At 35.1% G+C, this 144,179-nt stretch overlaps 2 protein-coding genes across 19 annotated transcripts; one reads left to right on the forward strand and one right to left on the reverse strand.

The window, feature by feature from the left end:
• Nucleotides 1–34,907: 34,907 nt before the first annotated feature.
• LOC131144180 (DNA-directed RNA polymerase 2A-like) lies at nucleotides 34,908–69,107 on the reverse strand. Of its 18 annotated transcripts, none has more exons than XM_058092633.1 (6): nucleotides 68,764–69,085; nucleotides 66,702–66,854; nucleotides 65,923–65,988; nucleotides 65,740–65,815; nucleotides 40,175–40,426; nucleotides 34,908–35,148 (listed from the first exon to the last, which is right to left on the reverse strand). In XM_058092633.1, exons 2-5 carry the CDS (start codon nucleotides 66,828–66,830, stop codon nucleotides 40,371–40,373), a joined length of 327 nt encoding a protein of 108 aa, XP_057948616.1. In that variant the 5' UTR covers nucleotides 66,831–66,854; nucleotides 68,764–69,085; the 3' UTR covers nucleotides 34,908–35,148; nucleotides 40,175–40,370. The 18 variants fall into 18 exon arrangements, 10 of the variants coding, with proteins under 10 accessions (XP_057948616.1, XP_057948622.1, XP_057948624.1 ...); XM_058092639.1 differs by lacking the exons at nucleotides 34,908–35,148; nucleotides 40,175–40,426 and adding exons at nucleotides 43,462–43,638; nucleotides 51,776–51,948; XM_058092638.1 differs by lacking the exons at nucleotides 34,908–35,148; nucleotides 40,175–40,426 and adding exons at nucleotides 43,742–44,174; nucleotides 51,776–51,948.
• Nucleotides 69,108–93,774: 24,667 nt separating this feature from the next.
• On the forward strand, nucleotides 93,775–94,991 carry LOC131144181 (dof zinc finger protein DOF1.4-like). The gene has a single exon (XM_058092644.1). It carries the CDS (start codon nucleotides 93,858–93,860, stop codon nucleotides 94,797–94,799), a length of 942 nt encoding a protein of 313 aa, XP_057948627.1. The 5' UTR covers nucleotides 93,775–93,857; the 3' UTR covers nucleotides 94,800–94,991.
• Nucleotides 94,992–144,179: the final 49,188 nt, after the last annotated feature.

Raw genomic sequence — 144,179 nt, forward strand, 5'->3', positions numbered from 1 at the left:
CATATATTTGAACTAGAAAGTTGCTAATTGTAGAAGGATTAGATTCTGAAGATAGTTTCAAAAGCCATAATCAACTATAGATAACCACGGAAGATTTCAGATGAAGATGTATACAAAGTTAAATCCCAACTGAGCTGATGCCTAAGTGGTTAAATTAGTGTCACATTGCCAAGTAGGATTCGCATGGATAGAGCGAAAAAATAAAACTCCAAATCCTAACATACATGGTCTTCCTTCTAGATAGAAGATTGTTAAATATCCAAGTATCATTATGATTTTTCTTCTAAGTAAGTTGATAAAGATGATTCTGTTAGGTGTTATTTGATTCACAAAATCCTTCAAAAGACTTGGCAACGTGATGCCCATGACATCTTGTTCTTATGTTTGGTTTCAGGTTACAATAATAACATCACTTCCCAGGGAATAAAGAATTTCCACAAAATACAGGAGTCAAGTTGTTGCCCACTTAGTATCTTACATTCTTATGGGTATCTTAATTTTAGGATTACACTATCCCCACTATTTTGGATGACTTATGGAAACATGGAAATATGTAATCGATGCACATTCTCATCGACCCATCTTCCTTCCTCACAAACAATACCGGTGCTCCCTAGGTGACACGCTGGTCGAATAAATTCCTTGTCCAACAATTCTTGCAACCGTTCCTTCAACTCTTTTAGTGCTATCGGTGCCATTCTATACGATGCTTTAGAAATTGGTGCTCTCCCCGGAACTAGATCAATAACAAATTCTACCTCACAATCAGAAGGTAGTTCCAGCAAACTTTCGAGAAATACATTAGGAAAACCCCTCACTACCAGGATATCCTCAATCTGCAACTCTCTTTTTGATACCTCCTTCACACAATCCCAATATCCCTATCAACCCTCTAGCAACAACCCCCTCGCTGGAATGGCGGGTAATAATTGTGGTTGGGTGTGCACACATGACCTCACAAATCTATACTCCTGTACTCCTGAAGGTCTAAATACTACCTCTCTTTGATAACAGTCTATACTCGCGTAGTTAGCAGCTAGCCAGTCCATCACCAAGATTACCTCAAACCTATGCATCTCTAAAACCACTAGATTAGCTGACAAAGACCTCCTTTGAATATCCACTAGACAGTCTCTGAGTACCTTTCGGCATATTCCTACAGCCCCAGCCGGTGTAATGACAAACAAGCTAACATCTTACTGCTGAGGTTCAAAATCACACCACTTAACGTATTCTTGGGTGATAAAAGAATAAGTTGCCCCAACATCTAACAAAACGGTAGCTTTAAATGACAGTATTGAAACAATACCTGTCACTATATCTCCTACCGCCTTAGCATCTCCCAACGTTTGTGCATAAACTTGCACGAGAGCAGTATTCCTCTATTGTCCACATCGAGGTGCTTGATAGCCTCCTTTATATGGTCAAGAAGCAACCGCTATCACTGGCGGTGCCTGGCAGTTTCTCACCATATGTCCAGGCTGATGGCACCAATAACAGACAACCTTTCTCACCAAGCACTCTCCTGAGTGTCTCTTATAGCATTTAGAACATAGTGGGGGCATCGGCCTGCCCTGTACCACTCGGTCTCCCATTCCCTAGCTTTGGCCTACACTGCCACCATGTCTACTCCAAGTCCCCTGACTGGTACTTGCTTGAAATTCAAAAGGCATAAATCTCTTCACCTCGTTCAGATTCAGAAACTCCTCCGCCCAAGCATACTGGTAGAAGTGTGAATGTATTGATCATAGAAAATTTCCTTAAAACGGTTCCATGTCAAGGTTGCTGGTTCTAGACTTTGTTCTTCAAGTAGCTTTACCAACATCCACCAACGCTTGGCCTCCCCAATCATTTTCAAAACTGCATACAGAACTTTATGCTCATTTGCACAGCAGAGACTTGCTAATATATCTTCCATCTCTTGGATCCATTTCTTCACAATGATTTGATCATCTCTCCCCATAAAAGTTAGGGAATTCATGTGGATAAATTGCTTGAAAGTGCAGCCCACGTCAGCTGGTGGGCAATCCTTTCCCCCATAACTCCATATAATCCCTGCCATAACATGCTGGCCTACACAACACAACACTTATTCAAGGTCGCTGCCACCTATGCTAGAAGCCCCCTCATTGCCACTACTTTCAGTATTTACATTGTTATTCCCGGGGTCTATCCTAAAAAGGGAACAATCAGTCTCAAAACTCAATTACTATCACACAACCAATACACTTATCAAAATATAACTCATGAAACATTCTTCTATAACCATTCATCATAACATCCTCAATCCTAATTTAAGATTCAATCCTACCACTTAGAAACAAGACTCAACAATAGTTTACTATGGTTTTCCTGAAGTCGTCACCCTAGGAAAATCACAGAAACAATCATAGAATTTCCTACCTCTAGGCTGCAAGATAGAACCCAAAATTTCAATCTCATCATCTAACAACAACTAACTCATATCTCAATCTACCCATCTTCTCCTCAAAATCCATTCCTATACTCTGGTATTGTATTCCTCTATTTACTAAAGTCTATAGGACCTAAAAACTTACGCTCTGATACCAAACCGTGACGCCCTGATTTTCGTACCAATTTTTTTAAAGAAAATAATAATTAAATCAAACACATCAAACAACACATCAGCCATGTCAAAACTCTAATATGACTCACACAACTCGACCTGCAATGGGTACCGGGTAAACAGACATTTCATTTTATATTAACCTAACAATGGAAAACAAAATATACATACCATCCAGAATACAATTACCCAGATTACTAAATCATCCATATCTACATACATGTTTAATACATTCCCCAAAAACAAAACATCTTAGGGAAACACACACATCCCTAGTTCAAAGCACTCACCTTATATATCAGGGTACCATCTCCCCACTATCCTGGAGCTGTATCATTTGCACTGTCACAGCTTTTTGAAATATTTAGATATTTGGGCGAGACACATTTCAGTAAGATGGAATAAATTATTTACAGTGTGTGGCAATATGAGTTCCGTTATAACATATTTTACAATTTAAATCATCAATTCATCTGAGAAAATGCATTGACATATATGCTCATAATCATATACATATAAAACACAAGTTTTCATAAGTTTTTAATTTCATCTTCAAATTCATTCACACACAACTCATGTTTACCAGTGAAGTTCCTGAGAATAGGGCAGCTTACCGCCCATATAAGTAGTCTCCCTCTGCTCTAATATCGTTTGTATTCTTACCCGAATAACTTAGGTTCAGTTACAACTGATATTTATTAGGGCACTCACCTTACTCAGTAAGCCCTCAGATGGTGTGTTTTACTTCGTTTAATTATTTATATTATTAACTCACGCTATTTCATTTATCAATTTCGTCCTCGTTTCCATTTTCGTTTCCTTTCCACTTTCATCTAGCTCATGAGTATGCTTGGTAACCAATATACTCATGTCTGTAACTCATGGCTACCCTGAGGATATTTGCTACGTTATGCTTGACCCCATGGTTAAGGTCTCACTCCATATTTGATGCTATGCTCCCCCCCCATGGTTAGGGTTGTGTGGCCCGAAGGCTGGATCTAACCGCAATTGGCCGACCTGATTAGATCAAAATATCATATCATATATCACGTATCTGTAGTACGATTGGCCGGCCTATAACCTTGATTCGGACTCAGGGGCACAACAACTCTACTAAACAGTTCAGTTGATTATCACGTCACACACTCCACGAGTCCGTGTGGTTGCAGTAACACCACTAGTAACGGTACCGTACTCAATATCGCAACACATCATTAGGGTTTCCATATCCATCTCTCTTTGTAGAAACCCTATTTTTGCTCGAGCCAAATATAACAAAGGGGTTACTGTATAATTATTATTATTATTATTATACTATCATTATTTTTATCATTCCTATTACTTCTACTTTATTATTACTTTACTATAATTATTTTTACTATTTCTATTTATTATTATTGTTATTAGTATTATCATTATTTTCAAATCTTATCATTATTATTATTACATTATTATTATTATTATTATTAACATAAAAGTACAAAAAAGAAAAGAAAAAAGAATGAGAAAAGAAAAGAAGGAACTTAGGGTTTTAGGGGCTTCTAAATAAGAAGTAAAAGCAAGCAAAGGGGCGTAGGCAACCCTAAAAGATAATAATAATAAAAAAAAAAAAACTTGCACAACCTCTCTCCATCTTCTCTCCTTCTCACTCTCACATCCTACAAACAGCCGAGAAACCCATCTCTCCGCTCTTCATCTTGTCATCTCAACGCTGTCCCTCTCCACGCACATAGCCACGCCGACAAATCGCCACCCACGTAGCCACACCGGCAAATCTCTCACGACCACCAACCTCCCACGACTACACCACACAATAGACCCGGAAGCCCTCAACACCACCTCCCTCTTGTCCCTTTAACCGAACCTCTCCGCCTTCGCCGTCCTCCTCCAATACCTCTCCCCATCTGACCTCGCCCAGATTCCGGCCACTGGGAAACTTGTCACCACCCTTTACCAGACCACCGGCCACGCTCCATGCCCTGCAATCGTCATGCTAACAGAGACAGCCCCCTGCTCTGTTCGCAGCTCCGGCACCACCAGAAGCACAGAGCAGCCCTACAACCCTTCGGCCACTCGTTGTCGTCATCGTTCTCCACTCGTCGCCGCCGTCGCTCCCTACTTGCTGTCGTCATCGTTCTCCACACGGTCACAACCCCTTCCCCACCGTCTCCGTCGTCGCCCTCCAGCATGATTTGCAGACCAGCCGAAGCACCTGCTCCCACGCATAGAAATGAGCAGCAATCATCACCCACAGCACTAGCAGCAATGCTCCACGGCCAACGTCTCTTGCTGCCACACTAGCTCCTCATCTTCGGCATCTCCCTCATCTCCTCGCAGACGGCACCTCTCTAGCACACAGTGCACACACACAGCACACAGAAAAACACAAAGTTTTCACACAGCAAAACATACGCCAAAGACCACATTGCACACACTATAAACACACGCATGCTCACTAAGTACACACAGTAGCAAACTTAAAACACACACCTTTACACACACTTTTAACACACATCCTTACACTCGCTAAAACACACAGCAGGTATACACACACACACGTTTTTGTTTTAAAGTTTAAATTTTGTTTGGTATTAACATTGACTTATATTTATTGTTTTGGGATTTTTAACAATTAATGTCCACATTTATAAATATTAATTTGTTGGCTCTCATTATTGTAGGATTTTTCTTCTTATGGTGAAGGTAAGATTTCTATTGTTTAATTTGTATGGGGGTCTTTGAAAAATTTAATTTGTATTCCATTGATTAATTGTTATCTAGATCATTGGAGCATTGATAGGTATCTTATTGGCTATAAATAGCCCCTGGGTATGCTCAGGTTCTGATATATTTCTTTTGATTGTATTTGGATGAGGAATAAGGTTCCAAACAATTTGGAGATGCTCAGAGTACTTTTAAATATGCATTTTCTTATGCTTTTTGATCAATATACATTTACCTTTTGATAAAAAAAAAAAAAAGATTTCTATTGTTTAATATTTAAATGTAATAATTTTTGTTGTCGTATTTTTTTTTTAGTACGCAATATTCAAGTTGTATGTTTAATATTTAGGGTTTTGGCTTATCATTACATAGGTTTCTCATTATTATTATTATTATTATTATTATTATTATTATTATTATTATTATTATTATTACTATTATTATTATTATTTATAGTAGTTTATTATTGGGGTATCATTATTATGTAGAAAGGTAGCTTACTATTATGGTATTTTATTAAGTATTGTGGTAGATTATTATTATGGTATTATATATGACATTATGGCATTTCAGTATTGTTATTATGTTTATATTTAGTACTACATATTATATTGTTTTTAGTATTTTGGTACATTAGGGTATTACTTATAATGGTATCTTTAGTATATCAGCATATATAACTTATTAGGGTATTTTTAGTATTTTAATATATGGTATTATTTATTATGCTAAGTTTAGCATTTTAGTATTATGCTAGTATATTATATATTTAATATTATAGCGTTGCATTATGTATATGGTATTACCTTTTATAGTATCTTTAGTATCCTAATATATATATATATATATATATATATATATATATATATGTATATATATAGTATTATGGTATTAGAGAATTTTGGAAATATTTTAAATTATTTATGAAAATTCTCTAAATTTTGAAAATAAATTGTGAGCTATTTTTGTAAAGTATTTTCTCGATTTTCTTGCCTATTACTGCAATAAAAAGGGTACAAGCTTTTTAAGCTTCACGTACCTTAGTTTTGAGGGAATATATATATATTACGTATAATTTTGTATGATTTATTTATTTATTTATTTATTTATTTTGCATATGTATTTGTAAATTCACAAAAGGAGTAACCTAAAAGGCTTTTTAAATTTACTTTGGGATAATTCCATAATTAATTAGGTACCATTCGAAAGAATGGACGTGTAGGGGCTGCTTGTACCTTCCCTTCACGTAACCGAACTCCCGATCCCAGCATTGGTAACGCAGACTGATTCCACCCTTAATTGGGTAGTAATCAAGTGTTCTAACCAAACTAAAAGGTTAGTGGTGACTTCATTTTTATTTTTTTCCTGAAAAAAATAAAATAATTTTTATTTCGCCACCCCGAGACACACGCGCTTTGGGTCGTCACGACAGCTTAGCGACTCTGTTGGGGACTTTTGAGAGTCGAGCCAATAATTAATTATGAATTATCCCAATTTAAATTTTTAAGTATTTTAATTACTCACTTTATTTTGTAAATAAAATACTCGCATATTTGAATACAGTGGTTTTTGAAATTATAAGACGTTTGACTTAGTAAAGACATATGCTTCCATAGTTGTAAAAATCTGAGTTAATATTTCGTAAATATCCTTGAGTAATATTTCCATATATATAGATATCCTTGATTAATGAGAATATTTAGTTCCTATGTAGGTAGGTATCCTTGATTAATGTGAATTAATGTTCCCATATATGTAGATATCCTTGATTAAATCTAAATATTTGGTTCTCATATAGGTAGATATCCTTGATTAATGTGAATATTTAGTTCTCATATAGGTAGATATCCTTGATTAATCTGAATATTTAGTTCTCATATAAGTAGATATCCTTGATTAATGTGAATATTTAGTTTCCATATAGGTAGATATCCTTGATTATGGTGAATATTTAGTTCCCATGTATGTAGATATCCTTGATTAATGTGAATATTTAGCCCCCATATATGTGAATATCCTTGACTTAATGTGAATGTTTGTTACTATATTTGTAAATATTCTGGATTTGATATTTGAAAATATCCTTGATTTAATGAAAATATTTGTTTCCATGGATGTTTGAATAAGCATGTGATTAATTGTGAATAAGTGAGTGACATGCATGTGGGGTAGTGGGATTATGCTAAATTTGAATTCACACACTTTCACGTGCCTTCTACCCGAACTTTACCTACTAAGATTAGAAAGGAGTGTAATACCGTTTGTCCCCATGTGGAAGGGCTCGTGGGGACCTGCAAACCACTCCGCTCAGTTTGAACTTTATCTAAACCCTTTTTGGGTAAGGATGGGAGTCATATTGGGAACCTATTGTCAATAGGGTTAGAGCCTAACCACACATAACTATCCATAATCTCTTGCCTAGGATAAAGCCCTGAAGAACCCCATATATACAAACCCGCCCTAGGTTGGGACAGAAACCAAATCTTTCTTCACATTTATGTAATCGAGTCTTTTGTATATAAATGTTTTTGTGTTGTATGTGTCACGCATTTTGCATCCATTTGAGACATGCATACTACTTAGCCATTATTCTGGAAAAGTCCAATAATGACATCGTGGCCCATCCCTTTAAAAAATGAAACACTTGGCTAAGTATTTTAAAAGATGGGTCGGTCCAATCCTTCTTAAATAACTCGGACCCAACTCTTTTCTTTTTTTTTAAATCTAGGCCCTACCTTTTTCTAAACAAAAAAAAACACAGCCTAGGCCTGATTTTCAAAAAGGCCCAAACCCATATTTCAAAAAGAGGCTTCAGCCCTATTACTTAAAAAATCTAGGCCAACATTTTTAAAACAATCCAAACCCAACTCTCTTTAAACTTGGGCCTCGACGAAACCCATATTTTGGAACACCCAAGGTCCAAGTACACATCAAAGTCCACAAGCTTGCGTTGAACCAACCCAATGGGTTGACTCGTCTGAGTTAATTCCAAACTCATATCATAACTTGATCCTTTATAGGATCTAAGGTACATGGACCATCATCAAGTAAATGAATGGTTGAGGGAAGAATTGAATTGAATCAGTGGTCCATTAATGGTCAACTTAATCATGAAACATTTCATTAGTTGATATGGATTTTTCCTGAATTCTAGCAAAGTAGTTATTTAGGTTACATTGCATTCATGCACTTCATGTATAACCATGCACGATAGGTTAAATGCATGTTCATATCCCTATTTGCATGTATTTTTACACTAGTTACACCCATGCGTAAACATTCATTGCATGACAAAATCATGCATTCCATGCTCAGTTCCATAACCATGCATGCATAGTCATCTCCAATAAGTCGGTAATCACATCCCAATTTTCTGTAAAACTGGTATGTCGAGGTGGCAAAGTTAAAGATTCGGGGTTCCGTCATTGAGCAGAATAAAAACAATATCTCTATTCTAGGTGAAAGGTTAGAATCATGGGAACCCGTTGCCCGATCACAATTGAAATGTCATAAATGCCATCAGGTTGAAGGATTAATCAGTATTCAACTTTAGAAGTGAGCTCACGTGATACAAACATGATGTACTTCATCACCTAAGGGTGATAACAAGAGGAATGCATCCATGCTTTTCATTTAAATCATTTTGAAATTGAATGAAATAAGAATGTCTTTCAGTCTCATCTCATCCTATCCTTCTTGGATCATCACCTTGTGCCAAATTTTGCCTATTTTTGCTTGCATTTTGTGTAAGTGACATAGAAAATAGTTTTGTCAGTACAAATGACTTGGAACCATTAGTCAGTTTTGGGAATCTATTCAATGGGGGGGAAAATAAAAAAAAAAATCAAAAAAATGAAGAAAAAATTAAGGAAAAGCCTCCAAGTCGGAGTTTTGTAACGAGCCCACTTCAAGATGTTGTCAATGAGTCTTATTGGGTGAGGATTTCAAAATGATGAAGTGTTGTAGGAGACGTGGACAGAAACGACTTATCATGCATTTGCTAGATGAAATCGACGAACAAAGTCTCCTATCTTTTTCGTCTAAATTATGATTAGTGTCTTAAGAGTATAATGATTTTATTCTGATCAAATGAGGGGTGGTTATCTTTGGTCGACCAATTTTCTCATAAAGAACCAAACAATGATTTACCATTTGTTAACTAAGTTGAACCTGAATGTTAAACTAACTTTTTCTTAAAAGTAAGTTCACCAGAAATTTAATCTGTGTTTGGGTTCCCTAACGTTTGGCAAGTCATTTGAGACAATAATCATTAACAAAAGGATGGCAGGCCATTTTTCTGCTACCCAAAAGAAAGTCAAAGAAGAAATCCCTTACAAACCTTTTTTAGCCTGAACAATTCAATTCTTAATTAACCCGTCAAAGGATCACACCCCACACTAGGACATTTTTAAAAAAGATCAATCCCAAATGGAATTCAAATGAAAATAAAGTTAAGATTTATTCAGAAAAGGAAAAGCAAAAGTTGCGGTAAAAGAAGAAGAAGAAGATGAAAAAATGAAAAAAAGAAAGAAAAAAAAAAAAAGAAAGAAGAAGGAAAGGAAGAAGAAATAAAAATAAGGGACATGATTCATATGTGATCTTTGACTAGCGAATACCTGTGATGAGATTGAAAAATTTTGAGCCTTATTTAAATCTTTCTTTCTTTAACCCATACCCCTAGCCTACATTACGGTCCAAATGAAAGTCCTAACCAGATTGGTATACATTCTTGTCTCAAATGATTTGTCAGACTCAATGTTGAGTTTGAACTACGTAATGATCTGATCCTGCAAAGGTACGTAGGCAACTTGATCAAATGACAAGTCCGGTCAATACTTTGCAAATACTGCACCACAAACTAGGGCAAAAATTTTTATTATGGGATGGGATTTTTGAGTCTTAATTTTCTTGTTCTTGGTGAAACCTAAATCTTAAGCCTAGATTTTGTCCTGTGTCTTAAAGTTCATATTGAGATTGGAATATTCATCAGACTACTTAATGGGACACTAGTTATAATTCAAGACATGGAGTTTGAAATAAGCTTGAAATTAGTAAAAAAGAATCTCTAAGTAGTGATAAAGTGGACGAGTTATGGTTATGAGGCTAAAAAAAACAAAGGAAAGGGTTTGCCCATTGATATGATTCTCTAACCTAGCAAACTTACATCAGTGTCAAAGTACTGGTAAAATTTGTCTCCTATTTAAGAAGCTAATAAAGTCAAGCAAAAATAAGCAAGTTTGTGCATTCCATCCATATTCCTATTGAGATTGAGTATCTGATTGCATGCTTATTTATTTAAATTTCAAAGAGATTTTAAAACATTAAGAATGTAATTCAAAGAACGTCCTTGTGGAGAAAATGTAAGATAGACAGGATCAGCTACAAATGCATCTACTAGGGCAGGTGTCATGCCGAGTTTCAGAGAAACACATTTAGGGATATCTATGTCCAATGGGAATTCAAAAATATGGACAAGATCATAATTGGGTTTGTTACGGGCTCGTTCGGAAATTGGCATGCCATCATGTATTATATAAAAAAAAAATCTCCTTGCCCTTTAAAGCTTTAAAGGAGCAAGGATAGTTAAAGGGTTTCAGAATCACCAGTAGTTTCTATAAAGAAGATCCTTGTGGAGAAAAAGAAGTCTAACTAGGGAAAATGTCATGTTAGGTTTCAGGGATCTTCTTATTCAAGAAGAATTAAGTTTCAGTGGGACCCATTTAAGCACCTTCTTATCAGATTGGAATATGAAAACAGGGTCAAGATCGGCTATAGATTCATTCCAGTAGGGCAGGTTTTGTGATTTTCATTTGAGCCAAGTCAATCACCTCTATGACTAGGTGAATCAAGAAAATTAAGCCAAGATCAGTTACAAATCCATTCAAATGCGGCAAGTTTCATGTAGAGATTCGAAAACATGGCTAAGATAAAAGATGAGGTTATTGATCACAAGCGCGCTGTGAGAAAAGATTCATACATTGTCATGCATTTCATGCATTACCATACATTTCATGCATTGCATAGAAAAATGAATGCATACATACAGCAACATATTCTTGCACTTTAGCATCACAAGTAACCAACATATAGCAACATATCACTGCATTCTAGCATCATAAGTTAGCAATATGCATACATATAGCAACATATCACTGCATTTTGGTATCACAAGCAGCAATAGAGCACCCTTCACACTTGTTTTGTTGAATAAGCTTTTGCATGATCTTTTAACATCCTTGACTGAGAAATTTCTGTTGTGCTAATATCTGAAACTGGGGCAGCTGACCCGAGGCACACATTGATTTACCTAGAAACTAGGGCAGCTGACCCTAGAAACACATTGATTTATTTTGAAACTAGGGCACCAGATTCCAAAGACAAGTGGATTCATTCATTGACATCAGAACCCTACACCCAAGTGCATGTCCCCAACAGAGTAACCATTTTCCAAACTTTGATTTTACACCTTATTACTGTTTGATATGGCTCAGATCATCGTATCCTCTATGGTTCAGATTCTTACGTTCGAAGCAAGTCATCATTGTGCCTTGTGGCTCAGATCATCGTATCCGTTACGACTCAAATTCTTACATTCGCAGCAAGCCATCATTATGTTGTGGCTCGGATCATCTTATTTGTTATGGCTCGGATTCTTACATTCGCAGCAAGCCATCATTGTGTCCTATGGCTCGAATCATCGTATCTACTATGGCTCAGATTCTTACATTTGAAACAAGCCATCATTGTATCTTATGGCTCGAATCATCGCATCGGCTACGGCTCAGATTCTTACATTTGAAGCAAACCATCATTGTGTCTTGTGACTTGGATCATCGTATCAACTACGACTCGGATTCTTACATTCGAAGCAAGCCATCATTGTTCTTCTGGCTCAAATCGTAGTATCCTCTACGGCTCAAATTCTTACATTCGAAGCAAGCCATCGTTGTGTCTTGTGACTCAGATCATCGTATCCGCTACAGCTTGGATTTTTACATTGCAGCAAGCCATCATTGTGTCCTATGGCTCGAATCATCATATCCACTACGGCTCAGATTCTTACATTCGCAGTAAGCCATCATTGTGTCCTATGGCTCGGGTCATCGTATCCACTACGACTCGAATTCTTACATTCGAAGTAAGCCATCATTGTGTCTTATGGCTCGGATAATCGTATCCTCTACATCTTAGATTCTTACATTTGAAGCAAACCATCATTGTGTCTTGTGGCTTGGATCATTGTATCCGTTATGGATTAGATTCTTACATTCGCAGCAAGCCATCATTGTGTCCTATGCCTCGGATCATCGTATCCGCTACGGCTCGGATTCTTACATTCAAAGCAGGCCATTATTGTGTCTTATGGCTCAGATCATCGTATCTGCTACGGCTCAAATTGTTATTTTCAAAGCAAGCCATCATATGTCTTGTGGCTCGAATCATCGTATCCGTTACAGCTCGAATTCTTACATTTAAAGCAAGCTATCATTGTGTCTTATGGCTTGGGTCATCATATCCATTATCGCTCGAATTCTTACCTTTGCAGCAAGCCATCATTGTGTCCTATGGCTCAGATCATCGTATCCGCTATGGCTCGAATTCCTAAATTCACAGCAAGCCATCATTGTGTCCTATGGCTCGGGTCATCACATACGCTACGACTCTGATTCTTACATTCGAAACATGCAATCATTGTGTCTTATGGCTCAGATCATCGTATCCACTACGACTCAGATTCTTGCATTCGAAGTAAGCCATCATTGTGTCTTATAGCTCGGAGCATTGTATCCTCTATGACTCGGATTCTTACATTCGAAGCAAGCCATCATTTTATCTTATGGCTCGAATCATCGTATCCACTATGGTTCGGATTCCTATATTCGAAGTAAGCCATCATTGTGTCTTGTGGCTAGGATCATCGTATCCGCTACGACTCGAAATCTTACATTCGTAGCAAGCCATCATTGTGTCCTATGGCTCGGATCATTGTATCCGCTACGACTCAGATTCTTACATTCGAAGCAAGCCATCATTGTGTCTTGTGGCTTGGATCATCATATCCGCTATGGCTCGGATTCTTACATTCGCAGCAAGCTATCATTGTATCATGTGGCCCGGATCATCATATCTGCTATGACTCGGATTCTTACTTTCGAAGCAAGCCACCATTGTGTCTTGTGGTTCGAATCATCGTATCTGCTACATCTTAGATTCTTACATTCGCAGCAAGTCATCATTGTGTCATATAGCTTGGATCATCATATTTACTACGGCTCGGATTCTTACATTCGAAGCAAGTCATCATTGTGCCGTATCATCGTATCCGCTACGGCTCGGATTCTTACATTCGCAGCAAGCCATCCCTGTGTACCTCTATAATAACCCCAAGAAAAGGGCTATGCAAGAGTAGTGGGGTGATTCCCAAAAAAAAAAAATTAAATAATTAATTAATTAATTAATCGAATTTAAAAAAAGAAAAAAATAATTAATTAAAATTTATTTTTATTTTTATTAAAAAAAATTATTATAAATATCATTTAAATATTATTATTATTATTATTATCATTCACCTGAAGCAAGAAGCTTCAGGTGAATTCCATCTGCGCAACAGAGCCCCTCCCCCCCCCCCCCCGTTTTCTAAACTCTCTTTCTTTCTCTCTCTCTCTCTCTCTCTCTCTCTCTCTCTCTCTCTCTCTCTCTCTCCCTCTCTCCTCAGTTACGTGGTGGATTCTCGTCCGATCGAGAATCAGAAGATACCGTTGGACTCCATTCTCCGATGCCGTCATTTCTACCGAAGCGTATCGGTAGTAGGAGCAGCATAAACGTATCTCCTGAAGTAAGCCAATTTCCTATTTTTATTTAATTTCTTACAAATTATAAGTTCAATCGACGAACCAACACCACCATGAGAATCTAGGGATGATTCTCTACAAGTCTAGCGGGACGGAGTTCTAGTGGGGTCGTCGTGGGTAAAACCCCAAATTTGGGGTACAGGGATTATTAAGAGGCATATTTTAAATTAATTAGGATTAATTTAGAAATGCTAAAATATTGAACATCTAGAGTTGAAATAGGATTTCTAGAATTTAAGGTCTAGGTGAGCGACGCGGGTGTAATTTTGGGACCTGCAGGCAAAATTCATAAAATTAAGTAGGAGTGTTAAATATTAGTTTAAATGTTAATTTTGGGTGTATGGAGCCTAGGGGAGATTAGATGGGTAGTATTTTGGAAAATTAGGTTAATTAATTTAGGAAAAATGTAAATTGCAGGAGTAGAGTTTCGGGCGCCAAAGGCGTAAGATCTAGGTGTTAACGAGACTCTCAATAAGTTGGGTAAGGGAAATAAATTATAGCAGTGTTTTTAGAATTACTATTTGAGTTAATATGTGAAATGAGCATATGATATTTTGTCTGAAAATTATTATGATATAAATATCAGATCAATTGTGTGGCATTTGAGTAATTTTAAATTGTGATATTTTGGAGTATGAAATATAACGATGAGTAATTTCTGAGAAAATATTGAAATGAGAATTATTGATATGATTAGTGAAAAATAATGAAATATGGTATTTATATATGAGTAGAAATATTTTTCTTGAAAGATGAGATTTTGTAAATTTCTGATACTGGAAAATAATGAAATGTAGTATTTATTTGTGAGTGAAAATTATTTGCATGAGAAATGAGTTTGTACAAATTATTGATATGAGTATTTTGGGAAAAAGTGAAAAATACGTGAAATATGATATATGTTATTACGAGATGATAAAACGTGCATAGAAAACAATGGAAATATTTATATTGAACTAAATTGTGATATACTGGAATATGGTTGATGAAATGTCAATACCGCATAATGATTGTGGGTATGTGGTAGTGAACCCTATTTGATGGTTATGATATTGAGCACTGTACCATTGCTAGTGGTGTTAGTGCAACCACACGGACTCTTGGAACATGTGGCGTGACAGTCGACTGTGCCATTTTGTAGGGTTTTTAGGCCCCCTGAGTCTGGATCAGGGCTATAGGCCGGCCAGTCATACTACAGACACGATATGTGATATGATATTTAATCTAACTGGGTCGGCCAACAGCGGTTAGATCCAGCCTTCGGGCCGCACAACCTTGACCATGGGGGAAAGCATGGCGTGGATTGAAAGATCCTCAGGGTGGCCATGAGTTACAGACGTGATGTTGGTATTTGATACCAAGGATACTCATGAGCCGAAAAATAAAATGGAAATGGAAAGTGAAAGAATGATAAAATTGGCTAAAATGAGAAATGAAAGAAATAGTGAAAATTGAGAAACGGAGAATGATAAAATTGAGAAATGAAACTGTATGAGTTAATAATATAAATATTTGAGGCTAAGTGAAACTCTCCGCCTAAGGGCTTACTGAGTAAGGTGAGTGCGCTAATAGGTATCAGATGTGGTCGTACCCGATTGCATAACGTGTTAGGGCAGAGGGAAGCTACCTGTATAGGCGGGTAATCTTCCTTATTCTCAAGAACTTCATGGGTAAATATGTGTTGGAAATCATTGAATTTGAGAAATGGTTTTAAAACTTATAAAAGCTTGTGTTGTATATCTATATGACTATGAGAATATATTTTCCAATGTATTTTCTCAGGTGAAATGATGATTTGAAAAGTAAAGTGTATTATAATTGTACACATAAGGCCACACATTGTAAATAATTTATTCCTTCTTACTGATATGTGTCTCACCCAAATTATTTAAATTTTTTAGGGGATAGAGATAGGTCAGACGACAGAGCTCCGTGACCATTGGGAGCTGAGACCCTGATATACAGGGTGAGTTTGGACTAGGGAGGTGTGATTCTCTAGGGTTGTATTGTTTTTGGGTATGAGGTAGTATTGTGTGTATGTGTATATTGATACTCCAGGTATTGTATTCTGACTGATATGTATATACTGTATTCCGTTGTGAGGTTTTATAAATGAATGACTTTTTACCCGGTACCCAATGCGAGTCTGGTCGTACGAATAGTAGTAGGATTATTGACGTGGCCGATTTATGAATGAATATTTACTTATTATTGATTGGAAAAAAAAAATTGTATGAAAATTGGGGCGTCACAACCTCAACCTGGATTCTTACATTCTGTGCAAATCATCCCTAGTTGACAAAAATAAACAACTCTTGATTAACCTCAAAGCCATAGGTAATTGTTTGGTCTAGCTAAAATAAGTTTCTTTTATCTTTGTAGGCTTATTGCTACAAAAAAACGTAGGAAAATTCCTACCATTACATTGAAGCAATAAAGCCTACAAAAAAGGGTAGCTTTAGACATCCTATTTTTGCCCGATCCAAATATATCAAAGAGGTTATTATTATTATTATTATTATTATTATTATTATTATTATTATTATTACTTCTATTTTATTATTACTTTACTATAATTATTTTTACTATTTCTATTTATTATTATTGTTATTAGTATTATCATCATTTTCAAATCTTATTATTATTATTACATTATTATTATTATTATTATTATTATTAGAAACATTAGTAGTATTATTATTATTATTACTATTATTATTACTATATTTATTATTACCATAAAAGTACCAAAAAAAAAATAAGAAAAGAAAAGAATGAGCTTAGGGTTTTAGGGGCTTATAAGTAAGAAGAAAAAGCAAGCAAAGGGGCGGAGGCAACCCTAAAAGAAAAAAGAGAAAAAAAAAAAACTTGCACAACCTCTCTCTATCTTCTCTCCTTCTCACTCTCACATCCTACAAACAGCCGAGACACCCGTCTCTCCACTCGTCATCTCAATGTTATCCCTCTCCACCCACATAGCCACGCCGACGAATCACCACCCACATAGCCACGTCGACAAATCTCTCACGACCACCAACCTACCACGGGTATACCACACAATAGACCCGCAACCCTCAACATCACCTCCCTCATCTCCCTTTACCCAGACCTCTCCGCCTTCCCTGTCCTCCTCCAATACCTAGGGGTGGCCCTGCCTTCAGGCAATTGAGGCGCCCACCTAAGGCCCCCAAATTTTTGGGGCCCCTCAATTTTTTCTTAATATAATAATATAATTTTTGGGTCCCAAAATTTTTTTTAATTAAATAATATTAATATTATTTATTATGCTCTATTCCCATAATTGACTTCCCAACTAACAAATAAATGAAATTATATTTTAAAATATAAAATAAATACAATTTAATTCTTTTTTTTTCAAACCTTATACTTGCCAACTAACAACTTTATTGTATTTCAAATTATTTATTACTCTCATCTCTCTCTCTTAGTCTCTCTAAAAAAAATTTTTCATCTCTCACACTCTCTCCCTCTCATCTCTTAGTCTCTCTATGATTTTTGCTCCGACTATTGTGTTCATCATCTTCGAGCCTCTGATTTTCTGTAATTTTACTCAACTCTAATTTTGATTTCAATGTTTGTATATTATTTTTCTATTATTTTAATCTATTTTTTTTTTCTATTTTTTCTTAGATTTTGGAAGCTTTGAGGTTAGAGCGTTGTATCCGGAAAGAATCTGATATTTCTAAAGTCTCGTTCACCGATTGATTTGCAATAATAATAATAATTAGATTATATTGTTTCAATCTACTATTTCTATAGATTTATTAAATTTATTTTTATTTGTTTACATAATTTGTCAATTTATAGTTAGTGTTAATTTTGAAATTTAATTATGTCAACGAGAAAATATGAATCTACATATGAAATCATTCGCCTAGGGCCCTTGATTAAATCATTCGCCTACGACCCCATATTGTGAAGAGCCGACCCTGGCAATACCTCTCCCCCTTGACCTCGCCCAGATTCTAGCCACTGGGAAACTTGTCACCACCCTACACCAGACCACCGGCCACGCTCCACGTCCTGCAATTGTCACACTAACAGAGACAACCCCCTGCTCCGTTCACAGCTCCGGCACCACCAGAAGCTCAGGGCAGCCCTACAACCCTTCAGTCACTAGCCGTCGTCATCGTTCTCCACTCGTCACCGCCGTCGCTCCCTACTTGGCGTCGTCATCGTTCTCCACACAGTCACAACCCGTTCCCCACTGTCGCCCTCCGGCATGATTTGTAGACCTGCTGAAGCACATGCTCCCACGCATAGAAACAGAGCCACAGTCATCACCCTCAGCACTAGCAGCAATGCTCCACCGCCAACTTCTCTTGCTGCCACACTAGCTCCTCATCTTTGGCATTTCCCTCGTCTCCTTGCAGACGACACCTCTCCAACAGTGCACACACACCGCACACAGAAAAACACACTTTACTCACAGAAAAAGACAAAGTTTTCACACAGCAAAACACACGCCAAAGCGCACATTGCACACAATATAAACACACGCTGCACACGGATTAAACACACGCATGCACACTAAATACACACAGTAACAAACTTAAAACACACACTTTTACACACTTTTAGCACACATCCTTACACACACTAAAACACACAGCAGGTATATACACACACGCACACACACACACGTTTATGTTTTAAAGTTTAAATTTTGTTTAGTATTAACATTGACTTATAATTATTGTTTTGGGATATTTAACAATTAATGTCCATATTTATAAATATTAATTTTTTGGCTCTCATTTTTGTAGGATTTTTCTTCTTATGGTGGATGTAAGATTTCTATTGTTTAATATTTAAATGTAATAATTTTTGTTGTCGTATTTTTTTGTTAGTACACAATATTCAAGTTGTATGTGTAATATTCAGGGTTTTGGCCTATCATTACATAGGTTTCTCATCATTAATATGGTAGGTTATTATTATTATTATTATTATTATTATTTATAGTAGTTTATTATTGGGGTATCATTATTATGTAGAAAGGTAGCTTACTATTATGGTATTTAATTAAGTATTGTGGTAGATTATTATTATGGTAGTATATATGATATTATGACATTTTAATATTGTTATTTTTAGTATTTTAATATATACGGTATTATTTATTATGGTAAGTTTAGCATTTTAGTATTATGCTAGTATATTATATGTTTAGTATTATAGCGTTACATTATGTATATAGTATTACTTTTTATAGTATCTTTAGTATCCTAATATATATAGTATTATGGTATTTTTATCATTTATTTTGGTATTTGTTTTAGTATTATTATTATTATTATTATTATTATTATTATTATTATTATTATTATTATTATTATTATTATATGTATTGTGTTAGTTTAGTATCTTGGTTTATTATCCTATTATTACGTAAAAAAACCTCCTAGAGAATTTTGGAAATATTTTAAATTATTTATGAAAATTCTCTAAATTTTGAAAATAAATTTGGGAGCTATTTTTGTAAAGTATTTTCTCGATTTTCTTCCCTGTGATTGCAATAAAAATGGTACAAACTTTTTAAGCTTCACGTACCTCAGTTCTAAGGGAATATATATATATATATATATATATATATATATATATATATATATATACACACACACATATTAAGTATATTTTTGTATGATTTATTTATTTATTTATTTATTTTGCATATGTATTTGTAAATTCACAAAAGGAGTAACCTAAAAGGCTTTTTAAATTTACTTTGGGATAATTCCATAATTAATTAGATACCGTTCGAAAGAACGGATGTGTAGGAGGTGCTCCTACCTTCCCCTCACGTAACCGAACTCTCAATCTTAGTTTTGGTAACGCAGAGCGATTCTACCCTTAATTGGGTAGAAATCAAGTATTCTAACCACACTAAAGGGTTAATGGAGACTCCATTCCTATTTTTTTCCTCAAAATATAAAATAATTTTTATTTTGCCACCCCAGGGCACACGTGCTCCGGGACCTCGCAACAGTTGTCATTACCGCATAACCGCAATTATTATACGATATTGGCATTTTATCAATCATATTTCAATGATTCCATTGCAGCTTTCGCATTTTGCAATGTTCACATTTCCCAGTATTTAATGATTTCATTGTAGCTTTTGTACTTTTTAATGTTCACATTTCAATTTCCACATTTCAATATTTATATGGCAGAATTTACATTGCAATATTCTCTTTTTTAATATTCACCCTTCAAAATTCATTTCATATATCTCATTTCACATTATTCAACATTTCCAGTGAAACATTTCTATACTACATATTTCATCATTTTTGGGATAATACTCTTCAATATACTTATATATCCTCGTTTCAATGTTTCTCAATAAAACAATTCTCATATCAATATATTTTAATTCAACTCAATAAAAATATTTTCATCATTTTCTTTGCACATTCTATCCTCTCATAATTGTATATACCATGTTTCACGTATTTCAACATATCTTAAAGAATACTCATTAGTATTTATCACTTTTCATCACCTCTTATATTTCAAATACCACAATTCAATATAAGTCATACGCCACACAATTTTATCTAATATTCATATCATAATAATTTCAAACAAAATAACATATTCTTATTTTCATGTATTAACTAAATAAGTAATTCTCAAAAATAACTATGATAATTTATTCTCTTTACTTGGCTTACTGAGATCTCGCTAAAACCCAATTCCTACGCCCATCGGTATTCATAGTCCAAAAACCTGAAATTCACATTTATCCCAAATTATTGAACTCAACTCCCAAAATAACTTTCGTTTATCACTTCCTAAATTTCGTATACTCCAAATTAACATTAAAATTATAAAATACTCCACTTACCCTTATTTTCCTGAACTACGCCTATAGGGATCCCGAAATTATACCTGCAGTGCTCACTCGAATCCTAAATTCAATAACTCAAGTTCAACCTCAGAATGCCCAATATTCTAACATTTAAAATCTACATTAATTAAATAATAACTAATCCCTTAATAACCCAATTATCCTAATTTTGAGGTTATGCTTACAATGACATCACAAGAAATCCGCTTGGCTAAAATTGTGGTGTCTAATCGTTAATTCGGCTTAAGATTTAAGAAAAATTAAGGTAAGAGTGAGAATTTACCTTACCCCAAGAGATATGCATACACCGCTTCTACGATAAATTCGCTTCGATAGAAATGTCGATAGTAGAGAATGGAGTCCAACAATATTTTCTGATTTTCGATCGGGCAAATATCAACCGAGCAATTGAAGAGAGTGGGAGAGAGAACGAAGGAGAGAGAAATGACGCTAAAGTGGCATCTCTGCTTCTCTATGAATTTCATTCCTAAAGGTTAGAACCTTTAGGATGAAATGTGTACATTTTACTTCTATTATAATATAATATAATATATTATATTATTTAATTAATAATTATTATTTAATAAATTATTTTTTAAAATTTTTTTAAAATTTTTAATTTTAATTATTTATTTATCTTTTGAAATCACTACATCCTCTTGTAATAATTATTTTTGGGGGGCATTACATGAACACTCGTGCACTATTTGATTATGTTAAAAGTCATATCTTCCATTATGAAAAATAAAATCTTTGATCACTCATCATTTCCGTTTGTGTTCATTCTTTCGCCCTTCTCTTGATAAGAACACCTCATCGTGCACTGCTGCACCACAAATATTTATAGTTATAACCAATGGTAATGTTGAAACTTAAGAGGAGATATTGCACATATGAGATTAGAAGTGCAAATTTAAAGAAAGTACTGTAGATATCTCTCCTCACCTTAGAATCAACATGAAACCTACCAATAAAGGATGTCAAGCCCAAAAGTAATAATCACCATGAAGATTAGGCAAGGACTTGATTTACATACTAAAATTGAGCGCACACAATTATTTTAAAAATATTTACTAGGAAGAAGCACTACCTTCTCAAAGCAAATAGTTGTCAATCACCCAAAATTAATGACAAACTTTTAAGAATATCTAAGTGGTTTATTTAAAAAAAACAATTGATTAGCTGGAACGCAATGTCCATTAAAGTTCCTTTATCATAAAAAAAATATTAAAGAGAACGGGAAGTTGCATGTGACGAGGTTGTGACATTTATTGAAGTCAAGCCAAATAGCTATAAGTCACATAAAATGCAATGACAAATCCACTGCACATGGTCAAAAAGACAAATTTTTTAGGTGAAACTGCTTCTTGATTCTTTTATATATATATATATATATATATATATATATATATATATATTCAAAAATATAATAAAGGTGAGAATTTTGCATGTAACAAATTAAAAACACTTTTTAAGGTTGAGGTAAGTAGTTGTTAACCGTGTAGGAAATAGCGACAAATCTTCAAAAAAATGACCAAAGCATTTATATTAGAAGAATAAATTCATTAGGTTGAATTAATTATTCATTTATGCCTATTCTTCAAATTTATAAATATTAATTGTTCTTCTATCTTTGCATGTGCTATATTCAATGTCCAAACTCTTGTCACACTCCACTAGTCCCAAGCTCAAGTGAAGGAGAGCTACATTAAGTAGTTGACAACTTGTGTAAAACTTGTACTTATTGTTGACTCTATGAGTCTAATCCTGTTTTGATTATGACAAAATCAATGTTTCTCACCTGTGCACTAAGCATCTTGAACAGGTTCATCCTCAACATGCACTGATGATAGAAACTCAAGAAAGCCGTACGGACCACAAAGATCATATTTCATATATAGCTCTAAAGAAGCAAAAGGATGAAGACCTCTTTATTATTGTATTTGCATTCAACTCTATTGGGTCTGTAATATAATATAATTTCTAATAATGCATCTACATGCATGATAAAACAAAATGCTCAAGAGGCCATAGTTCGACTATTAGGCCCCTAAAACATCACTTGCAAAATCCTCTTAAACTCACCAGTCATATTTATGCAAGTAGGAGTGAAATTTAAGTAAAAACTGGACCTACCTTTAATTTTGAAAGGGCTTCAGCCGATCGAATTCAGCGCATTAAAAAGACCTCGGTCGACCAAATAGGTAAGAGTCAACAAAGTTGACTGAGGCCTAGGCGACCAAACTTAATTTGAACTAACTGTCTCTGGTTAACCGAATGTTTAAAAGGTACTTTTCCACTATCCCCGGGCGACCGAACATTTAGTTCAAAATAGGCTCAGGCGACCGAATTGTGAAGTTCGGCAGACTAAACTCCTCACTGGTCCACCGAACCTCGATCTTTTGGAAAATCACCTTGGCTTCAGTCAACCGAACTTTCCATCGGACACCTAAACACGAAAAACTAACTTTTCTCTTTGTGTTTGTTTGGGCGACCAACCCTAAGGATTGAGCGATCGAAACTCTTGGTTTGTCACATTTTTACTGCGATAATTGGGATTAAAACTTGATTAAATATTTTGAAAATACCCAATAAGTCTCCAACGACTATAATTTATGGAGTACCTATAAATATTCATTCATTTGATTTGATTAGTAACAAATTAGGAAGTAGATTAACAAAAAGTTCTCTCAAGGTGAAGTTTCCCTTAACAATAGAGTAGGGAAGAGGGAGCACAAACACAAAGTTTTTAACGAGGTTCGGCAACTCCCGCCTATGTCCTCGCCTTGGGAAAACCACCCCAGGATTCCATTATCCGTTCCTTAAAACTGGGACGGAGCATCCCATTACAATCCGCTTCTTACTAGGGTGAAGCTTTCCTTTACAATCCGCTACTTACACGAGGCGTAGCTACCTTTTTACAATCCGTTGCTTATACGGGGCGTAGCTACCTCTTCCCAATTCACAACCCAAACCGTAAATACAAATTATATGGAATTTTGTGTACAAGTAAAATGCTTCTCAAATAAGGTGATTTGTACAAATAAAATTCTTATTTCACTCTCAAATGATTTTCAAATAAAGTTCAGTAGAGTATGATAAAACCTCTCAAAAATATTTTACAATTAATTGAGTGAGAGAATGGATGATTTTCTTTTCAAAGGACCTTTGATAAATCAAGAAACCTCTCAAGCAATTAATATATGAGTTAAAATATGCTCAAGGCTTTTTCTAATACTCAACAAGAATTTTCTCCAAAAATGATATTTCAAATAAAGAGTAGGAGAATGAATTTCTTCAAGAATGACCTTTGAAAAGAATCAAATGGCAAGAAGGCTTTCAAGCAATATATATTGGTATAAATATATGCTCAAGCTCAAACCTTGCTTGTAAACCCCAAAAATAATCCCCCTAAAAAGATTTTCAAGAAGAAGAGTATGAGAAATAAGCTTTGATATTCAAAAATGAAGTAAAAAATATGTTTGGGAAAGAGAGAATAAGCAAGAATGCTCCAAAATGGTTTTTCTAACATTTTTCAAGTGGTTTAGACTTGTATTTATAGGGAAAACCCATTACTAGCCGTTTTATGGTCGTTGGGGTATTAAAATATAATTTAATTTGAAAACTAGCTATTTTTCAACCGTTGGGGCACTTTATGCACGGACACCCTTCAGTTTTCAGACATAACTTTTTCTATACAACTCCAAATTGGATGTTCTTAGTATCAAAAGAAACCTACGAAAACATTCCACAACTGTCATGTTGAATACTTTTTAAGATAAGGAGTTTTCGATAGAGGAAATTTCTCATCAATGATACAAAAGAAACATGAAAGGAATTTTTCTGTTGCGGACACCCTTCAGTATTTTGGACATAACTTTTTCTATACAACTCCAAATTGAACGTGCTTGATATCAACAGAAAGCTAAGATAAAATACCACCACTTGCATATCTAAGACTTTTTAAGAGGAGTTATTAATAGAGAAGAGTGCTCATCAATACGACGAAAGAAACATAAAGGGGTTTTAAAAAAAAAAAATTATTTTGGAAAATTGTTTTCATGAGAAGTTTATACCCCTAAGGTCAATCTAAGGTCTTTGTCATTTTATGAAAGCTTCAATTCAAATTATATGATTATGCATGCACAAATTAAAACCTAATTACTATTACAACTTAAGAATAAATAAAATATTCATCCTTCTACTCCTTAATACTCCATGGAATACACCAAACTTTGTGCTCGATTAGGTACACATTGACTTCCATTTTGCATCCTTTATTTGCGCTTTCTACATCATAAATATGTTCAAAGACTAAACACACAAATGAGATGATGTGGTTTGTCATAATCAAAATAGGAATTGGACTCAAAAAGTCAACATGAACTTCTTCTATAAATCCATTTTTGCATATACTATGAGTGCTTTCTATCAATCCTAGACTCATGTACATTATTCGGTTATCATCTTCTTTTTTTTCAAGTCCTTAGGAAGCCATCACACCCCGTTTTGTTAACTATATTCAAATACAGATTGTTGATGGGATGCTTAAATACATTGCTTGATTCAATGCTTAGTATATGTAACTTATGTCTTGTTTGGTTGGATTATTATCAACTGCTTGATTATACACAACTAGGTTTGAAGCATGTCTTTATGGAAAATATCCTAGTTATAGACGAAATGCTACCAAAATTTTTCTAAAAAGAATATACATTCTCTAGTTTTAGAAAATACAAACCCTACTGATATACATACATATCATTGCTTCTATTTTTGAATACTAAGGTTGCCTTGTGCACCTAGAACATCATATTCTACTTTATTGCATATTATTCATATGGATTGTTCTTGGCGCATAGGAACACCTTGCAGGATCTAACTATGAATTCTCTTGTGCATGTATATTCCATGGAAAAAAAATTTTAATGCCATTATTAACATCTAGTAAAACTGTTTTAACCAAGCCTATAGTTCATATTGATAGGGGGAACTTACAAGTCAAAGTCATATTTTCTATGCTCACCCACACGTTTGACATGGTTTCAAATTTAGAAATTCTGTGTGGCTTGAATACTTTTAACATAATGGCCTTATTGAAAATCTCAAAGTGGAAATGACCTACGCTATTCTTTAAGATCTTTTCAGTCAAACACTTAAGGGCCCTGATAGTTGTCAATGATCCTCTTACTTAAAGGGAAATTTCTTCTTCTTCTTTTTTTGGCAAAAAAGGGAGAAATATTCTTGCAAAATTGGGGTTATAGGTGTATATTTGGTATTTGAGCATTCCTCTTAACACTTGAGCTTAAATGACAAACTAGAATGCATTCTGTATTTGAATTGTCTTCTTTTCTAAATATGCTTGATCTGCATTGAAATTTTGAAATTACGCATATCCTTAGGGGGAACATTCTTAGGCTATACCCACTTTTGCATTTGTATTTATCATCATCAAAAAGGAAGAGATTGTTGGCTTTTTGAGTCCTATCTTGTTTTGATTATGACAAATACAAAGTATCTTACTTGTGCATTGAGCATTTGAACACGATCATCATTTAGCACTCACGAATGGTAAGGTACAAATGGAAGTCATGAGGAGCTGAAGAATCACATCATCTGATGTATGGCATGGCAAAACGAAAGGCAATAGTTGAAGACATTTGTATTTATATTGTAAATTGCATTTGAGTTTGGTTTGTAATAACTGCATATCATGCATGATAGGATTTAATGCACAAAGACCTTAGACTACCTATAGGATCCAAAACCCTTCAAATTAAAATATCATAACTTATTCACACAGGGTTAAAAAAGTTTAAGGACAAAACATGGCAAAAATATTTAATTTTAAAGAGCCCTCGTCGATTGACCCATGCAGGTTCAAAATGCCTCGGCCGACCGACTTTAAATATTTGGTATTTTTTTTAAAAGGGTCTTAGCCAACTGACCAAACATAAACATATTGTTAGGACCCTGTGAGAACCTAGAAAAATTGGGACACCAAAAATTTACGTGGTTCAGTCAAGATCGACCTACATCCACAGAGCACGCCACAATTCACTTAAATCGCCGAGAAAGAAAATACAATTCTCTCAGGCCTCTTTTCTCTCTTCCTCAACTCTTTTCTTCCTCTCTTTTCTCTGTGTTTTCATCTCTCCACAACTCCTCTATTTATAGGTAGCTTGGAATCAATTACAATAAATTATAATGAATTAGATTTAAGAAATTTCATTCATCAAAATTAAATGGCTCGGATAACATTTCCAACTTGCATCTCACGCGTCTCCAGCTCAGCTCATGCGTCTCCTGACTCTAGCATAACAATCTCCCACTTGGAGGCGAAGATGCCTCCTCAACTAGTATCAGTATATGAATAAATGATGTGCTCAAAATATGTCTTCAGGCATGAAGACCAACTGAAGTTGAACACAACTTCAGCTTCTCTGTAGTCACCACCTTAGTTAACATATCTGCCGGATTTCTGCTACCTTAGATTTTTTCAAGTGTCAACACGCCATCCTCTATCAGAGATCTAACGAAGTGATAACGCAATCCAATATGTTTAGTTCTGGAATGAAATGCGGAGTTCTTTACCAGATGAATCGCACTTTGACTATCACTATAAATAACATTCATCTCCTACTTTAATCCAAGCTCTGTTAACAAACCCTGAAGTCAAATCATCTCTTTACTAGCTTCTATCACTGCTACATATTCAGCTTCTATAGTGGATATAACAATAATCTTCTGTATCTGTGACATCCAACTAACAACTGTTGTGCCATCAATAGTGAATATATACCCGGTGGTGCTTCTGCGATGATCAATTTCACCTGTAAAATTAGCATCTACAAACCCTTGGATTTTCAAATCTCTTTTGCCAAAACATAGGCACTTATCAATAGTGCCACGTAGATATCTCAAAATCCACTTCACTGTTTCCTAGTGTCTTCCCTAGATTTGACATATATCTGTTGACAGCTCCCACTGTTTGGCCAATATATGGTATGGTACCAACCATAGCATACATTAGACTTCCAACGGTTGAAGCATATGGTACCTTAACCATGAAGTCTTTTCTTTATCTGTCTAAGGAGACTGATCCTTAGAGAGACGAAAGTGACCTGCCAATGGTGTATTTACAAATTTAGCGCTGCTCATGTTGAACCTCTGTAAAACAAAGTTGATGTACTCTAACTGAGATAACCGCAACGTTTCTTGCTGCTTATCTCTAGAGATCCGCATCCCAAGAATCTACTTGGCAAGACCCAAGTATTTCATATCAAATTCCTTTGACAATTGCTGCTTCAATTTTCTGATTTCTTCCATATCTGATTCTGCAACTAGCATATCTTCAACACATAACAATAAGATAATATAGCTAGTATGATACCCTTTGAAGTAGCAACAGTGGTCAGTATTGCATTTCTGAAAATTGTTCCTTTGCATACAGCTGTCAAATTTCTTGTACCACTATCTAGGAACTTGTTTGAGACCATACAAACTCTTCTTCAATTTGTATACAAGATTCTCTTTACCTTTTACTGAGAAATCTTCTAGTTGTTGCATATAAATTTTCTCATCAAGATCACCGTGAAGAAATGTCGTCTTCACATCCAACTGCTCAAAATGTAAACCCTCTAAGGCAACAATATACTCAAAACAGATCTGATGGTTGTCAGCTTCACAACCGATGCAAAAATATCAGTGTAGTTAATTCTTTCCTTCTGTTTGAAACCTTTGACTACTAATTGGGCTTTATACCTCTTGGATCCATCATACTCTTCTTTGATCCTGTACACCCATTTGTTGTGAAGAGCCTTCTTACCATTTGGCAACTTAGCTAGTTCTCACGTTTTCTTGGAGTTAAGAGACTTTATTTCATCTTTCATTGCAAGCTCCCACTTGTTCGAATCTCCTGCCTGACATGCTTCAACATAGTATTCAGGTTCTCCTCCATCTATAAGAAGTAAATGATTCACATACCTCTTGTTTGGTACATGCTGCCGAAAAGATCTCCTAAACTTTGGTGCTGGAGTAGAAGGTGGTGGTGCAACAATCTGCTCCACAGGTTCTTCTACCTGAGGATTCTCGGCATTCAGCTGAGGATTTTCAGTGTTCCACTAACGTGTCCTTACACCTTCTAAAACATCATCCACATCTACAAAGGTTGTTTTAGACTTTGTAGATTCTATTGTGTGTCTATCTTTGTACATCACCTTTTCATCAAAAATCACATCTATGCTTTTGATCACCGTTTTGTTTTCATCATCCCAAATGCGATACTCATACTCATCTCCACCATAATCGATGAAAGTGCATTTTCGGGATTTCAGATCCAGCTTATTGCTGACATGATCATTGATATGTACATATGCAACACAACCAAAAACTTTCAAATGTGAAAGTCTTACCTCTTTATTACTTCATACTTCTTCTAGTAGATTATAGTCCAATGGTATTGATGGAATCCTATTAATCAAATAAACTGCTGTATTGACTGCTTCTGCCCAAAACATTTTTGGCAAGCCTAACTGCATACGCATGCTTTTGGCATTTTCTGTCAACTTTCTGTTCATCCGCTCGGTTACGCCATTGTGTTGAGGTATACCTGGCATAGTTCTTTCCATTCTAATACCATGCTCATAACAAAATTTCTTGAATTCGATGTCAACATACTCACCACCGTTATCTGTTCTTAGCTTGTTGATTTTCAAACCAATTTCATTTTCTACCATTGCTCTCCAGATTTTAAAAACATCAAAAACATCAAATTTATATTTCAAGAAGTAAACTCATACCTTCTGTGAATGATCATCAATAAATGTTACGAAGTAATGCTTCCTACCTATGGATGAAATGGTCATTATTCCTCATACATCTGAATGGACTAGCTCAAGTCTCTATTTCTTTGGGGTACTGATGTTTGTCTGGAAACTGACCCTCTTATGTTTCCCAAATATACAATCCTCACATGTGTCAATCTTCACCGACTGTAGATCACTCAACTTACCTTTTGAGTGCATCACCCTGAGTCACTTCTCACTTAGGTGTCTGAGTCGTTGATGTCATATGTTGCTATCATCATTTCCTGTAGCAACTATAATAGACATGCATACATTAGGAGTTACATAAAGAGTACCACTTTTCTTACCTCGTGCAATCGTCAGTTTACCCTTTGAAATCTTCCATTCATCACCAATGAAAGTTGTATTATATCCTTCATCTACCAGTTGACCGACTGAGATCAAATTTTTCCTCAGGTCTAGAATATATATGACATCTCTCAATTTCCATACTGACCCATTCATTTTGATCTTCGCTGCCCCCTTGCCAACAATGTCGCAAGATTGATCTTTGTCAAGATATACTTTACCAAAATTACCTAATGTATACTCCTCTAGGAAACCTCTGCTGCAAGTAGCATGGAATAAAGCTCCAGAGTCTAACACTCAAGACTCCTTTTTGCTCTCCAAAAAGCAAATCAATATATCATCATTTTCTAAAGCAACATTTGCTTCTATCTTTGCCCTCGTCTTATATTCTTTCTTCATACTTTGACACCGGTTCTTGTAATGACTAGTTTTTCCACAGTTCCAGCACTCAATATTTTTTGTGCCCTGGGAACCAGTGTCCTAAGAACCTTTTGGATTTCTGGATTTAGACCGCCTAGGCCTAGATCTGCCGCAGTTGTTTGTTCGTCCATGCCTCTTTTCTCTACCTCGACTTTCCATGTTCAAGGATGAACTCGAAGTGGAGCCACGGTTTAACTGCATTCTGATTTCTTTCATTAAAATCATGCTAACGACCTCATCGTATACAAGTTTTGATTTCCCTGCAGGAACTACTGATTGCAGTAACAACATCATTCCAACTTTCAAACAACTGACTGAGAATCAGTAGGGCATGAATCTCACAATCAAATGTAATCCCGACTGAGGCGAGTTAATCTGACAACTCGTTGAAATTATTCTAATTCCTGCTAAAACTTTCACTTGTAGACATGGTCATAATAAATAATATTTTCATAAGATGTACCTTATTAGTAGCTGATGACTACTCGTACATATTAGAAAGCGCATTTATCAAAGACTTGGTGGATGATATATGTTTGATATTGAATGTCATAGACTTTGACAACGTCATTCTGATGGCTCCGAGAGCTTTTCTATCAAGCAAATCCCACTCATTCTTGTTCATAGGTGTTGGCTTACCCTTCAATGGTAAGTGCAACTCCTTTCCAAACTAACAATCTTCAATCAGCATCTTCTAGAAACCGAAATTGTTGTCGTTGAACATTTCGATCTTTGAGCTCTTTTCGTTCGACATCTCGATTCGCTGATCTAGAGATGGAATTAGCTTAAATGGATAGCATAGTTGGATCTGAAATAGTCGAAAACCTTAGAAATGATTTAATTCGTTCGAAAATTGAACCCAAATGACTCCAAAAAGCTCGGTCAAACCTAGTCAACGGTGCTGACATGGCACTGTGGGGCGCACCTACTAACATGGCACTGTGGGCCCACCTGCTGATGTGGCACTGGCATGGCGCTGTAGGGCCCACCTGCTGATGTGGCACTGGCATGGCGCTGTAGGGCCCACCTGCTGACATGGTGCTAATGTGGCAGATGCCATGGCGGCTGACATATCAATGACTCAGCACGTCGCTGGCTCACTAACGTGGACGAGCCGGGCATGGATCCGAGTCGGGGTCAGGTCGAGGGTTGCCGGGTAGGGTCAAGGCAGTCCGAGCGAGGAAGATGTGTGGCGCGCGTGCAGGGCGCGTGACCGGCAGCTCACCAGCACGTGATGAGGCATACTACTCCGGCAAAGCGCGTGTTGGCGCGTGTGCCTCCGTATGAACTCCTTTCGAGCTCTGGCTTGCACTGTTGGCTTCGTCTCGACGAGGTGATTGTGATGATGGCCTCAAAAGTTAATTTTGAGCCACTGGACAAAGCTTTGATTTTGGTGAAAATCTCCAATCTGGCTTTTCTGCTCCAAAGCGGACTCTAATATCACTTGTTAGGACCCTATGAGCAACTAGAAAAATTGAAACACCAAAAATTTACGTGGTTCGGTCAAGATCGAACTACGTCCACAGAGTACACCACAATTCACTTAAACCGTCAAGAAAGAAAGTACAATTCTCTCCGGCCTCTTTTCTCTCTTCCTCACACTCTCTTCTTCCTTTCTTTTCACTGTGTTTTCATCTCTCCACAGTTCATCTATTTATGGGTAGCTTGGAATCAATTACAATAAATTACAATGAATTAGATTTGAGAAATTTCATTCATCAAAATTAAATAGCTCGGATAACATTTCCAGCTTGCATCTCATGCATCTTTAGCTCAGCTCACGTGTCTCCAGCTCAGCTCACGCGTCTCCTGGCTCCAGCATAACACATATCTTCCTCGGTTGCCCGACCTTTGCACACGACCCCTTTGGCATACTCGGCTTACCGGTCTTAATGACCTAAAGGAACATCGACCGACCGAACCTATGTAAGTTGGGATTTCGCCGCTAGCTTAGCCAACTGGCTCTTTATGCAGCCGACTGAGCCTTAAATAAATTTGAAGGTTACTAAGAGGCTAGCCGATCGGCCTAGTGCTCTATCAATTGACCCTCGCGGGTTTGCATTAAATTTCAAATGGTTCAGCTGACCGACCAATCTGTGGGTTGACCAAACCTCTCGAGCTCACGAATTTTTGCTGCGCTAATCAAGGTTAAATTTTGATTAAACAATTTTTAAAATTCCCTCAGTGTCCCCAACAGTCAAAAATCTTGAGAAATCTATGGATATCCCATTTGTAAGCATAATTGGGGACTTGATTAGCAAAAACTGTCTAAAAAAAATTCTTTGTGTTATCATACTCTTTATTTGCAAACTCATTGCAACTTGAAAAGAGTTTGATTGTCATTCTTGTGGGATGTTCATTATATTATTCTGAAGTTAATACTCTCTCATTCATTTGATTTTAAGTATCTTTTTGAGAGTTAGCTTTGAGTTATTCCCATTATATTTTGTTGATAAATATTTGATTGGGAAAACTCTTCATAACTTGTGAGTCTTTGTGCATTTTTATTGCAAGACTCAAAGGCTCTTTTTGTGCTTATTGGTAAAAGTTATTTTTTTTAGCTATATCCAACATCTCCTATACTTCATTTTGAAAATATTTTTGGAGACATTATTTATTTAAGCGTTAGATATTTGAAAAACTCTTTAACATAAATTTATTTTTAAATCAAAGATAATTATCTCTCACATTACTTGATAAATACTCGCTTGAGAGATATTTCACATAAACTCTATTGAGCATTAATTCTTATCATGCAAGAGTGCAGTTCAACTTAAAGTTGTACATCATTTTCTTAGTCTAGAAGCACGTTAATCGTACAAAAAATCTTTACTGTTGTTGTATTCTTGGCGTGTGGTAGGAAGAGGATTGCATTGGCCTGTAACGTGCACCAGATTTGCTCAAACCCGATTAGGTGAACTAGGAGCACCATCCTGTAAGGTGTAATTATAGGTTGGTCTCAGCCCTGTAATGTGAGTTGGGGTATTCCTGACTCAGTAAGGAGAGGAGGTGTAATTGGTGACACTCCACCCATTAAGTGAGCATTAGTGAAATCCTCAAGTTGGTTAGCTTTAGGCGAGAACGTAGACACAGTTGCCAAATCTTGATAACATATCCTGTGTCATTCTTACTATACTCTCTTTACATTGCAATACTTGTTTGATTACATTTATCTATTGGAATTATTGCACTTACATGTAAGTATCTATTTATGATTGCTTGGAAATACTGGAACTGTGATACTCGTGTTGATTATTTAAGTATTCATATATCTCCTAGATTAATTTTTGTTTAGATTGACCCTAAGTTGTGATATATTGTTGTCGAACATTTGACTAAGAACTTTAAAATATCCAATTCACCCCCCACCTTGGGATTACACCAATTGCATCAGTTTTATTCCGTCACTAAAATCCCAAGACCGTCACTATAAATTCTACATTTTCTCGATTCAAATTGTCACTAAAGCTCAAATATTAGTGACATTTTTAAAACTGTCACTAACAGTCAATGATTAGTGATGGTTTTAAACCCATCACTAATACTCACTGGAGCAGTTATTAGTGACAGTTTTTGAACCATCACTAATAATAGACTATTAGTGACAGTTCTAAAATCATCGCTAATAATAGAGTATTAGTGATGTTTCAAAACTAACACTAATACTTACGCTTTAATGACGATTTTGAGTGAGAAAATATAGAATTTATAGTGACGGTAAAAACTAAGGTGTAGTCCCAAGAGGGGGGGTGAATTGGGTTTAAAATTTTTCTTTTAAATCTTTTTAGGAATTCTTAACTTGTTGATTTTTCAAACTTTCAGAGAAAACTTATTTCTTAATTTAATCCATAACTACACAATCATTCAATCATCCAAGTAATCAATCAACCAAAATTTGAAAGCAAACAACCAAACCAAGATTAAAATATACCGCACTTCGATAATATAAGAACTTAAGATGGTTTGAATCAATCCCAGTAGTGAATGTGAAATTGTTCCTTCAATGCAAACCTCAACTTAATTTCAAAACAACTCAAAATTTAAATAAACTCTTTAGTTAATTTGTCTTTGGGTGATAACCAAACAACGTACTTCCTTTTGAGGTTTCCGTAAAGTTTTGATCAACCAACGTACTCCCTTTCGGTTTCCACAATCACAAATCAAAATTAAAATTTAAGTTTATTTAACTTCCAAATAACATAGTTTGTATAATTAATAAAATTAAATCATCCAAGCAATTTATATGTGCTGAAAATAAAGAGCAAGGGAAAGAGAGAATGAGACTGGGATTTTTACAAGGTTCGGCTTATACCCAACCTACGTCCTTGCCTTTAGCAAAACAACCAAAAGATTACTAAAACCAGTTCCTTTGCTGGGTGGAACAATACCGTTTACACTCCTTCAGTAGGCTAGAGCCCGCTTCTCCAAACGATGTACCCTCGTTCGGTCACTCCTTTAATTAGGCTAAAGCTCGCCTCTAAACGATATCCCCACGCTTGACCAACGATCCAAATAACCTTGAACCATCAATATCTACAAGATACAAATCAAATAGATGTACAAAGAATTGCGTTGTATGATTCTTTCAATGGATGAAAGAAATAGTATTTGTAGCACAATATCAGTAAGTTGAATCACCAAGAACTCCGTCAACTTCATGCAAGTCGAGAGCAAAAGAGAGCCTTGAGAATTTGAGAGCAATTAAAAGAGATTTTGAATGTTGAATTGAATTCTTGGTTATTAAAATAATTTAACTTGAGTGTATTTATAGATGTAGAAAAGTATCTAGCTTGTTCCCCAAGTTTACTTAGAGTAGATTTCAAGATTTAAATAATTTTGAGCCTCAAGTAATTTAATTTTTCAAAATATATCCGCTATGTATTTTAAATATTGTCGCGTGATAGTTGACTGTGAGGTCTCTAGCAGTCACTTGTCAGTGTATTTCATATATAAAATACACAAGCAATAGGGTGGCAGTCGCTTGTCAATAGGGAGTCAAGCGCCTATCACTAAATAACTGAGTTTTTAAGGATGAGAAGAAGGGTGACAGTTGACTGTCCAAACACAGTCAATCATCTAAATTTCATTGACAGACGTCTGTCAAGTTCTATCATGTTTCTGTTTGTACATTTAAAACTCTTAACATGGTAGTAAACTGACCATGTGCAGTCAGTCGCCTATCAAACAATTTTTCTTTCTTTTAAAATATTTTTATTCTCTCTCTTCTTTGCTTATTCAATCTTGGAATATCAATTTATTTTTCTTTGAAAAATATGTTCCAAGACTTAAAAGCAAGGTTTTTAGGTCAATTTTGCCAAATGAGTTTCAAAATGAAAATTCATACTTGAAGTACTTACAAAACTTGTCCTAAAGACTCATTTGACTCTTATTTGCTTTGAGTTCTCTTTATTGTCAAGTTTCATTGATCCTGAATTTGATGTGAGCTTTGAAGATTTATCTCTCTTGATCTTTCAATAATGCTTTAGATTTTCAACTTCATTGATCTTTGAGCTTTCCATGTTGATTGCTTGAGTTTTTATTCTTAAAGCTTTTTCTTTAATATCAATGTTCTCATGATCTTCAAAAATTCATGTCTTAAGCTTGATATAATCATCTTTCTTTGAAGTACAAGCTTTCATAAATTCTTTAACCTTACATTCATCATTGAGTCTTGAAAAGACATCACTAAACAAAGTATGTTAAGTTCGACTTGTTAGTTAGCATCAAAACAAGATGTTAATTCTTGTAAGGCCAATAATCTCCCCATTTTTTATGATGACAAACAAGAAGCAAAAAATTGGAGTGAGCCTTAAAAAACTTTCCCTTTCAATAAGCATCATCTTAACAATATTCGCAAGATCAATATTAATTTCAAAAACTCTTTTACAATCATGCTCATTACTTCATTTTACAAGCATGCTCATCGCATCATTCAAGTTCAAGTTTATCAATCAATATCAAGTACTTCTCCTCCTTTTGATATATATTATGTTCATGCTCAATTTTTGCAATATCATGCTTAATTTTTACTTAAAACTTCTTCCCCTTTTGACATCAATCAAAAGAGAAAAAAATGATTAAGTTCAAATAAAATCATATTTTGAGCATATCATCAAACATGCATATCAAACATATGTACACACTCAATTTATTATTTTCCAATATAGCATGTGTAGTGTGTTTTAATAGTCATGTATATGAGTTGTAACATCTTTATTAACAGTTTTTTCCCTTTTTGACATTATTTAAGATACCAATTGTTGATTTATATGGTACCAATTTAAAATTTAATTCATGGTATCAATTTAAAATTTTATTAATTCATGATACTAATTGATTAATAGGGAAACGGTCATAATATAAGCAATAAGTCATAACACTCCCCCTAAATTCAATACATTCAGTTTTGTTACCAATTATATTTTTTTTATCTTATGTTTCAAAACATTGACCATGCACCAAATATCAAAATCATGTCAATATCATCAATGTCATACCATGTTCATATAATCATACTTGTCATGCTCAAAAATATATTGAACTTTTAGATTGTGATACCAAGTGATCTTTTAAATTTTGATATCAATTAAAATATTTATGGATACCAAAGTATTTTATAGATACCAAATTCATTATCACATCATACATAACTCATGGATACCAATATAACTATTATATCTTTCATAACTCATAGATATCAATATAAAGAGCAGTAAGTTTATCCATGTGATTCATTAATGGCATGCATGGTCAAAAATTAATCTCATATCAAAATTTATGCTTATGCTCAATAATCTCATACTCAAATTTTCAACATAGTGAATCATAAATTTTCAATATAAGTCAAGTCAAGTCAAGTCATACACATGTAGCATATAGCATATTGAAAACTAAGGTACTTATGTAATAAGCTTAATTTGATATTTTCTTAATATTTTCTTAAGTTCAGCCTTGTAAAAATCATCCTATGATTTTAGCCAACAATGTCATTTTGAATTTGTTATAATAAGCTCTTAAACTTATCTTTAAGTTTTTCTATTTCAACTAGTTCATTTGTTGATCATGTATTAAGTTACTTTCTCAATTTTTAAAGGGGAATAACTTAATATATGGAGTTTTTCGTTTATGAACTAGTTTTTCATCTTGGTACTTATACTTTCTCTTAAATGGACATTCAAACTTTATAAGTCTCTTTTTCTTACATTGATAGCATATGATCTTAGTGTAAGCATTAGAAGATATACTAGCATAATCTTTGGATGCTTTTGAAAAATAACCCATGTAAAGATTCTTTTTCTTTTTATTTTCAACCCCATTAAATCCAAAGTCTTTTTTGTTTAAGGTCATCCTTTGTGAGCCTATCATTTTGACAAAGTTTTCCTTTCGTTTTGTGAAGTTGTAAATGATCTTTTCTTTATCTTCAATTTGATTTTTGAGATTATTTATCTCAATATCATTCTTTTCATCAACCTTCTTTTGTGATTTCTCTAATTCTTGAGATAATTTTCTAATTTTATCCTCTAATTCAAAAATATATACGTCTTTCTCATATTCCAAGGATAGGTATTGAAAGTCTTCTATTTCATTCATCATCTTTTCATTCTTACTTTCTAATTTCTTGATTTTTGAATCCTTTTCTCTTTTAACAATTTTAAGGGATCATATCTCTTTCATTATACCTTCATTCTTATTCTTCAATGAAGTATTTTGTTTAGTTACTTTTCTTATGTACTTTGAATAAATCATTTTGAAGTTCTTCATAAGATGGCATGCTCTCATCATTTGATTCATCACTACTATACCCATTAACCGATTTGGATGAGGAGCTTCCCTCATTGTCCCATGTCATAAAGCAAGTGTAAGCAACCTCTTGGTCACTTGATTCACATTCCGAACTACTTGTACTATCCCAAGTAGTGGCTTTTATGGTCTTTTTCTTTTTCTTTTTTCTTTTTAGAATCTTTCTTAAGTAGTGGGCACTCCGATTTTATATGTCCAGCTTTGTTGTAATTATAACATTTAGGAGTTTTATTTTTTGATTTCTTTTTGCTAATTTTTTTTTTTCTTCTTCTTCTTCTTCTTCATCTGATTCGGATTTGGATTTTCTTTTGAATTTAAAATTTCTTCTAAGAAATCTTGCTAGCTTTTTGGATATGTAGGCTAATTCATCTTAATCTATTTCTTCTTCACTACTAGAGTTTGAAGCTCTGAAGGCTCTAGATTCTTGGACTTTAGTTTTTTCACTTCTTTCATTCATTGTCATTTCGTATGTGAGGAGAGAACCTATTAGCTCATCTAAGGAGGTTTTTTTCAAATTTCTTCCTTTTGTTATGGCAGTGACTTTTGGTTCCCATATAGGTGGCAGCCCTCTAAGAATTTTCTTAATCATTTCATAAGTAGTATAGGTTTTTCCTACGGCATTTACGGAATTTATTATGTGAGTGAACTTAGTGAACATATTAGTTATGGATTCATTCGGGTTCATCCTAAAAACTTTATATTCGCTTGTACGCATGTCAATCCTATTATCTTTAACATCTATAGTGCCTTCGTAAGTTACTTCTTACTTGTCTTATATTTCCTTGGCCAATTTACAGGTCATTACTCTATTAAATTCATTAGCATCTAAAGCACAATACAAAGCATTCATAGCATTATAATTAACTTGCAACATCTTATGATCAAAGTCTGTCATATCATTTTTCTCCTTAGGAACTTGTTTTCCATCTACTAGTTTAAAGGGAATTAGGTCACCATCTGTGACAACCTCCCAAGCTTTCCAATTCATAGTTTGAAAATAGATTTTTATTCGTTTTTTCCCAAAATGTGTAGTTAGGTCCACAAAAGATAAAAGGCCTACTTGAAGATTGTCCCTCTCCAAAGGAAGCTACACCTATATGAGTCATTAATATCTTTTTATAGCTATTAATTAAGATTTGCTATAACCCCACTTTGATACCAATTGAAAACTAAGTTATAGTCCCAAAAGGGGAGTGAATTGGGTTTAAAAATTTTCTTTTAAATCTTTTTAGGAATTCTTAACTTCTTGTTGATTTTTCAAACTTTCAGCAAAAGCTTATTTCTTAATTCAATCCACAACCATACAATCATTCAATCATCCAATTAATCAATCAACCAAAATTTGAAAGCAAACAACCAAACCAAGATTAAAATATACAGCACTTTGGTAATGCAAGAACTTAAGATGGTTTGTTTATATAAGCCTTGTGGATATGAATTTGAACCAATCCCTGAAGTGAATGTGAAATCGTTCCTTCAATGCAAACCTCAACTTAATTTCCAAACAACTTAGAATTTAAATAAACTCTTTAGTTAATTTGTTTTTAGGTGTTAACCAAACAACGTACTTTCTTTTGAGTTTTCAGCAAAATTTTGATCAATCAACATACTCCCTTTCGGCTTCCACAATCCCAAATCAAAATTAAACTTTAAGTTTATTTTACTTCCAAATTACATAGTTTGTATAATTAAGAAAATTAAATCAACCACGCAATTTATATGTGCTAAAATAAAGAGCAAGGGAAAGAGAGAGTTAGACCGGAATTTTTACGAGGTTCGACTTATACCCAGCCTACATCCTCGCCTTTGCAAAACCACCAAAGGATTACTAAAATCAGTTCCTTTGTCGAGCGAAACAATATCGTTTACACACTCCTTCAGTAGGCTAGAGCTCACCTCTCCAAACGATGTACCCTTGTTCGGTCACTCCTTCAATTAGGCTAGAGTCTGCCTCTCTAAGCGATATCCCCACACTTAGCCAACGATCCAAATAATCTTGAACCGTCAATATCTACAAGATACAAATCAAATAGATGTACAAAGAATTGTTCCGTATGATTCTTTCAATTGATGAAAGAATTAGTATTTGTAGCACAATATTAGTGAGTAGAATCAGCAAGAACTCAATAAACTTCGTGCAAGTTGAGAGCAAGAGAAAGCCTTGAGAATTTTAGAGCAATTAAGAGAGATTTTGAATGCTGAATTGAATTCATGGTTATTAAAACAATTTAACTTGGGTATATTTATAAATGTAGAAAAGTATCTAGCTTGTTCCCCAAGTTTACTTTGAGTAGATTCCAAGATTTAAATAAGTTTGAGCCTCAAGTAATTTAATTTTTCAAAATATATCTATTATGTATTTTAAATATTGCCGCGTGACAGTTGACTATGAGGTCTCTGGAAGTCACCTGTCAGTGTATTTCACTCATAAAATACACAAACAGTAGGGTGGCAGTCGCCTATCAACAGGGAGTCAGGCGCCTGTCACTGAATAACTGAATTTTTAAGGATGAGCATAAAGGTGACAGTTGACTGTCCAAACACAGTCAGTTGTCTCAAATTTCACTGACAGTTGCCTGTCAAATTCTAGACAGTTGACTGTCATGTTTCTATCTGTACATTTAAAACTCTTAACGTGGCAGTAGACTGACCATGTGTAGTCAGCCGCCTATCAAACAATTTTTCCTTATTTTTAAATATTTTTGTTCTCTCTCTTCTTATTTTATTCAATATTGGAATATCAATTTGTTTTTCTTTGAAAAATATGTTCTAAGACTTAAAAACAAGGTTTCTAGGTCTCTTTACCAAATGAGTTTCAAAATGAAAATTCTTACTTGAATCACATTTGATGTACTTACAAAGTTTATCCTAAAGACTCATTTGACTCTTCTTTGCTTTGAGTTCTCTTTAGTGATGAGCTTCATTGATCCTGAATTTGATGTGAGTTTTCAAGATTTATCTCTCTTGATCTTTCAATATTGCTTTAGATTTTGAACTTCATTAATCTTTGAGCTTTTTTTTATTCTTGAAGTTTTTTCTTTAATATTAATGCTCTCATGACCTTCAAGTTTTAATTCATGCCTTAAACTTGATATAATCATCCTTTTTTGAAGTACAAGCTTTCATGTATTCTTTAACCTTGCATTCATCAAGTCTTGAAAAGACATCACTAAACAAAGCATGTTAAGTTTCACTTGTTTGTTAGCATCAAAACATGATGTTAAGTCTTATAAGACCAACAGACAGTCTTAGGATTTTAGTGACGGAATAAAACCGTCACTAATACTTTAAAATATTAACTATTATTTACGGTTTCAGAACCGTCACTAATAATTTAAAATTAATATTTTTTTATTTCATTCATTAATTCCTGTGAAAACCTATAATTACATTTTAGCATACAACCAGAATTACTAAAAAATTCATAAAATTTCAAAATTCAAATTCAAATACAAATACAAATATATTATACAAATTCAAATTAAAATATTAAAATTCATTCTATTCAGATAACAAAAAATATAGAAAAGGTCAAAAGCTGCATTCGACTGTAGTGACTGGCATCGTCTTGATATTGTGACAACAGCAAACCCAAAAAGTGAATAATTATAAATAAATAAAATTAGCATATGATTTTTGAACATGTATGTATATATACTATAAGTATAAATGATTTGATAACAAAATAATCGGACATTCGGACATAGTTAAAAAATAATAATACAACTTTAAATAGATAAGTTTTGTGAGTTAGAATTCACCACACTCAGTTTCAACCTCATATGCCTGACTTGAACACGTTTGTTTGTATTCTTACTTTACTTCTAAGTACGCAAAAAGCTCTTGGGGAGGAGTTTTCAGGCACCGTCAGCTCCTGCACTTCCAAGCTAATGTCATGGATGTGTTGGGACTGACCGCACTCGGTTTGGACCTCGTATGCGTGACATAGATACTTGAGTGCTTAAAATGAATTAAGCTTACCAAATTCGCCTCTAAGCACATAATTTTCAATTGGGGAGGAATTTTCAAGCACCGTTAGCTCCGGCACATCCAGCTCAATGTCATAGATGTTTTGGGATTGACCCCACTTAGTTTGGACCTCGTATGCCTGACTCTGACACATGAGTATTAAAATCGACTAAGTTTACTAAGTTTGTTTATATTTTTACTTTACTTCTAAGTGCGCAAAAAGCTCCCGAGGAGAAGTTTTCGGGTACCGTCAGTTTCGGCACATCAAGCTCAATGTCACTGACGTGTCAAGATTGACCACACTTAGTTTGGACCTCGTATGCCCAACTTGGACACCTAAGTGCTTAAAATGAACTAAATTTACTAAGTTTATTTGTATGCTAAGTTTGTTTCTAAGTGGAGAAAAAGCTCCCTACGAGGAGTTTTTGGGCATCATTAGCTCTGGCATGTCCAAGTCAATGTGACGGATGCATTGGGACAGAGTTTACTCACTTTGGACCTCGTATACCCGAATTGGATACATAAGTACCTAAAATGAACTAAGTTAAGCTTGGTTTAAAAGTGGAACAATGATCCCATGAGGAGGGTGAATTGGGTTATTAAAAATTTTAGGTTCCTTTTATAAATTTTTGAGTTTGTTTTACTAAACACACAGTTTTATCAATTCACAAACCAAAACTGAGACAAGCCACAAATTTATTAAAAACGTAACCCAACAATCTACCAGACAATAATTCAAAATAATCAATCACAAATACCCAATCAACCAAAATGTTGCAATAGTTTGTGCAATTTCAGCTTTTGTCAACAACCTTGTAAATAGTATGCAAGCCCTGTTTTTGGAATGAATTTTATTGTATTCTCTTAATTAAAATTTCCTCAAATTTACTAACATACTCCCTTGAGGGTTTCTGCAAACAGTTAATTCAAACGTACTTTCTTTGTTATTAAGAGTCTTCTATTAACTTAGTGTTGATCCCTGAAGCCTACACTTATCATACACACATACAATATATAAAGTACTGAAATTTAAAAATTAGGGTAAGAAGAACACCATGATTTTACAAGATTCAGCTTATCCCCAGCCTACGTCCTCGCCTTTTGGCAAATACCACCAAAGGATTCCATTATGAATGCTCTTTTCCGGGGCAGAGCAAACCTTTTTACAAATCCATCCTTAAGGGCAGAGCACCCTCTCCAAGCGATACCCCTCACTCGATCGAACGATCCAAATACCTTGGAATCGTCAACAATCTACAAGAAAATAATCAAGAGATTTTCGTACACAAGATACTCTCCAATAAAGCTTATTAGTACAATTTCAAAACTATATACTTCAAAGTAATACAATATGGAATTGAAATTAAAGCTCAAGGAATTTTATCATCGGCTAATTCTTTCAAAAATGTTGTTTTTAAGATTTGTTTACAAAAACTCTATTTGCTTCTTAAATCTTGAATTTTTGATTTGTTTACTTAAAAAATATTTTCCAAGATTTAAAATTAGGTCTCTAAGTCTCTTATCTAATGAGCTTCAAACAATCTCATATTAGTGTATACTTGAAGTACTTATATAACATGTCCTATAGACTTTCAACTTTTCAATTCTTGAATTCCTTGAAGTCTTCACATATGAATTTGTTTGCTTTGAGTTCTTTAGGTCCTGAATTTCATCTTTCTTTGAGCTTTCATTCTAGATCAGTTGTATTGATGTAAGCTTTCAAAATATTCCATGTGATCATTTGTTGTATGCTTAGATTTCCTGAATTTGAGCTTCCGAGATCTGTTTTCCTGAAACATCATAACTTTGAAGCATATTAAATTTCTTTACTTTGTTATCATCAAAATAAGAGACATAAGTCTTGTTAGGCCAACAATCGCCCCCTTTTTGATGATGACAAATAAGGAGCAAAAAGAGAGTGAACCTTAAATTGCTCCCCCTCACAATAAGCATAATAATGAAAATATCTTCAAAGTTTTATTATGTCATTAAGTCCATAAGATAACATTCATCAAGTAAATCCATAAGATATCTTGCATCAAGTATTATAGCATCAAAGTTCACAAGTTCATAAGATAACATTCATCAAGTAATATAGCATTAAGTAGGTGATCTTCTTTTGCTATATCATGCATTAAGTAGGTGATCATCTTCTTTTGCTCATAATAATACTCCCCCTTTTGACATTATTCAAAAAGAGCAATGCAAAAAGTTCATCTATAGTAATAAGCATATAATAAAAAAATTTTACAGTACATCCATAGCAAGACAAAAAGTGAGCAGAAAAAATGATAGTCTTAAAGTCAATAACATCACAAAAGATAGATGTCTAGATCAAGCATCATTATCAGTTTCAGTAGCATCAACTTCTTCATCTGCAGCTTCTTCCGAGGCATCTTTGGAGGCGTTATCTCCTTCCTTAGTTTCTTCAGATTCCTCAGCAGATTTGTCCTTGGAAACTTCATCACTCTCCTCATTTTCCTCAAACTCTTCATCAAATGTAGCATCACTTGGTGGTGCAGAGCTGATGTCCATAGGGGCTACACCCCGTGAGGAGCTAGTAAGATGCTGTTCTATTTTATCAAGACACTGATCAAGTAAGGAATACTGAGATTGCACATTAATGACTTTCTCCTGAAGAGAATTAAGTCCATCTTTCATTTCATTACTAAAGTTGGTGTAATGATTATAAAACGGGAGGAACCACGAAGGCATGTTTGCTTCCTGTGGAGTAGGGATGGGATCCTCAGGAGCCAGCTGAGGTGGCTTGTTTCCTCTGTAAAGCCATCCTTGTGTACACTTCTTATAATCCATCAATTTTAGAGTAGTAGAGGAAAATAAGTCATAATGGGTCTATTTTAAAATTTTGGTGGATGATGTTATGATCTGATAATGTGCAAATAGCAAGGATAGAATCCCACCGTAAGGAAGAACAATACGTGGAGCTTCTACCTTCATTATCATCCACTTAATCAAGAAGACTTGCCAAATCCAACTTTTTTTCTTTGAGCAAACACCACATGACAAAACAATGTAAGAATGAAACATGTTCATATGATCCGGCTCTAGGTAAAATATTGTAAGTAATCAATTTGTGTAGGATCATGGCTTGAAGATTAAGTCGTTTGTAAAGTGGGGAATTGCCAATGTATATGGGTTGATCTTCCATGATAAGTGGTAAAAATTCTTGTGGGGTAAAGTCATGTTCCATAATCCATTGTTTTTCGATAGGATTGCATTCAAACTTTCCTTGTTTTAGACGAAGCAATTTGCATGAGGATTGTGGTGTGAGAGTGATTGAATGGCCCATGAGGTCAGTCGAAAAACCAACTTCCTTCATCATATTGGCATAGACATTTTAATCAAGTCAGGATAATATCCCTTGGCTTGATTCTTAATAAACTTGTCCTAGTCAATATCTTTGAATAATAATAAAACTTTGGGAAATCAGAATCAAAGAAAGGAACATCAAGAACTTTACCAAAAATGGGATCGGTGTTCTGAATATGATTTCGATACAACAACTTTGCATGAGCGGAGGTTAGCCATTTTTCGATTTCATCGTCGTTGGCTTGTCGAGAGGAGGAAGCCTTGTCTTTGTGTCCCGTGGTCTTTGATCGAGGCATGGTGATGAACTCCTCAGATGCCTAAAACCCTAGAATCGGATGGTTAGGGTTTAATGAATGAAGTAGGAACAGAGGGATGGAAGGATTTTTGAAAGAAGAAAAGGTGATAAGGGAAGGAGAAAGAGTTTTGGAGTTGAATGGAATAGAGGCAGGCGGCTGATGTGTTTGAAATGAAACGTTTTTTGTGTTTTAAGTAAGTATTCCACCACGAGTCAGGCGCCTACCACTCGAAGAGCCAGGCTCCTGATGACTCATATTCATCAAGCAGTAGCCTGGCAGGCGCCTGCCTTTCAGGTGGCAGTCACCTATCATGCAGGTTGTTTTGAATGTCTTTCCTAAACGACTTCTCGAGCATGTAACATCCCTAATTCACGTCTAATAAATACAAACTAATCCTCTAAAAGTGGTTTTATGAAAATATCCACCAATTGATCATTTTTATTAACAAACTCAAGGATTATTTCTTCTTTTTGTACATGATCTCTCAAGAAGTGATGTTTAATATCAATGTGTTTTGTTCTTGAGTGAGATACTGGATTTTTTTGAAATATTTATAGTGCTTGTATTATCAAACTTAATTGGAATTGTTTAATATTCTAGATTAAAATCTTTTAATTGTTGTTTCATATATAGGCTTTGTGCACAACAACTCCTGGATGCAACATACTCAGCTTCAGCAGTTGATAAAACTACTGAGTTTTGTTTCTTTGAAAATCACGATACTGAGGAAAGTCCTAGGAAGTGACATGTGCCACTTGTGTTTTTTTCTATCAATCTTGCATCTGACATAGTCGGCATCCAAATAACTAATCATTTCAAAACTAGTGTTCTTGGGATACCATAATCCTATATCAAGAGTCCCTATTAAGTATCTTAGTATCCTTTTAACAACAGTTTGATGTGATTCTTTGGGAGTGGATTAAAATTGAGCACACATGCACATGCTAAACATTATATCTGGTCTACTTACTGTCAAATATAACAAGCTACCTATCATTCCTCTATAGTATTTTGTATCAACAAATTTTCCTTTTTCATCATTATCAATGCTTATTGAGGTGTTCATGGGATTCCCTATAGGCTTGCTTCCTTCCATGTCAAATTTCTTCAGCGTGGCTTTTACGTATTTTGTTTGATTTATAAAGGTTCCATTTTTGGTTTGCTTAATTTATAATCTAATAAAGTAATTTAATTCTCCCATCATACTCATTTCAAACTCATCTTGCATGCATTTGCAAATTTTTTGCATAAGTTTTCATTTGTTGCACCAAATATTATATCATCAACATAGATTTGAATTATAAGCATATCTTTGTTTTTGGATTTTATAAATAAGGTACCATCTACGTTTCCTCTTAAGAAACCATTATCTAGTAAGAATTTACTTAAGCTTTCATACCAAGCTCTAGGAGCTTGTTTTAATCCATACAAAGCTTTGGTTAATCTAAATACATGATTAAGTTGTTTTATATCTTCAAATCCTGGAGGTTGTTTTACGTATACTTCTTCATTTATATATCCATTTAAGAATGCACTTTTAACATCCATTTGGTTTAATTTGAAACTTTTGTGCGTAAGTTAATAGCATTCTTATTGCTTCCATTCTAGCTATGGGGGAAAAAGTTTCGTCGCAGTTTATACCTTCTTCTTGGTTATATCCTTTAGCCACAAGTTTAGCTTTGTTTCTAACAACTATCCTATTTCCATCTTTTTTATTTCTAAATACTCATTTAGTTCTAATAATTGAATGATTTTTAGGTTTTGGTACTAATTTTCATACTTTACTTCTTTCAAATTGATTTAACTATTTTTGCACAGCAATTATCCAAGACTCATCTTTAAGGGCTTCTTCAACATTTTTAGGTTCCTCTTGAGATAGAAATGCATAGTGGTTACATAGGTTTTTCATAGATGATCTTGTAGTTACTCCTTCAGAAGGTTCTCTTATTATTTGGTATTTGGGATGATTTCTTATGTATTTCCATTCCTTTGGTAATTCATAATTTTCTATAGGATTATCATTTGGAGTCTTCAATAATTTCTTCTTTTATTTCTTCAATATCTAAATTTTCTAGTTTTTGTAAGGCATCATCTTTCTCTTCAATTTGAGTTGTATTAGTATATGGATTAGCTTCATCGAAAGTTATATGGATTGATTCAATAATAGTGAGTGTTTTCTTATTATAGATTCTATATGCTTTGCTATTTGCTGCATATCCTAAGAAGATACCCTCATCTGACTTAGCATCAAATTTCCCTAAGTTATCTTTGTCATTAAGCACAAAGCACTTACATCCAAATACATGAAAGTAAACTATATTAGGTCTTCTTCCTTTCCATAATTCGTATGGAGTTTTATTTAAGCTAGATCTTATGGAACTCTATTTATTACATAACATGCGGTGTAAACCGCTTCAACCCAAAAGTACTTGGGTAATTTATTTTCATTCAACATAATCTTAGCCATCTCTTGAAGTGTCCTATTCTTTCTTTCTACAACTTCATTTTGTTGTGGAATTCTTGGTGCTGAAAATTTGTGTTTAATTCCATGTTCATTGTAGAATTTTTCTATATCTTTATTATTGAATTCTCTTCCTTTATCACTTCTAATGTTTGTAATGTCATAACCCTTTTCATTTTGAAGTCTTTTACATATGTTTATTAACATATTGCATGCTTCATCCTTTGAGGTTAAGAAGAGTACCCATGTAAACCTAGAATAGTCATCAACAATAACAAAAGCATATTGCTTTCCTCCTAGACTTTGTGTCCTAGTTGGTCCAAACAAATCTAGGTGAATAAGTTATAATGGCCTACTAGTAGAGATATGTTTCTTTTTTTTTTTAAGTTGAACTTAATTTGTTTTCCTAATTGACAAGCATCACATATTTTATCTTTAACAAACTTTGTACTAGGAAGTTCTCTTACTAAGTTCCTTTTAGCTAATCTTGACAATAAGTTCATACTAGTGTCCTAATCTTCTATGCCATAACCAACTAGCCTCATTCATAGACACTAAGCAAGTAATATTTTGAGATTTCATCTTTTCAAAGTTTATGCAATACACATTGTCAATTCTTTGAGCAGTGAAGAAAACATTGTGTTTTTCTCTATTTTCAACAACACATTTATCTTGTTTAAAGGTTACATCAAATCCTTTGTCACTTAATTAGCTTATGCTTAAAATATTATGTTTTAACCCTTCAACTAATAATACATCATCAATAGTAAGGGAAGGTTCTTTACTTATCTTACCAATCTCAATGATTTTGCCCTTAGCATTGTCTCCAAAAGGGACGTATCCACCATCTTTTAGCATTAGAGTGGTGAATTTGGATCTATCTCTGGTCATGTGCCTAGAACACCCGCTCTCCAAGTACCATTTGTCTTTTGATGTGGTTGTCCTAAGGCAAACCTACAAGAAGGATTCAATGTGTTAGTCTTAGGAATCCAAACTTTCTAGACTTCTTAGATTCATTTTTGTTTTCTTTAATTTTCCATACTTTCTTTACTCTTACACTTTTTCTTTTAAATTGACAATCAAATTTAATGTGTCCCTTTTTCTTACATAGGAAACATGTAGTGTGTTAATAGATATTGTTTGAGGAAGTGCTTGCATAGTATTTTGATTCTTTGACAAAATATCTCTTGTAGAGACCCCTTTTCCTTTTGTTCTCAACTCCTTTATATCCAATTCCTTCCTTATCTAATGACATCTTTTGTTTACCAAGTAACTTTTCAAAGTTCTCTTTTTCCTTTGGTAAAGTTGTATATGATTTTCTCTTTGTCTTCAATCTTATCTCTTAGTTCTTTTATTTCTAAGTCTTTCTTACTTTGACCATTTACTTGTATTTTAACTATCTCTTGAGATAAGTCATTTATTTTTTTCATAAGTTCATCAATATGTAAATCTTTTTTCTTTTTCAACTGATTTTAGTGTATCAAGTTGATTTTTGATTGATTCATTTTGTTCTTTTAAAGCAATGTTCCTTTTTGTGACTCTTACAAATCTATTGTGCAAAGCAAAGAGTTCAACTTGCATTTCTTTGTATGATGGCATACTATCACTAGAGTCACTGCATGAACTATCACTAGATTCAATGGATGAATATGCGCCATAAAGCATATGTTGCCCACTTCTTGATCACTTGATTCAATTTCTGATTCACTTGAACTAGTGTCATCCCACGTAGCTTTCATTGCCTTCTTTTTCTTCTTTTTGGCATCCTTTTTGAGCTGTGGATAATCGGGTTTAATATGTCCTACCTTTTTACAATTGTAACAAGTGGGTGGTTCTTTCTTGTTTTCCTTTTTACTACCTTCTCCTTTTTCCGTTTTTGATCCTTTAAACTTTCTAGCAAACCTTTTATTTTTCTTAAAGAATTTTCCAAATTTCTTAGTAATGAATGCTAGTTCTTCATCATCTAGGCTACTTGACTCTTCTTCTTCTTCACTAGATTTTTCTTTAGCTACCTTAAGGGCTATTGATTTTTTATTCTTGTTAGTATTTCGTTCATACATACTCATCTCATAGGTAAGTAGAGATCATTTAAGTTCATCTAGATAAGTATTCTTAAGGTTTCTTCCTTCCATAATGGCTATGGCTTTGGGTTCCCAAATGGGTGGCTGCCCTCTAAGAATTTTTCAGATCATTTCATAGGTCAAATAATTTTTTCCTAAAGCATTTAGGGAGTTTATTATATGTGTGAACCTAGTGTATATATTAGTTATTATTTCATTCGGATTCATCCTGAAGGCTTCATATTCACTAGTCAACATATCAATCCTATTGTCTCTAACATCTATGGTGCCTTCGTAGGTTACTTCTAATTTGTCTCAAATTTCCTTTGTAGATTTATGTCATGATTCTATTGAATTTGTTAACATCAAGAGCGCAATACAATGCATTCATAGCACTTGAGTTTACTTGTAGCATCTTATGGTCAATGTAGGTCATATCTTTTTCTTCTTTAGGTACTTCTTTTCCATCTACAAGTTTAGTAGGAATTAGGTCACCACGTGTGACAACTTTTCATGCTTTCCAATCCATTGTTTGAAAATAGATTATCATGCATTGTTTCCAAAATGTGTAGTTAAGTCCACAAAATATGGGTGGTCTAGTTGAGGATTGACCCTCACCAAAGGGAGCTACTCCAATTTATGTCATCTAGATCTTTCTATAGCTTCTAATTAAAATTTACTATAACAAGGTTATGATACCAATTGAAAGTGGAACAATGATCCCAAGAGGGGGGTGAATTGTTTGTTTTACTATAACAAGGTTATTAAAAATTTTAGGTTCCTTTTATGAATTCTTGAGTTTGTTTTACTAAACACGCAGTTATATCAATTCATAAACCAAAACTAAGACACGCCACAAATTTATTGAAAACGTAACCAAACAATCTACCAAACAATAATTCAAAATAATCAAACACAAATACCAAATCAACCAAAATGTTGCAATAGTTTGTGCAATTTCAACTTTTGTCAGCAACCTTGTAAATAGTATGCAAGCCCTATCTTTGGAATGAATTTTATTGCATTCTCTTAATTAAAATTTCCGCAAATTAACCAACGTACTCCCTTGAGGGTTTCCGCAAACAGTTAATTGAAACGTATTTTCTTTGTTATTAAGAGTCTTCTATTAACTTAGTGTTGATCCCTTAGCCTGCACTTATCATACACACATACAATATATAAAGTACTGAAATTTAAAATAGTAGGGTAAGAAGAACACCACGATTTTACGAGGTTCAGCTTACCCCCAATCAACGTCCTCGCCTTTGGCCAATACCACTAGAGGATTCCACTATGAACGCTCCTTTCTAGGCGGAGCAAACATTTTACAAATTCCTCCTTAAAGGCACAGCACCCTCTCCAAGCGATACCCCTCGCTCGGTCCAACGATCAAAACACCTTGGAATCCATCAACAATCTACAAGAAAATAATCAAGAGATTTTCGTACACAAGATACTCTCCAATAAAGCCAATTAGTACAATTTCAAAACTATACACTTCAAAGTAATACAATATGGAATTGAAATTGAAGCTCAAGGAAATTTATCACCAGCTAATTCTTTCAATGAGTGAAAGATTCAAACTTTGAGCGCACAATCAGTGATTAAGAATCAGCAAATCTCGGTGGATTTCGTGAGCAATATGTGAGCAAGAGAGCCTTTGAAAGATGAGAGCAATTTAGAGAGTTTGAGAGCTGAAATTGATGCTTAGTGAATAAAATCAATGGCCTTGGAGGCTATTTATAGACTTGGAAAAGTAATTTACTTGATCCCCAAGTTTACTTGGAGTAGTGCCCAAGTTTTAGATAAGTTTGAGCCCCAAGTAATCAATTTTAAAAACTTTCCCGTTATAAAAAATTTGAATTTTACCGCGTGGCAGCAGTTTAAATTCACAGGCAAAAAGGTGGCAGTTGCTTGGCAAAACCCAATCAGACTTCTTTTTTTACCACGTCAAGCGCCTGACAAGGTCTGGTCAGTAGCCTGACGACCTTCTATCTGTCCATCTTAAAAACATTAAATATGTCAACCTATTGAGGGTTTTCAGTCAGGCTTCTGTCTAGTTCAAAAATGTTGTTTTTAAGATTTGTTTACAAAAACTCTATTTGCTTCTCAAATCTTGAATTTTTTATTTGTTTACTTAAAAAATATTTTCCAAGATTAAAAATTAGGTCTCTAAGACTCTTATCTAATGAGCTTCAAACAATCTCATATTGGTGTATACTTGCAGTACTTACATAACATGTCCTATAGACTCTTTCAACTTTTCAATTCTAGAATTCCTTGAAGTCTTCGCATATAAATTTGTTTGCTTTGAGTCCTTTAGGTCCTAGACTTCATCTTTCTTTGAGCTTTCATTTTAGATCACTTATATTGATGTAAGCTTTCAAAATATTCCTTGTGATCATTTATTGTATGCTTAGATTTCTTGAATTTGAGCTTCCAGATTTGTTTTCCTGAAACATCATAACTTTGAAGCATATTAAATTTCTTTGCTTTATTATCATCAAAATAAGAGTCATAAGCCGTATTAGGCCAACATATTTGTATTCTAATTTTACTTCTAAGTGAAGAAAAAATTCCCAGGGATGAGTTTTTGAGCACCATCAGATTCGGCACATCCAGTTCGATGTGATGGATGTTTCGGGAATGACCCAACTTAGTTTGGACCTCATATGCCTGAATTGGACACTTGGGTGGTTAAATTCAACTAAGTTTACTAAGTTGGCCTCTAAGCACATAATTTTCAACGGCCATGGATTTTTGGGCACCATCAGCTCCGAAAAAATATGGAAAAAGCAACTAAGATGGAAAAATATGATGATCTCAATCATCACTTATGTCTCCAACAATCAGATCATCCTGGACTAATTTTAGTTTCTCCACCACTTACAAAAGGACAATTATTCCACATAGAGTCGTGCAATGATTCTCACTGATGGAACGCTATCGCCACCATCTTCTGAATCCTCAAAATACTCACAATGGATACAATGCAACGTTATGGTAATTTCGTGGCTTCTCAACTCTATTTCAAAGGAAATTTCTAATAGTGCGATCTATTATGAAACTGCCCATACCATGTAGGACGATCTGAAAGATCGATACTCCCAAGTCAATGGTCCCCGCTTATACATGCTTAAACAAGATATTGCTAATCTTGTTCAAGGATCCTTATCAGTTGGTGCATATTTTTCCAAATTGAAGAGATTGTGGGATGAGTTATGTGCAATTCAAGGAACATCTACCGGCACATGTAGCACACAACAAGAACTAGATCATGTCTTGAAGTTTTTAATGGGCCTCAATGATTTCTACACTGTAATCTATGGGCAGATACTTCTGATTTATCCACTTCCTACTCTCAACCGCACCTATGCCCTTATGCTTCAAGAAGAACGCCATCGCAACATTTGTCTCCATTATCCATTGATGGCATTGCGTTGGATACCACCAACTATCAGCCACGAAAGGAAGGGTGCCTCGGTCCACCCAGGAAGTCTTTCAAATGTATTCACTGTGGCAAAGAGGGTCATACTGTAGATCGATGCTACCGTATCCATGGCTTCCCTCCAAGGCCTCGCAATTCGAAACCTAGTTAGGGTACCAGGCATAGTACTCATCAAGCTTCATATCCATCTACCAGTAGCCTTCCTTTCACCCCTAAACAGTGCTAGCAGCTTCTAGCCATTCTCAACAACTCTACTCCCTCTCAACCCATGGCACACTAAGTGGGTAGTGTTGAGTCACCATTGTCAGGTAAATCTCAAAATGATTTATTATTGATTCTTGATAGTGGTGCAACTAATCTTATGGTTTACTCACTGGTCTCACATAATCTATTCTAATACATGGCCATAATGTTCAATTACCAGATGGATCTCATGCTACCGTCACTCATATTGGATCAGTGTCCCTGCTTTTCATTTCAACTTAATTTCTGTCCATAAATTATGCAAAATCCATCATTGTCTCATTATTTTTTTTCTTCTAATTTTTGTTTCATTTAAGATCTACGCTTCATAAAGATGATTGGGATAGGAACTGAGCAGGATAGCTTATACCAATTCACCAACTCCAGGAATGCTCGTTGTCAAGTGGCTACATCTACATCCACATCCACTTCCTAACTTTGGCACCGTGGTTTGGGTCATCTATCAAATAAAATTTGTCTTTTCTTTCCAATAAATTTCTAGAAATTTATAGTTCCAATTTGGATCTATGTTTAATTTTTCCATTGGTAAAATAAACTCGTGCACCTTTTCCAACTAGTTCCATTTCTTCTCTTAAACCTTTTGACTTGTTGCATGTTGACATTTGGAGGAGCCATTGCATCCCTTCCACTAGTGGTACACACTAATTTCTCACCATTGTTGATGACTATACCCATTGTACCTAGGTTTACTTAATGCGCCACAAATCTAACACATGCCCAATTTTGCAATCCTTCACCCACCTTATCAAAAATCAATTTTCAACCACCATAAAAATCATTCGAAGTGATAATGGGTCTGAGTTTGACATGCTTTCATTCTATGCTCCCAAAGGCATTATACATCAAACCAATTGCGTCAACACTCCCAAACAAAATGGAATAGTTGAACACAAACATCATCACTTTTTTAATGTTGCCCCTGTATTAATTTTTCAAGCATATATGCCTATACACTTTTGGGCGAATGTCATTCTTACCGCAATTTATCTCATTAAACAAACTTCTTCCCCTATTTTAGGCGGTTTGTCTTCTTATGAAAGAGTGTATAATATCAAACCTGCATATAGCCATCTGCGAGTCTTTGGATATTTTTGCCTTGCTTCCACTCACTTGCAAAATTCATCTAAGTTTGATCCTCGAGCATTTGGATGTGCTTTTCTTGGTTATTCATATGGCCAAAAAGGCTACCGACTTTATAACCTTGCAACACATAATGTCTTTGTGTTTCAACATGTTCTCTTTCATGAAGATTTATTCCCTTTTTCATCTACTCCTGAACTCATGGAACCCATCCTACCTTGTCCTATTTCTTCTCTTGACAACATCACTGAAGTTCCATCTTCATCACCATCTTCACCACCAACCTCTCCTCCATCCCCATCTAATATTTTACCCTCTTCTCCACCTCCCCAACGATCCAGTTGTCCTACTCAGCCACTGACATACCTACAAACTTTTCATATGGAACAGGTTTTTCCATCTCGACCTACTCAATCATCTGACTCTGCAATGGTCCTTTCGTTAGGTAACCCTTATTATCTGATTGATTTTTTTATCTTATTCCCACTTATCTCCTTCTCACCATGTTTTCACCACAACTCTCTATCTCTCTCTCTCTCTCTCTCTCTCTCTCTCTCTCTCTCTCTCTCTCTCTCTCTCTCTCTCTCTCTCTTGCCAAAGAACCACAATCATTTTTACAGGCCATGACATATCCCAACTGGAGTACTACCATGCGTACTGAAATTGATGCTCTCGAGTTCAACAACACCTGTCACCTTACTCCTCTTCCTCATGGTAAGAAACTCATTGGCTACAAATGAGTATATAAGATAAAATACAACCCTGATGGATCCATCGAACGATACAAATCTGGCCTAGTTGCCAAGGGCTACAATCAACAGGAAGGCATCGACTACACCGACACATTTGCTCCAGTTGCTAAAATGACCACCATCCGTACCATTTTGGCTCTTGCTTCCGATCGCAATTAGCACATCCATCAACTCGATGTCAATAATGTATTTCACTATAGCGACCTTTGCAACGCCCTGAACCCGTCGAGTGGGGCCCGAGGTATTATGTGTTCTATTCACCTATCTCTGATACCATAAATATCATTCACGCAGCAGAAAATTATTAAACTGCCTCAAATAAAATACTATAGTACTATACTATACAACCAAAAAGAGTTTCCATCTGTCCATATGACATAACCAGCATTTAAATCAAAAACTTATATGTTCCAGTATCTTACATTCACTCACAGTCACAAAAACTAAACCCTGCCCACGCTTTGCCCGATCTCCAGAAGGACTTGAAAAGTTAATAAATCGCTAGGGTGAGACATTTCTTAGCAAGGATGGAATAAATCATATCAGTGTGTGGCAAATGAGTTTTAGCATATACAAAATATAGTCGTTTGTTAATCAACATCAACTGAAAAGCCACATGCAGATAGTACTCACTCATACGTAATTATTTATAAGCGAGAGTTCTAAAGGATTGGAGAGATTACATGTCCATACATGTAATGCCCATTTGCTTTGATATCGCCTGTAACCTTGCCCTTTTTAATTTGGGTGAGACTACAACTGATACTTATTAGGGCACTCACCTTACTCAATAAACCCTCAGGCGAAAAGTTTTACTTCGTCATAATCATTCACATCCACACAGGATACTGCACGAGTACTTCACTTTTCATGGTTCTCAGGGCATCTCTCCCCATCATTCCCAGCACGTATTTCACCATCGACATCCACAGTTACACTTTTACAATGACCTCTTCATAGTAATTCAATAAAACGAACTCCTCAGGACTACCAACGTTTTACCCGCATTTATATAAATGACAATATAACGAACTCCTCAGGCCTGTCAACGTTATATTGTGATTTATATTCAGGACAATATAACGAACTCCTCAAGTCTGCCAACGTTATATTGTGAAATACTCGACTAACCATATAAAACAAATCACCCAAACATATCAATTCATTTACCACAGTAATCACGACTAGTTTATTATGAAGAATTAATTTCATGTCACACGGTTTGAATATCATATCATACCCCAATAATTTGACCAGAGAAATTATATCACATAATACTCAGTTTCAATCGGTTGGATTTTGAAAATACAACTAGCATAACGTTTCTAAAATCATAAATTCCAGTTTAATCGGTTCAAATTTAATAAAACGCTAGCATAATTTATTCCCCTTACTTGATCCTAAGAAAATGCCTAAAACGATCAGGAGATGAAGATCCTACCTTTACGAAACTGCCACAGAAACTGATCCAACAACCCGAGAGAGGTTAGAAAGACGTTCCGAGAGCGAGAGCGGCTTCGGGTGAGCGTAGAAGTGTGTGTGAGAGAGAGAGAGAGAATTGATTTTTTTTTAAAAAAAAAAAAAGACCTAATGTCTATTTATAGGCAAGCTATCCCTGCACAAAATCGCCGACGATTTGGCCATTTTCCAAACCAAAAACGCCCTTATATGCTCTCGGTAGTTTGCCCTGTAGGAAAACCGTCAACGGTTTTTATAAGTCTCACCAAACCGTCGACGGTTTGGTCCTGACCAAACCTTTTTCCTTTTATTTATTTTTCTTTTATTTTTTGGGTTCAGATCTCTACAATCTCCCCCTCTTATAGAAATTTCGTCCTCGAAATTCGTTAATCAATTATTTTACATAACGATGTTATTACCTAACTAACCTTATACCAAAATTTCATCATGCTCCATATATACGAATAACTACGTTATCTTAGTATTAAATAAAATTATTGCTTAACTCAATTCATAAACACATTACCTGCTGCTGCGCCACGAGCAATATCTGCTTCGGTCAGGGCAAATGTGTAAACACGCATCGGGCGGCCGCAAGGCACCGAATTGTTCCTCCAGTTCTGATCAAGAGCGGGTGCGTTGTTCGGCGATCCATGACAATATCGAGCTGTATGGTCGTACCTGCAGCACCGATAGCACACAGTACCCCCACCCCGACATTCCCCCCTATGCCTCCGATTACATCTAGCACAGTGGGGGCATGATGAATTTTCTTGGTAGTCTCGATTAGTCCTATCTAACCTCTGACCCATAGTATCTCCGTCTCCCCTCCATGAACCCTGTATGGCATCTGCATAGGAGCTGGGAGGCATAGGTCTCTTCCTCTGCTCTGACATCTCTGCACCTCTCTGCAGGCTCAACTCTGCTACGGTGGCTTTGTCCACTAGCTCCAAGAAGTTCTATACCTGCAAGGTTGACACCTACTCGTGGATCCTCTATTTCAGGCCTCTTTCAAGCCTTCTCGCCTTTTGGTATTCATCTGGGACCATGAAGGGGGTGAAGTGAGAAAGCTCCACAAACCTAGCAGCGTACTGCTGAACGGTGAGGTGCCCCTGAGTCAAGTTAAGAAATTCCTCCGCCTTCGCATCCCTGGTGGTGTCGAGGAAGTACTGGTCGTAGAAGACCTCCTTGAAGTGACTCCATGCCATAACTATGGGTACCGCCCGCTGCACTTCCAACAGTTTTAACGCTAGCCGCCATCGCTCGACCTCTCCTATCTTGAAGGTGACAAAGAAAACCTTCTACTCCCCAGTGCAACTCAACACTGTCAATATCTTCTCTATCTCCTGAATCCAATTCTCAACCATGATTGGGTCAGCGCCACCCGCAAAAGTAAAGGATTTAAGGCGAGTAAATTGCTCGATCGAATAGCCCTGGTTCACAAGTGGGCAGTTCTGTCCCTCGGGGTCCCGCCTAATCTCATCCCTAACCTGTCGAGCTAACCTTCGCAGCAATCTGGAGGTTTCAATCTCATCCCCGCTAGAAGCCCCTAAATCATTATCCCCTCCAGTGTCTACGTCTTTACCTCTAGGATCTATCTTGAAGATAAGGCAGAGGCGAGTTTAAAATTTCCATATCTTAACATAACTAGTACAGTTATAAACAAAGAAACCAGTTTAACATTCAAATCCTCAATTTAAACATCAAACACCCAATTGACCTCAATCATCAAATCACAACACCTAAATTACCAAAATTTTCTTTCAAATGCTTATTCCCATAAATCAATCTTCCTAACCTTCGAGTTCCAATTTCAAGTTCCACTCTATTTGCTTGGAAACATCACCGTCGATGGATACCGTGATTTTTTGAAACCATAGATTGATTAAAAAAATTACAAAAGTCCATCAAGAGATTTCTGCCTCCAGGCTATGAAACACAACTCAAAATTCCTAACAGTATATTAATCTATCCATTCCTATCCTCATCCTAACTTGAACCAAAACTATGGTATTAATCCACCCTAAAGTCTGCAGAACCTAACAACCTAAAACTCTGATACCACTTTGTAATGCCCCAAACCTGCCAAGTAAGGCCTGGGGTGTTTATGTGTTTGCTTCACCTATCTCTGATACCATAAATATCATTCATGTAACAGAAATTTATTAAACTGCCTCAAATAAAATACCAAAGTACTATATTGTACAACCAAAAAGAGTTTCCATCTATCCATATTACATAACCAGCATTTAAAACAAAAACTTATATGTTCCAGTATCTTAAATTCACTCACAGTCACAAAAACTAAACCCTGCCCACGCTTTCAAGCCCGATCTCCAAAAGGACCTGAAAAGTTCATAAATCGCTGGGGCGAGACACTTCTCAGTAAGGATGGAATAAATTATATCAGTGTGTAACAAATGAGTTTTAGTGCATACAAAATATAGTCGTTTATTAATCAACATCAACTGAGAAGATACATGCAGATTGTACTCACTCATACATAATCATTTATAAGTGAAAGTTCCTGATGATTAGGGAGATTACACGCCCATACATGTAATGCATTTTTGCTCTGATATTGCATGTAACCTTGCCCTTTTTAATTTGGGTGAGGCTATAATTGATACTTATCAGAACACTCTCCTTACTTAGTAAGCCTTCGGGCGGAGAATTTTACTTCGCCATAATCATTCATGCATTTAAATTCACATACATGTACTCACGCATTCAACATCAATCATACCACAGAATCTGCATGCACATACAACACAGCACATTCACATTTACAATACATTTCATTCACATCCACACAGGAGACTACACAAGTACTTCACTTTTCATGGTTCTCAGGGCATCCCTCCCCATCGTTCCCAGCACGTATTTCACAACCGACATCCACTATTATACTATCACAATGACCTATTCATAGTAATTTAGTAAAATGAACTCCTCATACTTGCTCAAGTTTTACCCCCATTTATATAAATGACAATATAATGAACTCCTCAGGCCTACCAACGTTATATTGTGATTTATATCCAAGGCAATATAACGAACTCCTCAGGCCTGCCAACGTTATATTGTGAAATACCCTAATAACCACACAAAACAAATCACCCAAACATATCAATTCATTTACCACAATAATCACAACCAATTTTATGAAGAATTAATCTCATGCCACACGGTTTGAATGTCATATCATACCCTAATAATTTGACCAGAGAAATTATATCACATAATACTCAGTGTTAATCGGTTGGATTTTGAAAATGCAACTAGCATAACGTTTCTAAAATCATAAATTCCAGTTTAATCAGTTCAAATTTAATAAAACATTGGCATAATTTATTCTCCTTGCTTGATCCTGAGAAAAAGCCTAAAATGATCGGGAGATGAACATCCTAACTTCATGAAACTGTCGCAGATGCTGATCCGCCAACCCGAGAGAGATGAGAAAGACATTTGGGGAAAGAAAGTGGCTTCAGGTGAGTGTAGAAGTGTGTGTGTGTGTGTGTGTGTGTGTGTGTGTGTGAGAGAGAGAGAGAGAGAGAGAGAGTCACGTGAGGGATGAGAGAGAGATTCAAAGCCGAGAGAGAGAGAAGTGATTTTTCTATAAAAAAAAAAAAAAGATCTAATGTCTATTTATAAGCAAGCTGTCCCCGCACAACATCGTCGACGGTTTGACCATTTGCCAAACCAAAAATGCCTTTATTTGCTCTCGGTAGTTTGCTCTGCAAGAAAACCGTCGATGATTTTTCTGAGTCCCACCAAATTGTCGACTGTTTGTCCTGGCCAAATCCTTTTCTTTTATTCATTTTTCTTTTATTTTCTGGGTTCGGGTCTTTACAACCTTGATGAAGAAGTCTATATGCAGCTTCCTCTGGGACTCAAATGAAAGGGGGAGACTAGAGTTTGCAAGTTTGTTAAGTCTTTGTATGGTCTCAAACATGCTTCAAGGCAATGGTATGTCAAACTTTCATCTACCCTCATTGATGCAAGATACAAAAAATCTAAGGCAAATTATTCACTATTCGTCTGATCCCATAAGGGCAATTTCACTGCCATTTTAGTCTATGTGGATGACATTATTGTTGCAGGAAATAGCTTAGAACAGGTCAATGAGATCATGAAATACCTAAGTGATCATTTCAAACTCAAAGATCTTGGAATTCTCAAATACTTTATGGGAATCAAAGTGACCCGTTCAGCCAAAGGAATATTTTTATCTCAAAGGAAGTATGCACTCGAGATATTAGAAGATACAGGCTTCCTTGGAGCTAAACATGGAAACTTTCCCATGGATCAAAATCTTGCACTCAAAGAACAAAAATAATGGCAACCTTGTCTCAGATCCTTCGTCATATAGGTGACATGTTGGAAGATTAATTTATCTAACCATCACAAGACCCAACTTAGCCTATTCAGTGCATGTGCTAAGTCAGTTTATGGACAAACCACAAACACCATACTTGGATGCAGCACACAGAGTCTTACGAAACCCTAAGAAAACCCTAGGTCAAGGAATTCTCTTATCTACTTCTAGCAAAATTCAGCTCTATGCATAATGTGATACAAATTGGGCACAATGCAGGGATACCATACGATCGATCACCGGGTATTGCATCCTACTCGAAAAATCACCCATATCCTGGAAGATCAAGAAACAAACAACAGTGTCACGCTCCTCAGCCGAAGTAGAATATAGGTCTATGGCCTCCACATATTATGAGGTCACTTGGCTAAAGTCTGTACTATCAAACCTTGAAGTAATGCATTCTCAACCAGTCAGTTTGTACTGTTACAACAAGTCCGCTATACACATAACTTCAAATCCAGTGTTTTATGAACGAACCAAGCATATCGATATAGACTGTCATGTGGTTTAGGAGAAATACGAAAATGACATCATCCAAATAGTCTATATGCATACAAGTCAACAACCTACTGATATTTTTACTAAAGCTCTTGGATTCGCATAGTTTAGTTATTTACTTGGCAGGTTGGGTATCATAAATATCCATGCCAACTTGAAGGAGAGTTGAGGAATGTCGCACTTCACGGCATAAATCGAGTGTTGAGAAATGCCACAATCCATGGCATGAATCAAGGAGTGAAATCACGACTAAAATCACATAAGGAGAAAAGTCAGTAAATCATTTTACTTTGGAGCTTACAAATTGATTAAATGTTCCCCAATTCTTTGTATAAATAAGAGTTTTACAAATTGATATAAAAACATATAGAAATTCATTCTTTACTTCTTATTTTCCCTCTCACTTCTGCTCTAAATTTATCAAGGAGTATAAAGAGTTATCACTGCAAGAGTAGACTCCCTTGTCAAAGGATGCCTTGATTATCAAAAGAGCTCTTAGCAAAAAGGGAATCAAATGCTTGACAGATAACAAAGATTTAAAATTGTGGAAACAATTTGGAACATCTCAAGGAGCCAGACGCATGTTCATGGATGCACCAAATAAAATAGTAGAGCGAGCATTGCATAGGCAATGAGCTTGTCAAGGGAAGATATCAATTAGTTAGGTAAATTCAAATTTTTGAATTTGAATCCAAGCATGCAACTCTATGGCTAGAAAGAATACAAGACCTAAACAAAATAACCTAGTCTAGAGGCCCAACCAATTGCTAAATCAATAGGCTTTGTCATAGCCAAGAAAAATAAAGCCCTTGGCAACCCAACTTTTTCACTTCTAAGTACTACAAGAAAAATTATTTTTGGCAATGACAAAAATTGTTCCTAAAGAAATCACAAATTCATGGCTAAAGATTTTCGGTGACGAATATTAGTTGTGCCTAAAAAGGCGTCACTAAATGTTTTTGGGGACAAATAATGAAATTCGTTGTAAAAAAGTAGTCTTTAAGGACAAATAATTTTGTCCCTAGATATTCTAACGATTATTTCATTTGTTTTTCATGACAAAAAAAGTTGACCTCAAAAATAGTAAAAGTTTCAATGACAAATAAAGTCGTCCTTAAATAACGTAAGGGAGAGGAAAAAGTTGTTGACAATTATCACTGGATATCAATAAATGACAAAATATGTTCATCCCTAAAGGTATTCAAGGACAAAAAACATCCTCTCTAAAAGTTATTGGGGCACCTAGAACCCCATTTTGTTGACTTGTTTTGTAGGTTCTATGATTCAAACTTGGGACTTGTTGACTTATTTGATGCAGGTTTAGTTCCCATAGATCATTTTACTTGGGAGCATAGTGGTGGTAGATGGTTTATGACAAAACATTCATATTTCGCATTTTAAGCACCTTTAACCCCATTTTTTGATTTATTTTGTAGGTCCTACGATTTAAACTTGGGAATCGCTGGATCGTTTGATGCAGGATTAGTTCCCACGAGTCATTTTACTTAGGAGCACGGTGGCAGAAGATGGTTTATGACAAAAATATGCATATTGAAGGTCTTACAATTTTTGGCATCTTAAACCCCATTTTTGACATGTTTTGTAGGTCTTACGGTTCAAACTTGGGAACCATTGGCTCGTTCGACGCAAGACCAGTTCCCACGCATCATTTTACTTAAAAACATGGTGGCAATAGATGGTTTATGGCAAAAACATGCATATTTCACATTTTGAGCACCTTGAACTCTATTTTTGACTTCTTCTTTTTTTTCTTTTTTTTTTTTGTAGATCTTACTATTCAAACTTGGGAATCATTGGCTCGTTTGACACGAAACTAGTTCCCACGGGTCATTTACTTAAAAGTACGGTGGTGGTAGATTATTTATAACAAAAACATGCATATTCCACATTTTGGGCACATTGAACCCCCTTTTTAACTTGTTTTGTAGGTTTTACTATTCAAACTTGGGAACCATTAGCTCGTTTGACATAGAACTAGCCCCCATGGGTCATTTTACTTAGGAGCACAATGATGGTAGTTGGTTTATGACAAAAATAAGAATATTTCACGTTTTAGGTACCTTAAACCCCATTTTTGACTTATTTTGTAGGTCCTACATTTCAAAATTTGGGAGTCATTGCTTCATTTGATGCAGGACTAGTTCCCATTAGTCATTTTACTTATGAGTATGGTGGAAGTAGATGGTTTATGACAAAAACATGCATATTCCACGTTTTAGGCACTTAGAATCCCATTTTTTACTTGTTTTGTAGGTGAACTGCTAGCTCATTTGACGTAAGCTTAGTACCCATGGGCCATTTTACTTAGGAGCATGGTGGTGGTAGATGATTTATGACAAAAACATACATATTCCACATTTTGGGCACCTTGAACCCCATTTTTGTCTTATTTTGTAGGTCCTACAATTCAAATTTGGGAACCACTAACTCGTTTGACGCAGGACTAGTTCCCATGGGTCATTTGAATGGAAAAAAAGAGGTCTTTTTTTTTTTTTTGAACACTACTATAATGGATCAATCTAGAACAAACTCTTGGGAAGATGAGCAAACCATCCTTACAACATAAATCCTATCCAAACAACTAGATTTAAAACATTAACCTTATGTTTTGGAGAGGTAACGAATTTGGATTTTCGTAGATTTGGACAAAATTTATATTAAATTTTTTTCAAATCCACCCAAATCCAAATCCAAAGGCCAAAGTCCATGTTCCCAAACACAATGTAAAGGAAAAAAGAAAAAAAAAAACAACTAAGTGAGTGAATGTTGCACTAGCCAAAGCCCCTCAAACTACACTATAATAAAATCATCAAAATGGTCCATGTCGGATGCAAGTCTAGAGCTCCTCCTCATTCAAGAAAGTTGATTACGGTAAAAATACATTGTTTTATACATTTCATGCATAGGATATAATTAAGGTACCATAATTCTTTAATGTTAGTAAATTAGAGGGCCATCATGCCATGTGTTTCATTCCACATTTTGGTTGGAGTTAACTCATCATGTTACATGCCTAAAGAAATAAGGGATCTATTTTCAGACATTTCAATTTGTCTTCTCAATATAGGGGCCTTCAGTCTCAATGGATTTCACCTAGAAGATCGCTTCTAGATAACCTAACCACCTAAGCATGGATTCTTTGATTTCAATTTTTTGTTGCCAAAAGGTTGCAACAACAACATATTAGTACTCTTAGGATAGAGAGAATCAACACCTCATGCCACTGAACCTATAAATTTCACTAAATATTAAGCCATGTTATCGTTGAAGACAATAAATAACAAGTACTTACAAGATGTCACTCACTTTTACAGCAGGGTAGCACAGCAAGGAGACCTAGAGGAGTCGTCCATCGAACAAGTTGATTATCTAATGCAATAACCTGCAAAAAAATCCATTATACAACAATTCAGAACTCAAAAAATTCTTCGCTTAGCCATACTGATGCCAAACCAACTCAAGTGTCCTATATGTGACAGGAAAACAAACCCTTGCACAACCACCAAGCCAACACATTCTGTTGTGAGCAGCTTGAAACAACTCTCCAATGACCGTCTATGCCACCTATGGGAAGTAATTTACTCAAAAAAGAAATATTTAAATGCAGAATGGGGTAATTCAAGATAAATATGAAAATCTTGTTATTCGCTAGCCGTGCAACATGATGTGAATATGATATCCACACTTATTTTCTTTTTAAAATGCATCCAGTCTATGAGGCTCCTGCTAATACAGAAAGGGGGTAATTAGTTGTATGCAGCCTTACCCCCACTTAAAACGGTTGTTTTGGGGACTCAAACCCATAACACAACCAATTGCATAGCAGATTGTGTTCTTAAACTAGCCTATGCGAGTCCCAAGTTTCAAATTTGGGTGCTCAACTTCCCTACTGCAATGGTACAAGTTGCTCAAGATTTTCGCATTGGGGTGGTTCCTTTTAATAGTCTAAGTTGTTTTGTGTGGTCCTCGGAAAAGTTCTTATGACACTTAAGGTTCTAATAGAGCCAAACATGCAAAATTAAAGTAGCAATAACTATAAACTCATGCAAAAGTAAACATGCTAGAATTTAATATTATAACATTGACTTCCTTGTAAATTGTACAAAGATGTCTAAAACATCTTCCAATTTAATTTCTAGCCACAGGAAATACTGATGTATATTAAAAATATGCAACTATAATATTTTTCCAATCTAGATAACCAAACTCTTATTATTTGGTTCCTTTTTTTTATTATCAGTAGTCCTGTTTGGTAGCTACTTGCTCACTTTGGCAGCATGGCAAGCTGCATTGAATAACAGCCCATCATCAGTGATATGACCCTTTTCCTCCAATCTTCTAGCTATTTGCTCATGTGCCCCTACATAAGTAACACCATATATTGTAGTCGTCACCATCTGTTTCACTAATTTTCGATCCACCTGAAAACATATAAAATATAAATCATCAGTTGAAAATAGTCCAAAACAAATTCCACTAATCTTTACTTAAATTACTCATTTTGTAGATCAACCCCCCCCCCCCCCAAAAAAAATAAAATAAAATAAAATAAAATGAAACAAAAACGAAAATATAAAATTTAAAAAAAAAAAAACTGGAAAAGAGGAACAAGAGTGAAAAAGAAGCAAGGCACAACCTGGCCAATTAAGATTTTATCTAATAATGCATTGGGATCAACTGCAGCGTCCTTGCTGTTGTCCCTTTTGAAGATATTTTGATCCTTGCCAATCAGTTATCATTAGAAAACACTTATGATAGGCAAGGAGGCTTGACCTGGGAGTTAAATTGGAGTTTTGAAATGAAGTACTGCCCACAGGACAGTAGCGCAACCATTGCTGCATATTTTGGTCTTTCTTTTCAGCTAATTTGGAAGTTTAATATTATCCAGTCAATTTTATATGGTTAAAGATTAGTTAAGTTTTGATGGTTGAGATTGATTTTTGTGACGTTAAGTTACCAATAGGCATATATAAGCTTAGTACCAATCTTAAGTTTTAACTAGAACATTTTTAGTAGAAGATAAGGGAGAGTATATTAGCACAAAAGGATACAAGAAAGAAGAGCTTACAACAAGAAAAACAAGAAACAAAGCAGCAAAACAGAATTCAAAACTAGCAGAATTTGGTAAAATTCTTAAAACTAGAGGCAAAAATGCAAGCTCTAAAATCTTCTAATACTTTGTTTGTTAGCCGGTCTAGGTCCATGGAAGCATTTTCAAAGGTAATTTAGATCCCTGAAGAGTGTAAATGCAAGCAACCCAGGTAACTTTACTAAGAGTAGCAGCAGTGCCACTTCCTAGCTCAGAAATTTTATTGAGCTCCTCTTCCCATCTGCATGTTAAGATGGGAATGTTCAAAGAAGTTGTAATATGATAGAACAAAGTGGAAAAACCAAATTCAAAGAAAATCTAGATTCTTAATTCTAAGCACTGGTGACCAAAAAGACCATCCAAACACTGATTATTGCTCCATTTTGAGACGGCTAGTCTAATTAAGAATGGGAAAGCAATTCTACAAATGTTTAAAGTCTAATTAAGAATGGAAAGTGGCATTGTCGAAGAACTTCTAGTTCATTTTCAGAGCATAAAAATTTGGTATTAAAAAACTAATATCAACCAGTGAATAAACTAAACAAATATTTTGCAAAGCATAAAAATATGGATTGTAGTTTTACTAAAACCAGCCAGTAAACAAGTGAAAATTCATCATCTATCATAACGTCTTTCCCTGCTAAAAGACTCCAGTACAATATATATTATTGAAATGCTAGACTAATATTTGGGATCACGTATTGGACATGCTCACATACTGCCTACATTAGTGATTTTTCTAGCTAAATAAAAAAAAAAATGTCTTATTTAGTCTTGAAAGTATAACAACCAAGAACCCATAAAAAGCTTAAACTAAAGAAAATAAATATATAAATACACTCCATAGAAAATATATCGTCCACACATGATAAAATAGATAAAGAAACTTCTCATAAGAAGCAAAAACACAATCACAATCACAAAAGAACATATCTGGAAAAAAATTTTAAAAAAAATAATAAACCAACTAATTATTATTTCTGAACACAGACCTGAACAAAATAAACATTTTTATTTTAATCACAAAAAACCACAATAAAATCCTATATAAATCACACAAACTCCAAACCATTCAAATCTGAGCTTGTCATCATAAACATCAATAGAATCATCAATCCAAAGCATTAAAAAAAAGCCCTAAAATCAGAGAGAAGGAGAGAAAGAGTTCACCTTCAAAGAGCAAGGAAAAATGAAAACGATTCGAGAGAGAGAGTGAAAGATGGGGAGTGAAAGGGACTCACAGGCCGTGGCGTCACAGGTGGTGGGAGTCACAAGTGGTGGCGTCGCAGGAGGGTGGTCTCGCAAGCGGCTACGACTCTAGCTGGCGGCGAAATTTGGTGGTTGTAGACCAAAGACAGCGAAGTAGAGAGAGATTGGGGAGATCGAGAGGGAAGATGTAGAGAGGAGACAAGGAATGCACAGTGCTATTGTTCGAATGGGATTTAGGGGGAATAGGGTTCGAAAATGAAAAAAACGACACTGTTCTAAACTTGTCAGATCAAAACCTTTATCGACGAATAAAACTTGTCGCAAAAAGTCTCTACGCTCGTTGGTGATACTGTGACTCAGCCCGCAAAAATGAAATACATTTCCCGCGTAGCAATGACATTACAAATAGTCGTCGCTAAAGGCTTCCTGCACTTGTTTTTCATGATGACTTTAATTTTTGTCGCCAAAAGTCCTGTTTAGCGACGAAAATAAGTTTGTCACTAAAACAATTGTCGCTAAAGGTCATTTTCCTGTAGCGTAGGCAAGCGCGGAAACACTTTGGGAAAAGACGATACCCACCAAAGCCTAACTGTCATTACTAACGTGGATTGAGTTAGAAGAAACAAATGCAGGAATAGTACAAATAGTAAAACAAGCAAGTCTTACAAACATAAAACTCAAAAAAATAAGGGAATTGGGAAAACCCCTTTGTAGCTTTGGATTAACAATAGATCTCAATAAATATCCACTCCAGAATGAAGAGTTGAATAAGCTACAATGAAACTGAGAATGTTATATGAAGGAACTGGAAGATATGCTTGTTCAAATTATTTTGGAGAGAACTAACCACAAGAACACATAGGAAATCCAATGAACCCAATAATTTTATATTGGGATACTAAAGACCTAAATAACCAAGAAAAGAAAGTACAATTAAACAAAGCCTTGGATTCTTAAAAACTTAATATTGTTTGCCTTCAAGAAACCAAGTTGTGCAATATTGACAAAGGTACAATAATCCCTTCTAAAAGGTAAATGGAATGGACATGCATTTATTCAAGGGGCTTAGAAGGGAGTATAATTATGCTATATGCTAAAGGGAATGAGCATGGGTTCGCATTCAATTACCATGCATATGCAGTTAAAGAGTTTATGTCAGGATTAGTTATTATCAGTGGTTGATGGTCCTCAAGAGGATCAAGAGAAAGAAATGCTATGGCAAGAACTATCTGAAGCTAAAGGTGTAGCTATCCTCTTTTCCATGGTGTATGAAAGGGATTCTTATGAAATAAGATACCCTTATGAGGGAGCAAAACTTTCAATGTCTCCAAAAATATGGAGAAATTCACAAATTGCTTCATGTACGAATGAGATTTAATTGAAATTCCTCTTAATGGTGCTAAATTCATTTGGTCTAATAATTAGGACCCTCCTACTCTCACAAAATTCGACAGCTTCCTCTTCAGTGCTGCTTAAAAAGGAAATTTCTTTTCCTTCGTCAAAAAGCTCTCACGAGGTACATCTTAAATCATAATTCAATTATGCTTAATGGTGGCAGTTTGGAATTGGGAAAAGCATCATTCAAGTTTAACAATAGCTAGTACTTACGGTTAACTGAATCACCATATCTAGTTTATCATTGAGTATTGGAACAACTTCAAATGCTCTAGCTACCATTCCTTCATTTTAGCACAAAAACTTAAAACTATGAAAGTCCATATAAAGGATTGGAAGACTAAAACCATGAAGGAAGCCTCTTTACAAGAGGAGAAGTTGTTGAGATAGATTGATGATTGGAACAAGAAAGAAGAGGTCAAGCCTTTACTCACTAATAAAAAACCTTTGCAGTGGGGAGACAAAAGGTGAAGGCAATTTTTGTTTCAAAAACTTTCACGTAAAGAAAGAGAATAGTTAGAGGATCCATTTAAAGAGGAGGAATGAATGCTATAAAAATTTTGAATGGGGAAAAACCAACAAGGTTGAATGGATTTACTTTGGCTCTTTTCCAAAGGTGGGGCACTTTCAAACCTGATATAATTGCGACTTTCAAAGAATTTCACTCTTCTAACATATTTGAAAAGAGTATTAACACTACTTTCATTGTCCTAAATCCAAAAGGTGGAGATGGGGGGGGGGGGGGAATTAATGCTTACAAAAATCACTCTAACAAATACCTTGACATATTACATTCCATGTTACCCGTTCCTTCGAGTATGGCTACAAGACACATTTTATTTTAATTGGAAAGGAAATTCAAATAGCTCCAAGTACCCACTGATTCAATGAGAAAACCTTTTCCCATCTATTCATCATGGAGGATTAGGGATCAAAAGAATTTAGAATTTCCTGGGAAATGGTTTTGAGAGATTATGTCAAGAGAAGGGTAGTCTATTGACTTTATGAGTCCAATCCTGTTTTGATAATGACAAATCACTAGGTATTTGACATATGCAATTGAGTTTGTGAACAGAATTATGATTTAGAATGCACGAATGATAAGCTTGATATGGAAGCCACGAGAAACCTAAAGTATATATCACTTGACTCAATCCATGAAACTAAAAGAACAAAAGGATGAAGAAGCAAGCTTCAAGTTCAAGATCTTCAATGGGATGGGTATTTAAAATTGAATGTTTTTACATATATCATATGATTTAATTTGAAACTCAAATATACCCTAAACAAACCTTAGGACTCGTGCATTTTATGAAAGATTCATTTACATTAGTTCTAGGTTGAATAAATTTTTCAAGGCAAATTTTAGAAGTCTCGTCAACGAACCCTATGGCCTCATCAATGAACGTATGAAGGTCACTCGGCAATGAACAGTGTTGTCTCGTCGATGAAAAAATAACGAGTCTAAAAAGTTTAGATAGTGCTCTTATCGACAAACTCATAGCCTCATCGACGAACGAGTCTTGTACACTCGTCGACGAATGTACCCATTTTTCGATGAAGGTTGCGGTGCAAAACGACATTCCAGCGCGGACACGGATGTAAATATGATATTTTAAATGATCTAATGGCCATAAATTGTTTAGATGGCAAAATTGCTTATAAACCTAAACTCAAAACCCTAGAGCACCACTTTTTGCACATCTCTTGAGAGTATTGAACACACTGCTAAGCTTTTACCTATGATTTCAAAGCATTCACATCAAATCTGAACTTGAGTTACGTTAATTTTCAAAAGGTGTTCCAGCAAATATTGGGCAAACAACTTGGGTATTGAGGTTTGGTGTTCAAACAAATTGTTTACTTATTCTCAAAGATTTTTTTGGTACTAATTTATTCTTGAATATTCTTTGAGAGATTGATCTTGAGTTATTAATTATATATATACATTTTGTGAAAGATCATTACTTGAGAAAAGCTTTTGTTTAAAATTAAAATCTTGAAGATAGTTTTAAATATATTTTCATTCAAAGATTTTTTATTTGATTAGTGCAAAAATTATTTTATTGCAAATACTAAGAGCTTCTAAATACATATTCTTGAAGAATTTTGTTTTAAAAAATTATTATTTAAATCTTTGCAAATATTCAAAGTCATATATTTATACAAAGATTCAACTTTACAAATTATTTGATAGCAAGAACATAGATTTGCGCATTATTCAAGATTTTTTTTTAAAGGATCTTATTTTCTATTCTTGCATAAAGTATTCTGAAATCAAATCTTAAGATCTCCAAAGCATTTATTTATAAATCATTATTAGGAGATATTGATTAAAGCGTAGATTTTTGAATCATCTCATCTTTATATAAAGATCATATTGATACATACACATTGAGCTTCAAGTTTTATCATATTGAGTATGTACTAAAATTTCTATTGTACTCACTAGCTTTGTGTAGAAGCATTTGAGTTTTTACAAAAATTGTAATTTTCTATTGTATTCACGGTTCGGGTTGTAAACCGGGGTTGAGGAGGAAGCTATGCCTCTTGTAAGCAGCAGAATGTAAGGGAAGTTTCGTCCCAGTTAAAGGAGCAGATTTTAGTGGAATCCTTGAATGAGTTGCTCAAGGCAAGGACGTACGCTTAGGTAGGTCGAACCTCGTAAAAATCGTGTTTGTCTTCTCTCTTCCCTTAACTCTTTTAATTTCCACCTTCGTTTAAATTATATGTTTATTATATATGAATTAAGCATTTGATAAGTTTTTTTTTTTGTAATTGGGTAAATTGTATGCTTAATAAGGACACACATTAAATTGATTAATTTTGAAACATTAAGTTAGGTATTAAGAAGATTGCAAGTTCTTAATTAATAGTTTTCAAAATTAGAACTTAAAAAACTTAATTTTTGAAAATACCCAATTCAGCCCCCCTCTTGGGATGACACCATAATTCACATTTGGTATCAGAGGGGGTTTACATAGACTTAACCATTATTTTTGTAAAAGATCACAATGGCACACATCGGTGTAACCCCATTATGTAAGGGACACTCGTCCACTAGACCATCAGTTTTTTGCAGTGTAAATTACACCTACTGGAAACGAAGGATGAGTATATATCTTTTAAATGTTGATTGGAAAGTGTAGAGAAGTGTTTCTAAAGGAAACCATGTGCCTATGAAAATAGTTAATAAAGTAAATGTACCTAAGACTAAAGATGAATATATTAATGATGATTGGAAATCTGTTAAAATAAATGCTACTGCTATAAACCTCCTATATTGTGCACTAGAAGTTAATGAAGTTTAATAGGGTAATGGCCTGTAAAACTGCTAAAGACACATGGGAAAAATTAGAAGTAACATATGAAGGCACTAAGAAAATAAAATATAGTAGGATAGATATGTTTACTAGTGAATATGAGGCATTTAAAATGTCTGCTAACGAGTCTATTCAATCCATGTACACTAGATTCACACACATCATGAATTCATTAAATGCTTTTGGTAAATCTTACCCTACTTATGAATTAATTAGGAAAATCCTTAGGGGACTACCGCCAATATGGGAAGCTAAAGCTACTGCTATAGCCGAATGAATGAATCTGAAAGAGATGTCAGTTGATGAACTGATTGGATCACTCATCACTTATGAGCTAGCAATAAATGAGAGGAAAATTGAGTAGAATAAAGCAAAAAGAATTACAACTCTTAAGGCTTCGTCTAGCAGCTCTAGTGAAGGAAGTGACTTAGAATTAGAAGATAACATGGCTTTGCTAACTAGGAAGTTCGGAAAGTTCCTTAAGAAGAATAAGAAGTTTAACAAAAAATTTTGGAACTTGAAATTAGAAAGAGGAGAGTCTAGCAAAAGGAGGCAAAAGGATGATCTTCATACATGCTATAAATGTAAAGAAGTTGGGCATATCAAGCCAAATTGTCCCCAGTTGAAGAAAGTGTCCAAAAAGAAGAAGAAGGCACAAAAGGTTGGTTGGGATATTCTCGGTACCAGTAGTTCAGAATCTGAATCTAATGATGACCAGATTACAAATTTGTGTCTGATGGCTCACGAAGATCACGACGTACAATCTTTTTGCTCTACTTCATCTTATTATTCCAATGATTCAGAAAATGAAAATAGCATGTTTTCTTATAATGAATTGCAACAAGAATATTTGTACACACTTAAAATGCTTTAGAAGAATACTAAGAAAATTTCTGAGTTGAAATGTGAAGTTAAAGAAATCTCAAAGTTATTGAAAAACAAAATGAGTCTTATGCATCTGTGATAAAAGAAAAGGATTTAGAAATTGAGGAATTGGAAAGAAATTTGAAAGATAATTCTAAAATTATTCATAAATTCACAGAGGGACAGAGTAACTTTGAAAGACTTCATGGGGCACAAAGAAATTCCCTAGATAAAGAAGGACTTGGTTTTAATGGAAAGGAAAATTTGAAACAAAAACATCTTTACATAGGTTATTTTGTAAGAGAATTAAAAGCTTATGCTCCATCAAAAGACTTTTATAAATATACTACATGCTTTAAATGTAAAAGGATGGGTCATATAAAATTCGATTGTCCTTTTAAAAACAAAGATGTTAAAATGAAAAAGGTATGAAGAGTTAAAGGAGAGTCAAGCACTAACCCCTGTGGACCCAAGAAAAAATGGGAACCAAAAACAATTACTCAAATGTCTATTGTAGGTGTGCTCGAGATCATCCTCCTCAAAAGACAGATGGTATATGGATAGCGGATGTTTGTGTCATAGTGGATGTTTGCGACATATGACTGGGGATAAAGTTAAATTTGGATCCATCACACCAAAGGACGGAGGATTTGTCACTTTTGGGGATAATACAAAAGGAATGATCATAGGTGTTGGTAATGTTGGTAACGATTCATTACTCTTTATAGAAGATGTTTTACTGGTTGATGGTTTAAAACATAACTTATTAAGTATAAGTCAAAAGTGTGATAAAGGTTATAAAGTATCTTTTGAACATGACAAGTGCATTGTTGGACATAAAATTGATAACGAAATTCTATTCACTACTGAGCGTCATGAAAATGTATATACCACCAACTTTGATAACTTAATTTCTCAACGTGTGACATGTTTCTTTGTTATGAATGAAATTACTTAGATTTGGCATAGGAGACTAGGACATGCAAACATGGACTTAATAGCTAAACTAGCTAAGGGAGACTTAATTATGGGATTGCCTAAGACAAAATTCATGAAAGACAAAATCTGTGATGCATGTCAACTAGGAAAACAAGCAAGATCTAGTTTTAAGAAGAAGAAAGTAATTTCTGCTACTAGGCCACTCCAAATGCTACACTTAGATTTATTTGATCCTAATTCAGAGTTTAGGAGGAAAATCATATGCATTTGTTATCGTTGATGATTATTCTAGATTTACATGGGTACTATTTTTAAGTCACAAAGATGAAGCATGTAAACAATTTATAAAACTGTGCAAGAAAATTCAAAATGAAAGGGATGCACTATCATCACTAAAATCAGAAGTGATCGGGGGAGAGAATTTAAAAATCAAGGTATGGAAGAATACTGTGATTCATTAGGAATATCTCATAATTTTTCAGCTCCTAGAACACCACAACAGAATGGTGTAGTTGAGAGAAAGAATAGGTTTATACAAGAAATGGCCAAAACTATGCTCAACGAACATAAACTACCTAAGTACTTCTGAGCTGAGGCAGTAAATACTGCTTATTATATTCTGAATAGAGTCCTAATTAAACCATCTCTAAATAAGACTCCATTTGAATTATGGAATGGTCATAGACCAAACATCTTATATTGCCATGTCTTTGGCTGTAAGTGCTTTGTACTCAGAAACAATGAACATTTAAGAAAGTTTGATGTGAAATCTGATGAAGGTATTTTTCTAAGACATGCCTTAGATAGTAAAGCCTATAGGATATATAATAAACAAACATTATCCGTTGTAGAATCCTTTCATGTTGCATTCGATGAATCCAATCCATTTGCTTAAAAGACTGATGAGGATGAAATTGAGATTAATAAGGAATTTGAAGAACTGTCTATTGAAAATAATTCAAATAAGAACAGTGAAGTTAAAGAAACATCTTCTGAAAATAATCAAGTGGAAAAAGAGATTAATGAACCATCTAAAGAATGGAAGTAGATAAAGAATCATCCTATAGATCAAATTAGAGGAGAACCATTGTAAAGACCCAAAAAATTAAAATTATTAAAATAATTAGGGAAATAATAATAATAATAATTATTATTATTAATTTAATTAATTAGTTTTTAAATTAAACATTATTAAATTGGATTTATTAAATAAAAAATATAATGGATATGAAGATATATATATATATATATATATATATATAATATTAATATATTAGTATATTGAAAGCTTAGTAAGCTTTCCTGAAGGAAATTTCAATTTCCTTCCTGAGAACAGAACCATTAAATAGCGTCACCCCCCCCTAAAACGTCAACCACTTCTCCGTCTCCATTTCTCTCTCTTCTCAATTTTTCGGTGGATATTCGGCTAATCGGGAAACGGAAGGTACCGTTGGATTCCTAACTCCGTCATTGACATTTCTACTGGAGCGGATTTGTTGTGAGAGTGGCGTAGGCACCATTCCTGGGGTAAGGAAAAATTTCCCTATTTCTTCAATTTCTCCTTAAATCTACCATTAAATCATCGGACACCACCATGGGGTCCTAGTCGCGATCGTCGTCATTTTGGCTGGAGTAAATTTCCAATTTGGGTTTTCTAGGCCCCACTCTAAAGCGAGAGTGATATTTGGGAAAATAAATAAATTAGTTATATTTGAGGGTATAATTATTTGAAAAGGAGTTTATATATATGAGTATGCGAGAACTTAGATTCACTACCAGTATGCAATATACAAATCTGTATTAGCCATGTAGATGACATATTCACATCCAGTATGGCAACTCAATTCATTATTTCACAAGCGATGCAATATAATTTCAATAAGAGCAGAAACTCTTAACACAACACTTATATGGTAAACAATACACTAATAAGACAGGAATATACATTAAAATGGTGAAATAAACTCAAATTACAAACAATCAAATATATCAAGCCAACAATATTCATATTTTTCTTGAAATACGACAAAAAGTATATGTTAAAACAAAAAATTCTGAAGATATAAGGAAGAAACAAACAATTGAGAATATGCTATTTTAAGGCATACTTAATGGGCATATGGAGTTATTAAGTATGTTAAATTGCGTGATCAGAACCTAAAAATATACAAGTTTGTAAGTATATGATGACTATTGGTTTTGGATACATCCAACTAAAATTTTTGTTTATAACTAGTTAACTCTTACCCAAGTGTGCTCAGTTTTTCCAACCACCAACCAACAACTCTAGAAATTATTAAAAACATACAAACTTGCACATGGACCTCTAAATGCATTCCAGCACACGCACACACACACATAGAAAATCATAATAACCCCTTAATAGAAAATCATGTTCATTTTCATATGTTATGCTTTAATTGTGTTACAGTTTTAATAGCAATAATTGTAGGCAAAATCATTGACTAAAAAGAAAAGCATATATGAAGAGAAAAAAAGATTGTACGAACTTCTACAAAAAAAATTAAGAAGGAAAAATCCTAACTTGTTGGCATCACCACAAAAAAACCCAATTCATATTGTGCAAATCCCTCCATTTAGTAATCCATAGAATCAATGCAAATCTAGGGATATGATTTTAAATTGAACAACTTTGTGCCATCATACAGTAGGAGCCTTCTCTCTAATAACCTCTCATGCTACAGATAAAGGAATTTATGGGAATTTTTTACTAGAAAAAGTGTTAAAGTCTGCCTGTGCCATAATTGGATGAAAAGAGATAGATTTTATGATTTCCTTTATAACCTGATTAGTTCTCCTAGACCAGCACCAAGCATTATTTTTTATTATTTTAGATACAGTAGTATTATGAGGGAGAAAAAATTCTTTTTGAATGGATAGTCCATATTTCAGGAAGAGGGAACCATATAGATGCCAATTATCAAATAACGATGAGGTGCTTCTACCATCTCCAACATTGTAGCTAAATAAATAGGTCACTTTACATCTGACTTTAAGAACCATACACCAAGTTGGAGTATGAGAAGAAGGTGGTCTTAGAGCCCAAATACTTGTGTTCTTTAGTTTATAAGAAATCAACTAGGTACTTGAAGGAAATGGTAGAGGGTAACTGTGACGACCCGCTTAATTTCTATAGATTTTTCTTTTTCATAATATAATACAATATCCCAAAACTCAGCAAATTATAATCCACCTGGACCTGTGGGTGCTAGGGATACATCAGTAACACATAACAGAAGCCTAAGCAGCAGGAAACATAAAATTAATATATCATAAATACAGATCATTCATCACAATACCAGAGTTACTACATCCACCGTATTTAAGTATATACATCCCAAAAAGAAAGATTTAGGGACATTTTTCACAAAAATCCCATCTGTTCCCACCAAAACTTACCCTTCAGAGAGGGCAGATCAACAGAACTATATCAGCGGAGCTTTACCTGCTCTCCTATCAGGGGCTCCTGAAATGTTTATGAAATTTAGGGTGAGACACCTCTTAGTAAGGGAAATAAACTAACACTAGTGTGTGGCAACATGAACACTTCTGTGGTATACATATAGTCATAAACATAACCAATAAAACTGTATATATACATTTATATCATTTCTAGGAAAAATATGTATAATCAAAACATGGCAGAACATAATGGTTTCCATAGCATAATTCATCTCATATAAATATTAATACAAAACAAACATCTCTGGTAGGTTAGCTGGCTATTGTCATGTATTACTCCCACATGACTGGGTTGTGTGGCCCGAAGGCGGGACCTGACAATGGTTAGTCGACCACTGCCAAGTCAAAAGTACAATCTGTAAGTCCGATAAGTCTTCCAGACCTGGTTCGTATACCAAGAGCACTCACACACTTCTTAAAAACTACATCGACCATCCAATCTCACACCACTCCGTATAGTGGCATTAACACAAATATCATGATAAATCATGAACACATAGCATCGGTACCGTGCAAATGCTAGCCTAGACCAAGCCAACTAAGTTCTAATAACATATAGCATATACTGAAACTGTGATACATGAATATTTCATACCATTAATTATCAAATCAATCATATAATTTTGCATATATACATATATCATGAAAATCATCGGCCCGTATGCCGATATTTCACATTTTACTATAGCTCGACTCGTACGCTGGCAAATCATATCCATAGCTCAGCCAGTACGCTAGCAAATCACATCCATAACTCGGCTTGTATGCCGGCAAATCAAATACATAGCTCAGCCCGTACACTGGCAAATCATATCCATAGCTTGGCCCGTACACCGACAAATCACATATATAACTCGGCCTGTACGCCGGTAAATTATATTCATAGCATGACCCATACGCCGGTAAACATATAAAAATCTCGGCCCGTAAGCTGGTTTTCCATTATAAAAATCCATATCTTCATTATATTCCCAGAAAACAGTATTTCATATTAATTTCAACTCATGCCACACGAAATAGGTTTTTTGTATATTTAACATACCATCATTTTCAGAAGTATTTCTCAGATATAAAACATATATAAATATATTTATTTCCTTAAAGTCAAATGCTGTAATAATATACATATTTTTCATAAAATACTAGCTTAATTTATCCCCTTACCTGAGTCCTACAAAGCCTATAAAACAAACAGCCCCGCACCCGCAGGATTCCCCGTTCAACACCCTGAAAACAACATTTTTCCTAGAACAAAAGTTCATTATTACTATGCGTACTACGCTTTCTACAACTATCAAATAACCAAATACTGAGTAGAAAGCTTTACCCTGAATTTGGGATGGTTTCCAACCCAGCTCCACCGATGATTAGCTTCGGCGGACTTGTAGAGAACTTTTCTAGGAGCGTCGTGGTGACTTCAGATCATCAAACCGGTAGAAAATCAGCCCGAGATCTTAGCGAGAAGGGAGGAGGGACATAAAGGAGAGAGAAGGAGGAGTTTTTGTGCAGGTTTTCGGCTAAAAATGAATTTTACCCCTACTTATACACGGGCCTTTGTTGATGAGCCACGTCACCTCATTGACGAGTCCTGTAGAAAGTTCGTCAACGAACCTGAACCCTCGTCAATGAATTTCAGACTTCCAAAAATCCTCTCTTAGTATCTTCTTGTCAACAAGATGGAACTTCGTCAATGAGATCCTGAAGAACCCTCGTCGACGAAACCCCTGTGTTTGTCGACGAGGCCTGAAAAATTTCTTGGGATTATCTCATCCAAAATGCAACGTCGTCGATGAAGTTGGTTGCCTCCTTCTGTTCCTGTTTCCATTTTCCTTTCTTTTTATTATTTAAATACAATTATTCTTCAGGTTGTTACAGTACCAATGAGCCATAAAAGCTCTTTTACAGGAAAAGCATCCCTTAGCTCATTTAATCTTATGAGACCAAGGCCTCCATCATTCTACAACATGCTTACATACTTTATTCCGGCTTATTTTGCTAGAGGAACAAGAGAAATCCTTGCCTGTCCAAAGAAAGGCCTTAAATCTTTTCTCCAAACAATTCAAAACCAAATTTGGAAGAAAAATACATGAACCCCAATACTGGTGGATACTCGTCTAAACTGACTTGATTAGCTAAATTCTACTAGCATATGAAAGGATTTTTTTTATCCTAGTTACTAATATTCCCAATGATTTTTTCAACTAATACTTAGCAATCTTCTCTGTTGATTTCTTTTGTTGCTAGAGGAAGTCCCTGATATCTATTTGGTAAGGCTCCCATAGTTATGTTCAAGTTTTTATGGGTATTCTAAAGAGTTACCTCATCAACTCCAGAGTGAAATATCATAGATTTAGAAGCAACAAATTGTAAACCCATGAAACATTTCCAGAAAATAAACCAACCAGAGGAATAAATTTCTTTTAGGGAAAAAAAAACTCTTGAACCAACACAAACAAATAATAAACATCAAGAACTAAAAAAAAAACACAAAAACAATTTCTTCAAATCCCAGTTCAAAGATAACTTGAAGGCTTCCGGCGTTTGATCTCCTCGGCGAAGGCGACGGGGACGGATCCAGAGCATTAGCGGTGGTGAGGAAGAGAGATGGAGAGACTGGAGAGAATGAGAGAGAGAGAGAGAGAGAGAGAGAGAGAGAGAGAGAGAGAGAGAGAGAGAGAGAGAGAGAGAGCAGAGAGATTGAGAGATGGAGAGATTGAGAGAGATGGAGGGAAATAAGGAGGATTAGAGGGAAAGGGGTGAGATTGATGCAACCCGTGTGCGAAAAACATAAAAACAATTTCTTCAAATCCTAGTTCAAAGATACCTCGAAGGCTTCTAGCGTTTGATCTCCTCGGCGAAGGCGACGGAGATGAATCCAAAGCGTTAGAAGCGGTGAGGAAGGGAGATAGAGAGACTGAGAGAGAGAGAGAGAGACCAGAGAGAGAGAGAGAGAGAGAGAGACCAGAGAGATTAAGAGATGGAGGGAAATAAGGAGGATTGGAGGTAAAGGGGTGAGATTGATGGAACCCACGTGCATTTTTCAATGTGAGACTATTGGTGACGAATTTTTAAAACCATCATTAATAGTGTTTAATAATTTTTTTTTTCATTTTTTAAATAAAAGAAATATTAGTAACGGTTCCCAAATCCGTCACTAATAAGGGACTAATAATGACGAATCTTCAAATTCGCCACTAATATTGTGAAATAATTTTTTTTTTATTTTTTTAAAAATAAAAAAAGTATTAGTGAGGGTTCCCAAATCTGTCACTAATAAGGGGCTAATAGTGACGAATTTCCAATTCATCAATAATATTGTGAAATAATTTTTTTTCATTTTTTAAAATAAATGAAGTATTAGTGACAGTTCTCAAATCCATCACTAATAAGGGGCTAATAGTGACGAATCTTCAAATTCATCACTAATATTGTGAAATAAATTTTTTTTTTAATAAAAGAAGTATTAGTGACGGTTTCCAAATCTGTCACTAATAAGGAGCTAATAGTGACGAATTTTCAAATTCTCCACTAATGGTGTTTAATAATTTTTTTTAAAATAAAAGATATATTAGTGACAGTTTCCAAATCCATCACTAATATTGTGAAATAATTTTTTTCATTTTTTTAAATAAAAGAAATATCAGTGACAGTTCCCAAATCCATTATTAATAAGGGGCTAATAGTGACGAATCTTCAAATTCGTCACTAATATTGTGAAATAATTTGTTTAATTTTTTTTAAATATAAGTATTAGTAACGGTTCCCAAATCTATCACTATGAAGAATCTTCAAATTCGTCACTAATATTGTGAAATAATTTTTTTTATTTAATAAAAGAAGTATTAGTGGCGATTTCCAAATTTGTCACTACTAAGAGGCTAACAATGACAAATCTTCAAATTTGTCACTAGTATTATGAAATAAATTATTCTTATTTTTTTAAAACAATATTAGTGACGGTTATTTAATCGTCACTAGTAAGAGTCTTTTAGTGACTGATTTAATTTGTCACTAATACCGCGTAAATCATCGTTAGTATTTTTCTAAGATGATTTATGGGCGAAAAATATTTTTCCGCGATATTTTTTGGTTTTTAGTGACGGAACTATTAGTGATGAAATTGAATCCGTTACTAATAGTTCCGTCACTAAAAACCAATTTTTTTGTAGTGGGTTTGAAGAGTTAGTATTTTATGTTTTTCTAATTAGTTGCAATTATCCAACTACATTTCAAGAGGCAGTGCACAGCCAAGAGAAAGGTAAATGGATGGGAGCAATGATTGGGGAGATGGAGTCACTACGTAAAAATCAAACCTGGGAGTTGGTGGAGCTTCCAAATGGGAAGAGACCGATTTGGTGCAAATGGGTGTATAGGAAGAAGGAGGCAATATCAGAAAAGGAAGGTGAGAAGTTCAAAGCATGATTAGTGGCAAAAGGATACTCACAGAAGAAGGGGATAGATTATGATGAGATGTTTTCTCCAGTGGTCTGACATATTTTTATCATATTTGTGTTGGGGTTGGTAGCTTATTATGATATTTACTTAGAACAAATGGATGTGAAGACGATGTTTCTTCACGGTGACTTGAAGGAACAAATCTACATGGTATAGTCAGAGGGATTCATTAAAATGGGAAAAGGAAATTTAGTTTGCAGGTTGAAGAAATCTCTTTATGGGCTGAAACAATCTCCAAGGCAATGGTATAAACGGTTTGATTCCTACATGATTAAAATTGGTTACAAAAGGTGTGAGTATGACTGTTGCGCATATGTGAACAAACTTGATGATGGCTTGCTTATTTTCTTGTTATTGTATGTCGATGATATGTTGATAGCTACAAAAGATTTAACTGAGGTGAATCAGTTAAAGGACCTGTTGAACAAGGAATTTGACATAAAAGATCTTGGTTCAGCTAAGAAAATACTTGGGATGGAGATTCACTAAGATAGGACTGCAAAGAGATTATGACTATCTCAAGGCAGTTATGTGCATAAGGTGTTGGAAAGGTTTAGCATGGTTGATGCAAGGCCAGTAACTACACCTCTAGCAAATCATTTTAAGTTATCTACTACAGATTGCTCAAGTACGGGTGTAGAAATCTAAGACATGTCAAAGGTCCCCTATGCTAGTGTTGTGGGGAGTTTGATGTGTGTCATAGTATGTACGAGACTAGATTGGCACATGCTGTAAGTGTGGCAAGCAAGTTTCTTTCTAAACTAAGAAGACAACATTGGGAAGTTTTACAATGTATACTTAGATACTTGTAGGGTACATTGGATTATTGCATCATGTTTGGCAAGCAACATAGTTGTTCTTCAGTTATGGGGTTTGTAAATGCAAATTATGCTAGAGATATGGATGATAGACGGTCTACAACGTGATATGTGTTTACTCTTGTAGGAGGACTGATATGTTGGAGATTCATGGTTCAGTCTTTGGTAGCATTGTCCACAACTGAAGCGGAGTATATGGCAGTCTCCGAAGCTGCAAAGGAAGACTTATGACTTACTAGTTTAATCAGAGAGCTAGGATTACAACAAGATGGAGTGGTGCTGTATTGTGATAGTCAGAGTGCCTTTTACTTGGCGAAGAATCAGGTATACCATGCTAGAACCAAGCACATTGATGTGAGGCTCCACAAAGTTCAAAAATTGATTGTTTCAGGTGAACTTGTGTTAGAGTAGGTTCACACTTCTAAAAATACAACGGATATTTTGACGAAATCGGTTACTTCTAAAAAGTTCAAGCATTGCTTGGACTTATTCCATGTCTCCAAGTGATAGGAGGGAGATGAACCCAACCTAGCTTTTTTAAAGTTTGAGGTGGAGCAGCTAAACTTGTTTTTCGGGATTCTCCTAAGGGGCGTATAATCGCCAAGGTGGATATTGTTGTTTATGGTGTGACTCTTATACTTAGAGTTTCTTAAACAAAGAAAGAAAAACATAAGAAGGGCTGCACAGAAGGGACTCGTCGACAAGTGTCCTGTCCTCGTCAATGAGGAGATCCCAAGAGGCTAAAAAGTTCAAAGATCCTCAGATATTGAGAGCAGGAAAATGGGCTCGTCAACAAATGCCCTGTTATCATCGACGAGTGTCCTTTTTGTTCTCATCGACGAACCCATCTTCTCGTTGACGAGAACGCCTGGGCTGCGAGAAGAAATTTGAATTTCGAATTTGAAAAACTTGTGTATTGTGGTGTTTCATATTATAGTGAATATTGAATGTCATTTGCTTTCATTATTATGTTATTGTTTGTTGTTCTCTCATTCATATTGGTTAAGTGTTATTGAGACTTGGAGTTTCTTTTGTTTCTACATCTTCTCCTGCATGTGTGTCCTATACCCAAATTTTACAACAATTTTTTTGTGAATTCAAAGAAAATCTAAAATAAATTTATATTTTCATACAAATTATTAAATCCATGCATTTTCAACTTAATGCTTTTTTAAACTGATTATATTTACTGATAATTCCTTCACAACTAGGCTGTCGTGCACACAAAGCTCCCACGTATGCGGGGCCAAGGAAGGAGCAGATCACAATAGGTTTATATTATGCATTCTTCCCTCACATTTTTGCAAGAAACTGTTTTCATGCCTCAAACCCCCAACCTTCAAGCCACATAATGAAATAATGATTAAGTATTTCTTATATTTATAAAATATATCTTAATGTCTATTCTTTTGCATTTTTATCATTCTAATCAATTCAAAATTTAAATTTCTTTATAGTATTTGATCTATCGACATTAAGTAGTCGCGCAATTTAACTGCCTTCTTTTGGTTGGTTAGAAGGCCTAAAATATTAGGCCTAAGCTATAACACTATAGAAGGTGGCACATTTCCATCCCATACCATTTCTCATCTTTTCTCGAAAATCAAACTTGAAAATTTAACAAAGATTTCTGAAATTTTAACTATTGGGATGTTTTAGGTATTGAACTTTTTAATACTTAATGATAAGAAACTTTAGGGTGAAAGAATGATGACATGATAAATAATTGTTACTTGATCCCATGATAAAATAAGTACATGTCTAATAATTTTCTTTTGAACTTGTTTCAATTAATTTTAAGAGTATAATCAAACAAGTTAAGTAATTTTTAGTTTCTTATTTATATTTTTGGGTTTTCATTTTTTTTTTAAATTCATGTTCATAATTTTCGACAATATAATACCATCCAAACCCAAATAATTTTTTAACTTGCAACATCAAACTATTATATCAAAAAATGTTTGAATGATCCATGCAATCAATTCTAATTCTTTATAAAAAACCCTAGAGCCTCCGTCGCCGGACGTCGCCTCTTCGTAGGCAAATCTCCAGATGGCTTGGTCTCCTGGTGTCCAACGAGCAAAGTCCTTGAAGCCCTAGCTCTCGCGATTTAGATCTGCAACGGCGGCGAAGACCCAATCCCCACAGCCCACGCACCGTCGCGCAACCACCACTGGCCACGCTGCACTTTTGCACGAGACACTGTGCGCACGACCACCACTGGCCACATGGTTGCCGATAGCCACTCAAGCTACGCCGATATCACCTGTCCAGCTGTGGTCGCCGTTCCTTCGGAACTAGCTCTCTGTGGCCCTGCACACTGAAGCAGAGGTTGCAGAGGGTGGTTTTTCTGAGATTTGCAAAGGAGGTTTACGAAGACGGTGGTGGGACTACGGCGAGTTCAAAAAATATCGTGACGACAACGAAGGGACTCTCAGCCCTTGAGACGACAGTGACTAGGTGCTGTTTCGAGGTTTCGTAGAAGAGAGTCAGATGGTGCTGTTTCTGGGATTTGTAGAGGAGAATTCCCGAGCCTCCTCCTACTATGAGAATTTATCTAGAGAGAAGAGTCATCAGCTGCAACTACGGTTGCCCACTTCGCCACCTGCTGGTTTTCCAGGACTTTGAATTTCAGCAAGCTTTCTTCTGTCGGTACTCTAAATCATTTTAAATCAGGTATGTCTCTCTTCCATTGTCGTTGAAGTAAGACGCTTACTGTGTAGGAGTCAATGGTGGCACCTATTGGTCCTCTGGGGGATCCTCCACTAGTGGGGCCTCTTTTGAAAGGTAGTTCAGGACCTTTATCGTTACCCATGTAGTATCATGTTCTAATGCTAATGCTGTTAACCCGTCGTCTTCTTCTTTCAAACTAGCCATGAGATATCCAGTTGATGTTGATGGAGATATTGGTTTTATTTCTCGGAGGCTGAGATGAACAAAGTGGCGGAAGATTTTAGGTTTGCGTTGGTTATGAAATTTTTGCGATCTAGACCATCCATTGATGTTATCCATTTGAATATTATAAAAACGTGGGGCCGTCCGAAGATCCCTTCTGTTAGTTTCATGGATGATTTTCACGTACTGCTTCAGATGAAGAATGAATGAGATTTTCTTCATGGACGATCTCGTGAAGGAAGGATTTTGGCTAGATTTTCGTTTCGCCTTTTTCGATGGACAAAGGATTTCAACCTAAAGTAGGAACCATCCTTGGCCCCTCAATGGTTATTTCTCCCTGGTCTTCCGATGCACATGTACAAACCTGACTGCTTACAAATTCTAGCCACGAGGTTTGGTCAATACTTAGGAACTGACAATGCTACGCTTAATCGAAGTAGGGCTACGGGTGCGAGAATGTGCGTGGAGGTGGATTTATTGGCAAATTAGGTGGATGCTTTCCCGATTGTTGTTTCTGTAAATCAGAATATTTGACAGGAAGTGAGGTACGAAAAGCAAGGATTTTATTGTGAGAAATGTCATAGATAGGGGCATTCAAAGGTGGTATGTCAAGGGGGTGAAAGGAAACAAAAAATTGGATATAGAAATAAGGATACGGAATATGGTAGACAAGAAAATCGACAAGAAGTTTGGCGTGTGAAGAAATTGGATAAAGGGAAGGAAATTCAAAGAGAATTGATAGATCCATGCATTGTCAAAGAACTTGTAAAGGGGGCTCAGGCTCAAGAGGGTGCAACGACATCACAAATTTTTCCAGTGGTTGAGACAGTTTTGCAACGTGAGATGGAAGAGGGGGAGTTTGTTCCTGAAGATCTCATTCTTGAAGTGGAGACTTTGTAGTGAAATATAAATCAGTATGAGATTGTGCAAAGGGAGGAGAGTGTTGAACCAATCTTGGGTGCTCTTGACGCTGATATTTTGATAGTGGAAGATGGCATAATAGTGCGTGATAAGTTGATGACGTCTAGTAATATGGTTACAGAAATTTTGGAACAATAGTGTACCTTCATGGCTAGGTGTGTCCCACATAATTGTGAATTGGATAGGGAGGTGGAGACAAATAATTTAGAGAAACTCCCTTTGGAAAAAGGCTTTGGTTCGGATGATGATTTACATGTTCTAATTGTTAAGTTGAAGGATATTAATGGGCAAAGTGAGAAGAAGTCTCAACGGGTTATTACCCGTCTAAAGAAACTTGATATATGATTAATACAATTCTAGTGTGGAACGTGCGGGGTTTAGGCACGTCGAAAAATCGTTTACATAAGTTAATGAGGAATTTTCACCTTCTATTTTGTTTTTTTCAGAGCAATTTTCTGATGAAAGTCTGATGTTGCAATGGGTTAACTTTCTAAATTTTCTGAATTTTTGTGCGAATGCTTCAGTGGGGGGTAAAATTTGGATATTTTGGGAAGAGGAAGTGCACTTTGAGTTACAACATATGTCTGATCAAGTTATTTCGGGTATTTTTAGTTCTGTGGACCAAATTTTCTTGGTTTTTGTTTATGCTAAATGTCGTCAAACAGATCACCGGGAACTTTGGAATGATTTAGAGTTCGTAAAGAGGGATGATTTCCCTTGGTTAGTGGTGGGAGATTTTAATATTATCCGTTCAGATTCGGAATGTATTGGTGGTCATATAAGGCCATTATCGACTATGGAGGAATTTAACAATTGCTTGGACAATTGTGGTCTTATGGATTTGGTTGGTACTAGCAACAACATGTCTTAGTGTAATGGTCACAATGGTAATTCTTGGAGTTGGGCAAAACTGGATAGGGTGCTCTATAATTTGAATCTTCTCCAAGTTTTCCCCAATATTTATTTTGAGTATGGAAAGAGGAGGACTTCAGATCATAACCCATTGATTATTCGATTTCATAGAAATCTACATCAGTATGGTCCTTCTCCCTTTAGGTATTAGAATATGTGGAGCACACACCAATCTTTTAAGTCGTGCGTGGAGGAAGCCTGGAGGGAGGAGTCTCATGGTTCGAGTTTAGTTAGACTTGCTGGTAAATTGAAACATATGAAAGTTGCAATTTGAAACTGGAACAAATAGGTTTTTGGACATGTACAACAGAACATTAAAAAATTGGAGGAAAGTATGGAGGCTCTAGAGGCTCAACTTCAGGAAGGGTATTCGCTAGAAATGGAGGAAGATTTTTTCCTTACTAAACTCGAGCTGGAAGCATGGGAAAAGAGGGAGGAGATTCGTATTTCTCAGCTAGCCAAAAAGAAATGGTTGGAGGCGGGAGATAACAATACAAAGTTCTTTCAAGCATTTGTGAACCAAAGGAGGAAGAAGACTATGATTCATTCATTGAAACTTCCAAATGGAGAAGTGTTGGATTCTATGGAAGCTGTTCATGAGGGTGCAGTAAGGTATTTTTGAACTTTACTAACAGGTGTAGGACCCAATCGAATAGCTAACCTTGTTGATATAATATCTCTAATGGTTTCTGAAGAGGAGAATATTGATCTTTGTCGTGAACCGTCTGAGGTGTAGATAAGGGATGCTATTCTTTCTATCACGAGAAATAGTAGCCCAGGTTCGGATGGTTTTGGCTCGACTTTTTTCCAGGATTGTTGGGATATTGTAAAAGAAGACATGATCGATGCAGCTAAAGATTTTTTTGCTGGGTCCCCTCTTCTTAGATTTTATTCTGTATCTTACATTGTTCTAATCCCAAAAGTTCATAATCCTCAGAGTTTTGACAAGTTTAGGCCTATTAGTCTTTGTAGTGTTATCTAAAAAATTTTTTCAAAAATTATTGTTGCAAGGATGACAGGTTTATTGTCTACTTTGATTTCTCCAGAACAGGGAGCTTTCATTCCTGGTAGAAGTATATTTGAAAATATTTCTTTGGCACAAGAAATAGTTCATTCTCTGCATAAGAAGTCTAATGGTGGAAATGTAATGATCAAAGTGGACATGGCTAAGGCATATGATAGGGTCGATTGGGATTTTTTAAACTTGGTTCTGGAAAGCTTTGGTTTCTCACGAAGATTCTGTGGTTTAGTGGTAGAATGTGTATCCTCTCCTTGGTTCTCCATTATGATGAATGGAACTTATAAAGGTTTCTTTAAACCTTCTCGTGGGCTTCTCCAAGGAGATCCTTTATCTCCTTATTTATTTATTATTTTACAGGAAGTTCTCTCTCAGCTTCTAAAGAAAAATTTTATGGAGAATAAGATAGAGGCTTACTATCATCCTCGTGGGGCGCCTTTGGTATCTCACCTTCTCTATGTGGATGTCGTTTTTATTTTTTCCAATGGCAAGAGAAGTTCCATTCGAATGCTTATTAAGACTTTGAAGAAGTATGAGGATTGGTCTAGTCAATTGATAAATAAAGAAAAGTCAAGTATTTTTTTGTTAAAGAGAATTGCTTTTGTTCGAAAGAGATCTTTGTTAAGGACGACTGGCTTTGTGGAAGGAGGTTTTCCTACTACATATTTGGGTGTTCCTTTGGTATTAGGTCGTCTTACGGCCCATATTTTAGAGCCCCTAGTTGATAAATTGAGGAAAAAGATAGCGGGTTGGAAATTTAAGCTTTTATCTCTAGGGGGTTGCCTAATTTTAATTAAACATGTATTATCATCAATGCCAGTTCATCATTTGGTGGTATTGGACAATCCTACTACTGTCTTCAAAAAGATAAATTCTATGTTATCGAAATTTTTTTGGAGTGGAGTAAATGACAAAAAGAAAAGGAATTGGTGTTCCTGGTCTAATATATGTAAGCCTATTTATGAGGGTGGCTTGGGTGTTAGGGATTTAGAGGAGGTAAAAAAATCATTGCATATGAAGTTTGTGTGGAGATTGTTAACTATGGATAATCTGTGGACTCAATTTTTTAAAGTCAAGTATTTGTATAAGAAACACCACTTGAGAGAAATGAAACTAGAGAAAGGAACCAGATTTTGGAGATTGATTGTTCGTGTGATTCTTGAAGTTTTAGAGCATGTCCGTGTTCAAATTAAAGAAGAGTTAGCTTCTTTCTGGTTTGATCGTTGGTTAGCCTCCGACCCCCTTTGTGCTAAGGTTCAGGAAATCAGTAACCATAAGCTTCGAACTCAAGATTGTTGGGATAGAGATGGGTGGAATGTTGATTTATTAGTGGATCTATTGGGTGAAGATTAGGTTGGGGAAGTAATGAACTCTGCTATTTCTTGCAAGGAGGGTCCAGATACAGTTTTTTTGAGAACCTTCAACAGATGGGAAATTCACCACGGCAAGTGCTTAGGAAATTATAAAGGAGCATAAAGAGGAATTCTCAGTTGCAAAATGGATCTGGCATCCTATGTTGCCAAAAAGGGTGTCAATTTGTATGTGGAAGTCTTGGTTCGCTTGTCTTCTAGTTGATACTCGTATTAAAGAAGTAGGTGTCCAGATGGCCTCTCGATGTGATTGTTATTCAAATGCCAAGATTGAATCTCTAGACCATGTGTTTTGCACCGGATCTTTTGCTCAGGAGGTATGGAAAAAAGCAGCAGTGGTGTTGGGTGTTGGTTGTATGGCAACGAGTACTTGGAAAGGCAGAGTTAATGTCTGGTTTAGTTGTGCAAAACGGGCCTCACAATTAGGCATTTTGGTAGGTCTTACACCTAGTCTCATCATCTGGAGACTCTGGACTCATCGATGTAGAACTAGGATGGAATCAATTCACGATTTTGTGAGAACTGTATGGCTTGATATTAAATATTGGTCAAGATCCATTTCAGACAAGTTAAATAAATGTGCACCTGCTTCTTGCTTGGATATTGTAGTCCTTCGTGCTTTGGATATTTAAGTAAAAAATGTGGGGGTTTGTCTTCCTCGTGTAGTCAGATGGTGTAAACCTGGAATAGGTTGGATTAAGTTAAATGTGGATGGGAGCTGTAGAGGTAACCCAGGGAATTGTGGTGGTGGAGGCGTGATAAGAGATGAAAAAGGTTTATTTAAAGCAGCTTTTTCCCCATTATTGGGTTATGGAACAAATAACATGGCTGAATTGAAGGCGATTATTTTAGGGATTAATCTGTATCAAGATCTCGGATTTGATCAAGTGGAGATTGCATGTGACTCTGTTTTGTTGGTTCAATGAATAAATTATGGGAAGTGCTAGGTTTGGAACTTATAGGAATTGTGGGAAGATCTTATTCAAGCATTAAGAGGCATACAGTTCAAAGTGAAACATGTTTACAGGGAGGCGAATAAAAGTGCAGATTTCTTTGCCAAACATGGTGAATCTGGTATTTCTCGATCATATAGTTTCCAAGATGATCTTCCTCAGCAAGTCAGCGGAATGATTCGATTGGACTTGTTGGGTTTTCTTTCTTTGCGCTCATGATGTTTTGTGTTATTAGACTTTTAGTGGTTTAGTTTCTAAGTTTTTTGGTTGCTGGTGTTTGAATTTTTGGTTTGGTTTATGTAGGTTAAGTTAGTTTTAGGGTCTTGGAATTTGCTTTTGTTGTCCCAAAGTCTCAAAATTGTAACCACGGTTTTCCTCCACCATAAGTGAGGGGTTTTCTAATAAAGTTAGGAGGTGCCGCCCTCTTTTACCAAAAAAAAAAAAAAAAGAAAGAAAATTCTAATTCTTTATAGAGTGGACTTCGGCAAGACGACCTAAACCTAGTTAAATTCGAAATTGAATCGAACCAATTGGTACATCTTGCTTCCCCATGTGATTTTGACTAATTATTCGATGCATGATCCATGCAATCAACACTCATAATGGTCTTTTTCTAATGGGGGGGGGGGGGAGGGGGGGCGCCGAGGGTCCATTGACAGTGATGGACCATAAGTACATCGTAAAGTAGTTGCATAGCCTGGACAAGGTAGGAGTTGGAAACAATTGTAACCCCTAAATGAACACTGGCCGGCCTCCCTCACCACTCACTTTAACATCTCACAACCATTGGCGCCACCATAACCACCATCACTACTCTCCCTACCATAACCACCATCACTACTCTCCCTTACTCTCCCCTCATATTCTTTAATGCTCTCTCTCTCTCTCTCTCTCTCTCTCTCTCTCTCTCTCTCTCTCTCTCTCTTTCTCTCTCTCTCTCTTTTTCTCACATACACACTCACAAAACTATTTTCTTGTTGGTTTTTCCAAGTTGATGCTTGTGTTACCTTGCTTTTATTGAAGTGAGATTTAAGCTAGGAGATTTTATAAATCATATATATATATATATATATATATATATATATATATATAATATGATATTTCAGTTCATTTTAAATTTTTATATATACAAATGGGATGGAATATAATAAACTTCATATCTCTAGAACAACTATACTTCCATTGAATGCTCTCCTTTTAAATCTCTCACCTTGATTAAGACGTCTCCTTCCTAATTACATTGTCTTTGTTGGACACCTGTACTCCTCTCCCTCTCTCTTCTAGATGCTCTTATTGAAGAGAGGGAAAAAATCAAGATTAACTAGGGGATTTGGGAAATGGGATTATTGATGAAAGAAAAAAAATCTGGAGAGATTTTTTTGGGTTATAAAGATATTAATTAAAAGTTCTCGTGGTTTAATATTTTTCTAATTTTCTTTATGAATAATAATTAAGATTTGTTTTGTGGTGGGTAGGTGGGGAAGGGTCCCATATGCATGCACAAATAAGCCAACCTCATGCCAGAGTAGCATATCACCCCCGTATATCGCCCTTTGTTTTTTCAATCTGCGTAGATTCTCCGTCCCCATTCCTAGCCACGTTGTCCTCTCTCCCCTACCTAAACCCCAAAACCAAACTGATTTCAGTTCTACCTCTACCCCACCACACTCCATTTTCCATATATATACACACACAGACACCCCTAAAAGCAAAAAGAAAAAAAAAAAGAAAAGAAAAAGAGATAAATATCATCAAGATCAGAGAAAAGAGATTGAACTAAATGGAAGATCAAAGAGGAAAGGCACCGTCGGTGGAAGCAACGACGACAGTGACAATGCAACTCCATCATCAAAATAATCAACAACAAATGGGGCAACACCAACACCAGAAGTGCCCTCGCTGTGAGTCTTCCAATACAAAGTTTTGTTATTATAATAATTATAGCCTCTCCCAGCCTCGCTACTTTTGCAAGGCTTGCAGAAGGTATTGGACTCAAGGTGGGACCCTTCGCAACATCCCCATCGGTGGTGGCTGCCGAAAAGGAAAGCGCGTGAAAACCCCTTCTTTGTCATCATCATTGTCATCTTCTAGCGAAGCTTCTCAAATTGGTCGATCAAAGCAAAATCTACAGATGACAACATCAATGAGGGCAACAGGTGTAGTCTCAACCGTTAATCCTGAGGTTATACCATTACCCCCAATTAGTCCTGCTTTGGGGGCAAAAGAGTTTCACAAAAACTTGGAAGCACCAATGGCTCCGGAACAAGCGCTTCCTCCAATCACGAGCTCGTATTATACCAGCGATGGGTTCTTTTCTTCTTTAGCAGCAATTGATCAATCTTTAGGCCAATCGCTTGTTTTCGATCAAACGATGAACGTGGGAGGTGAATATGGAGGAGGATCTGCTTCCAGTTTAGGTATATTACAAGAGTACTTTAAGGGAGGTAACAGAGACGAAGACAAAATTGAAGTACCAATATACCCTTATGATCATCATCAAGGAAGCTTAATGATTCAACCAAGCATGCCTATTCTCCAAGATTGGCATTTTCAAGGCTTTAATCATCCTAACATTAATAATACAAACTCGTCGACCACTGTTGCCTCCGATGGCTCTTTTTTGAACCATTTTTGGAGCGATGAAAACACTATTGGCAACAATGGCAACCCTGGGACAACCGATTCTTCTCTGAACCCAAATCATTGGCCTCATCAACCATGATCGTGGCACGCCAATTTGATCTTCCTTGGCCATCTCTTATTTCGCCATTTATCTCAAACTCTAGCTAGTTATATTTCAGTAATTTTTTTTTAATGTTTGTTTAAATATGAATCCTTGCTTCCTTATTTAAAATGTTTGTTAAGGATGTTTATTTGATGTAATTAAAGAATGCATTAATGCACTATTTTGGGAGGGGTGGAGGTTGTTTGGAAAGTAAAAAATTTAAGTTTCCTATACTTATTTTTTTCTTTCTTTAAAAAGTCAAAAAAGTGAAAAATATATTAAAGACAGCTTTTCCTTCCTATTTGAAATGGTTAATAATAATATTTTTGAATGCAACTAAAGAATGCATTAAATGCATTTTTTAGGAGACTCGGAATCATGTTCAAACGTGAAAATTTTCTTTCTGAAGTTTTGTAGAAAGAGAAGTTGAGAACTTCAGATGCAGAGTGGAGAGTCTGCACCGGTAGTGGAGGGGAGTTGAGAATTCGCGCCACTAGTGCAGTAGCGTCTTTGCCGAAGAGGACTTTCCCAGGTGAGTGTCTTCTTTCTCTTTTCCCCCTAAAGCACCGTAGGATCAATCAGAACTGACTTCGGCTCATATTGGGTCGTTCAGTTTTCTACTGCGCCACTTTTTTTTTCAAGTTCCGGCCGTCACCCGGACAGGATAGCCACTCTGTCATGGTCGAACCCAGTTAGACTGGTCCAATTAGGGTTTTTTTTTTTTTTTTTTTAAAACCCTGCTTTATATTCACAATTTTCAATAGTTATTGAAGATTTTTTTCATATTTTTTGTTTTATTATCATGCTTTAAACATATAATACAACGAGAGTTTCTTTTAGTTTATTTACAGAAAATTATAACCAGAAAAAAAATCTTGTCTAAGGTTTTACAAATTTCATTGGCTTCCCTTAAGGTTTTACAAAAGTAACATATATATTTTGAGATTTACCAAAAAGACACAAATACATTTCGAAAGACTTATTTATTTGTAAAATATAAAAGAAGATATATATCTTTTTGACAAATCTTAGTAAAGGTTCAAAGAATTCTTAAAGTTTAAAAAGAGAATTCTAAAAATCTTAAAAACTCAAGAGAGATCATTATCTTTTTACTAAAATTTAGGGAAGGTCAGTATCTTTTGCGTATGCTTGTTTAGGTATAATCGAATGTTAATTAAATGTTAAAAACATAATATTAATTATTTCGTGCATACTATTTATAAATATAATGTTTATATGTATTAAATACAATGTTCTGTGGTGAAATATATTGTATTTTTTAAACTTTATTAAGTTTCTATTTCACTGTTTGTGTAATATATTGAAAGGTGTCCCATGTCTTTATCCTTGCTTGACAGCTTGAATAGAAAGTGCAACTTAATTAAGAAGCAACTGAAAAAAATATATATATACAATATTCAAATGGTAAGGGCAACTTGTGACTTTGATGACCCCAAGGTCACGAAATCAATTCCCTCTTAAGAGTTTATCTTTTAAAAGACTTATATATTTGTAAAATATAGAGGGAGATTTGTACCTTTTTGAAAAATCTTAGTAAAGGTCCATAAAATTCTTAAAATTTAAAAAGAGAATTATGAAAATTTTAAAATCTCAGAAGAGTTTAGTATCTTTTTACTAAAATGAGGGAAGGTCAGTATCTTTTGCGCTTGTTTAGGTTTAACCGGATGTTAATTAAATGTTAAAAACATAATCTTAATTATTAAATATAATGTTTTATATGTATTAAATATAATGTTCTGTGGTGAAATATATTGTATTTTTTTAAAATTTATTAAGTTTCTATTTCTCTGTTTGTGTATTATATTGCGAGGTGTCCCATGTCTTTATCCTTGCTTGACAGTTTGGACAGAACGTGCAACTTAATTAAGAAGCAACTGCAAAAAAAATTATAATATTCAAGTGGTTAGGGCAACTTGTGACTTTAATGATCCCAAGGTCACATATTCAATTCCCTCTTAAGAGTTTATCTTTTAAAAGACTTATATATTTGTAAAATATAAAGGGAGATTTGTATCTTTTTGACAAATCTTAATAAAGGTTCATAGAATTCTTAAAATTTAAAAAGAGAATTCTGAAAATTTTAAAATCTCAGGAGAGGTTAATATCTTTTTACTAAAATTGAGGGAAGGTCAGTATCTTTTGCGCATGCTTGTTTAGGTTTAACCGGATGTTAATTAAATGTTAAAAACATAATCTTAATTATTAAATATAATGTTTTATATGTATTAAATACAATGTTCTATGGTGAAATATATTGTATTTTTTAAAATTTATTAAGTTTCTATTTCTCTGTTTGTGTATTATATTGCAAGGTGTCCCATGTCTTTATCCTTGTTTGACAGCTCGGACAGAACGTGCAACTTAATTAAGAAGCAACTGCAAAAAAAAAATAATATTCAAGTGATAAGAGCAACTTGTGACTTTGATGACCCCAAGGTCACAGGTTCGATTATCTCTTAAGAGTTTATCTTTTAAAAGACTTATATATATTTGTAAAATATAATGGGAGATTTGCATCTTTTTGACAAATCTTAGTAAAGGTCCATAGAATTCTTAAAATTTAAAAAAAGAATTTTAAAAATTTTAAAATCTCAGGAAAGGTCAGTATATTTTTACTAAAATTTAGGGAAGGTCAGTATCATTTGCGCATGCTTGTTTAGGTTTAACCGGATGTTAATTAAATATTAAAAATATAATCTTAATTATTAAATATAATGTTTTATATGTATTAAATACAATGTTCTATGGTGAAATATATTGTATTTTTTAAAATTTATTAAGTTTCTATTTCTCTGTTTGTGTATTATATTGCTAGGTGTCTCATGTCTTTATCCTTGCTTGACAGCTTGGACAGAACGTGCGACTTAATTAAGAAGCAACTACAAAAAAATTATAATATTCAAGTGGTAAGGGCAACTAGTGACTTTGATGACTCCAAAGTCACAGATTTGATTCTCTTTTAAGAGTTTATCCCTGTAAATTACAAAAGGTGCATCAATGGGTGGGTGACTTTCATTCCTCCGGGTTTAGTGCCTTACCATAGTATCCAAAGTGGCGCGATGGTGGTTGGAGTCCTTTGGTTATCAATAAAAAAAAAAAAAAAAATCCAAGAATAATATGCAATTGCATAAAATCTTCTATGGGTCTTTATCATATGTCAATGAGTTCTTAAATTTAAATTTGTGTAAATTCTGATAAAATATAATATAAAATTATATTAAATCTTATTTAAATTAACTCAAATATAAATTTCATTTTCAAAATTTATGCTCTCAAAATACAGTGTAGAGAACTTCTGGGAGCATGAATTTTCATGTCTTGAATTTAAATATGTGTGATTTTGAATAAAAGTAAATATAATTGTTGGCCAGCGTGTGCGTCTAGAGAGGGGTGAATAGACGTCTTTTACAGATATACAATTTTTCTACAATCACAAAAATAACTTGACAAGATGCAAGAGTATTATATCGCAATTTATATTTAAGATAAATAATAATAAGCAAACAAAATGAAAGAGGAAGGAGAAGGAAAGCTCAACACGGTGATATTAACGTGATTCGGCACCAAGCCTACGTCCACGCCTTGAGACCAACTAAAGGATTCCAAAAATCCACTAAGCAACCCTCCTCTGGTGGAGAAGCCATTAAAATCCAGCTGCCCGCCAAAAGCTACAACAAGGTGCTCACCAAGAGTCACCTTACAATGGCTCACAAAGAACCCTTCAACACAATGAATTTAAAACAACGGGATACAAATTCAATTGCTCCTTTTGAGATGATAATACAAATCAAAACCTCACACTACTCTCTTTGTGAATGATATTTGAAACAAGAGTAAAGAACAAGAGAACAAGAGAGTATGAGCAAGAATGAAAACCCTAGAAATGAATGCTTATTAAATGTGCTTAACCACCAAGTACTCAACTAGTTTGAGGTTTTAGGGTTAAGGGTTTAAGGTTTAGGGTTTAGGTTTTAAGGTTCAAGGTTTAGGATTTAGAGTTTAGGGTTTAGGGTTTAGGGTTTAGGGTTTAAGGTTTAGGATTTAGGGTTTAGGGTTTAGGGTTTAGGGTTTTTCTGGTTTAGGGTTTAGGATTTGGTGTTTAGGGTTTAGGGTTTAGGTTTTAAGGTTTAGGGTTTAGGGGGTTTATGGGTTTAGTGTTTAGGGTTTTTTGGGTTTAGGGTTTCGGGTTTAGTGTTTTGGGTTTAGGGTTTAGGGTAAGGGTTTAAGAGCTGCTGGGCATTAATGGACATAGGACAATTTGAAAACTAACCATTAATACACGTTAAATGCTGTCAGCAGCCCGACATTTGTCGACGAGTTCACGCCTTCGTCGACGAGACCCTATGTTCATCGATGAACCTTCTATTTTGAATTTAGGTGGATCTCGGTTTCTTTTCGCCGACGAGTCCATTGTGCATGTCAACGAACCACCACTACATCTTCATTGCCAAATCCCATGTATTCATTGACGAACCTATTCTGAAATTTTAGGTGGTCTCGGTATCTTTTCATCGACGATTCCCCTGTGTACATCGACGAAATCCCTTCTTGCGTTTGTCGATGAATCCCCTGTATTTATCGACGAACCCTTTACTTATATAAATTTGAATATGCTTAAAAATTGATTTTCGTTCAAGTAAAAGTTCCATCTTGTCCAGAATTAATTTTTACCAATTTTAAGATGTCTTGGTTTGATAAAATACATTTGAAAGCCATTTTGACATCTTATGTGGTTTAAGTGACTCGATATGCATGTGTGAACTTAGAATCATGTTCTAACCTATTATGAACTATATACATGTATGATTTGCTCGTCTCTTGCAAGATACTCTTGAAACATACCATATGCACAAGAGTTACAATATTAATCTCATACGCACAACCCAATACATATATGTAGAAATCATAAATGCTTTGCTTGAGTGGTTGAGTTCTGGACGTGCCATATGTTAGACTTTGCTGATGGTCATTTTCCTATTCGATACATGTTTGACCCTTATGCTTGTCTTGGAGTTTTCTTGTATATCTGAACTAAACTTGAGGAAAAATGTTAGTATACTTTAAGAACTACTAATGGGTTGTTGTCATAAAAAAAAGCTGGAATGAGAACTCATAGCCACTAGGGCGAACATTCTCCCCCATTTTTATGATGGCAAACCATTGGTATTCTTTTTTTAAAAAAAAAATGTTTCGTAAAAATGCTCCCCCTCAAAATATGCATACATGTTTTAAGAATTTAACATTATCTCCCCTTGATGTATGTACTTTTAGGACCCTTTTCATGTTTGGAAAACCAATGGAAAATTTGGCAGCATGCCGTCTGTGAATGAAACATTTTTTCATATTTTTTAAACCTGAATCAATTTAATATTCAACGCAAGCAGTTCAACATTATCATTCAACACAAACAGTTCAGTATTTCCATTCAACACAGGTAGTTCAGTATTTCACAATTCAATCACAAGAATTTCAGTAGAAGTATCAGTAATGCATTCAGTTATAATCATGTTCAGCATCTGTCCATTTGTGAGTACAAAAGTAAAGTAAATAACAAGTGTAAGGCAATTTACATCAAGACATCAAAAGTGATGCAAATTCAATAATATGTCCTAACAAAAGAGAACCATCATTCTACATTAGAGCATCTAAAACAAACAGAACCAACAAAAAAAACCATCATCCTACATCATCATCTTCCCCTTTGCCATTATCAAAAATAAGGGAGTTTCGATCCGAAAGCTACTCCGAGGGGTGATCTAGTTTGGTTAGGAGGGCGGCTAAGGCATCGTCAATGGAGTCAAATTAGGCACAATTTTGATGGGCTTGCAATGCTAGGGCAGCATCAATGGAGTCAAAGCAGGCACGATTTCGTTGTTCCGATTGTGCCATGGCGAGCTGTAGGCCATCTAGATGTTCCAGGCTGGGATCAACAGAAGGTTCCTCGGCCTCCTCATCTTCCTTTATGGCAACCTACACCTCATCTACTAGTGCCCTGCCCTATTCATGGGCCTTTACCCAAGTGTTAGTATCCTCATCTTTCTCAAAATGCATCTGGCGAAGAGTAGCCTCAGTGTATGTATGGTCTAGAGCAGGTCTAATACAAGGCATTCTGGCACAGATAAGGTCAAAGTGATCGAAGAAGGTAGTGAGTAGGTGGCCATACAACAGACATCCTCGTTGCCATTTCAGACTTTACTCCATATGTTGAATAACAACTATCGGCAAATAAATTCCTTTGCCATGCCACAGATAGTACATGCAGAAAATATCACCCAAAGTCACCCAGTCACGCCCACCTGTCTGTGGTGAGAAGTTGTACGTGATCATATGATGCAGGACGCGAAATTCAACTATAAGGACCTTTGATTTGGGTCGGGCAACGAGAGGAATGTGGGGGTCACCAGCAATCAATTTCAGGGTGTCGTGGGAATCAAACCAGTTATATCAGGTAGGCCATGATGCCTTGGGAGGGCCTTGTATCAAATAAAATGTGCAATCTAATACTTGAGAAAAAGTATTGTTGGATAATCAAATTATGGTCCCCCGAACCATAGAGTATGCCACACAACCTCGAGCAGATGGAACAAAATTAGCATAAAATTCACGGACGAGCTCCTCATACACGAGCTCTCCCAAATCGAACAAAACCTCCCATCTGATGGCTGTGATTTTAGCTAACAATGTGGGGAAGTGAGCCTAAAGGAAGGACGAAGGAACAATCTTACCATGTACTATGTGGTGCTTGGAGATGTCGGATTGGTAATGGTAGGCAGTCTCATAGGATACGAAGCGTTGGTTAGCCTCGGTGGTGGCTTGCCATGTCGGTGCGGTGGGAGGGTGCTGAGAAGAGCCTTTGCCAAGCTCGAGGTGAGAAGCTCTCTTCTTCAGGCATGGGGCCATTTGAATGAGAGGAAAAGAGGGTGAGAGAGCTCATGAGAGGGATTCGGATGGCTAGGAGAGGGAGAGACAGAAAGCGTGGGTTAGGGCACGAAGGAGGGAAAATGGAGAGGGGCTGCGAGGGTTAGAAGGCATAGAGAATGAGGAAAATGGAGAATATGAGTAGCTAGGAAGACGGAGGGAGACGAATGGAGATTATAAGGACAAAGGAGGGAAAAGGGACATGAGAGCTAGGGTTTAGGGCTTGAAGAAAACCTTCTAGTTGCTAGTGGTTTTAAGTAGCCCCGACTGCATTCGTCGACGAATCCCCTGAGTTTGTCGACGAAGCGCTCATAACTGTCTGTCGACGATTCCCCTGTGTTCATCGACGATGTCAATGAAAACTGTGGTTTAAGGAGACCGTTTGCAACTTGGTAATCTAATGGCATTCGTCATGGAAAAAACTAAGATAGGTCCTTGGAAGTGCACATGCCCAAGGCATGCTTGATTTTGCTGAACCTTTCCTTGTTTAAGGGTTTTGTTAAAATATCAGTCAGTTGATTTTCCGTATTTATGTATACTAACTCAACATCCCCCTTTTGAACATGATCTCGGATAAAGTGGTATCGTATCTCAATATGTTTGGTCCTAGAGTGCAGGCACGAATTTTTCGAGATATTGATGGTACTAGTGCTGTCACAACAAATTGGTGTACCCTTAATCATAACTCTAAAATCCTCAAGTTGTTGCTTCATATATAAAGCTTGAGTGCAGAAACTACTAGCTGAAATGTATTCAGCCTCAGTGGTTGATAGAGCAACTGAAGTTTGCTTCTTACAAAATCATGAGACGAGTGAATGTCCTAAAAAGTGACATGTTCTACTAGTGTTTTTTCTATCGGGTTTTCATCCTCTATAGTCGGCATCAAAGTAGCAGGTGAGATCAAATAGGGCATTCTTAGGGTAAAAAAGCCCTAAGTCATGTGTTCCTATTAGGTATCTAAAAATTCACTTGACGACATTAAGATGTGACTCTTTGGGACATGATTGAAATCTAGCACATAAACAAACACTGAACATAATATCAGGTCTATTGGAAGTGAGGTACAACAAACTACCAATCACCTCTCGGTATAGTTTTTGGTCAACATTCTTCCTTTTTTCATCGTTGTCAAGTTTCATTGTTATGCTCATGGGGGTTGCTTTAGATTTTCCCATTTCAAGGCCAAATTTCTAAAGTATTTCCTTGACATATTTGGCTTGATTAATAAAAATTCCATTCTTCATTTGTTTTATTTGCAACCCAAGGAAGAAGGTTAATTCACCCATCATACTCATCTCAAATGTCTTTTGCATAGTTTGGGCAAATTTTTTACGCATATTCTCATTTTTGGTACTAAAAATGATATCATTGACAAAAATATGTATGACTAGTATATCACTTTCCTTATCTTTGAAGAACAAGGTAGTTTTAAATTTTCCTCTTGAGAAGCCATCTTCCAAGAGAAACTTGCTTAATCTTTCATACCAAACTCTTGGGGCTTGCTTAAGTCCATAAAGAGCTTTTAAGAGTTTAAATACATATTCAGGGTGTGTATGACTCTCAAAACTAGGGGGTTGTTTGACATAGAATTCTTCATTGATGTATCCATTTAGAAAAGCACTCTTTATATCCATTTGGAATAACTTGAAGTTTTTATAGCAGGCAAAGGCAAGTAGCATCCTAATGACTTCATGTCTTGCTACAGGGGCATAAGTCTCATAATAGTCAATACCCTCTTATTGATTATACCCTTACGTGACCAATCTAACTTTGTTTCTTACAATGTTACCTTCTTCATTTTCTTATTCCTAAACACCCATTTTGTGCCTATTATTGTAGTGCTTTTGGGTTTAGGAACTAAATCCCATACTTTGTTCCTTTCGAATTGATCAAGTTCCTCTTGCATAGCTAATATCCAATTTTCATCATTTTCAGCTTCCTCAAAGTTCTTAGGCTCTAATTGGGACATGAAAGCTATATGATTACATCCACTCCTCAAGTGAGATCTAGTACTAACTCCATGGGATGGACTACCAATGATGAGATCGGGTGGGTGATTCTTACAAATTTCCAAGCTCTAGGGAGTTCTAGATTTTCTTCTTCTGGTTTCATAGAATCTTCTTGAGTTGATGATTCTTGATGATCATTTTTGATTTCTTGAGATTTTTCATTTTGTTCATTACTTATCTTAAGTTGCTCAAGTTCCCTTTCAACTCTCTTAGTAGTCTCTTGATCATCTAGGTTAACTGCTGTTTTGGGTGTATATGGGTTAGTTTCATAAAAAACAACAAGTGTTGGTTCTTAAACAGTTTGAGTTCTTTTATTAAACACTCTATAAGCTTTCCTATTCATTGCATACCCTAGAAAGATTCCTTCATCGGTTTTTGAGTCAAATTGGGCTAAATGGTCTCTATCATTTAATATAAAACATTTGCATCCAAAGACCTTAAAGTGTGAGATGTTTAATTTTCTACCCTTCCATATCTCATATGGGGTTTTGCCTATTTTGGATCTAATGATGACACAATAACTAACATAGTAGGCTATACTAACGGCTTCGGCCCAAAAATATTTTGGAAGATTATGTTCATTAAACATTGTCCTAGCCATTTCTTGGAGTGTTTGGTTCTTTCTTTCAACTACTTTGTTTTGTTGTGGAGTTTTTTGTCTGGAGAAGTTGCATGAATAACCATTTTCATTACAAAAGTCTTCTAATTCTTTGTTCTTGAATTCTCTTCCACTATCACTCTTAATGTGAACAATTGACATTCCTTTTTCACTTTGAGTTTGTTTATAAAAGTGAATAAAGGCATTGCAAGTGTCACTTTTGTTTGCAAGAAAGATTACCCACAAAAATCTAGAGAAGTCATCAACTATCAGAAATGCAAATAATTTTCCACTATAACTTGCAATATCATTTGGTCCAAACAAATCAAGATGAATTAATTCTAATGATCTTGTTGTGGATATCATTTTCTTGGTTTTGAAAGATGATTTAATTTATTTTTCATATTGACATGCATCCCAAACTTTGTCTTTGACATAATTGTCTTTTGACAAATCATTCACTAGCTCCTTAGAGATAACCTATGCAATAAATCCATGCTAGCATCACCTAGCCTCCTATGCCATAGCCAACTGTTTTCATTTGTTGTAGCCAAACATCTAACATCACAAGTTTTAATATCATTAAACTCAATTGTGTAGATGTTAGATTCACGCTTGCCCACTAGTATAGTGTTTCCATTTAAATTATTTATCAAGCATTGGGTAGATAGAAATATAATATGTAATCTGTTATCACATAGCTGACTAACGCTTAATAGATTTTGCTTAAGCATATCTATAAAAGCAACATTTTCGATAGACAAAGAAGAATTACCTATTTTACCTTTGCCGATAATTCTACCCTTGGCATTGTCTCCAAATGTCACTAACCCTTCTTTCTTGTAGAAGAGAGAGAAAAATTGTCGGCGTCTCTCGTCATGTGTCTTGAGCAACCGCTGTCAAGAAACCATTTGTTCCTTGTGGAATTTGTCTTCAAGCAAACTTGCACACAATACTAAGTAATTTGTTTTGGTACCCATATTGTCTTGGGTCCTAGGGGGTTAGTATCCTTAATCACCCATTCATATTTCATTCATTTTCCTCTGTTTCCTCTAAAGGGGCAAATGAATAGCACATGTCATTTTCTTTCACAATATAAGCAAAATTTGTTAGCATACAAAGGGGTTTGGGAGCTGGGGTTTTGCTTGACAAAGAGCTTATCTTAGTACAAAGGTTTACAAAGTCGATTGATTTAGATGACGACAAACCATACCCTAATTCTTCTTTGAAAATTCTAAATCTTTGGATTCTAAGTAACTTGTCAAAATTTTATTTTCCATTTGTAAATTTGTAAATGATGTCATTTTGATCTTCAATCTTCTTTTTCAAATTTGAATTTTCTTGAAGCATTTCAACAATTTGATTCTTCAAATTTCCAACTTCTTTTTGAAAGGTCTCCTTGTCATTTTTGGAGTTCTTGACAAGGTTTTCTCTTTCAGCTTCGAGAGAAGTATTTTCATCTTTTAAAGAATCACATGAACAAATTTGCTTTTGTTTACATTTTGAATGAGTTTCTTCTAAAAGCTTATTTTTCTTTTTAATAGCAATCAACTCAATATAAAGTTTCCTACAATTTTCTTCTATTTCTTTATATGAGGGAAGGTATTCATCATTAGAATTTATCTCATTTTGCTCATCTGCCATAAAACATAAGTTTGCAATTCTTCGTTTTCTTCGTTGGTTGAAGTTCCGTCAAGTTCGTCCCATCCAGTTGCATTCATAGCTTTGTATTTCTTCTTGTCTCCTTGCTGGTTATTGCCTTTGTTTTTGAAGTTTGGGCAATTGGCCATTCGGTGTCCAATCTTCTTGCAATTATAACATCTTATGCTTGATTTTCCTTTCTCTTTTTTCTTACCATCTCGTTTGTTTAGCAAGAAATTTCTGAATCTTCTTGAGAGGAGAGCTACTTCATCATCATTGTTGCACTTTTCTTCTTTTTCCATAATTTCCTTCTTGCTTACTGTTTTTAAAGCCATGTCTGTTGTCTTTTTTGGCTTTTCAACTTCAGCTGCAGCATTCTTATTCTTGATCTCATAAGTCATGAAAGATCCAACGAGCTCATCAAGAGTGACCTTCGATAGGTCCTTTGCTTCTTCAATCACCGTAGACTTTGCTTGCCATGATTCCGGTAATGAATGAAGTACTTTCTGCACATTATCTTCCATCGAGTATTCCCTATCAAGTGCTTTCAATCCATTTGTCATATGTGTAAAATGTGTGAACATGGAAGTAATTGACTCACCTTATTCCATTTTAAACATTTCATATTCTTTAACTAACATATAGATTTTTTATTTTTTTACCTGAGATGTACCTTCGTATGTTACCTGGAGCTTCTCCCACATTTGCTTGGGTTGTGTTGCATCCGCAAATCCGATTGTATCCTTCATCATTCACAGCACAATAAAGAAAGTTTTTCATTTTAAAGTTTAGTTGTGCCAGCTTTGCATCAACTTCTGGGAGCTTTCGAATCGGTATGATCTCACCATCGCCATCCTTGAATATGTAATCTCATTCGGTGATTACATTCCACATTCTGTAGTCATATGCTTTGATGAAGATAGACATTTGGTCCTTCCATGCCAGATAGTGGATACCACAAAACTTGGGTTAACGGTCAAAAGATTGTCCTTGGGCAAACATGTCCGCCATTGGATCTTTGCACTCTAGATGTTACTCCGAAGGTCTAGCGACTCGTTCTGATACCACTTGTTGGCTCGGGTGTATGTCTAGAGGGGGGGTGAATAGACGTCTTTCACAGATATATAATTTTTCTACAATCACAAAAAGAACTTGACAAGATGCAAGAGTATTATTTCGCAATTTATATTTAATAAAAATAACAAGAAGCAAGCAAAATGAAAGAGGAACGAGAAGGAAAGCTCAACATGGTGATATTAACCTGGTTCGGCACCAAGCCTACATCCATGCCTTGAGACCAACTCAAGGATTCCCCAAATCCACTAAGCAATCCTTCTTCACTGGTGGAGAAGCCTTTACAATCCAGCTACTCACCAAGAGCTACAACAAGGTGCTCACCAAGAGTCACCTTACAAATGCTCACAAAAAACCCTTCAACACAATGAATTTAAAACAACGAGATACAAATTCAATTGCTCCTTTTTTAGCTAATATTACAAATCAAAACTTCACACTACTCTCTTTGTTAATGGTATTTGAAACAAGAGTAAAGAGCAAGAGAATAAGAGAGTATGAGCAAGAATGAAAACCCTAGAAATGAATGCTCATTCAATGTGCTTAATCACCAAGTACTCAACTAGTTTGAAATGAATGCACAAGACTCATTTTAAAGGGAGAAGGGACGAGCAATGCGCTAGAGAGTCGTTGAGCATTAATGGACATAAGAGAATTTGAAAACTAGCCATTAATATGCATTAAATGCTGTCAGCAGCCCGACATTCGTCGATAAGTTCATACCTTCGTCGACGAGTCTTATGCATGCCTTCGTTGATGAGACCCTTTATTCGTCGACGAACCTTTAGTTTTGAATTCAGGTGGGTCTTGGTTTCTTTTCATCGACGAGTCCCCTGTGTACATCGACGAACCACAACTATGTCTTCATCGCCAAATCCCCTATATTCGTCGACGAACCTGCTGTGAAATTTTAGGTGGTCTCGGTATCTTTTTGTCAACGATTCCCCTGTGTACGTCGACAAAATCCTTTCTTGCATTCGTCAACGAATCCCTTGTATTCGTCGACGAACCCCTTACTTATATAAATTTGAATACGTTCAAAAATTTATTTTCATTCAAGTAAAGGTTCCATCTTGTCTAGAATTAATTTTTACCAATTTTAAGATTTCTAAGTTTGATAAAATACATTTAAAAGCCATTTTGACATCTTATGCAGTTTAAGTGACTCAACTTGCATGTGTGAACTTAGAATCATGTTCTAACCTATTATGAACTATATGCATATATGATTTGCTTGTCTCTTGCAAGATACTCTTGAAACATACCAAATGCACAAGAGTTACAATGTTAATCTCCTATGCACAACCCAACACATATATGTAGAAATCATAAATGCTTTGCTTGAGTGGTTGAGTTTCGATTGCTGATGGTCATTTGCATGTTCGATACATGTTTGACCCTTACACTTGTCTTGCATTTTTCCTGTATATCTGAACTGAACTCGAGAAAAAATGTTAGTATACTTTAAGAACTACTAATGGGTTGCTGTCATCAAAACAAGCTGGATGAGAACTCGTAGCCACTATGGCTAACAATAATTTTATATCATACTTTATTTAAATCCACAAATTTAAATCAAACATTTGAAATCCAAAATCACAAAAAAAGAGGTTATAATTAATAGTTTATTCTCAAGCTTTTATAGTTAAGGACAAAAGACATTGGCCTTCCCTGAAGTTTCGTAAAAAGACACCGAGATTTCAAAATTTTCATGGACCTTTCCTAAAATTTTAAAACTCTTATACATTTCCCTTAATATTAGATTTTTGGGACACTTACACCCGTCAAAATTCTTGTCTTTTTTGTAAAATATATACAAGGGAAGGTTAGTCTCACTTTATCAAACTTTAGGAGAGTTCTATGAAATTCTTAAAACCTCAGAGGAAATCCATGTGATGTTTGAAATTACTCAGAAGTTAATGTATTTTTAACAAATCTCAGGGTGATCAATGTCTTTTGTCCATAATTATTTTTTGATGATTAGAAAGTTGAGGTGGTTGATGTTCCTTAGACTCTTACCTTTTTATCAAAACAATAGTAATTTGACCATACCCACTAGAATTAGTGTTGTAACCTGAAATTTAAACTTAACTAATACCTCATATCCCTCATTTATGACCTTGTGTGCTATGGACTTAAAGCATATAACATAAAGTAAATCATCTATCTCATATCCCATTTCACTAGTTTCAAAATATAAGTACAGGACTTCCAACTTAGGAATTAATCTTAATCAATTTTAGTAATTGAATATGACGTAGAGGATGAAAGTTTGAAATAATTAAACATGTGACATAAAGGGTAGATATAAAAAGATGAAGCATAGGATTGCTCAAAATATAAGCTAAACAATACTCCATTTTAGCAAATTTTTTAATTTAATAATGCTAAAAAAAGAAGTTTATTTTCGAATGATGCATATAGTGGGTCTAGTATTACTAAACAAAAATATTAATGTTGTTTTAGGTAAACAATAAAAATTATATCTAAAATTAAGGTTTAATTTTATGTAGAAAAATCAATTTAAATGGAAATGATACACTTATCTTTAAAATATCACTTTATTATTTATTCACTATTTTATGCTTAGTGTACTATGTATACCGTACAATTATATAAAATAATAAATAAATAAAATTATAATATTTGAAGGATAAGTTTAGCAATACTCTTTAAAAAAAAAATCTATACATACAACTTCATTCTCCAATTATGGAGATTAATTACTAAGAACAGCTAAAACCACATGCACTTTCTTGGATAATAATCAATTGTGTTGCACATCCTTTTCCTTTAATCTTCTTCTTAATGGGTGGAGGAGACACTCAGTCACTGATTGTGGCTGAAACTTAGTGAGTATTCGCACAATAAGCACTATCAATTTATTTCACAAAAACTGAATTACAGAGGAATCAAAATCACTCTCGCTCACTAGCTATTCACCCTCTCTACACCACATACTACATTGCGCACACACACACACACACACACACACAAACACACACATCTATTTATAACAGATTCTAAATCAAAATAATCAAAGATTGTGGCTGGTAGGTGAGGTTGGTGACCGCCGATCAACAGAAGCGGTTGATCGGCAGCCGTCATCAAATATTGCTGTCACCGTCAAGTTTACTCTTCAACATCCCCCCTTAAACTTGACTCTCCTAGATTTGTCATTTTGAGCATTGTCTTCAGTCTCGCAAAAATATCACGCCTGAGTGGCTTCGTAAAAATGTCAGCAATCTGATCATGTGTTCTGCAAGATATCAACTCCACTTCTTTCTTCCTGTAGCCCTTGGCGACATGTCTTGCTTTGTATCTTTGGACTTTTCCTTGAGCGTTCTTCTTGGTCTTGTAGACCCATTTTAAACTAATAGTTTTGCGACACTTCGGGGGATTCGTCAGCTCCCAAGTCTTGCTTTTCTCGATGGATTGAATATTCTCATCCATCGTTTTTCTCCATTTGTTTTCTTCATTAGTCTTCTAAAAGCTAATCGGGTCGCTAATCAGCAACAAACAGTTTAGAGCAACATACTCTTCCATTGGTTCTGTATTTTCATACAGATCAGCTAGGTTACGGGCACCTCTAAGCCTAATGTTTGAGATTTCACGCTCAATTGGTAATGAAGCTCCATTCCTCTATGGTGAATGGTAACTGTGTGGAGGTGTATGCACTTCGGGAACTTGTGACTCAATAGCCACTTCTCTTGTTTGTTTGGGTTCTTCTTCTTCAAGTGTTAATTCTGCATCTTTGGAAGTTTCAGCCTGCTCCCACCTCCAGGATTCATTTTCTTCAAAAATGACATCCCTGTTGTGAATGATTTTCTTGTTAATGGGATTGTAGAGTCGATATCCTAGGGTGCTGTCACCATATCCAATAAGGATACACTTCTCTCCTTTATCATCCAGCTTTGTCCTTTTTGCTTCTGGGATCTTGGTGTAGGCTATGGAGCCAAACACCCTAAGATGGCTCACACTGGGCTTGTGAGTACTCCAAGATTCATGTGGTGTCTTTATATCAAGACTCTTCGTAGGACACCGGTTGAGTAGATAGCCTGCACATGACACTGCTTCTGCCCAAAAACTCTTGGGTACATTCTTATCCTTTAACATGCTCCTGGCCATGTTAAGGATTGTACGGTTCTTCCTTTCAACTACATCGTTCAACTGGGGAGTGTAGGTCGGTGTGAACTATGTTTGAATCCCTTGTTGCCTAAGGAATTCCAGGAAAGCTTCATCTTTGTACTATCCTTCTTGGTCTGACCGGGGTGACTTAATGTGATAGCCTCTCTGTTTCTCCACAAGAGCTTTGAACTCTTTTAACTTGTCAAACAATTCTGACTTCCTTTTCAAGAAGTAGACACAAGTCTTCCTGCTGTAATCGTCGATGAAGGTGAGGAAGTTTCGATTCTGTCCATTTGAAAATGGTCTCAATGGAGCACACACGTCTGTGTGTACTAGCTGGAGCGGCATGGTAAATCTCCAGTCGGCTTGTTTTCCAAAGCTATTTCTGTGTTGCTTGCTCAGAACACAACTTTCACCTATCATATTTGGGTGGTGGATGTTGGGTAAGCCTTTCACCATCTTCTTTTTTCCCAACTGTTTCAAACTTTCAAAATTTAGATGTCTATACCTTAGATGCCATAGCCCGTCTTTGTCTTTAATGATAGCGCTCAAACACCTTGGCGTATCATTTTGAATGGCGAGTGAAAACATTCGATTCTTTGCCATTTGTACTCGAGTAACCAGCTTTCCTTGAGCATCTATTATCACCATCTGCTTATCACTAAGGCTAATTCAGTAGCCTTTCTCGACAAGCTGTCCGAGACTAAAGATGTTAGTCTTCATATCTAGCACGTAATAGACGTTAGAGATGTAAGCATGATCTCTGGGCTTCTGTTTGATCAAAACATCTCCTCTCCCTCAGACTGGGATTTTAGAATTATCGCCAAAAGAGATCTTCCCCTGAACTTTCTCATCAAGTTCAAAGAATAGGTTCTTTCAGCCAGTCATATGGTTGCTGGCTCCAAAATCAAGGTACCAAACATTTTGGTCCTAGGAAGTTGAATTGTGTGTCATCAGCATCAACGACTCTCCATCTGCATGTTCATTTTCGGCAACGTTAGCCTCCTCGCTAACCTTTTTTTGTTGTCGCCCCCATCACTTATTGCTATAGTCTTCGTACTTATGACAGTTGTAGCACTGAACGTTTCTTTTGTCTATGTTTGGGCGGTTATTGTATCCTCCTCTTCTTCCTTGTCCTCTGCCTTGTGGGATATAGTTCTGTTGATTGAGTCCTCCTCTGGTGAGACCTTTTCTGCCTCTACCACCTTCTCTAGATTCAAAGTTTCTAGAATTTCTTCCATGAGATCCTTGGTCTCGTCCTCTTCTTTACTGTTACGTCCCCCCTTTGTCGTATCTATCTGTAGTGAGGGACAACTTTGTTTGTAGGATTTGCTTCGGTGCTTTATCATCACTCCTTCTATTGACTTTCTGCTTATGGGCTTGGAGCGAGCCCACAAGTTCTTCTACAGACATGGTTTCCAAATTTTTTGTTTCTTCCATTGTCACAGCTATATAACCATATTCTGGATCTAGAGATCGCAAAATTTTCTCACAAATTCTCTCGTCATTGAGAGTCTCTCCATTTCTTCTCAATTGATTTGATACTACCATAACTTGTGTATGGTAGTCAATAATAAATTCAGTAGATTTCATTTTTAGAGATTCAAAATCACTTCGCAATGTTTGAAGACGAATTTTCTTTACTTTGTCTGCACCTTTGTGTCTTCACTGGAGAGAGTCCAAAACTTCTTTGGATGTCTTGGCGGAGGCGATGATTTCAAACGTGGCCTCATCGAGGCCTTGGTAGATTATTGACTTCGCTTTGCAATCTTTCTTTTGATCGGCTTGCATGGACGTTCTTTGAGCATCGTACATAGCCGCTTCAGCTTCTTTTGATGGGCTTTCTCTATACTCATCTTCAACGATGTCCATGACATCTTGAGCACCTAGAAGGGCTCTCATTTGAATAAACCAATTGTCATAATTCTCCCGAATCAACTTTGGAATAACCGCTTGGTTAGCACCGTTCGCCATTAAATTTAATATATAAAAATAGAGAGATGGGGGTTGATTTTGGCAAATCTGATGCCCCCAATGTGTTTAGAAGGTCGAAAAACCTTAGGAACCGGTTTTGGATTGTAAAGAATCGGTCCAAAAGTCACAAAACCGACTATAGGAAGTTTTGGTGGTTTAAATTGAGTCGGTTTAACTTAACGGTTGTTTAATGGCATTAACACTTACCGGTAGGGCCACGTGGCGGCTTCTGCGTATGCCGCGTGTCGGTGGCTGGAAGGGGGTCAAAAGACGGGTCGTGTTCGCGAGAACGGAGCCAGGTTGCTGGGCGCGGGTTGCTGAGCTGGGTCAGATCTCACCAACTGAGCAAGGAAGACGTGTGCGGGGCTTGTGGACGGTGTGTCGCCGGTGGTCAAAGTCTTTGTCGGAGCGTGTGGCGCATAGGAAAGGCGCCGAATACGCTGGGGGCGAGTGTGAGCGCGTGTAGGGTCTCCTGGAGTTCGTTTGAGACGTGGTTTTCACCATTAGAATCGTCTCGACGCGAATTTCACAATGGTAGGCTTAATTTTGGATTTTGAGCAACTTCAAATCTGGGAGAAAAATTGAATTTTTCCTCTGTTCGTCTCTGTTTGACGAATTTCGACATTCCTGGACGCTTTGATACCACTAATGGGTGAAGGGGACACTCAGTCACTGGTTGTGACTCAAACTTACTGAGTATTTGCACAATAAATACTATCAATTTATTTCACAAAAACTGAATTACAGAGGAATCAAAATCACTCTCACTCATTGGCTATTCACCCTCTCTATACTACATACTACATTGCACACACACACACATCTATTTATAACAGATTCCAAACCAAAATAATCAAAATTGCGGCTGGTAGGTGAGGTTGGTGACCTCCGATCAACATAAACAGCTAGTCGGTAGTCGTCGTCAAATATTGCTGCCACCGTCAAGTTTAATCTTCAACACTTCTACCTCTTAAACTTGGGTCACAAATTTTTTGTGAGCAGGACAAATCAAATTGGTAGATAAATTGTCCTATATATGTCCATCATATGGTATGTAACACCTAAGGACTCAAGTGAATCATTAGTTTTGGCAATAATAAACCTTCAATAAATCACCTGAAATTGGCCAAGACTAGCCAACTATTCCTTTAGTCAATTCTTTCTTCCATTACAGAAGTAATACTGGCTCATTTTGTTGAACTGAACACCACCCAAGAAGTCTAAGTTAGCCCTAAGGATGTGAATTCATTACAATCAAAAGCAAGAATAATAATCTGAAGTTAATTGTATAGACTACTTCAAAAACAAACCATGATGATGCCTTTACAAATAACTCTCTACTACCGGCAAGTTTTTCAAAGAAAAATATTCAGGGTTCTACACTTTTTTTGGCTCAGGTGGTATACGTGAATCCTTTTTGTCTCAATGACTATTAGGACTAAACCACTTTTTCTTTAAGATCTAATAGACAACTCTATGAAACTCATGTAAACTAACCAACTGGGTACTTCAAGCCTAATAAAGTTTAATAAAATCAATGCCTTGTAATAATAACCAATTGATTTTATAAAAATATACAAATTATATTGAAAACATTAAAATAGAGATACTGCATTATTTATGTTAAACACCCTTTTCAACTTATAAAAGGATATTCCCCACATCCTCCACTCCATTTCTCTCTCCCTTAGATGTAAAAAACTTGTTTCCCTTTTCAACTTGTAATCGGCTTTTTAATTAGCCATTTTTGACAATTTAGGGTTGTTCATAATTGATTGGAACCATTAGAGAAAATTGAGAAAATTTTCTCCTTTTCCTATTGTTTTTAGATTTGCTCTGATACCATATTGAAATTGTAAATGAATTTCGAATTCTGTATCTTCTTCAAAAAGTATTACAAAAAATGTTTATATACACATGATAATAACAGAATGTATAACTGAAAGAATAAAATATTAACATAATAACAAATCTACAACTGAATATATATTTAACGGATTGAATGCAGGAACACTCTGTTTTGCTAACTGAAAAAATGCTCTTGCACGTAGCTAGTAATAAAGTTGTTGTTGCAGGTGACTAGTAATTGGTTTGCTGGTTGTTTAAACTGATAACTGAAATGCTGCTGCAGCATTGTGTGATGAAGAGGTGGAAGCTACTGCTCTACTGGATATAGTATCTGTTAATAGTTGAGGATTTTTCTAGAAATTTTAACAATTTTTCTTGGGTTCCACTTATGATTTACTTTGATTTGGTAAATTGATTTTTTTTAAATATTAATTAATTGGCAGCGTCATTTTGGGTCAGAAAATTTTAAATTAAAAAGCAAACACGCCCATGCAAGAGCCCACCCTTGGTGCCAAAATGAAATCATTCCACTTAATTTTTTTATTAAAAAATTCAGAAGGGCCAAAACTTCATATTTTAGCCTTGGTCTTCTTCCCATATGCATGCTGATGGGTGGAGGTGACTCAGTCAATCACGGGTTGTGATTAGAACTCAATGAGGATTGCACACAAATACACTCAATTGATTTTAGGTTACTCCACATACAAAATAAATGAATCATACAAAAATATACGTATATATATATTCTCTCAGAACTAAAGGTACGTGAAACCCGAAAGTTTATACCCTTTTTTGAAATCATAGGGTATAAAAATCAAGAAAATATTTTATGAAAATAACTCTCAAAGCTATTTCAAAATTTTATAAGATTTTCTAAATACTTTATGATACTTTTAAAATTTCTGGGAAGTTTTGATAGTGATAATAAGATAATAAACTAGAATACTAAATGTAAATATATGGAATAAACAAAAATACTACAATACCACAATATACATAATAATAATGAGAATATTACCAATACCCAAAATAATACCATAATATTATATATATATATATATATGTTAAATAATAAAATACCATAATACTATATATATTAAGATACTAAAGATACTATAATAAATATCATCATATGTAAACATAATAAAAATGCCATAATACTATCACTAAATATATTAAAATACCTTAAACACCATATATGCTAAGATCCCAAAAATGCTAAAAATACAATAATAAACAATATCCTATATACTAAAATACTAAAAATACAATAACGCTAATACTATATACTGAGCATGCAGGGGGTGTGTGGTGTATGTGTGGACTGTGTACTGGGGTGTATTTTATATCATGCGTGTCCTTTACATTTCCGCACTTTACCTTTACTGCACGTGTATGCTTATTTGTTGATTGCGTAGATTGACCCTAAGCTGTATTACACTGTTGATAAACTTGTTAACCTAGACGATAAATTATAAATAACTAATTCACCCCCCTCTTGGGGTTGCACTAAAGCTAACACTTCATGCCATAATAATAACAATAACACCTAACACACAGTATAAATAAAAAGTACTAATAATAGTCATTATGACGATACACACGTCTAATATCTTATAAGTACAATCATACTAATATGGAAATAATTAATCCCCACGTAAATGATATACACGCATTGGAAAGAAAAAGAATAAAATTATGGAAACCATTCAAATAATGAATCTACTATGAAATATATCCATTAATAATAAATAGATATGCCATAAGATGGAAACCCTAAAAACAAATATAGAAATAATATGGACTTTCTAAAATTAATTCACAAGCTATTTGGAAGCGACTAAACCCTTAACATATAAACATTACATTAAACAAACGTCACAATAATGAAAACCCTAAATAATTACAACCTTGAGCATGAATAATACTTACTTAACATATATTGTTAAATATTGTACCCTAATTTATTTAGTAAGCATAGTGAATACCATATAAATTAAAACTTGAGTAAATATTAGAAAGAAGAAAAATCCTGCAAAAAATAAATTGACGTCAAATATATATATATATATATATATATATGTATAACCTAAATAAATATTATTACAAAAAGGAGAAAAATCTTGCAAAAAATAAATTGATGTTAGATATACATATAAAAAAACATAGATTAGAAATTCAACCTTTACAACTCAAATAAAATCAAAATAAATAAATAAATAAATATACATATATATATATATATATATATATATGTGTGTGTGTGTGTGTGCGCGCGCGCGCGCGCGCGCGTGTTGTGCCTACACAGTGTAAGTGAGTGCATGCATGCGTGTGTTTTAGTGTGTGTATAAGTGTGCGTATATGTGTGTAACAGTGGGTGTGTTTTAGTATGTATAACAATAGGTGTTAAAGTGTGTGTTTGTGTGTGTGCAGGTGAGTATGTTTTAGGAACTCACCAGGGAGGGGGTACCGTAAGGAGGCAGCTGACTTGCTGAGTGTGAGAGTCGCGGATGGATGGTGAGGATGGAGAGACGGAGGGTGCCAGCAACTGTCCTTGGGGTGGAGTTCTAGGTACGGGCTGCGGTGGCTCTATGCGTGGCCGGAGAGGTGCCTTCTGCGAGGAGACAGAGACGGTGGTCGGCGAGCTTGGAACGTTGCCGTGAAGAGCTCCCAGAGTGATGGCGGTTCAGGCGGCCGTGAGGCCGTTCGGCTGTGCGGCGAGAGGAGCAGCAGAGGGGCTGCTCGTGGGTGTCTGTGAGTGGTGTTTATGCTGGGCTGGAAGAGAGGGAGCTCGGCTGGGACTAGTAGCTGTGCTGCAAGGAGAAGGGCAGAGGCTGTGAGGTGCTTGCAATGACGCAGGGGGCTGGGGGGGGGGGGTGTGTGTTGGTGTGACGGCTGCTGCTTGGAGAATGAGAGATGGAAGAGGATGGGAGAGGGAGAAAGTGCTGCGGGATTTCTGTGCGTAGGTTTTTTTCCTTCTTTTTTTGTTTGGTCTCCGCCCCCCCCGTGTTCTTTTCTCTTTTTTTATAAGCCAAAACAAAATCCTAAAATCCTACTTTTCTTTTTTCTTTTTCTTCTTCCTTTTTTTTTTTCTTTTTGTACTTTTATGATAATAATAAATATAGTAATAATAATAATACTAATATTGCTAATAATAATAATAATAATAAGATTTAAAAATAATGATAACAATAATAATAAATAGAAATAGTAAAATAATTATAGTAAAGTAATAATAATAATATTATTATTATAGTAACCCCTTTATTATATTTGACTCGGGTAAAAATAGGGTGTCTACACTTAACCCAATTTTGGAGACCATAAATGAAGTGGAAGAGGAGATCTTCAGCAGTTAGGTTAGGGATTTGAAGCATGAGAATTGTGAATTCCCTAACATAGTCACTCATGGTGGTCTTATGTTCAAGTTCTCTAAGCTTCTTTCTTGCCTCATAGACCACATTTTCAGGAAAGAACTGCATCTTCAACTCCTTCTTAAAATCCTCCCAAGTCTTTATGGAGCATATCCCCTTTCTCCATATCGGCATGTTTCCTACGCCACCAAAGGATAGCATTATTAGAGAGAAAGAGAGAAGCAATATGTACCATGACTTGTTCCTCCTTGAGGTTTAAGCCTTCAAAGTATCGCTTCACCTGCCATAGGAAGTTCTCTACCTCTTTGGCATCTCAAATGCCTTTGAACTCCTTTGGCTTGGGCAAGTCAACCTTGGGGACATCCTTGATCCCATTAGTACTAGCGATGAATGTTGGTTGTCCCTTATTTGCCTCAATTGATGCCATGAGGGCATTAAGTTGGGCCTGCATGTTGCTAATAGCATCCATCACCTTCCTTTCAAGGGTGTCCATATGTTCGGCTTGTCCCTCCTTAGTGTATCTGGTGGAGTCAAGGTCTTCCTTCATTTGGTCGAACTTCTCCATTGAATGACTTGTTAGTGCTTCCAAGTCATCTTCCACCCTCTCAAGTCGGGGCAAAGCCTCGTCAATAGTTTTCTCCAAGAGAGCAACCCATCCCTCCAAAGTAGCAAAATCCTCCCCACAGAATTTTCTAGTGCCTCAAGCCTTCTTTCTAGTAGGGTTGATTTCCTTTCCCCTTTGTTCCTTGACACGGTTCCCCAACTCCATTGTGCTCAACATGGTGCCTTCTTCCTTGATGTTCACTCCCCTAGTGAACCAAGCTTTGATACCACGCTATCACGGCCTTAGACTTTTCTCTAAGCCAATCGTGCCAGTACTTAGCAATATTCACACCAACCATGATGCTAAGTCAGCCTAACGTGCTAGATGGACACCAAAGTTAACAAGAGAGAGCTAGAGAGTTTGAGAGAGTGAAGACACTTGTATTACTTGGAGAATGCTTTACAACACTTTGAGGGTTGGTTTGGCTAAATGAGGCCTTCACCTATTAATACACTTCCACCTCCTCAATGGATAGTGGAGATCAATTTGAATCTACATCCTAGATTCCTCTTCTAGACTATTCATCCAGATATTTACAAGGAAGGTTCTAGCATATGTATATTCCAATAGAATGTAGAAATATCTAGTGGTTCCTGCTACACTCTAGGACACTCTAGAGAGTTCTCCACGATTCTAGATCACTCTAGGATACTCTAGAGAGTTCCTCATAAATCCAAAGTGTTCTAGATTCTACTTTAATTCGTTTCTTTAGCCTAAAAATTTTCTGTATATGTGCATATCGTTACATGCAACTATCTTGAGTTTTAGAGACACTAGTCGAGAGTCTCGTTGGAGTCTACTATGAACAACACTAGAGAGAGCGAGTTAAATAATCAAAGCAGAGAGGTTGTAGGTGGTCGTGGGGAGAGACAAGATGCTGTAGAGGGTCGCTGAAGAGAGACTAGAGGTTCAAATTGGTCGTCGGAGGCAAATCAAAGGTTGGAAGGGGTCGTCGACTCATTGGGGAGAGACGAGAAGATGGAGGAGTCTTTGAAGCCATACCTTAGCTTGGAAAGAGACAAGAGCTTCGAAGGGGTTGTCGGAGAAAGATGATACCTTGGAAGCAGTCGACGATTTGTCAGAGAGAGTCGAGAAGGTGGAGGAGTCATCGGAGTGATACGAAGCTTGCAAGAAAGAAGCTTCTTCGAGAGAGAGGGGGTTTTGACGCTTGTCAAAGCCCTATTAGGTTGTTACTTGTTTTTATTTTATTTTATTTATCTTAACTCATGTCCTCTGAAAAGGCGTACGCATTCCAATTTGAGGCGTAAAAGGCGCGATATTTTTTCCTAAGGTGTACTCCGTCTCGACTGAGGCATACGCATTTAAGGCTTTACACCTTTCAATTTATGCCTTAGGGCGTTTTATGCTCAAAATAACTCAAGAGGTACACCTCACGTACGCCTTTTAAAACATTGAATATCTATACAAGCAATAAGAAAAATTTTCCAACATTTGCAATATGGTCAATTACAAATTATGAAATGATGTACCTCAAATTACTGAAGATCAAAACAACTCACAACTTTTCTAAATTTTTGAAATAGGGCTCTAAGAGACTACTTTAATTCATATGAAGATCCTATTAGAAGATACACTAAGTCTTGACTTCCCTTCAGCAACAAACCTTGGAAGTTGTCAATGTAAACTTCCACCAAAAAGTTACCATGTAAGAAGCCATTCTTTACATCTTATTGTTGTAAGGGCCTATGAAAAATGATGGTAGGAGAGATAAACACACATGTGTGTGAGTTTACCCAATATCAAGACTGTATTAGAATAATTTAAGGAATATGCTGAAGTGTAGCCTTTAACTTCTTAATAGAAGCATCAGGTTCACCTTCATTGCATGCATCCAAAAATAACCAGTGACACACTTATTGCTTGGAAGCCCACAAGTTCCAAGTATCATTTGTGTGGAAAGCATGCTTCTCTTCTTTCATAGCGGCTCTTCTTTTCCTCCATGGTTGACTATATTAGACAACATGCTAACTCACGACTCCTTTTTACCAAAAAATCCTAGAAGTTGCCCTATATAAACTTCCTCTAGAAGGTTGCCATGTAAGGAGTGATTCAAAACATATAACTGATTTAAGAGCTTGTAAAAAATGGTATTTGGGGAGACACAGACACACAAGTGATTTTAACCTCTAGGAAGAATGTGTGGGAATTTAATCAATACACTTGAGTGTAGACTTTATCCACTCATATGGCCTTTAACTTCTTAATAGAATCACACAATTCACCTCTGTGCACCCAACAACAATTAATAACACACTTATTGCCTAAAGTTTATGAGTTCTGAAGAGTCATTTTCTTGGAAAGCATGCATCTTTTCTTCTGTAATAGCTCTCCTCTCATAGTGAGATAAAAATTTTAAAGATATGGGTGATAAACAATGTAACAAAACAATAACAGAAAGGAGACAAATAATCATAACACATAAATTTGGAAATAGGTTTCTGAGTAGAAGCATGTTAACCTTTTTGAATACAATAAAAATGTTTGTGTCATGAGGGACAAGATCTCTGAAGGAGTATCATTGAAAGTTTGTGAGTTCTCTAGTATTGGATGTCAATATAGTGTATACAACCGCAAAGTAGGACAATCCACATGACTAGATGGACTATGCAAAGGTGCAGACTCAAAAGAATGAGGGCTAGACAAAGGAAGCAACACAACTTAGGAAGTCAAATAAGATTAGGCAAGGGAAAGGAGTCATCAAGGTTATTTGGGTTCAAAGTGTGACGCCCTGATTTTCGTACACTTTTTTTTCAATAATAAATAAATAATTTACACGTCATCGACCACATCTACAAATCGGCCACGTCAACAATCCTATTACCATTCATATAACCTGACCCACATAAGGTACTGGGTAAAAAGTTATTTCATTTAGACAACCTAACAGCGGAAGACAATATATTTATATCATTCAGAATACAATACCCAGAGTATTAACATACACAAATACACAATACTATCTCATATCCAAAAACAATACAACCCTAGGGAATCACACCCTCCTAGTCCAAACTCACTCTGTATATCAGGGTCCCAGCCCTCAATGATCACGGAGCTCTATCACCTGATCTATCCCTGTTCCTTGAAAAATATAGATAATTTGGGTGAGACACATCTCAATAAGAATGAATAAATTATTTACAGAGTGTGGCCATATGAGTTCAGTTATAACATGCTTTACTTTTCAAAATAGCATTTCACCTGAGAAAATGCACTGACAAATATATTCTCATAGTCATATAGATATACAACACAAGTTTTTATAAGCTTTAAAATCATTTTTCAAAATCAATCATTCCAACACATTTTTACCGCGAAGTTCCTGAGAATAGGGAAGCTTACCCACCTATACAGGTAGCTTCCCTCTGCCCTAATACGTTATGCAGTTAGATATGGCCACATATGATACCTATCAGGGCACTCACCTTACTCAATAAGCCTTCAGGCGGAGAGTTTCACTTCGCCTCAAATATGTATACTATTAACTCACACGGTTCCATTTCTCAATTTTAACATTCTTTATTTCTCAATTCCATTCTTTCTTCCATTTCTCATTTTAGCCAATTTTATCATTCTTTCACTTTCCATTTTCATTTTACTTTCCAGCTCATGAGTATCCTTGGTATTAAATACCAACATCGTGTATGTAACTTATGGCCACCTTAAGGATCTTTCTATCCACGTCATGCTTCCCCGCATGGACAAGGTTGTGCAGCTCAAAGGCTGGATCTAACCGCGGTTGGCTGACTCAGTTAGATCAAATATCATATCACATTTCGCGTTTGTAGTATGACTAGTCGGCCTATAACCCTGATCCGAACTCAGGGGGCCCAACAACCCTACAAAATGGCTCAGTCGACTGTCACGCCACACGCTCCAAGAGTCCGTGTGGTTGTACTAACACCACTAGCAACGGTACCATGCTCAATATCATAAGCATCCAACAAGGTTTACTACTACATACCCACAATCATTATGTGGTATTGGCATTTTATCAATCATATATCATAATTCAGTTTAATATAAATATTCTCATAATTTTTTGTGCACATTTCATCATATCGTAATAATATATATCATATTTCACGTACTTTTCACATTTTCCCAAAATACTCATATTAATAATTTGTACAAACTCATTTCTCATGCAAATAATTTCCACTCACAAATAAATGTCACATTTCATTATTTTTCACTAATCACATCAATCATTCTCATTTCAAAATTTTCTCAGAAAGTACTCATCGTTATATTTCACATTTTTCAATACTTGTCATGTGCCACACAGTTTTCATCTAATATTCATAACATATTATTTTCACACTCCAAAATATCACTATTTAAAATCACTCAAATGCCACACAATTTATTTGATATTTATATCATAATAATTTCCAGACAAAATACCATAAACACGTTTTCACATATTAAGTTAAACAGTAATTCTAAAAATACTGTTATAATTTATTTCCTTTACCTGGCTTACTGAGAGTCTCGTTAGAATCCCAAATGCTACGTCCTTGGCGCTCGAAATTCAACTCCTGCAATTTACATTTTCCCTAGATTAATTAATCTATTTCTCCAAAATAATATCCATCTAACCTTCCCTAGGCTCCATATACCTCAAATTAATATTTAAACTAACATTTAACAGCCCCACTTAATTTTCTGAATTTTGCCTGTGGGTCCTAAAATTATACCCGCGGCGCTCACCCGGGCCCTATATTTCAGAAATCTTACTTCAACTCCAGATGCTCAATATTTTAGCATTTCTAAATTAATCCTAATTAATTATAAATAAGCCTCTTAATAACCCCCGTACCCCAAATTTGGGGTTTTGCCCACGACGACCCCACGAGAATTCCGTCCCATTAGACGTGTAGAGAATCATCCTTAAATTCTCGTGGCGGTGTCCGTTCGTCAATTGGAATTATAATTTGCAAGAAATTAAAGAAAAAGAGGAAATTGGCTTACCCTAGGAGATACGTTTATGCCGCTCCTACCACCGATCCGCTCCAATAAAAATGATGGTAGCGAAAAATGGAGTCCAGTGGTATCTTCCGATTTTCGATCAGATGAAAATCCGCCACGAAATCGACGAGAGAGAGAGAGAGAGAGAGAGAGAGAGAGAGAGAGAGAGAGAGAGAGAATGAGAGGAGAGAGAGAGAGTGTCTGCGTGCAGGCAGAAAAGAAAAAGAAAAGAAGAAGAAAGGAAGAAGAAGAAGAAGAAGAAGAAGAAAAGCAAGGGGGGGGGGGTGGGGCGTAAAAGGAAGACACCTAAAGCTTCTTTGAAGCTTCAGGTGAGTTAATATAATAATAATAATAATAATAATAATAATAATAATAATAATAATAATAATAATAATAATAATAATAATATTTAATTAATATTAATAAATATATATTTTATTAATAAAAAAATAAATTTTAATTATTATTTTTTTCTTTTCTTTTTAAATTCGATTAATTAATTAATTAAAACTTTTTTTTTTTGAATCACTCCAATAATCTTCTATATCTCTTTTTTGAGGTTATTTCACAAAGGCTTTGAGTAATGTGGAGTGGACTCAAAGAAAGTCACATATGTAGAGAATAAAAGAAATGATGCAAGGTAAAACTGTAATGTCTTATTTTTTCTAAGAACAAGATAACACCTAAAAAGAAAACACGATTGATATCTTAGGGATCCACTTTATCAACACCGTGAGTTAGTTGATGTCAAAAAGACACAACCAACTATATGAGGGGGTAAAAAAAATGGAGGTTTATAAGAAAAAGGGATTGAATCTGGTACTTTACCTTCGAGAACTACTGATGATACTCTATTGATAAGAGTGAGATATATTGAGATATAACTTTAGAACACTTTAGGCACATTTATTTGAAAAAAAATGAGTGGCGTCCAAAACATGTTTGTTCTTTCTTTCTATGATTCCATTTGTTGTGGAGTGTGAGCACAAGATAACTCATGTAGCATACTTGTGCTAACCATATATGTAAGGAATTAGGTGAAATATTCTTTTGCATTTTTCACTATGGAAAATGTAAACAAATACATAAAAAATGGTTTGTGAGCAAAAGATGTGACATGGGAGTATGCTTGTGCTAACCATATAAGTAGTGAATTAGATGAATATTCTTTTGCATTGTCACTATGGAAAATGCAAACAGGTAAATTAAATTAAGTTTTAGTCACAGAAAAAGGTACATAATAGAGTGAAAGAATAAAAAAAATGTCACTAAGTAAAGTAAGTCATCCTTAAAATTGTTACCAAAAGTACCAAAATAAGAAAAAAAAAAAAAAAAAACCAACTTAAAGAGAAGAAGGCTAGGATCCCAAACATTTGAATGAGCCAAAAAATAAAGGAGTTACAACTTGCTTATTTAGTTGGGAAGCAGATGCGATTTTATGATGCCTTCTAACTGAGGTGACTCACTTTAGATTAGACATATGACTCACGCTAAAAACAAGCTACTTCAATTTTTCCAAAGAGGGATGACCAAGCTGACAATGAATTTGAAGAGGTGTTAGAAATGCAAAATAGGCAGTGGAAGATAACGAATCAAAATAGTTGATAGCTCAAGTTTCATGTTGTTTGCCAACTGCCTACATCTTTAAACTTTGAATAATAATAGAATAGGGAAAAAGGTAATCAAACAATTAAAATGCTTTCTAATTTTTGTAGTAGAAATAAGACTAAAAGGAATGTTACATAGGATAGGGAAATAGAATAAGCAAGTTCCACCATATGTCATGAATAGTTGTAGTAAACCCATTAGCAAAGGTAATGCTTGGCAATGCATTAAAATAGTGGAGTTTGGAGAAGAGACTAGGTAACTGAAGGACTAAAACAAGAGGTAACAGATGTGTTAGAAAGGAATATGTTATTTTTGTAATTAGGTGATGTATATATTTGTTCTCATGTCATTTGTATCTTTCTCTTTAAGATAGAATTGGTTTCTTTGAAGCTCTTTGTGCCTTTTATGGTTACTGTTTCAAGTGAAAGGAATTTTCTTTGCATATTTTGAGTAAGATTGGTAGGCATTGTTAATACAATACTATTTATTTCTATATCAGAAAACGTAGAACTTATATTTTGTTGTGAGTGCAAGTGAAAGAATTAGTGAAATAGTTATATGATATGGTGCCCTTAAAATTCTTTAGTTTGTTTTTGTTTATGTAAAAACGTTAGTAGCATTATTAAATAGTTCTATAGTAGCCTTAGCACTATATACACATTAGAATTTGTTAGCATTGTGATAAAACACAAAGAATGCAATAGCTTTTTTTATTTTAAAGATAAAAGAAGAAATATTTTTAAGATAAAGGAGCATATGGAACAGTGGACAAGAATACCTCCTAAAAGGTGAAGACCAAAACAAATGAAAATGTAAGGAGGTACTAGAAAAAACAAGCACTCAAATCTCATTGCACTTCAATTAGTTGCATCTTATTTAACAAAATAAACGTTAGAGTGACAAACTCTTGGAGATGCCAAGAAAGAACCCTATTACAAATTAAAAGGAAGCACCCCTCGATTGAAAATTCTATAATTACATTCCAACCAAGTAGATTACACCCTAGCAAAAGCAATGTTGTGAAATACATTTATACTCAAAGATGCAGTGAATTGAATGAAAAACAAAATAAAACAGGAAGAAACAACAATTTACATGTTTAACAATGTGCCTATGTCCATGGAGCTTATGTGTTATCTCCACTATATCATCAGTGAAAACTACTTTAGAGTTTCAACCCCTAGCTACTATATATATAGCCTCCATCTAGAAACCTCTAAATACACTCTTACAACATTATAATAACACTAAGCCCCTTCAGTTGTTCACCAATTAAAGTGGAGGAAATCCTTCTAACACATACCATACCGCACCACAAGGGCCCCCCGAATGCACTCATAGGTTTTTCTTGTTAGGAAAGTTCTACGCATGGAGCGCTTGGGACCCTTTGAGACCCTTGCCCTTTGTGTCAAACCTCCTATGTTTTTACGAACTTCAAGTGAATTCTTTTGAATATGAGCATAACTCAACAAATAGCAAACCTCCAAACTTTCTTCCTTTCCTCCCCGACCACCAAAGCCTTATGGTTCATTTGGATCAAGGATTTTGTTTGGAGAGAGGAAGGGAAAGGAAAAATAGGAAGTATCCCATTTACAATTAAATTTTCTATCTATATTAAATACTATTAAAAATTATTTTTTTAATATAATTAAAAATTTTTAAAAATGAAATATTATTGATGTGTAAAATCTTTTTTTTTTTTTGTTGATTTGGTATATTTATTATTTTGTTTCTTACTTTCCTTAATAACTAAATATAAAAAAGTTGTATTCCTTTGTATTTTCTTTACTTTCCCTAAGATTTTCCTAATTCCAAACTAGACCTTAAATTTCTAAAGGAGAATAAAAAAGTTCTTCAATACAAAGAGCACACTCATTGCTTTCTAAGCACACGAAAAAACATGCACTAAATTCTATATGGAAAGAGAATAATGCAAACCAAAAAAAAAACATAATAATAAGTGTACTAATTTTCACTACTTTAGAAAGATATTACACAAGTATCTTAAAACAAAGCTTCAAAGTTTAAAGTGTCTTCTAACCTGAAGCAAGTTACTAGTATTAATCCTCATAAGAATTGCGAACCAAATGAAGGCCCTAATTTTGGATGAAGCCTTAGCTTTCCAAATTGCTTATTGCTATAGATACTTATAATCAATAGGAGAACTAGTACCATAATCTCAAAATGATTTTCAAGAAAAATCCCCTTAACCAATCCAAGATCCAAACTCTATGATTGTGACTAGACAAAGGTTGAAAAGAATCAATTTTACAACAAAAATGCCCTTAACCAATCTAGAATCCAAACCATGATTGTGACTATAGAAAGGTTCAAAATAATCAAGCGACCTAACAATTTTTTTTTTCTTTAAAACAAGAAAGAAAGTAGAATCTTTTTTTTTAAAGAAAAAGTAAATATTCCCTTGTTTTAATAGTTTTGTTTTCTTGTACTATGCTTCTTTTTTCCCCCTTCTTTCTTTTCATTTTAGGTTATTCTATCTCGACAAAACTATAAAAATCAAATTCAACATGCAACAATATGACAAAAAAATTTTTTTTTTTTAAATGTTTCTTGTAATTTTATATTTCTTTTACGTCTCACCCAATTAGCATAAGATTTATATTTTGATTTCTGTTTCTTTTATTGTCTTTTATCTCTGCCCAACAATGAAAACCTACACTCATCCCTCTTTTTGTAGGTAACTACTAATCAAGCTAATTGCATGGTTAGGGGCTAAGGCTGCTTGAGTTACTAATTATAGTTTTGTGTGAGTTTCTACTTGTAGGATTATGTTTGCAAATACATATTTTTTGGAATAGTGGTTAGTGAGTTTTGAATCATGAACAATGAAATTGAACAATTAGTTCAACCAAACAAACTTGTCTTTTCTAGAATAAAATTTCTCCATATCACGATAGATTGTGATAACAGTATAACCATTTGTCTCATCTGTTGACTTGATAGGTCATACCCTATTTTGATTATGACAAATACTCAAGTATTTAATATTTTTCAAGTTTGTGTGCAGGATGATATCAACAAGATCATTTGATGACTTGTGAATACTTGAAGACTAAAGACCAAGAATGTTTATCTTTATTGTAATTCATATCATGCCTTATTCGGGTATGTAATAGTAATATAGCAAATGTAATGACCCAAATAATAATGGTATTTAAATAATAAAGAGGAAGGGAAATGGAAACAGAAACAGAAGGAGGCAGCAGACTTCGCGTTCGTCGATGACATTCTACTTTGGGAGTAATAACCAAGGAATTTAGATCAAGGACTCGTCAACGAATACAAGGGATTCGTCGATGAGGATAACATAGGGTCTCGTCGACGAGGGTGAATTTCGTTAACGAGAGGATACCGAGAGGGGTTTTGGGGCAACTCTAAATTTCATCGACGAATGGGAGAGCTCGTCGACGAGGAGCCTTCTTGACCTCGTCAACGAGGTGACATGGCTCGTCGATGAAGCCCAGTGTATAAATAGCCTGAACTTCATTTTTAAGCATAATGTTGGCTTTACAAGTTTTAATACTCCATTTTGATGCTAACAAACAAGTAGGACTTAACATGCTTCAGTTGAGTGTAGTATTTTCTCAGGAATCCATATTGAAAGTACTCATGTAGCATGGATCATAGTCTGAATATCATAAGAGCATGATGATTAAAGAAAATCAACATGAAAGCTCAAAGTCTAAATTATTGAAGAAATATCAAGAGAGTTTAAAAAGATGAAAGATCAAATTATTCTGAGAGATCAGAGACTAGCAACAAAGAAAGTTCAGAGCAAAGAAGAATTTTTAAGCACTTAGGACAAGTCTTTGTAAGTACTTTAAGTTTATTCATATATGAAGTTTTCATTTTGAAACTTGTAGACACCCTATTTTTGCCCTAGCCAAATAGAACAAAGGGTCCCCTCTTATTATTTTCATTATTATTATTATTATTATTATTATTATTATTATTATTATTATTATTATTATTATTATTATTATTATTATCATTTTCAGTACTATTATTATTATTTATTTTTGTTATTACTATTATCTTTATTATTAGTTTTACTATTATTATAATTATTTTTATTATCTTACTTTATTATTATTATTATTATTATTATTATTAGTATCTTTATCATTATTATGATTATTACTTTACCATTATTAGTATTACTATTATTATTTTTATTCTTATCTATCTATCTATTATTATTATTATTTTCTCTATTATTAATATTACTTTTAGATATTATTTTACTATTATTATTGTTTCTATTATTATTTTATTATTATTATTATTATTATTTATTCTCAAATATTATTGTTATTATTATTATTATTATTATTATTATTATTATTATATTTAGTTCATTATTATTATTATTATTATTATGGAATGTTGGTATTAGGGTTTTAAGTGGGAGAGCCTATTTATAGGGTTTTATTCACACAGCCAAAGGGGGGGGGGGCCGCACAAAAGACATAGCCGGGAGGGAGCGCAGCGCACAGCAGCACGCACAAAAAAAAAAAATTTTCTTTCTCCTTCATCTTCTTCTTCTTCTTCTGCTTCTTCTTTTGGAGCCTTGTTCCACCAACCTTTGTGGCCGCCAGCCCTCACCATAGCCACCCGAACATCTTCCATTACACCAGATCTATCACCATCACGGCCATCTCCGGTGGGCAGCAACAGAGACCCGTAGACAGCCCCCATTCCTCCAGAACCCCACCAGCACAGCAGTCCCCAGCAGGCCTCTCGGCCACTCTCTGCAACACTCCACTGCCGTGAGCAACCACCACACCAACCGACCTCAGCCACGCTCCGGCAGAGCCTCACGATCTCTTCCCAGCAGACCACTCACCTAACCTCCCTCATCCCTCTCCATTGGCCGCAGCCCACATCCACCGCGGCCTGAACATCAACCCACGGCAGCGTCTCCACCAGCTCGATCTCCGGCAGCACCTTGGCTCCCCTCCTGCAGTCACAGAACCCTCTGCTACACAGCAACCCGAACCACCCAGTCCTCTCTGCTCCAGATTTTCGGCCATCACCATCTCAAGTCCCGGCTGTACCCCCCTCCTCTGTAAGTACCCGCTGCCATCTCCTGTACACACACACGCACAGAACACACACACACAGAACACGCACTCACAGTCACACACATGCCCGTGTATATATCCTTTTTGGAGTTGTTTGGGGTTTTGTCATATAAAGATTAATTTTTTTTTATTTTTTTTTATACATTTAATTGGTATTTTATATATGTGTATATCTAACATTAATTGACTTTTTGTAGGATTTTTCTAACTGTGGCAGAAATTTTAATTCAGGTTTCATATATATAGTTGACGTTGATTTATTTATTTATTTATTTTGTTTTGCAGGGTTCGTTTTCATCATAGTATTCATTTAGGTTCGAATTTTTATTGTTTATATTAATGCATGTTAAGTAATGAATATTGTTGTCTTTTAATGTGATAATATGATATTTGTGTCTTTTTTTTGCAGGATTTAAGTTCATTCTTCTTAGGATCGTATGCTAATTTTTGTGATTATGCACATTTTAGAATGTAATATATTCATTATTTCTTAACCTTTCATTAGTTCCCATGTTTTAATTCTAAACTTGGTTTATTTCCTTTATTAGTTATTTCCTTATTTGTGTAGTGGTGTTTATAGGATATTGGTGTACCGCTTGGAGAGTTATTATCATTACTTTTTACTTATGGTGGAATTTTCATTATTGTGTGATGTTTTGGATATTTTGTTCGTTGTCATGTTCACATCATTCCTATGTTCATCTTATATATATTGTGGTATTTATAGGTATTACTATGTTCATATATTATTATTTTTATCTTTAGGCATAGTTTATTAGGTTTATCTTTATCATTATGTTTACATTACTCTTATGGTGGTATTTATATTTTAGTCTATAAGTATTAGTTTATTATTATGGCATTGTAGTATTATTATTAGTTCATATGGTATTTCAGTATTTAAGTTCATATTATATGTTTATTGTTATTATTATGAATTATATGGTATTATTATTATATTTAGTATCACGTATTAGGGTTTTTTTTTTTTAAGTATTTTAACATATAGAATATAACTTAATATAATATCTGTAGGATGTTTAGCATTACCTATTAAGATAGTTTTAGTATTCTCAATATATAAGGTATTACTTTTTGGATAGACTCTTTAGTATTGTAATATATATGATATTTTATTACATATTTTGACATTTGTAATATTTTAAGTAGTTGCTGATTATCCTATTATCATATATCAAAACCTCCCAACCAGTATTTTAATACTTAGAAAAAAAACCCTAGAAAATCTTCAAAATTTGGGAGTGTATTTTGTAAATTATTTTCGATTTTATCCCTATGATTTTATTGCGGGGGGTATGAGCCTTCGGGCATCATGTACCCTAAGCTCTGAGGGAATATATATGTATATATTATATTTATTTATTTATTTATTATTTTATTTATTTATTTATTTTTCACGTGTATTTATAAATTCATAAAAAGGAGTAATTTAAAGACTTATTAGATTAACTTAGAGATAATTTCAAATTAATTAGGTACCGTTCGTAAGAACGGGCGCGTAGAGGGTGCTCGTACCTTCCCCTCGCGTAACCGAACTCCCGAGCCTAACTCTGGTAATGTAGATCGATTCTACCCCTAATGGGGTAGTAATTATGTGTTCTAACCGCACCAAAAGGTTAGTGGCGACTCCAATATTCCATGATTTTTCCTGAAAATATTGAAATGATTTCTAATTTCGCCGCCCGGGGCACACGCGCTCCCGGGACGTCGCGACAAAACTCATTAGGCAAATAGACTTAGAGACCTTAAGATAATAGCTTGGAACATGTTTTCAAAGTTAAATTTATATTCCAAGTAACAATGAGAGAGAAATCAAAAAGTGACTAGAAAAGAAAATCTTTCAGTTGACAGATGACTGTCTGTTAATAGACAAACAATTGGCTAAAATAAAGGCTTAAAATTGAGACACAGAAGCATGACAGACGACTGTCAAGGCTCTGACAGACGATTGTCAGTGAAAAGTGAGAAGACTATGTAGGTTTCACCAGACGACTGTCCACCCTCTATGTTATTAACAGGCTTAAAATTACACATGGAAAGACGACTGTCACCATATGGACAGACGACTATCACCTTATATTCTGATGACAGACGACTTCCACTCAAGGGACAGACGACTGTCACCTTTCTGCCTATGATTTTTACCATTATATTAAATGGACAGACGACTGTCAAGACTTCACAGTCGTCTACCTCGCGACATTTTTCTGTTTTCCAACGGATATAATTTTTGAAATTCAAATATTTGGAAACTCAAATAAGTTTAATATATAGAAACAAGTCTGAGTATCCTTTGGGGAACAAGCAAGAAGGTTTTATACATCTATAAATGCCCCTTAGAAACATTGATTTTATTACCAAGATCATTAAGAACTCATAATCTGCTGTCATACGCTCTCTCTCAGTCTGAATTTCTGAAAGTGTTTCATATTGCTCTCATCCTTACTCGAAATTAAGAGAAGTTTTTACTGAATCTCACTATATTGATCATTGAGTTGCTGATTCTTTCATTGAAAGATACCCACGGTGATCAGTTTCTAAGAGTCTCATTCTGAAATTCATATTCTGAATTTTCTGAAGTGCATAAGTGTTTTAAACTTGTACTAATCAGCTCTTTAAGGAGAAAATTCTTGTACGCATTGTTTTTCTATCTTTGTAACAGGGCTTATTGACGATTTGAGTATTGAATCGTTGGACCAAACAAGGGGAGATTGTTTGGAGAAGGCGGGCTCTAGCCTTACCCAAGGAGTGCTTGTAATTGTTTTTGTTTCGGCTGATATAGGAACGGTAATAGTGAATCCTTTGGCGGTTTGGCCAAGTGCGAGGACGTAGGTTGTGTTGAAACCAAACCTCGTAAAAATCCTTGTGTTCTTCTTTCTCTACTCCACTTTTTTTTTTCAAGGATATAATCAGCGTGGTTGCTTCAAATTTCAATTCTGAATGTTTGGTTGTTAAATAGACCAGAAGGTAATTCGTTTTGGATAAATCAGCATTGATTGCGGAAACCGAAAGGGACTACGTTGGTTGATTATCCTTGACCTATTAATCTAAAAGTTTATTTAAAAACTAAACATTGGGAAGAAGAATAATTGTGATACAGGGCTTATACTGAGTGTGGTAAATTTTCACATATATTGTTACATAAATTGAGAGTTTGATCTTGTTGTGATTGATTGTGACCGTTTCTAAGATTTACAGCTTAAAAGAACTAATTCTAAAGGAATTTAAAAAAAAAAAAAACCAATTCACCCCCCTTCTCTTGGGAAGCTATTCCTAATTTCAATTGGTATCAGAGTCTAGTTATAGTAATTCCTAACAAGAAACTATAAAAAGATCATATGGAAAATATAGGAGTAGCACCCTTTGGTGAAGGCCAATCCTCAACTCGTCCATAAATTTTTTGTGGACATAATTATATGTTTTGGAAAAAGAGAATGCAAATCTATCTCCAGCACATGGATTGGAAAGCATGGGAAGTAGTTATGGATGGAGACCTTATTCCCACTAAAATAGTTGATGAAAAACAGATTCCAAAAGAAAAAAAGGGATATGATCGATTCAGACTATAAAATGCTTCAAATCAATTCAAGCACTATAAATGTTTTATACTATGTCTTAGATGCTAACGAATTTAATAAGGTCATGGCATGCAAGACGGCTAAAGAAATATGGGACAAATTAGAAGTGACATATGAAGGAACTATTGATGTTAGAGACAATAGGATAGACATGTTAACAAGCAAATATGAAGCATTCAAGATGAATTCTGATGAAACAATATCAAGTATGTACACCAGATTTACCCATATAATAAACTTCTTAAGTGCCTTAGGGAAAACTTATACTACCTACGAAATCATTAGAAAAATTCTAAGAGGCCTTCCCTCAATATGGGAACCAACGACTACAACTATCACTGAAAGAAGAAACCTTAAGACTACCACTTTAGATGAACTCATAGGTTCACTTCTTACCTATGAAATGGTCTTAAAAGAAAGGAATCCTGAGCCAAAGCATAAAAGATCTATTGCACTAAAAGCGTCTAGCCATAGCTCTAGTGAAGAGGAAAGTGAGACAAGTGACTTAGATCAAGATGAATTAGCATGCATCACTAAGAGACTAGGCAAGTTCTATAGAAGAAATAAGAAATTCATAAAAATTTCTAAGAGAAATATAACTTTAAAAAATCAAAATAAAGAACTATTAAAGCAACTTGAATCATTCAAAATCATTGAAAAAGAAAAAGACACTTGTATTAAGAAGTTAGAAGAAGAAGTAAATAAAATAACTCAAGAATTAAGCAAAACCCATAAAGATAGTTTGAATAAAAAAGATTTAGAAGTAAATGAACTTAAGATATTAGTAGAGGATAAAGAGAAAATTATATATAACTTTACCAAAGGTAAAGATAATTTTGAAAATATGATTAGACAGCAAAGGCTACATGGAAATAAAGAAGGGATAGGTTATAATGGTAAGACAAATAAAAAGAACAAGAAATTATACATGGGATACTTTGTCAAGGAGGCCAAGCACTATGCTAGCACTTCATCAAACAACAAGCATGAACACACCACTTGTTATATGTGTAAGACTAAAGGTCACGTAGACAAATAAAAAGAACAAGAAATTATACATGGGATACTTTGTCAAGGAGGCCAAGCACTTCATCAAACAACAAGCATGAACACACCACTTGTTATATGTGTAAGACTAAAGGTCACGTAATGTTCGACTACCCATTAAAGAGAAAATATGTTAAAGTGCAAAGGGAATGGAAAGTCAATAATGGAACTAACAACAAAACAAAGAAAATTAAAAGAATTTGGGTTCCAAAGACTAACAAAAAAAATCCTCCATTGTAGGTATGCTTTAGGACAACACCGTCAACGGATAAATGGTACTTGGACAGCGGGTGCTCAAGGCATATGACCGGTGACAAGACCAAGTTCACTACATTAAAACAAAAGGATGGAGGATACGTCACCTTCGGCGATAATGCCAAAGGTAAAATCATTGGCATCGGTAAAATTGGTAGAGAACGTTCACTCACTATAGATAATGTGCTATTAGTAGAAGGATTAAAACATAACCTTTTAAGTATTAGTCAATTAAGTGATAAAAGGTTCAAAATAATCTTTAAGAAAGAAAAATGTGTTATTCAAAATCCTAAGAACATTGAAACCTTGTTTATAGCTCATAGGTTAAACAATGTCTATTGTATAAATTTTTAGAACTTAGTAAATCAGAATATAATTTGTTTGGCAGCAATGAATGAAATAAGTTGGTTATGGAATCGGAAACTAGGACATGCTAGCATGGACCTATTATCCAAATTATCAAAGAAAAATCTTGTCAAAGGGCTACCTAATACAAAATTCATAAAAGACAAGATATGTGATGCATGCCAAAAGGGAAAGCAAGTTAAAACAAGTTTCAAAAAAAAAAAATAAAAAAATACATATCTACAAAAAGACCCCTAGAATTGTTGCATCTAGACTTATTTGATCCAACTAGAACCTTAAGCCTAGGAGGTAAACAATATGCTTTTGTAATAGTGGATGATTATTCAAGATTCACTTAGGTATTATTTATAGCAAACAAAGATGAAGCCTATGACATACTTGTTACATTATGTAAGAAATTATAAAATGAAAATGGCTATAATATAACAAGTGTAGACACCCCATTTTTACCCAGACCCCATATTATTATTATTATTATTATTTTTTATAATATCATTATTATTTTGCCATTATTATTATTATTATTATTATTATTATTAGTATTTTTATTTTCTTTATTTTATTGATTACTATTATTATTATTATTATTATTATTATTATTATTATTAATAAAATTATTATTAAATATTGTTATTACTTTATTATCATTATTACTTTTACTATTATTATTATTAGTAGCATTATTATTATTATTATTACTATTACTATTTTGCTATCATTATTATCTTTAGTATTTTTATTATCATTATTATTATTATTATTATTTTTATTATTATATTTATTATTATTATTATTATTATTTCTATTATCCTTATTATTATTTTTACTATCATTATAATTATTTTTATTATCTTACTTTATTATTATTGTTATTATTATTATTATTCTACCACTGTTATCATTATTATTATTATTATTACTATTATTATTATTATTATTATTATTATTATGGAATGTGGGTATTAGGGTTTTAAGTGGGAGAGCCTATTTATAGGCTCTTTCAGCCGAGCCAAGGGAGAGCAAGCTAAGAAATTTTTTTTTTTTTCTTCTTCTTCTTCTTCCTGTTCCAGCAAAGGCAAGACCTCCCTGCTCTCCTTGGCTCTCTCAGCCATCCTCCACGGCAACCATTGCTGCCTCTCTCGCTGCTCCAGACTCGCTGCAACAGCAGCGACTCCCCGGCAACCACCACAAAACTCACGGCTTTCCCACACCAGAGCAGCAACTCACCTTCACATCGCACAGATCCGGCACGACGTTACCATCGTCGTCGGCTACACCCCATTCCGAACCAGCTGCGAAGCTCACGGCCTGCACCACCCTCTGCTACACAGCCGAGCCAACCCCCGGGCAAGCCATCGCTGTCGTCTTCCACGATCACAACAGAACAGCTGTGCCCGAGGCCAGCCTCCTGCTAGTTTTGCTGCCATTACTCCCTCTCCGGCCACAGCCCATACTTCCGCAATCCTCCCAGCCTCCTGCCGAGACCATTCTTGGCTCTCTTCACGCCGCCAGCAACAGCGGCCACCAGCACTAGCTCCAGCTCCAGCCGAGGCTGTCTCCGGCCTCTCCACTCAGACGCCGTGAAGCCCCCCCTCCAACTCCGGCATTCTCCACCGCCATCCGCTCCCCGCACAGTAAGTCTCCTTTACTGTCACATACATGCACACACACACCTTATGTTTTAAGTTTAAATTTTTGTTTATTTTATCCTTTATATGTATATTAAAATTGTTATTGAAGGTTTTTTTTATGTTGATCATATTGTTATTATTATTTCTATATTGTTATTAGTAAATTGCTTGGATATTATTATTGTCATTATATTAATTGTATTAACGTTATTATATTGATTTTACTTGTGTTGTATTAATTGTTGTATTATTGTTATTATAGAATTTTTATTGTAAGAACTTGTTCTAATATTTAAAGTTTAAATTTTTATCATATTTGTTACATATATAATATTTTGGTGAGATCTCTAATGTTATAATAATTGTTCTAATAGCTTATATTCATGTTTATATTTTTTCTTGTTGTATTTATTATTAATAAATTTATTACTATTATGAAATATTAATCGTCAGAGTTTGTGTAAAGGTCATATATTTGTATTCGTTGTACATATTAAATATTTAATATTATTGTATAATTGTTGTTGTATTTGTTTTAATATTAAATATTCATGATTAGGGTTTTTGTTGTTATATTCACGTTGTGGGTTTTTATTATTGTTATGGCAATCTTAAGTGTTTGATTTTCATATTTAGGATTTTTTTTTTGTCATTATTTTATGTTTAATATTTGTGTAATTAGGGTAGTTTTTTTTTTATTGTTGTACTTATTTATTTAACATTGATATTTAGTAATTGATATTCGTGTTTGTATCTTTTGTAGTATTTATGATTATATTTGTAGAATTTTCTTGTTAAACTTTTACTGTTATAGGATTTTTAATATTTGTTAAGTTGATATCCATGATTGTATTTTGGCTATGTGTATTATTTAATAATCATTGTTGTCATTGCAAAATTGTTATGGTTAAAATATGTCTTAATATTTAATTTTAAACTTTTGTGGTATCCATTGTAAATGTTAAATGATGTATTATCAAGGTAGGATTTTTACATGTTTAGTAGTAAGGTAATATTACATATTTAGTAAATTAGGATCTTAAGCTTGGTGTTTTATTGATATTATATGTCAATTAATAATTTTAGTTATATGTATATCACATATTAGCATATTGGTAAATATTACATATTTAGCATTTTTGTATTTTTTTTAATATTATATATTTAGTGATTTAGGGTTTAATGGATATTATATGTTTAGTAAATTAGCATTTTAATCGCATGTTTAGCATCAATTATTTTTTTTAGTATATTAATATAGTTAGTATTAACTATTAGTATCCTAGTATTTTTAGTATCAGCTATTTTTAGTATATAAATATGTTTAGTATTAATCATTATTAGAATCTTACTATATTTAGTATTAAGTATCCTTAATATATTAATATATATAGTATTTAGTTACTTATTTTGACATTCATAATATGTTAGTAGGTATGTGAGGCTTATTATTCTATTACCATATATTAAAAACCTCCCATGTTAGTATTTTCCTATAAAAATTTTATATATAATTTCAAAATTTTGGGAGTGTATTTTCTTAATTATTATCCCTATGATTTTATTGCGGGGGGTATTAGCCTTCGGGCTTCACGTACCTTTAAGCTCTGAGGGATATATATATGTATATATTTATTTATTTATTTATTTTTTTACATGTATTTATAAATTCATAAAAATGAGTAATTTAAAGAATTATTAAATTAACTTAGGGATAATTTCAAATTAATTAGGTACCGTTTGTAAGAACGGGCGCGTAGGGGGTGCTCGTACCTTCCCCTCGCGTAACCGAACTCCCGACCCCAACTCTGGTAATGTAGACCGATTCTACCCCTAACGGGGTAGTAATCATGTGTTCTAACCGCACTAAAGGTTAGTGGCGACTCCGACATTCCATGTTTTTCCATGAAAATATTAAAATGATTTTTGATTTCGCCGCCCGGGGCACACGCGCTCCCGGGACGTCGCGACAGCTTGGCGACTCCACTGGGGATATAGAGAGTCGAGCCATTAATTAATTAGAAATTATCCCAAGTCCAAATTTAATAAAACTTTTAATTACTCCTTATTTTGTGAATATTGTAATTTGTAAATAACTTTGATTAATTGAAAATATTTTACTTCCATAATTTGTAAATAACCAAAATTAATTAAAAATATTTTGTTTCCTAATTTTGTGAATATTAATTGTAGATATTTTGTTTCCAAATATTCTGAATAAAGCATATTAATTGTAAGATATTTTGAATAAGTATATTAATTATAGATATTTTGTATACTAATCATAAATATTTTGTTTCCTTATTTCCAAATTTTTTTAATGAACATATTAATTGCATATATTGTGTTTCCTTATCTTTTGAATATATATATTAATTGTAGATATCTTGTTTCCATATTGTTTATAGCATGTGAATAAATGTGGGGATAGTGGGATTAGGTTAAATTTAAATTCACACACTTTCACGCTCTATACCTGAGCTTTACCTGCTAAGATTAGATAGGGGTGTAATAGCGTTTGTCCCTTCGTAGCTTAAGCTTGATGGGACCCGCGAACCACCCCGCTCAATGCGAGTTTTGTCCGGACCCCTATGGGGGAGGATGAAATTTCAAATTGGGGACCTTTTTGTCAATAGGGATTAGAGCCTACCCACATGCACTTGTCCATAGTTTTCCCTTAACTAGGATAGAGCTATGAAAAACCTTGTATATACATACCTACCCTAGGTCGAGACAGGATCCACATCCTTCTCCATGTATAATATGTTGTATATATGTGAGAGACTTTGAATTATATCATGCATTTGACATCCATTTTAAACATACATACTACTTAGTCAGTATTCTAAAAAAGCCCAATAATGAGACCATGACCCATCCTTTTAAAAAAAAAATGAAGCACTTGGCCCGAGCATTTTAAAATATGGGTCGGCCCAACCCTTTTCAAATAACTTGGGCCCAATTCTTTAAAAACAAACCAAGGCCCAACCTTTTCCTAAGTAAAAACTCAGCCCCTGATTTTCAAAAAGGGTCAAATCCAGATTTCCAAAAATGGGCTTCGGCCCTATTACCCAAAAATTCGAGCCAATATTTTCTAAGCAATCCAAGCCCAAGTCCTTTTAAAACTAAGGCCTAATCCCATCATGAAATATATTGAAGCCCATATTTTAAAATACTCAAGGTCCAAGTGCATGTTAAAGTCCACAAGCCCGCATTGAAGAAATCCAAGGGGTTGACTAGCTTGGGTCAACCCCAACCTCCGATCATAATTTGACCTTTCATAGAATACGAGATACATGGACCGTCATCAAAGAAAGGAATGGTTAAGGGAAGAGTTGAACTAAAATTGTGGCCCATCAATGATCATGTTAACCTTGAAATTTTTCAATAGCGGGATGTTTTCAGAATTCTGGTAAAGTAGTTATTTAGGTTACATCACATTCATGCACTTCATTTTATGCATAGCCATACACGATAGGTTACATACATGTTCATATCCCTATTGGTTCATGCACTAGGTACACCCATGCATAAACACCCATTGCATAACATAATCATTCTATGTTCAATTTCATAACCATGCATGCATAGTCATCTCCAATGGGTTAATAGTCATATTCCAATTGTCTGCAAAATCATGGGCCAATGTGGCAAAGTTAAAGATCCATGATTCCAATATTGAGTAAAGCAAGATGATCTCTTTACAGAGAAAGGTTAGGACCATGGGAATTCTTTGTGTGATCATAGTAGGAATGCAATAAATGCTATCGGGTTGGAAGATTGATTGGTATTCAACTTTAGAAGTGAGCTCACATGATACAGAAATGCTGCTTGATCACCTAAGGGTGATAACAAAAGGAATGTTCATGCTTTTTATTTAAATCATTTTGAAATTGAATGAAATAAGAATGTTTTTCAGTCTCATCTCATTTCATCCTCCTTGAATCATCACTTTATGCCAAATTTTGTCTATTTTTGCTTGTATTTTGTGTAAAGTGACATAGGTTATAATTTTGCCAGTACAAAGGACTTGAAGCCATTAGCTGGTTTTGGGAGTTTATTCAATGCGGCAAAAAAAAAAAAAAAAAGATGATGAAGGAAAAGCCTCTAAAGACCCCCCACTTCAAGACATTGTCAAGAGCCTAGTTAAGATATGGATTTCAAAATGATGAAGAGTCATAGGAGAAATATACAGAAAGGACTCATCAAGTTTTGTTCTATGTTTGCTTGATAAAATCGATGAAAAAGTCTCTTGTCTTTGTTATCTATGATTGGTGTCTTAAAGGTATGATGATTATATTCTGATCAAATGAGGGGTGGCAATCTTTGGTCCACCAGTATCCCTAAAAAGAACCAAATATTGATTTACCATTTGTTAACCAAGTTGAGCCTGAATGTTAAACCAATCTTTTCTTAAAAGTCAGTTTATCAAAAATTCAACCTAGGTTTGGGTCTTATAGTGTTTGACAAGTTATTTGAGGCAAAAATTATTACCAAAAGGATGGTAGGCCATTTTTCTGCCACCCAAAAGAAAGTTAAAGAAGAAAGCCCTTGCGAACCCTTTTGAGCCTGAAAAATTTAATTCTTGATTAACCCATCAAAGGATCACACCCCACACTGGGGCAGTTTTAAAAGATCAGCCCTAAATGAAGTTCAAATGAAAATGAAGTTAAGATTTCCTTTATAAAAGGAAAATCAAAAGTTGCGGTAAAAAAAGAAGAAGAAGAAGAAGAAGAAGAAGAAGAAGAAGAAGAAGATAAAAAAGGGGGAAAGAGAAAGAAGAGGAAAATGAAGAAGAAAGAAAAATAAGGGACATGCTACATATGTGATCTTTGACCAAATTACCCTTGATAAAATCAATGATTTTGAGCCTTATTTAACTCTTTTCTTCTTTAACCCATACCCCTAACCTACATTACGGTCCAAATGAAAGTCCTAACTAGATTGGTATACGTTGTTGTCTCAAATGATTTGTCAGACTCAATGTTGAGTCTAAACTACGTAATAACCTGATCCTGCAAAGGTACGTAGGCAACTTGTTCAAATGACAAGTTCGGTCAATACTTCGCGAATACTGCACCATTGGGGCAGAAATCTTTATTAGGGAATGAGATTTTTGAGCCTTAGTTTCCTTATTCTTGGTGAAACCTAAATCCTAAGCCTACATTTTGTCCCGTGTCTTAAAGTCCACCCTGAGATCGAAATATTGATCAGACTACTGAATGAGATACTAGTTATAATTCAAGATAGGGAGTTTGAGACAAGCTTGAAATAAGTAAGAAAGAACCTCTAAGTGGTGATACAGTGGAGAAGTTATGGTTATGAGGCTAAAAAAAAAAAAGAAAGAAAAAAAAAAAAAAGGGTTTTGCCCATTGATATGATTCTTTAAGCTAGCAAAGTTACAGTAGTATCAAAGTACTGGTAAAATTTGTCTCCTATTTAACAAGCACAGAAAATCAAGCAAAGTCAAGCAAGTTTGTGCATTCCATCCATATTCCCATTGAGATTGAGTTATCCGATTGCATGCTTATTCATTTAAATTTCAAAGAGATTTTAAAACATTAAGGATGCAATCCAAAGAACGCCCTTGTGGAGAAAATGTAAGATAGACAGGATCAGCTACAAGTGCATCTACTAGGGTGGGTGCCATGGTGAGTTTCAAAAGGACACATTCAGGGACATCTATGTCAGTGGGGAATTCAAAAACATAGCCAAGATCAGTGGATGGGGATTGAAACGGGGCAGTTTTTGAGTTCCATTGGAGCAAATTCAAGAGCTTTTAGGACAGAATAAAAGTCAAAAACAGGGCGATGACCGGTGACATGTAAACACTGGGGCAGATTTTGAGCGCCTTTCAGAATTTGAAACATGACCAGAATCAACGGCAACGTGGAATTTGAAAGCACACCCAAGATCAGAGATTGGGTTGTCGATTACAAGCACAATGGAAGGAGAAGATATTCATGCATTACTATGCATTTCATGCATTACCATACATTACATGCATTGTATAAGAAAGAAAATACAAAGCGCATCTCATGCAACATGCATACATCCTTGCATTCACGCATCATTATGCACACATAGCAACATATCACTGCTTTCTAGCATCTTAGGTAGCAACATGCATACATATAGCAATAGAGCACCATTCATTCATACTTGCCTGGTTGAATAAACCTCTGAATAATCCTTTTGCATCCTTGAATAAACCATTCTTGTTTAGATACATTTTGAAACTGGGGCAGCTGGCCCCTATGCACAGATTGACATACTTTGAAACTGTGGCAATTGACCCCAAGAAGCAATTGATGCATTGGTTGTTGAGTCTCAAAGAGGGTAATCTAAAGACAGCCAAAGAAACTCGAGATTTTGTTCCCGATTGATAATCCTCAGTGGAATAATTCTAAGCCCTACACCTGAGGACATGTTCTAAAAAGTCTCGGGACTTGGCACCCGATTGATCATCCTTAGTGAAGCAATTTTTCAGGACTTAGAATCCTGCACAGGAGTTTATTCTTCAAAGAGTCTCAGGACCTTACAATCAATGGATCATCCTTAGTAGAGCAATTCTTAAGGACTTAG

This window comes from Malania oleifera, chromosome 12, assembly GCF_029873635.1.
Source record: "Malania oleifera isolate guangnan ecotype guangnan chromosome 12, ASM2987363v1, whole genome shotgun sequence".
In the NCBI taxonomy this organism is placed as follows: domain Eukaryota; kingdom Viridiplantae; phylum Streptophyta; class Magnoliopsida; order Santalales; family Ximeniaceae; genus Malania; species Malania oleifera.

What these genes read in the sequence shown, in the direction of transcription:
- LOC131144181 (XM_058092644.1), top strand. Translation starts at nt 93,858, where the DNA reads ATGGAAGATCAAAGAGGAAAGGCACCGTCGGTGGAAGCAACGACGACA.
- LOC131144180 (XM_058092632.1), bottom strand. Translation starts at nt 66,830, where the DNA reads ATGGTGACGACTACAATATATGGTGTTACTTATGTAGGGGCACATGAG. An exon ending in GGCTTGGTGGTTGTGCAAGG is followed by an intron (nt 65,816 to 65,922) that starts GTTTGTTTTCCT and finishes ATTTTTTTGCAG; the next exon opens with GTTATTGCATTAGATAATCA. An exon ending in TGTGCTACCCTGCTGTAAAA is followed by an intron (nt 59,899 to 65,739) that starts GTGAGTGACATC and finishes GTCTCGCCCCAG; the next exon opens with CGATTTATGAACTTTTCAGG.